This window comes from Lissotriton vulgaris, chromosome 8 (assembly GCF_964263255.1).
Source record: "Lissotriton vulgaris chromosome 8, aLisVul1.2, whole genome shotgun sequence".
Lineage (NCBI taxonomy): Eukaryota > Metazoa > Chordata > Amphibia > Caudata > Salamandridae > Lissotriton > Lissotriton vulgaris.
Window position 1 is genome coordinate 1,277,936,082 of NC_141696.1, and position 144,179 is coordinate 1,278,080,260.

The window sequence follows — 144,179 nt, forward strand, 5'->3', positions numbered from 1 at the left end:
CAAAACGTGAGAAGTCAGAAAACGACTCATCCGCCTTCTGTTTGCAAGAGGCTAGCATAGTCCAATCAATCTTTTTAGGGGGAACAAGCGTTTTCAACTTATTTAAAATAGCCGTCGGGAGATCTAAAATTAATTGACATGGCTTACATGCAGGCCCCCTGTCTATATCAGCTTGGGATAAAGTTTTCCAATCCGCCCCCAGGATCGTTTGATCATCGAATTTACGAATTGCCCTCCACATGTCAGGGGGCAATATTTACCCAAAGAAAAGATCAATATCAACTAATGTCATAACACACGAAGAAATAGCCCCTTCCACTCCTTCATAGAAAGCTGCCGGATTCTTACGGGGGTCAGGCAAAGCATTTTTCAGTGCCATAACATCTGCTCTATTCCATGGTTTATAAACCCAATTATATGTGAAATAACCCTTTGCATCCCCAGACAATTTATTGTCGCTTGTACCTTGCCCTTTAGGAGGGACATACAAAGGTGCAGCTTCACGCATAGGCATAACATGAACCGTAGAACTCTTATCTGCTCCAAAGATAGAACACTCTTTGGATATCTCCGTCGATCCCGGCGCAGGCGCATCTGATTCTTTCCTCGCTTCCCGTAATCTTGACGCCTCATCCCGTAGCTGGACCAACCGTTGGAAAAACCGATCCGCATCTGTAATAACAAAAAGACCTTTATGCATGTTCTCACGACCAACTGATACATCCTTAGGCTCTAAATCATTTGAATTTTTCCTAAATCGTTCTTACAACTTCGTCTCCAAACTGACCCAAGAAATACAACCGTTCTCACTCGGACCACTTACTCATTTGGTCATTAATCTCTGACATAGTTATTTTGTTCAAATTGAGTTTGCGGGCAAAGCTGCGCAATTCCGCAGCCTCACTGGCATTTAACCTAACACGACTACTCCCTCGATCATCTCCGTCTGAATCCTCATCTGGGGCCGTAGGTAGAACATACGGAGGCGGGCAACGATCTAATAATGAAAAATCATCAATTTCATTAATAAGGACAGGATAAAGAGGACGTCGAATAGGAAATAGACCATTCGTTTGCAAATTACGTTCCTGTGCCTCCCTCTCTTTCTTCTCCTGCAACTCTTTCTCCTCCAGCTGTAAAGCCTTATCCCGAGTAGCCTTCCGCTGCTCTTTGTCCGCCAAGGCTAGTTCACGCTTCATTCGCTCACACACCGCTTTCTCCCACATACATACACAATCAAACATATCTTGTCTAGACCTGCGCTGAAACAAACATTGCTCCACATACTGAACCTTTCGTAAATCAAACGACCCATGTAGTGGCCATTGCAATTCAGGATCAGACTTGGTATATCTGTGCCACAATGTACTGTATAATATAGGGGGAATGCCAAATTTAACGTACATTTCACGATTAGGGGTCCCCTCTGGGGGAGCCGGCTGAGATTCATTTAGTCGATAATTGGTACCTTTTCCAAAACAGCACATCCCTCGGAGTGTGCTTAAAACAGGCATGTCAAAACATCACGGAAACGCGATATCACAAAAATGGCACTTATTATACTTCACACAAGGTGTGCCGTTGAAACGAAGACAAAGTTAGAGAAATATCTCCACATGCCCGCCTATGTGAAGTGCACTGCACATATAACTCAAGTCATATAACCAAATGTTAGCTAACTCAAAACATATTCAAAGAGCCACAGTAAGCGTCCGTAGACAATCTTACCAATCACAAGCTTACCAAATTCTCAAATATCCAGGTTCCAACTGCCAAGTTCTTTAATCGAATCAACCAAATTGGCACTGTACGACAACTCGAACGAGCAGGATCTCAGACGAGGACCGGCGCCACCTGGAAGGTCAGATCAGAAGGAAAGGAAGAAAACACCGTGGGTGCCAAGACTCGGGTCACTCAGTGGCAGCGTACGCGTCCATGGCGAGTTTCCAATCCTTCGTCACAACCTCTCCTTCGGGCATCCGAGTCGCCGATGAGTCCCTTCGTGGTCGCCAATTTGTGGTATTGGGTTCTCCAGGCCTACATACTCTGCAAAACCCGCTATACCATAAAACAGACGTTGGCACGGAAACTGGAAAATGCAAAAGACAAGTTTATTAGGACCCCATGGGGTTGTGGTACATTCCTATAGCACCCTTCGGTAATGCAAGAAGTATCACACCGAACATCGATGTGAGACCTCTTTTATACAATTTTACAGTAATAAAAAGAGTAGGCGGAACACATTTTCTCAGTTTAGGTACATATAAGGTCATTTTTGGAACACAGCCAACTCATGGGAGGGGTTACAACACCACTGGTCAGTTTTGGAGAACATTCCTAAGCGATGACTGTCCACTAGTACAGAGGGTTTAACTGCGCATGTGCGAGCTTGACCAATACTAAAAATAGCCTGTTGCTGGGCAAGTTTAAGTGGTCAGTGGTACAGAGAAAGGACAAAAGGGCATGCTGACCACGAGGCAACGCATTCATATAAAATGGACGCCAGTGTTTTCAAAATGGCTTCCGAACACCATAGTCAAGTTAAGGGGAAATTCGTGTAGCAAAGCTTAACGCTAACCCGATCACCGTCAAATTACGACAAAAGAGCCGTGGCCCAGCCAGGCCGCAGACGGGCCCGGTCTTGACCCGGTCTTCGCCCTGGCATGCACCTGCAGCAGGAATGCCCCACGTCTGATAAAACTCCGCTGGCGAAAGTGGTGACGGCTCTCCTAGCCGCGAGGACTACTGGGGCCTGTAGTCCTGCCCCAACAGTTGACAAAGTGTCCCGCCGTCGTGGGTTGAATCCCTGCTTGTATTTCGTCTGGTGTGCAACATTGTGCACATTTGTTAAGAGTTTCTAAGTAATGGATATGAGAGTTATTGAAAGTAGAAGGGCTACTACACTGAGTTGAGGAGCAAGTGAAACAAGTTTTTACTTCTATATACAGTGCTAGAATTGTGATAAATGTGAAGAACTAAAAGTTCCCCTGCAGGCTGGACTCTGGTTTTTGCTGTTTCAAATGATTCACATTTTTTTTATTTAACATGGAATCGGCAATTAAAATGTGCAAGTCACCCAAGGCATATTTAGATTGAACAAAAAATAACAGACGTTTGAGTGAAATCATGATTAAGATACAGGCAACAACTTTTAACTTCAAAGAAGGAATTATGGAGGTAAAATAGGGATGCTATTAATTAGTGTGGAAAATGTTCTACAAAACTAACAAAAGTGGAATGCTGTTTATCCCTGGCTTGCGTGAGCAGCTATTTACTTTCAAGCAACTTTAGTAGATTAATAATTTGCAGCCGTAAACCGGGCACCACCAGAAATTGAGGAAGTGTATTCAAACACACACACATAGGTGATCGTATTTAGCGCTGTAACATCTAAAAGCAAACTGTGTCCAACTAAGAACTTGCGTGGGAAATGCTCATGGTACAATATATTTGAAACAGCACAATCCGCGAATGAGGATGTTTTCATTAACATTAAAATTAATTACTTAGAAAAATATCGCTTTATGTCCGGTATTTGGAAATACATGTGATTGCTGTTTATATTTAAGATCTCATTTAAAACATATTGGATCATGTTTTCCAGTCCAAAAACCTTTAGATAAGTGAATCCGAATACAAGATTTCCATATGTGCACATCACAAAAAGCATTTTCTTCATGGCTCTTATGGAAATGTACCTTTTAAAATGTAATGTAAAATTAATCAGTTTGTATTATTTGTTTTTCATAAAACGGGCATTCCATTGATGCTAGAATGGAGGTTATGCAAGTACTTAAAGGAAAAGAGAAAAAAATAAAGAAATATGCTTCTAGTCAAATCAGCCCCTGAATCATTTGAACCCATAGTCCAAATAGCACAGACCTTTAACAGTGTCAAGCAAATTTAGGCGGGCTAGTTCCCGGTTTTGATGAAATGGACATATAACTGATGAGCAAGATTTCAGTCGATACTCAGATGTATTAGGTTATTGGTATAGCGCATCTACGGCTGGGCTCGCTTCTGTGTGAAGAAAAGATGGAAGAATAAAAGACTGAAAATATTTGTCTGGAGTGCCATTCAGATGGACTGAATATGGACTTTGTGTGATCATCACCTAAAGTTTGAGTTATAAATTATGTGAATCTATCATACTTTAGGTATTTTATTATTAGTAATTTATATAGTGACATTATTTGCCTCACAATTGATTTAATTGGCATTCATTTTGATCGTCCGTGGTTATTCTTAATCTGGCACAGATTCAGCCTTAGTGGATCCCAAAATTGGTTAGCCAGATCAGGTGGTTGGAAATATATCATTTGCAAACATGTAATCTACATAAATCAAATAGATTGGTCCTTCATTCAGCAGGGCATGTTAGTGTTCATGATAATTGCTGTGCCCTAGCTGCACGTTTCTTGGATTCTCTCTTCATTCTAAAGTTGTGTGGTTTGTAATATTAGAAGACTGGGGTTTAGAGGACTCCAAGGGCTGGTCCAGGCCTTCTGTTTCAGTGTTTGCCTTTGTTTCTCCCCTTTTGATGTAGGACATTTTGCCTCAGTGGGTGGAATGTTCCACTAACATCACAGTCCTTCTGCCTCGGGCTACACAAGTTGTTAATGCCCCTCCTTTCGTTAGATCAGCCCTCACATGCATCTAGGGCCTATCCCTCAGGATCATGGCTCTTAAAAACACTTATACTAGCCCTTGGTAGCAGCTATGAATACATGATTGTTTGTTCGGGCTACTGGCCGATCTTACAGGCGAAACAGTATTTGATGGCCGTCCAAATCTACTTTCTGTGACTGGTTAATGTGATGTAGCAATTCTCCATCAACCAATAAGAATACGAATTCTCATACAGTGTGCTATCTAGAGACTGTGTGCCATACAGATGCCATTGACATGACATTAAAATCATAACTTAATTGCCCTTCAACCTCTTCCGGTTTGGACTTTGCTTTGAGTGTTAGGCAGTTATCTCAAGTTAAGGTCCTTTGAAACGCTCATTAATGCTATGATGGTGAATAATTTGTGTAGTTGGTTTACCACTGTCAAATGTAGACTGTACTGGCGTTGTGGTCATTATTATTTCTGAGTTATAAACAGTTTCTTTCGTGTGCTTCCCTTAATAAAGATTCACTGAAAATTTGCAAACTGAAGTTCAAGAAATGGAATTCATACAGTTCTCCAAAGGTATGAATTACATGAGGAAAGAAGATTTTGCCGAGTGGTTGCTTCTTTACACTGATCAGGAAAATAACGATATCTACTGGCAGAACGTGAGAGGTCGAATATCCGCTGGCGAGGTAAAGACCTGGTTTTGCTTTTAGTCAAAGACTACGTTTGTTTCATACTCTACGTTGTTTTTTTCTGTTGTGTACATTTTGTTATAACGCTTCATTTTTAATGTGGTATTATTTGTAAATCCTTTTTTGTAAATATAGTTCTGGCACTACTAGACTATATAAAAAGTACTGTACAAGGTGACTCGAGTCCATTTTTGTACGTAGGTTTCTAGCCTAATTTAAATTTTGGTGCATGTATGTAAAACATGGAAGTATTTCACACTCTGATTTTACTTCAGCCGCAGTGTTCTAGGGCTTTGCACTGTCAGAAGATCTCAGGTTGTTATTGCCATATCTTTAAATGTCACTTTATTGACCTGTGTTGAGTATGCATGCTCTGAATCTTATGATCCACTAACCTGGGAGTATGGTGATTCGTGTAAAAAGTGCATAAATAATGAATGCTATGCCAATACACATTTAAAATGTCCCATCTTTGCACTGGCAAGTACTCCACTCATGTGTGCAATATAGGCCCATGTAAGCCTCGCTCAGGGGTTCATATAATCTGCTACAGGAGTGGGGGTCGGGTTCTTTTAATGTTAGCCATTGACTCCAAGGCATTAAATACTGGTGAGATTTTTCCTCACCACGTTGTCTCTGAACTCAGTGATGTACAGAAAGGCCTCAAGCGGCATTGGCTAGGGACCTGCATTGGGCAGCAGCTTAAGGGTAAAACTCCCCTGCCATCAGAGACGTTTTAAGGCATGGCAAAGTGGGCTCTGGCCCAGGGCCCTAGCCTTTCGTGGGGGCCCTTGATTGATTCTGCTTTTTCTCCAAACAGTCCTGCCCTGATAGCCTTCAATGATTCTTAAACATAGATTATTTTCAATACGTTTTACTTTAATTTAATACAGGGGATGTATGGGAGTCTATTACAGACATTTGGTAGAGAAATGTTGTGTTTAGGTTTTTCAGCACCATGCAACATCCATAAAAAAATTGATTTTAGAGCAGAACAGGACCTCACATATGAGAAATGGCAGTGGGTCACAGAGATTATTTGCAATGATACCATTTGTGAGCTGCTGCTGTATTACAATATTGAAAACATACATCACAATCCCTGAATAATAGATGGAAACACATTTAGAATGTGGACCAGTTTGCCTGTTTAGTGTCAGTAACCTGGCCAAAGAGGGCATGGAAAAGCTTCACTTAGACTTTAAATCAAAAGCTGTTCCGAACATGGGCCCTTAAAATACGTTTGGCCCAGGGCCCCCAAAATTCTTAAAATGTCCCTGCCTACCATAAATACCCTTTGCTGCAACAGCCTGCCTGCTCTTGCTTCCCAGTCTTCCACTGCACAGTGTATCACAATTCCAGAGAACTTTGGGATTTAGTTGGCCTAGTTCACCAAGATCAGCAACGCTTTTGGGAAAAAAATGTAGTAGGAACACTGCGCCCAGATTGCCAGTACATCTGCCTCAATTGGTTGGCCAAAAACTGTTGTTAAAAAACAGAAAAGGTATAGGATGCCTCCTTTCTCCTCTGTGGGACTTTTTGTAGATTAGTTAAGGGGCGACAGGCACACTGCTAGTTGGGGTGGCTATTAGTCTAATGCAGGGGTGCAGGGTGGTGGGTAGTTGGGGTGTGTTTTTTCTACTTTCCTTATTGTTTCCTTCTCTGTTCTGGCTGAGGTCTCATTGGTATGATGTGATAACCTTGTGGGCACCATTGCGGGTGGGGGGGAGGGGGCGAAGCGTCCTTGATGATGGGGGGTAAATCTCTTAATTTGCTGAGTTGGAACGTGAACGGGTTAGGGGACCGAATTAAGAGGGGGATTGTACTGCAACTGCTCAAACGTTGTTCGCCTGATGTTGTTTTCCTGCAGGAGACCCATCTTGTGGGAAATGCGTGTAAGGCTTTGAATAGACGGGGGTTCAAGATGGTGGCTCATTCGGGGTTCTCCACGGGATCCAGGGGGGTGGGCATCATGGTGCGCATGTCCCTCCCGTTGGAGGTGGAGTCTACACTTGTTGATGAGAGGGGCCGATATGTGGCGGTGGTGGGCAAATGGGAGGGACGCACTCTAGTTTTGGTTTCCATTTATGTTCCCCCGGGGCTGCAGGAGACTACTTTTCGAGATCTGGGTAGCGCCATTTTGGATCTCCCTGAGGGATTGCTGATCGTGGGTGGGGACTTCAACTCTGTGGTATCGGGGGACTTAGATCGCTTCCCATCCAGAGACCTACGCGCCTCCCAGTCCTGGCTCCCAGACTTCCTGAGCTCCATGGGGATGATTGATTGCTGGCGTCTATTACACCCTGCCCTGCGACAGTATACCTTTCTCTCGGGCGCCCACGGCAGCCTGTCTCGTATCGACTACGTCCTCACCCCTGCGGACCAGGCACAGTCAGTTTCCACCGCCCGACTCTTGGCCAGGGGCATTTCAGATCACTCCCCGGTTTGGGTGTCCTTCGATTTTCAGATACCCGCGACCTCGCGAGTGGCTCCTATTAATCCGTGGTATTTTCGGGACCCCAAAACTAGGGACCTCCTAGCTAAATCTATAGAGCGGTACTTCACTGAGAATACCGGCTCGGTCGATTCTGCTGTCTCCCTATGGGAGGCCTTTAAAACTGTGCTTCGAGGCGAGGCCTTCTCCCTGATCGCGGAGGCCCGCAGACGGCGGGATGAGGACGTGGTACGGCTAGAGTCCGAACTCGCTGACTTAAACTCCCAGCTAGCTCTGGGGCCGACTCCTGAGCTACTCCATGCCCTCTCCCTCAAACAATCCGAACTCCGGGCCACTGCAACCGACGCGGCGAAGGCCTTGAGCAGGGAACAGCAGGGCAGGATTTATGATTCGGGAGACAAGGCCGGTAAGCTTTTGGCTTGGCTGGACAGACGAGAGCTCGCATCTCGTGTGGTCCCGGAGATACGGGGTGACGATGGCCTGGTCCTTACGGATCCGGCCGCCATAGTTGGGTCCTTCGCGGAGTACTTTGAGGCGGTTTACACGTCTGCGACTTCCCTACCGGAATCTGCCTCGACTTCCCTTTTGGAGGGTATCGAGCTTCCCTGCCTCTCAGATATCGAGCAGGAGGACATGGATCGAGACCTGACGGTGGATGAGGTGGCGCTGGCGATTCGATCGTTGCGCTCCGGCAAAGCGCCGGGGCCCAACGGCATTCCTGTTGAACTGTACAAGCTCAAGGCCGACACGGTGGCCGCGCCCCTGCTAGACATGTTTCTTGAGGCCCGCGAGGCCGGAGAGCTCCCGCTCGACCAAAGGCTCGCCACCATAGTGGTGATACACAAGGAGGGGAAGCCACGTGATCTTTGCCGTTCGTATCGACCCATCTCACTTTTAAACGCCGAACCCAAGATTCTGGCCAAATTATTGGCCAACCGACTGGTGGGGGTGATCTCGGACTTGGTTCATCCGGACCAGTCTGGATTCATACCACACCGCAACACGGCCCTTAATCTTCGACGACTCCACGCGGTTATGGCGCGAGCACACCTACTTACTGAACCCACGGTACTCGCTTCGCTCGACGCCACTATGGCATTCGACTCGTTGGAGTGGACCTACCTATGGGCAGTGCTAACCAAAATGGGGTTTGGACCCGCTTACATCGGCTGGGTCCAGCTCCTGTATTCGGCCCCGCTGGCTAATGTGACTGTTAACGGTCGGTTGTCAGCCTCCTTCGCACTGCGCAGAGGCACCAGACAGGGATGCCCGTTGTCACCACTCCTGTTCGCCTTGGCACTTGAGCCCTTGGCGGCGTGGATCAGGACACATCCCGATGTCGCTGGGATAACATGGTCTCCGGGATTTGAAGACCGGGTGTCGCTGTACGCGGACGATATCCTCCTGTACCTCACCTCCCCCTGCCGCTCGCTCATAGTAGTGTTTGACCTGCTGGGTACCTTTGGAACCTACTCGGGCCTGGTTATCAACTGGTCCAAGTCCTCACTGTACACGCTGTGTGGAGACACTCCGCGCCTCCCCCGTGGCTGCTCAATACAGATTGCCCAACAGGGCTTTAGGTACTTGGGTATCTACGTGTCGCGGGACTCCCGAGCACGGTACTCGCATAACTTGCTTCCGCCTCTGGCGCGGTTGCGCCGAGATGTGGAGGGCTGGAAGAAACTGCCGATTTCCCTGATGGGCAGGGCGGCGCTGTTCAAAATGATGGCGTTGCCACGATTCCTCTATGCACTGCAAAACACCCAGGATCCCGTACCGGCCAAATATTTTGGGGAGGTCGAGTCCTTGCAGCGAGCTTTATTGTGGGATGGTAGACCACGGATCTCCCTGGCTAAATTGACCATACCGTGCTATGACGGCGGCATAGCCTTACCTGACATACGGCGTTATTACTGGGCGTCCCAACTCGCGGCTATCAATCATGGCCTCTACGGCCCGGCAGTCAGCCCAGGCTACGCCATGGACCGGTGGCTCATGAACGATGGGAACTATTACAGGGCGCTATATTCCAAGTCTCTGGATCGGAAGTTGACAGGTCCCACTAAGACAGCGGTGCATTTGTGGCGGGCGGTCACCAAAACTCTGGGTTGGCAGGGTAGGGTTTCCATGGCCACCCCACTGTATGATTCTGACATGTTGGGGAAGCTGTGGCACACCAAAGGCTTTGACAGATGGGACACCATTGGTATATCGAAGGTGGGGGATGTGATGGCCGGGGGAAGGATCAAGTCATTTGATGCGCTGCAGTCTGAGTTCCAACTGGGGGCGACGGAATACTTCCGATACGCACAGCTTAGGCACGCCCTCTCTTCCCGCATTCCGGCGGGGGAGACGGTGCCCGAATCGTCACCACTGGAAGACAGGGTACTGGACGGCCATATGCCGGACAGCGCCATCTCCCTAACCTACAAGAAGCTTATTAACGTGCGTGCTGACCTGCTGATGCGGTTGAGGGAGCTCTGGGTGACCGATTGCATTGAGGTGGATGATGAGGAGTGGCAGTCGGCGGTCTCTTCCCCCAGGGAGGTGGCCATATCGGCGCGACTCCGCCTTGTCCAGCTAAAGATATTACATAGAGTTTATGTCACGGGCCCCAGACTCATACACATGGGGCTCTCACTGGATGGTACATGCCGGAGAGGATGTGGGATGATTGCGACCTTCATGCACATTATCTGGGAATGTCCTGAAGTGGCTCGATTCTGGGTACGTGTGCACGAAGTGATGAAGGAAGTGACTGGTGTGGCTTTACCCGCGGAGGCCCGGCGCTGCCTACTCAACATTTGGGGCCCGAATGACTATAACGTTGCCCAGACCCGGTGGGTCACTCTGGGCAACATGATAGCCAAGAGAGATATTGCTCAGAGATGGGGTGCGCCAGCTCCTCCCACGATTGGCTTGTGGGAATCCAACATGGACTGGTGCATGCTACGCGAGAAAACAGTATATGTAGCCAGGGGTAAACCGAGAATGTGGAGGTCTGTGTGGGGTGCTTGGAACTCGTATCGAGGTGACATTTGTACGCCCCCTGTGGAGGTAGAACCTGATGTCCATCTGTCTCCGTAGTGTCCCTTACCCGTGGTTCCTTACCGGTCATCCTGCTGTACTACTCCCCACATGACCTGCTGTCGCTAATTGCATTGCAAACTGCCTAGGGTGTGCGGCCCCCGATCTCTCCCTGTGATGCAAGCCCAACGTCTGTGATACGTCCTCAGCCTAATTTCTTCCTTCTTTTTCTCCTTCTTCTCTCGTTCTTTCTCTCTTTTTTACTTTATTTCTTGCGGCTCTAGTTGTTTATTTGGTTTATTTATTCTTCTGTTTTCATATATTTGAAATTAAACCTGATTGCTTCTGTCTACCGTTTGGCACACGAATGAACCTGCTACCTCAATGCTGCCTGGCCTCCGGGATGTATGGCTGAATAGCGGTGTACTTTTTCTACAAATAAAGGTTTTTCAAAAAAAAAAAAAAAAACAGAAAAGGGGAGATAGCTTCTCCTCATAGCAAGCAGTACACTTCATAATGACAGAACGGAATTGTCGTGACCATGCATCTGCATTTATACAATCTCATGCAGTAAATTTAATTATACTGGCAGCTTATATCTCGTTGGTGTCCCACTGTTTTTCATACACTATCTCAGAATTACTAAAGTTCAGTTGTGCACTTACCATTTTGCACGTGTTTATATTGTTGTAAACCAAAGTGTGCGTCTTTGTTTTTGTTTGATCTCAATCCACTATTGGCCACTTAATCTGGTTGGACCAGAGGTCTGGCGTTGGGGATCATGGTAAGACCAGCCCACGATTCATACACCACCTTCACATACTTAAAAGCATGACTAAAACTCCTGCTACTCACCCAATGCCTCACTATCCTGACCTGCCGTCAGTGGCAGCTGGCAGGGAACAGGGGTGAAGGAAAGTAGAGAAGGGGCGAACAAGAAACAAAAAATATTTTTATAAAACACTTACCTTTTCACAGCTGCCGTCTCCCCTCCGCTTCGGTCCCTTCTCACCGCCGCCTTCTCCTCCGCTTTGGTCCCCGAAACACACAGGCCCCCCAAAGCTAATCACAATGCTGCAATTCAGCGCTGTGGTTGGTCTCAGTGCCATGGTTCGGTGCTCGGACAAGGAGCCTGTGCATGTTCCCAATCAGGTTGTGTATTACAGCCTGGAGGGTAACATGCAAAGTGCGTATGACTGGCCGGACCAAGTCTTCCAGCCAAACCGTCATGGGTACTTGGAGTGTGCCACCACTCCTCCCTTTGAAACCCCAGTCCCGCCCGCCCTAACCCAGCGCAAAAAATAAAAGGATAATAACGAGGTTATAATTGTATTTTTCCTTCTCTGAGCAGTGGGGCAATGCTCCTCCGACTTAGTGGATATTATATTACACTCCTCGTGTAACCTATGTGTTGTCCAGATATTTTCCTATGGAAAGTCGTTTGAACCCCATTAATATAATGTCAGCACTTAAAAAATCACACAAAAAATGAATTGGGTAAAAATAAATCTCAAATGTAGATTCCATGAAATTGGGCAATAGCACCAGTTATTTGCAGCAGTTTGAAATAGTAGCACTAAGATATGAAGTGCAATAGAAAGAAAGAGTTTTTGTTTGAACAATCATTTTAACTATACAGCTGGCTTCTACAACAAGTAGCTCGTCAGCTACTGGTAGCTCTCCACCTGGCTGCAAGTAGCTCTCCTGTCTGCAGCACAACCATATTAAGTTAGAAGCTTTTACTTTACTGATTTGATATGTGCTTAATAAAATTGAAAGTGTATGTTCAAGACTGAAATATGTGTATTTTCAGAACTAATAAGCTGACGTTAGAAGAAAAGTGGCTTAATTTCCAAAACACATTTAAAGCTGGTGTTTGAGGGATAAATCATGTGTCACTGGGCACATAATAATAAGCATAATAATATAACTTTGTTTCCAGGGACATTGTGTTATCTATTACCTTTGTAAAGGGATTTGAAATTGACAGAACCTTTTTACATTACTGCTGAAATCCCTGCTCAATGCACTGTGATGATCATTGCTGGTTATTCTACATATCATGGACACTAATGGAATCTTGTCTATTGTGGTCACAATTACAACACTGATAATATCAGTAGCTTGAGATGATTTTCATTGCACATGAGTAGCTCTTGTTACAGAAAAGGTTGGAAATGCCTGCGCTAGTCACTTGGTCTCGGTTTGATTATTTAATCTTTTTTGTACCACAGTAAAAAGTCTTTCGTTTCATATTTATTTATTGGGAAAAAGGAATTAACAGTACATAGAAACAGGAATATTTATGCAATATTCTTAAAATAACTTGTGTTCATACAAAGTAACAATAAATCATATATAATAATAAACAATAGGTAATAGATAAGTTATATAAAATTATAGAGCCAAGGAAGAAAATCATGTTAGTATATGTATAAGAAAATAAGTAATATAAGTTTTGCAGAGTAGAAAAAGGAAAAGGTAGAGAAAACCTAAATGAATACACAAAAAATAGATGAATAATAAAGTATGAATATATGTAAATGAATATATATAAATTAAAGAAGGATTAGAATATAAGGTTATATCGTATGATAAGAGTGGAAAGAAAAGAATGCAAGAATTGTGAAGAAGGGGAGCCCAAACTTGCTGAAAATTTTCCTCTTGATCCTGTAATCTATAAATAATAGGTTAATGAGAAGCTGTTTTAATCTTTGCTACCATCCATTCTTCCTGCGTAGGGGGACTAGATAATTTCCAATGTCGCAGGATACAGCTGTGGAGAGTGCAGTATGTAAAAGACAACATTGCAGGCGTGTAATAGTAATAAGACTTCTGAAAGCAAACCGTCTTTCCTAATTTTTGTGGACACGTTATTACAGATATGTGGGTTTCTTGCTCCAATTTATTAAGAAAAATTGTAAATACAGTCTACAGTGCTAACCCTAGTCCAAGGCATAAATGTTAAAAGGAACACACCTATGCATACCTTGATAATTGCAGGGGAACAGGTATGCACCTTTGAGGCCTGTCATTCCAGGTCATTCACATCCCACAGTAGAGAAGCAGCGTCTCTCTTGAGAATTTCTGGTTCAGGACTCAGCATCCAGGCAGAATTAAATATAAAGTCACAAACTACAGTCTTCTGTGTGTGATCTTTTATATTTTTTTCAGCAAGCCTCATTAAGCTTCAAGATCTCTCTCCTGACTTATAAAAGCAAGGGATTTTATCAGAGACCCACCCTGTCCTCCATCCAAGGAGGAACAACCTCCAGCCATTTTATTGGCTTGGATCCAATTACAATGATCTCTCTCACCTTCTGATCTGAGCCAAACAGATCAAGGTTACATCATCCCTCACATTTGTGCATGTCTTCAAGAAGAGTCAACTACTCCTTGACCAGTGAAGACCTACATGTGAGACAGCTGAGTTCAAACCTGAAAACATAACCTATGGTTAACTTCTTTGTTCCGATGTTTGAACTGTGGTTGAATCCTCTCTGTACTGGTGTTACACCATAAGATGGGCTGTATCCCAGAATCATAAGATGCTCATGTTGCAGCGGAAGTGCTCATATAATTTTCTTTATCACAAACCACACAATTTCAACTACTGGACCCATATGAATACAACTTCGATCGCCATACTCATTACCATAGATCACGGCCCTCCAATGGATCTTTTTGTTGAGCTAACAGGGACTAGAATGCTGAAGCAATTCGTGAAGCAATTCCTTATGAGGACCTTGGAATAAGGAATTGCCTAACATACACCTATTTCATTAACTTACTTAGATATTGAAACACAACCTTTGAGATGAGAAAGATAACCAAAAGAATGAGACAAAAACGATAAAGATATACTCATGTAAAGCATTTATCTAAAGCCTACGTTGAATGGACAGATCATGAAATTGCATTTAGAATTAGAAATTAATAACAAATAGTAAATACAAGTAGGCTCACAATACATTGCATGAAATAATAAACATTTTGCAGTTTGTCTGAGGAGAGAGAGTGAGAAGGAAACAAAAGACAATTGTGTTTCAGATGTATTGAATCATACAAACAAAAGCCAGTCAGAGTGATATAATTGTCAGTCTTTTTTATAGATCTGGCCAAGTCAGAACAGTAGCACTATGGGCCACAGAATAAGTCAGTTAACCCTTCAGCCGAAAGGTTAGTTTCTGCTGAACTTTACCAGCCAGCAAAGTGCAGGTATCAGAATCACAGTTCAGGAAAGTTCAGTTCAAAGTTTGGCGTTAAAGGGTAAGCAAAAGTCAGTCCGACAGCATGCCAAGCAGGGAAAATGAAAATGACAAGCCCCCTACTCCTCCTCCAATGAATTCAGTTATTATTATTCTTTAGATACCACACGTCAATATTCGGTACTACTAAAATCTTTTTTTAGACCATTTTGCATGTTATCGTTTTCAAAGCATAATTTTAACGTGTCATTCTGAAATACACGTTTACCACATAAACGTTACCGAAAGCTGCAAGTTTTGCATCATATTGATTACTAAATACGCATTTTAGCATTTCAGAAGCTTCATTATACAGACATTTATTTCATCTTTTGATGCATAATAGAATATTATCGTCACATTGCTCTTTGTTGGCTATAATTTTGTTATTTTCATATCACGTAAATACATACATGTGTATTTATCAGTTTCTCTCTTTGTTCACATTTTCGTTTTTACAGTTTCAAACACTGCATGTTTTTATGATTTAGTATAAAATTTCACATATTTCAACTTAGCCAGTTATGTCTTCATCAAGGATAATTGTAAACATTTTTCATATTGAGAATTGTTAGCGGCAACCGTTATTAAACATTTACGCTGCATCACTCTTCATACTAAAGGGCACTTTCAGCTCCCCCTGCACTTTGGTAGTCATTCAGTAACCTGTATGATTGCCATAATAACAAGCAAGCTCAGAAGTGAGGCAGGGTGCTGCAAGAGGTGCTCAGATGTTCTAATCACGGAACAAAAATTAATTTCTGAGTTACTCTTCGTTCTAAAACCGAAAAACATTAACGTTTTAATCTCGCAGTAAAAAGCACGTAAAAAATCCCACAAATGAAAGTCACCTTACTTTGTTAATGCAGTGGTGCATGGTATTGAGTGGTAATACTCAGGGCTTTAAGTGGGCTGGGTCCTGTCGATGCTCAGCACCAGCAGTGCTAAAAAGCAGGCGCTGAGACTGGTTCCTATTGGTCTCTTCATTTTTGTCCTCACCATTAGTAGAGAAAAAAACTCTTAACCCAGCAGCAGTAACACCCTTTGCTGCCTCAGAGGTAAGTTCAAAGAGACTCGTTATAGTACTTTCAGTCTCCTCCTTTTAGAACTGAAGCATTTTCAATATTATTTACAACAAAGCCGTAGTTGTTGCTTATTTATTTTATGCAACTAACAACCATTGACAAAGCCAATAGCACTGGCCTGTTGTAGGTGTAATGTTACTGATTGTAATGTATATCTGGTTGCAGTGACAGAAGCAGCAAAATACTAGTGTGGCAGCAAACTATGCTAGCCACAGATTTTTAGCTTCAGTGTTTTTAAGCCTCGCCCTTATTTACATCGTCCACACCGCTTCGAGAGACCCCTCCAGTTTTTTCATCCCACTTAAAGCCCTGGTAATACTGTAATAGCCTCACCATGATCTTATGGTTTTAATTTCACCACGTACTTCCAGGTACACCAACTATTACATTGTACTTGATATGGAATGGTGCACCCGTAATCTTCTTATCCAAAATGACAAAACAAGCAATTGTAGTGATAGGTGTTCCTTTTTATTTTATTTTCTGATCTTTTTCCATATAAAACACCCAGCCAACGCGTTTCGTTCAATTTAAATTACTTGAACTTCATCAGGGCTTCCAAGTGTAAATACATTGTTGGAGTATTCCCACTAAGTCATACATGTGAATGGTGTGAGAATTTAATTCCTCCTCTTTGTATTAGAGGATATATCATCAATAAATCCTTGCTTTATAATTAATCCATACGGATGGCCACGGGTTACGTATTCCTGTCAATGATACCGCGAGATGAAATTCAACAGAACAAAGTCTTTGCGGTCAGCTTGTAACTGTGATACCACCGTGGTGCTGGACACCATTACATCTATATGTAGCAGGTCAAGGCGGTCAATAGGCAGTGTAGGCAATTTTCCAACCCTGCAGGATGACGTGAGCACAGTTCTCCTTGATACGACACTCATTAGCCTTTGGAGATCATTAAATGTGTATTAGATTAATCAGGGGCGTAGCTTCAAGGGGGATGTTTGGGTTGTTACAAGCCCCTTGTAAAAGTATTTTGAAGTAAATCTGTGGGTACAGGTGCTCTCAGTCTCTGATGAATTTCACATGGATTTTTAAATATACACACGGGCCAAAACTCATAATGTTGGTTGTACTTCAAAATATTGTGTTATTTACTACTTACTACCCCTAACAACCAACATTCCTCTCGGCATCCACATCCCATTAAGCCCCCCTCATGCCCTGCTTGTCGTATTATGTTATTTTAACTAGATATGCCTGTGTGACTTGAAAAATCTGAAGGTCACATCTCCAATCTTTCTGACCAAGCTACGCCCCTGAGATTAATATCTTCTTCTATAAAGTGGGGAGACACCGGAGAAAGTTGCCACTTACCTTGGGTTAGACGCCGCCATCGCCAGGAGTCATCGGACGCTGCAAACCGCGCCGCCGCCCCGGGACTACAATTCCCGGCTGCCTCAGCGGCGGCACGCTCTACTGACACCGCGTCAGCGCCCGGAGGCGCACATAAGCAGCGCAGAGCCCGGCGGAGTGGGAGAGACACCGGAGAAAGTTGCCACTTACCTTGGGTTAGACGCCGCCATCGCCAGGAGTCATCGGACGCTGCAAACCGCGCCGCCGCCCCGGGACTACAATTCCCGGCTGCCTCAGCGGCGGCGCGCTCTACTGACACCGCGCCAGCGCCCGGAGGCCCACATAAGCAGCGCAGAGCCCCGCTTCGCGGGACGAGCCGGGCGAAGCCCGGGCCAAGGTCGGGCACGTTTAAGCCCGTTCAAGACCGGCCAAGGACGGGACAGGCCACCCCCTTAACATCTACAGTTCCAAAGGTCAGTGAGTCCCTTGCATTTTTGGAAATTAACATCTAAAGTGTGGTTAGGACTCATATCCACGGATTCAAGAGGATTGTGTGAACCATGACTACATCCCCAGTTGTAGCGGGAAACTGTGGGAGAAGTACTGGTGGGTCTCTCATGGGTACTCTAGACAATTTCTTGGTAAGAGTCTCTACTGCCCTGGCTAAAGATATCGAACTTACTGAGAAGAGATTATCGTTAGATCCACTCTTGGATATGCGGTCCTCATTGGGCAGTTTGGCAAGGGCAAGATCACCTACTCCCCAAGAGACTGATTTACATGATACAGGGTCTTCTACAGAGGGGAGGGAAGGAAGTGTCATAATATTGCAGGAAGCAAGCCCTGAGGCTGGACTGAACTCGAGTAACCTTGCCAAGAAGCGGCCTTCCCCCAATATGAAAACTAGGTCAGCCAGATGTGCAAAAGTTGGAGTGGTTCAACAGTCACAGGGCCCAATCTCCAAAAGGAAATGCACAGGGGCACAACAGCAAGCGGCAGATGGAAAAGGGAAAAAAACGAAGGAGGTCGCACCCAAAGAAAATTTGAAAACAAGTGCTTCACACATATCGTCACCGCCAAAGGAAGGGGCAAACGTATTGCGATCCAGGGATGGAGATGCCCTACGGGTTTCGGATGTCGCATTTTGGAAAAAATTGGAAAGTACTGTACATAAGCTTACCCTTCCGATACATGATGGACTGGACCGAATTGAAAATAGACTGGTGTGTTTGGAACTTTTGCTCGCATCAGTACAGGCCAGGGGGGTTCAGGGGAGGGATCCAACCCGTAGGCAGTCAAATGGGGGGGGGGCAAGGCACTGTGGGCACTAGCTCTAGCTAATCCTAATGTAACTACAAAAGGTAGTCAAAGCCTTGCAGCAGAAAATGTATTAGCTTCTAGTGCCACGGTCCCCCCGAGAATCTCTGTAGGGGTACCTCATATAGAACAAGCAAGCAAGGATAAAGTGGTGAAGGTCACTAGCCCTCTAACAAAATCTCAGACAACACACAAACCCCCTATAATTCATGATGTGCAGAGGCAACAAACAATTGATCTTCCCCTGGATTCAGCCCCATATGTGGTAGTTCTGACAGGGGTGCCACCGTTAGAACATGGAAAGAGGGAGACCTACAGGGAATAGAAAAATAAGTGTATTTTTTGGCTAAATGTTAATCGACCATTGCCTAGCTATGTCTGTCCAGAGATATTATTTGCTAGGAGAGTAAATTGGGTGGGAAGACGGACAAAGTCGACTGAAGGTGATTGTATTATCATTAACTTCAGGGACTCAAGATGTGCCGAACTTATTTGTAATGGGGGACATCTCGGCTCCAGATCCTGAATCCAATCACTTCCCCTGAGGTTTTTTTATGCCCCAGAACAAAATACAGAATGGGGCACCCCTTTAGGAGGTGCGGCTCAGAACTATTATAAGCCACAAAACATCAGGTTACAAAATAGGTTTGGGGCCTTGTCAGGACTGGAAGACTGTGACTGACAGTTAAGCATGGCAGAAGGGGAAACTAGAGGTAGTTTGTCACAAGGACTAATAACTGTGGGGAAAGTTATTGAGGGATGTCCGCCAGTCAGGAGATCTGTAAAACTGAATGAGTGGAACACTGTAGATCTGTTGTCATGGAAAGTGGCAGGACTTTCAACCAAATTTCATAATAAGAAATGGCTGGACTATGTACATAAATTTTACGTAATCTGTGCCCAGGAAACATGGGAAGTTGACCCAACAAATTTCAACCTTGAGGGATATAAGCTGGTTGGGACTCCAGCTGTAAGATCTAGGGCAGGTAGAGCAAAGGGAGGTCTCGCTCTGTGGGCGCATCTTACTCTAGATGGAACCTGGAGAGATCTCAACTGGAAATCAGATTGTATGCTTGCAGTTCAGTTTAAAACCAGGGATCTCAACCTGATTATAGTTAATTCTTATAATGCAGGAGGTTGTAGAGTGGAGGAGTTGGAGGATCAACTGGGAATCCAGATAGAGAAGATGAATAACGCCCTCGCTCCCTTACTTTTAATTGCAGGTGATTTTAATTGCCATTTATGTCCTCGGCTGATTCCCTTTATGGAAAATTGGGCATCGTGTAATCTAGTGGAGGGCGCCCACTTTGACCATACAATAGATGGAGCTAATCTTAATGGGATGATGAATAACTTTGACTTGTCTCATTTCATGGATCTTTTATCTTTCAACTCCAAAAGTGGGGTTAATCCACCCTTTAAAGGTAGAGGATGTAGCTCATATATTGACTTTATTTGTTTGTTTTGTGATTGCTTTTATGGTCGTTGACCGAAATAAAGTTCAGATAAAATATGTACATACAATAAAATAGGTAAATAATTAAGAACCAGCAGTTAAAACATTATTATACAATCAGTTATCAAACGAAAAAATGGCCATCATTATGATTAGTCACAATTAATCAGAGTAGACCTTCTGCGCCACATGCCGTACAAAAAGCGGGAGACCGAAAACACAATGAGGGGGGGATGTATCATATTTTAAAATTCTAACGGCTTGAGCACAATGTTTTAGCATCACCCGATGTATAGGCTGGAGGTTTTCCAAAATAGGAATAATTATTCCTTTTCTAAAAACCCCTCACTCACCACCTAGTGGTGACATGCTTCATCATCGGGGTCCACCCTGGTGGCCTAGCGTCACCAGGGTGTGCTTCGACACCTGTAATACAGTGGAGCACATCTTACCACTGATCTATTAAGGATTTAGGATAGGGTGAGTCTTTTAGGGGGCTCATACCATCCATCTCCTTGGTCCTGATGAATACCGGGAATCTACCTTAACGGTTGAAACATGTTGAGCAACGCACTATGAACACATATTGAGATACGTAGGTCGTAACTCCCCTTCCAGTATCTCACTTTTATTATTGTCCAGTTGCTTTTCAATAAATTTCATTCTTACAAAGTTAAACCAGGACAATTTTTAACACTTTTTTTGCACTTACACCCCACTTTCTGCTCCACTGTATTACAGGTGTCGAAGCACACCCTGGTGACGCTAGGCCACCAGGGTGGACCCCGATGATGAAGCATGTCACCACTAGGTGGTGAGTGAGGGTTTTTTAGAAAAGGAATAATTATTCCTATTTTGGAAAACCTTCAGCCTATACATCGGGTGATACTCCTTCATTTGTTTTTCAATATCTGAGACCAGGGGAACAGGAGTATTCCTCGTCCATCGCAAGTGGACACAATCCCTTACTCTCTCTTTTGTTTTCTCCAATATCATTGCAGCGCACAGCTGCGAGAGTCTAGACACTAACACTTCCAACTGTACCATTGGAGAGAAGACACGATATAGACATGGCAGAAAACCCAGTCTTATCTTTCTCAACAGAAGAAATAGACTCAATCATGAGTAACCTTAATGTATTTGCTGATGCCAACATCAGCAACACCATATCACAGACTTCGGAATGGGACAAACTCACGGAAATGAAACCTAACCGCATAAGAACAATATTGCACGAAACCATATTGAAGGAATATGTAACCAACAACATAGCTCCAAAGGGCTTATTGGTTACCAACGCCCCAAGGATATTTCTGGATGACCCTGAGTTCAGAAAAGATTGGGCTCTCATAGCGTGGCACTGTACCCACAACTGGATTATACTTATTCTCAAAACAGCAGCGCGATTGTCAGAAAAAATCCAGATAGAAATCCAACTGACTGAAAGCCAAATCAAAACCACCATCACAGGGTACATGAAGAAACTAGACGATCTCAACAAAGAAATAAATGAATATAGAGACAATCTTACCCAACAAAGTGCTAAAATTTCAAAAAGACCTCAAAAAGTTCACATTCGTTAAGGCATATCCGTACTCAGATCCTGATTATAAAGCCACAACAACACCAGACCCAGACTCGGATGCTTCAAGCAATACCTCCCACAGTTCTAATAGCAGCGGAGGATCTAACAACAGCACACCGAGACAAAGACAAAGAGGAGCATACCGAGGGCATTACCAATGGCCACAATACAGCCATCCTCCTTTTCAGAACCCTTATCAACAACCCCAACAGTTCCCAATGTATGGGTGGCAGCCCCCTTTCCAACAGTTCCCTTTCCCTCCCAACCAATTCCGCCCTCCTTTTCAGAACAGAGGCAGGCGCGGGAGAGGACGCAACAAACAAGGGAACAACGTCCACTGGGAAGAGGAAGACACAGTGGGCAGCAACACCCGGAGCAAGACCGGGGCCAACAGGGCAGGCCCCAGCAACATGAGGAGCTAGTGACTAATTTGTCATCGCGAACACTTACTGAGACGGAAACACAAGTCGTAAACAAAGGACTTGGATTTGTACCTACAGCCACTCTGGACAAATTCAAACTGCAATGTGAACTGGCGGCGTTCTTTAGAAAATTGAAGCTTAAAGCTTTCTTTGAAAAAACAAACATAGAGGACGCAGAAGAGATTACAAATGAAACCGGATTAAGAACAAAATCGACATTTGTACCGCCCCCACACACCATTCCAGTAGAAATAAATACTTTCGAACAGGCGGTGTTCAATGACATTGAATCTATGTCAGTCTCTACACTCTATCATAACACCAGCAGGTCTGAGAAAAAAGCCATATCTAACCTCAAGAAGGATGACACAATAATAATATCCGGGCGCCGCAGAAGGATTACAGGTCCAAGGAGGAACTAGATCGACAGTTTCGGTCTCTTTCTCTGCCAGGCGACCCAAGGAGGCTTTGATCAGCTAAACACTGTCAAAGCGAGAGGGAACCCCCTTCTCACCCATATAGCACCTTAGTGTGTGCTACACATAGAACCTTAAACACACTCACTGTAATTTATTTTAATACCCCCACACATACTCACTTGGTCCTGAGGAAAGCCTGTTTCAAATTAAGAAAGGCCAGGCTGAAACATGTAGACCACATAGGACACTGGAGGTCATAATCCATACTCCATTGTGTCCGTCTGCCTTTTTAACGCGCCAACAGATACCCAGTTTTATTAAAATAGTTTTTTACCCTCGGGTGCTGGGATTTCTGTATGGCTTTTTAATTTTCACCTTCATACTCACCACATTGCACACTCAGCAATTATACCAGCTCCGCAGTAACCTGGCGTCGAAGCACACCCGGGGCACGTTAGGTGCCACTGCGGTGGGGCCCGATGATGAAGCATGCCACCAACCAGGTTGGTGGGTGAGGGCTTTCAAATAAAACCTACTGGTTTCCCTTGACATACGTACTCCTTTGAGTCTTTTCTGCTTAAACCTAGCTAGTCTCTTTTGATTTTGAACAATAATAATAAAGCCAGCAGACAAGGGTGGAGGCCTGGTAGTAATGAATAAAACAGACTACAATATGGAATGCAGACGCTTGCTTGATGACAACAAGAATTACCAGCCACTTCTAACCGATCCCACAGAGGATTTACAGACAGAAATCATAGATCTGGTGGAAACAGCAGAAGCAGCAGGACACATCTCCAAACAGGAGGCAGATTACCTAACTAAAACCGAAGCCAGAATACCATATTTCTATGTGGTACCAAAGATGCACAAGGACAAATTGCCCCCTCCCGGAAGACCTATAGTATCCGGCATAGGTTCACTACTAGAACCTTTATCTAGGTTTTGTGATTTCTTTCTAAAAACTATTGTTCAAGGCACATCCACTTACCTTAAGGACACAAAAAACCTACTAACACTTTTAGAGACCATCAAATTGGAAGAAAACACCATTATAGTGAGCTTTGACATAGAAAGCCTCTATACTAACATACCTCAGGATGCAACCATCAATGTACTCAGAAAAACTCTTGAAGAAACCACCTGGGACCATCGCACACCCAAAGAATTTATCATCAAATGTGCCACCCTAGCTTTGAAAAGGAATTTTTTCGAATATGAGGGCTCCTTGTACCTCCAAATAGGGGGCACATCCATGGGCAGTGTTTTCGCTCCTAGCGTAGCGGGACTCTGTGTTCGACTTTGAACAAAAATATATCCTATCGCCAGACAATCCCTATTTTGCAAACATCAAGTTCTGGCGAAGATACATTGACGATGTTCTCACAATCTGGCAAGGCCCACAAGAAACACTAACAACTTTCATAACCTGGCTCAATAACGTGACCCACATTTGCACTTCACTCAGTGCAGACAGAGAAAAAATGGTTTTCTTGGATATACAAATCCAGAGGGAAAATGACATTCTAACCACCAAGACCTATTTTAAACCAACTGCAAAAAACAATCTTTTAAGGTATGAAAGCTTCCATCCACGACCCCTGAGGGAAAATCTGCCCTACGGTCAGTACTTACGCCTACGAAGAAACTGCAGTAAACTGACAGACTACAAAAGCCAAGCAGAAGAACTAACCACCAAACTATTGAAACGTGGTTATCCATCGAAGATTACACACAAGTGTCAAAAGCGAGCAAGGAACCAACCTAGACAAGCCCTCCTTGAAGAAAGAACAAAAAACAGAGAAACAACTCCACTTACATGCGTAACAACTTATAACGCAATCTCAAATCAAGTCAGCAGAAGCATCAAAAAACATTTGTCCATAGTCAATTCGGGAAACCTCAGGTGGGAGAAACCTCTGTTCTCTTACAGAAAAGCCCAGAGCCTAAAAGACAGTTTGGTGAATACCAGACCCAGAAACACGACAACGAACAACAACCCCACCTTAACACAAATGTGGGGCCTCCCTCCAGTAACAGGACACTTACGTTGTGGGGATTGCAGTGTCTGCCACCTTACTGAAAACACCAAAACTCTAAATCTAGAAGCAGGCAAAATCTGGGAACAGAGATCCCACACGAATTGCAATAGCAGCAATGTCATTTATCTCATCACATGTACCTGTGGGAAGCCGTATGTGGGAATGACTACCCGCAAGATAAAACAACGTATCTGTGAGCACAGAAGCACGATACGCTGCAAGAAAAACATTACCAAACTGACAGACCACTTCCTCACTTTCCATCACACCCCAAATGACATGAGGTGGACTGTGATAGAACAAGTGCCACCAGGCCCAAACATACAGTCCAGCCTCTTTGAAAAAGAGCAGCGTTGGATTTATAGACTTTCAACCCACAAGATGGGCCTAAATGATAACATTCCATGGGGCTCTGTGTTGAAATAACCTACCATGACCAGTCTCTTCTGCATCTCAACTACTCCCTTTATACAGTATAGCCTTGGGCATCTATACCTGAACCAATATTGCCCCTCCCTTGACATCCTCACTCCAATTGAGCCTTTCTGAGATTATGGTTCTACTCACAGCAGCGCGCTGAATTTACATCTGCTAACCATGTACTATCAGATAACAGCCTCCCCCCCCCCGGATATCAGAACGTTCTGATTCTCGGTTTTTTTCACAGTAGCCTGCCACTCGCCATCGATATTTCAATCATGCCGAGTTTATAATATCCTCTCCTTGTGGCGCACAGTGCTCCACTCTCCTCCTGCAATATCCGCGCTACAACACATGCGCGGTAACCCTAGCATTCAGTCTCCATGACAACATACGGGCTCACAGGCTCCCGTAGCTAATCCGGTCACGTGACTCCCACGTGACCACACCCGGAAGCAGCCCGTTGTTATTACCGAACCCGCCGTGCACGACACTCATAGCCGAGCAGCGGAAGGTAGACGTAGGTTATGGGCCTCCCGCCACGCCAGTAAACTGTAATTAAACCCTCCCCTTTTTCCCACAGAATGTGGATATGAACAGATACAAGGCCACACATCTGTTCCTCAGCGGTCTCACTTTACCGCACTCCGGCATTGACCCAAATCTCTTACCTAATCACGGGTACCATATTTCTTCATTTAGAATACGTTGTACCACGTGTAGCACCTACCCCCTGCCCGCCGAAGCATAACAGGATAATCTCACAAGTAAGCCTGCCAGACGCCATGCAGTATCTGTGACCACCTCCATGTTACATGTTTGTAAGTCTTGTATGTCTTTTGATAACGTAATAACCACGGAGGGCTACCATAACGTGAACTCAGCCTTACAATAATGCGCATATGAACATAGCAACTCCGCATAGTTCTGAAATTTGGCAATAAATAAATATAGCGATATTGCATGCAAAGTTGCACGCACTTATAGACTTTGATATAATACTATCCTAGCCCTAATGATAAGCGCTCACGTTCACAATATGATCACGCTTTTCGTCTTTTGAAGCTTTTCCAAACACCACTGTGGCATGCAGTATGTATGCACTGAGAGTCTGCACGACGTAACAGGCTAGTAAGGACAATTTACGCCTGATGCCCTTCTATTTTATTTTCTCTCCCTACAGGTTTTTGTATCTATGCTCCTCATTTTTGAGAGCACCCCACCTTTGGTACATCTTACCACTGGTCTATTAAGGATTTAGCATAGGGTGAGTCTTTTAGGGGGCTCATACCATCCATCTCCTTGGTCCTGATGAATACCGGGAATCTCCCTTAACGGTTGAAACATGTTGACCAACGCACTATGAACACATATTGAGATACGTAGGTCGTAACTCCCCTTCCAGTATCTCACTTTTATTATTTTATTATTGTCCAGTTGCTTTTCAATAAATTTCATTCTTACAAAGTTAAACCAGGACAATTTTTAACACTTTTTTTGCACTTGCACCCCACTTCCTGCTCCACTGTATTACAGGTGTCGAAGCACACCCTGGTGACGCTAGGCCACCAGGGTGGACCCCGATGATGAAGCATGTCACCACTAGGTGGTGAGTGAGGGTTTTTTAGAAAAGGAATAATTATTCCTATTTTGGAAAACCTTCAGCCTATACATCGGGTGATACTCCTTCATTTGTTTTTCAATATCTGAGACCAGGGGAACAGGAGTATTCCTCGTCCATCACAAGTGGACACAATCCCTTACTCTCTCTTTTGTTTTCTCCAACACAATGTTTTAGTCCCAGATTTCTACATAGTGGTACCAGCCAAGCTCTCCGGATTGCGCTATAAGCAGGGCAAAAGAACAAAACATGGGCAATGTCTTCTTTACTATTGTTGCAGACAGGGCAGATTCCCTCCTCTTGACCTGTCCATTTGCAGGTCAGTGTCCCAAGTGGCAGGCAACCATGCCTTAGTTGTGTATATAGTTTTCTTGCAGGGGGAGGTTCTATTAGGTCCAGAAATTCCTCCCTCCTGGGCACGAATTTTACCAGTAAAAATTCCGAAGACAACCTGCCCATACTTGGCAAGCGGTGCAACAAACTTAGGTTATAGTGCCTCACAGAGGCCAGCAGCTCAGTTCTCCGCACCACTGGACCACTCTCCGCCAGGGTCTCCCATATTTGGGGCATTCCTATTTGATAGGCAATAGTTTTAATATGGAGCAACCAGGGTATTTTCTTACTCTTAAACGACCCCCAGACAGCAGTGAACTCCGCTCTGTAGTCCGCAAGCTCAGGTACTGTCCAGAGCCTTTTCCAGTACAGGAGGGGTCGGGCCGCTAATAGTTCAGAGATGGGCTCCACACCTAGGTCAAATCTCAAGGGTATGAGCGGGGTACTTTGGGGTAGACCAATCAGATTCCTCATAAAGGCCCGTTCAACCCTGAGAATACTTGCTATACTCGAATGTCCCCAAAGTTCTGCACCATAAGTTACAGCAGGTCTAACTTGAACACTGTCGATTTCAAGTGCTGGGGAGACTGGCTTAAATTGCGTTGTCCTCGGGAACTTACCTATGCCCCCTAGTATCTGTGAGAGCTTTAGGGTAGATTTGGCTACCTTAAGGCCCCAACCAAAGTCCTCAGTCAAAGTGATCCCCAGGTATACAAAAGTTCTCACCCTTTCGAGCGGGATGCCGTTTAATGTAGGGTTATGGCGGGTGCGTTTCGGGGGACCGAAGATCATAAATTTTGTTTTCTCTAAATTAATCTTGAGTCCCCGCGAGGCGCAGAATGAAACAAAACCGTCCAAAACCCGCTGGATGCCTGTTAATGTTCGCAACAACAATAAGGTGTCGTCTGCGAACATCAGAGCAGGCACCCGACCTGACGCCAATTTTTATTAAAAGAAATATTGTTTCCCGCTTACTTAAAGAGAGAGTTTTAAGTTTTAACAACGACTGTAGTGGCTTTAGCGACCACAACCCTCTTACAGTGAGTATTGCAGTGTCAAAGGTGAATAGAGAAATAAGGAAGAGACCTTTAGATGTTAGGGAGATGGTTACAGACCAAGGCAGAAGATTAAAATGGGCTAAAATGGATAGCGGAAGTTTCTATAAGTCCCTAGTCTCCAAAGGGAAACAGCAGTTGGAGGTATGCCTAAATCCGGAGATTAAAGGGCCACAGGCGGTGGAGGCATTTGAGGAGATGGGTAGGCTATTAGATTGCTTAATGCATGTAACAGGGAAAGGGAAGGAAGCCCATAACCAGAGATGGTTCGATAGGGGATGCTCTTTGGCCCAGAGAAAGATTATAGCTGCCCTCAAACAGAAACCCAGAGATGGTGTCAGGGTTACGCTCTGTAGAGCAAATTAAAAGCAAGAAGTTAGGCGCCGCAAGTTAGCTCTTCAAACTGAAACGTGGGAAGATCTACGAGAGGCTGCGGAAAAACGTGATCTTACCAGGTTTTGTTAAATAATTAACAAACGCTGCTTTCAAGATGGGAATAGTCCTAGCATTGCCACAAATGTACTCCCAGCACAATGGGTGGAACATTTCAGTGCTCTTTACAACAGAGGGACCATGCTGGAAGGTGAACAAGATGACCATATGGGCATCGTAGCTGAGAGGATTGAATTTACCCTAAAAGAGATCGAGGGGGGCATAAAGGGTCTTAAACGCAATAAAGCCCCTGGTCCTGATGGGATCCCACCAGACCTTTTCTTAAGTAACATAGAATTATGGGCTCCGGTAGTTACAAGAGTTATAAATGAGGCCTTAGTATTGGGTTTACCCCGCTCATGGTCAACAGCGACTATAGTACCAATTTTTAAGAAGGGTAGCAGAGACAGCCCTCAATGCTACAGGCCCATCTCTTTAATTGATGTAACAGCTAAAGTAATGGGCAGGGCTATCCTTAACTGCTTAATGGACTGGGAAGAAGAAAATGGTATCCTCACAGAAGTTCAATATGGCTTTCGGGCCGGGAGGTCCACTACAGACCAGTGTTTAAATTTATATCTACTGGTCACCAAATATACAGTTGCCAGACAGGAGAAAGTTTACTTAGCCTTCATGGATCTGGCAGCATCTTTCGATTGTGTAAATCGATCGAAGCTGTGGGCTCTATTGTCGGATCTGGGGGTTGATGTTGGCCTCATTTCTATTTTGAGGAACCTTCATCAGAACACCTCCGCAACAGTGAGGTATAATCTGGAGGGTGACCAGACAGACTCTTTTAAATGTACGAGCGGGGTTAGGCAAGGGTGCATACTTGCACCCTTCCTATTTTCCATTTACATTAATGGGCTTGAACGTTTTTTATTGAACCTGATAGCAGACACGCCCAGAAAAGGAAGTAGATCTGCTCCAGTTCTGCTCTATGCAGACGACGCGGTCCTGCTGGCCCGAACGCCAGTAGGACTGCAGCGTCTGATTGACGGGTTCGTGGAGTTTATGTCTAGCCTTGACCTATCTGCCAACTTGACAAAATCATATATAATGGAGCTGGGCCCAAAACATAAAGGCAAACATTTTAACTACAGAATAGGTGCTACAAGTCTGGCAAAAGTGAAGACTTTTCTATACCTGGGCATTTTATTCGATAGAAATTTGAATTTTAAACCACTGATAGAAGAACATGGCAGTAAGTTGGCAGCGAGCTCAGGAGCGGTTTTGAATTTTGGCCGCAGACTGGGCCGCTGGGCTCCCGAGCAAATGCTGACCATGTACAACTCGATCACTGTTGCGAAGGTTGTGTACGGGACAGAGTTATGGGGAATGGCAAATGTAACCAGCTTACAGACCAAGGAAAACAAATACTTGAGGTTGCTTAAAGTACCCCAATCTTTACCGTCATATATAGTACATGAGGAACTTGGCTGTAAGTACCTGGAGGACAGGGTGAGGAACAGACCCCTCATGGCCTGGCTAAAACTATGAGTCAATCAGGATGCCAATCTGTCGCGGCTGATTATCTCAGATTGTTTGGGGAGTGAGAAAGGTATGTCTATTCCCTGGCTAAAATATGTGAAAGGGGCTTTGGAGAGCATTGAATATTACAAAACAAGATCAAGCAAGAGTAAATGAGAAGCTCTCCAAACTTACTACCAGGTCACGAGAAATGAGGGAAAGGAGTAAGCACACTGTACAGGTCTATATGACAGTGAAACCCTCTAGTGGGATGGAGCCCTATCTCTCCCTTGTATACAACCCGCACATTAGGTTTTTATTAACGCGTTTTAGACTCAACTTGCTTCATCACCTTTTATCTGAACCTGGTGGATTCACTAATGCAGTTGAGTCAAAGGGTCCCTGTGGCTGAGATCATCGATCTCCACAGGATACCCTTCATTTTGTATTATTATGCCCATTTTATCATGCACCTAGACGCTGTTTTTTAATACAGCTTTTTAAAAAAGCTAATTTAAGATCAGCAAGAGATGCCCTTGTTTTTTTAAGAGTCTAGAGATCCCCTGACATTATTCTGTGTGTTAAACTTTTTGAGGATTTTAGAAAGACTAAGGTCCACTAAATGAATTTGATTTTTGACACTGTTTGCACATTTGATTAGTCCATCCCTGCTTCTTTTTTAATGAAATGTTTTACAGTATGAACAATGTACTTTTATGGTGTTGTTGAAATGCCGAATAAACAGCCTGATTCATCAAGCCGAAATCGGCTCGCAAAGGGCCAGATTCTGAGAATCTGGCCCTTTGCGAGCGCTATTTTTGCATTTGGAATTCATCATCCCAAATGCAAAAATCGGTAATAGCGATTTCGCTATTTTGCGAGGAATTACATTTAAGGAATCTCTATTTGAGATTCCTTAAATGCAATTCATCATCCATTTAAAAATTGCGAATTCGCAATTTCGGCCCGCTATTTACCGCGAGGTCAAACCTTTGGACATGTGTGTGCACAACACCTGTTTCAATTTGCATTTAAGGGGTGCTACAGGGTGTCCTTTGGACACCCCTGGCACCCTTTAAATCGCTATCTTATTTGCGATTAGCTAATTGCTAATCGCAAATAAGGAATACTCCCCATTCATTCCTATGGGCCTTTTGGCCCATAGGAATGAATAGGGAGTTATTCCTTATTTGCGATTAGCAATTTGCTAATCTTAAATAAGGAATGTGTAGGAATCGCAATTCTTTTTGCAATTCCTACATGAATCCCGTTTTGCGAGTCTGTAATAGCGATTCCTTATGAATCGCTATTATTGACTCGCAAAACGGGTCTTTGATGAATCAGGCTGAAAGGAACTTTGAATTGAATTGAATCTATAAAGTGCGCACTTTTAAGGCACACTTTCAGTTTTTGTTCCAGAAACCATCGCCCATTGAGGAGCTCCATGCATATATAAATGTTTGATATGTAAGAAAAAATAACAATCAAAGTAGATATCTGCCCAGAAACCTGCATATCAGTAGTTCTTATGTGGGACCCAGGTAAATCAGGGCGCGTCATTGGAAGCCAGAACCTGTTTCAAAGTTCAATAAAAGGAAAACTCCAGCAGATAAGCATTTGCCGCCATCTAGTGGAATTAGCCGGATGATCGTCAGATTTGCTTTAACATCTAGAAATATATGTGGCTCACAACAATCAGAGGACCGTGGGAATGATTACTCCTACACCATTTTCTGATGTACCTGCTCACATGGTAAATGTGAAATGGTTAATTAAGTATTTAGCAATTGTAATTTCAAACATTTCGCACAAAACCCTAATATATCATTTCTGGGGTCTAGGGTGCGAAGATGGGGCTGCGTCAGCAACAAAAATACAAAACATTTTTTGTCTTGCTTTGATAACCCAGGTTTATCGTCCATTTTTGTATTCCAGGACTTCTCGAGTTCTGCTCAGTCTGTGCTAGCGACACCTATTGGTTTACATTTTTGCACATTTGAGTCATTCATAGGAAAGTTACCCTTGCGCCCATTGACTGCCACTAACGGATTTAGTTCGATTGCACGTTAATCGTGCTGCTAAACCAGGCCGAGTTTGTGCAGTGCTTTCGTAGCACGTTGGTGTTCTAGTATCTACTTTACAAGTGAAGTATATATATTCAAGCATCTAAAATACTATTCTTCCGGTGTCAATATTCCATATAACATATTGTTTCAATACTTTTAGGCAAAGCACCTTACAGAGAGGAATGGTGTTCTATTTTCGAATTGTAGGTGCTCGCTTGTGGCCTAACAAGGTATTAACTTTAAGTCATTTTCTATCAGTAGTTGTTTAATTTCAGTCGTAGAATTACTCCTAGTCATCGAGGCCTGATACATAAAGCAGTTCCTGTCAGTAGCTGTGTCTCACTGAACGCTCAGTTGTATCTTAATTACGAATTTACAACGGAAAAAAGACTCAAAATCTCAGTCACAAATCATGCGTCCGATTTAAGTTACTAATAAACAGAATCTGAGGCAAAACATGGCCCTTTCCCAATCTGAACTCCGAGACTGTATTCCAAAGACTAAAAAGGCAAGTCATTGGTTGATCACTTTTAATAATGGAGATGCTGTCTAATGTATGGCATCTGGCTGTATTAAAGGATTCGGGAAATGCGCATATTCACAAACTTAGACACCGGCAAAGAGTTCCTAGACAAAAGCTCAGAAGATCCAGTGACCAGTGCGCATTCCTCGACTAATAAGTCGGCTACCCAAATTGTATTTCCTGATGATGATGTTTGGGAATACATTTTTCTTTAATTTAGTGGCTTCAATCCCTTTTAAATCATAATGAAGTGGAGTTTAATTATATAAACTTGAGCAACTAGTAGACTGAGATGCAAATTAAATTGTCTACCCCCTATCAAGGAGGTATTTTTCATGTGATTTGTCTCATGAATGTGTGTATGCATTGGAATGTACATAGCTTAGCACCAACCTAGATGGTTGGCATCGGAGCGCAGTAGATCATTTACGGATTTACACATTTGCATTTCACATTAATACTATATTAAATAGTTTAAAAATATAGAACAGTTTTTTGTGACAACTATTTTTGAACTTGGGATTTCAATGCTTTTTGGTGAGTTATAGATTTCCCACCTAAAAGCTGAATATAAAAAACATAAGAAGAATTTATGTAACACCTTCCATCTTCGTGCTTTACATTGTTTAATATCAATGTGCTTATAGAGAAATCTTAACTGGGCCTATTCCTGAGTCTGCTGCAAAAGGAATCTTCTCCACGAACCGTTGCCAAACCCCCGCAGTTTGTCGAACTACATACGGTAGGGAATCATCCGCTCCCCTGCCCCGCATCAGAGCCACCTGAAGCGCCCTCTCATCCGCCCTGCCCGCTAAGAGTCTCAATTCCCAGTTATCCGTGTCCGCGAACCACCGAGCAGCTGGCAGGAGTTGGGCCGCATAATAATAGAGATTGAATCTCTGGGCCTCCAGACCCCCCTCCTCCCAGCGTCGGACCACCGTGTGCAGGGCGACTCTGCTGCGTTTGCCTGCCCATAGTAGGGAAGTGAGCAGCGTATTAATCGTGCGGAATATACGCGGGGGGAGCGGGCACAAGGTATTCTGTAGGACGTATAGCACTCTCGGTAACATCACCATCTTTGCAACGGCTAGCCTCCCCATTAGGGATAGTGGGAGCGTATTCCAAAAGGACACAGACTGCTGCAGGGCACGGAGCACTCGTTCAGCGTTACGGGTCAGCAACTGCTCATCGGACGCGGCCACCTGGATTCCCAGGTATCTGAAGGCCTCCAATTCCCATCGCAGCCCCAGGTGCGGGAGACTCAGTCGCGGATCCTCACCACACCCCGCCAGGAGAAAGATCAGGGACTTCTCATGGTTAAGGCGCAGTCTGGAGGCTGCACCAAAATGATCCAAGTGCTGCAACAGAAGCGGCAGCGATTCCCGAGGGGACGTAAGGTAGAACAACGCGTCGTCGGCATACAGGGAAATCGGATTGACAGTATCCCCCACCTTTATTCCCCATGGCGCCATCTCCGTTCGGATTGATACCGCCAGGGGCTCAATCGCCAGGGCGAATAGGAGCGGCGACAGGGGGCACCCCTGACGAGTGCCCCTGCCCAAGTGCCATTCTTCTGAGCGGGCCGCCCCGAGTCTGACCCTGGCTGTAGGTGCGCCGTACAGAATCTGGATCCAAGCGCAAAAGAGGGGCCCCACCACTGCCAGCTGAAGCACCTCCAAGAGGTACCCCCAGCTGACAGTGTTGAAAGCTTTAGCCAGGTCTATTGACACCAGGACCTGGGGATCCTCCCTATCACGCACCTCATGGAGAACATGGTTTAGGCCGGAGATTCATGGCGGTGTTGCGGCCAGGGATAAACCCACACTGATCCTGATGGACCAAGTGCGCCATGTGCGGCGCCAGCAGAGTGGCCAAAATCCTAGTGAGGATTTTCACATCAGTGTTAATTAGAGTGATAGGCCGGTACGCCGCGGGATCACAGCTATCCCCTCCCAGCTTTAGAAGCATACAAACCTCCCCCTGACACATGGTAGGTGGGAGGGTGCCACGGTCTAGCGCCTCATGGTAAACCTGTAAAAGGAGGGGGGCAAGGGTATCCGCAAACGCCTGATAAAACTCCGGCGGGAAACCGTCTCCACCTGGAGCTTTGGCCTTCGGCAGGGCAGCCAATGCCACTCTGACCTCCCGAAGCGACAAGACGGCGTCCAGTTCCTCCGCATCCTCTTCTGAGAGGGTCTGGAGGGTCAGTCCCCGGATTTATGGCCGATAGGACTCCTCCGTTATTGAGGGGTCTGCGGTATACACCGCCTGTAGGTGAATGCGGAGTTCCTCGAGGAGGCCCGACTCTGAGTGCACCATGTCCCGTGTAGGACCCTTCAACGCAATTATCCGTACCGGAGCAGACTCTCTTCGAAGAATCCAGGCCAGCAGGCGTCCGGACTTGTCCCCTTTCCGGTGGAGACGTTGACGCGCGAAATATAGTTAGTACAACTAACTATATAGGAGCAATTTCAATGGTTTTTTAAATGCCGATTCCTAACTATATATGACCTGAAACCTATGGTTTTTTCAGTGAATTTGCACGGTTTTTAAAATGCTAATACCTAACTATATGACCTGAAACCTATGGTTTTTTCAGTGAATTTGCAAAGTTTTTTAAATGCTAATTCCTAACTATATATGACCTGAAACCTATGGTTTTTTAAGTGAATTTGCAAGGTTTTTTAAATGCTAATACCTAATTATATATGACCTGAAACCTATGGTTTTTTCAGTGAATTTGCAAGGTTTCTTAAATGCTAATACCTAACTATGTAAGGCTTGAAACCTATGGTTTTTTCAGTGAAAATATATATTTAATATAATCTATATATAATTTTTATTTTCAATTTTTTTTTTATATGATTACAGGGTCCGCGCACCGTAAACGCTCTGAGCTCTTACCCCGACAAATTTTTTACATTTCTAAAACATAATATCTACGTTTTTAACGTAGATTTTAAAGGTAGACAATATCTGCTTTAATGTAGAATTTTTTTTAACTTTTAACAACAGTATATTACTTTTTGAAGTAGTAACAAATCTCGCGAGGGTACGTCGCACGTGCATGCAAAGTAAGAGCTCCGTCCGCGCACCGTAAAAGCTTCAAGCTCTTACCCCCGAAAGTTGTATAAACTTTAAATCGTTACATTTACGTATTCATTGCACAATGTAAAGGTACACATTATCTGGGATAATAAAGAACATGTTAATTTAAACTTTTAAAGACCATATATAACTTTATTTAAGCAATTATAAATCTCGCTACGGTGCGTACTAAGTAAGCATATCGTAAGATGACGTAAGCGCTCCGTAAATAATACGTAAACGCACCGTAAGCTTACGTAAGCGCTCCGTAAACGCTCCGTAAGCTTACGTCCAACCATGTGACCTCATAACAAAAGATTTTATTGGTTTATAATACTTCTCACTCCAATTCTTGAAAGACCCCTCCCATCTTCATCATTCTTCTTTGGCTTTCGAGGAAGCAACACCTTTTTTCATCAGCACTTTGCTCTTAAAAAATCTACTGAAATGGCTGAACAGCAGGAACCTGAGAAACCCCTAGAACACAGAGTCCATAGTACAGAAATTTTTTAAATACCCAGAAAAATAGAAAAAGGTAAATGTGCCTTTTTGTCACATTTAAAATCTGTGACACAGTACTTTCAAGAGGGGATCCACAGAAGAAGTACAGCTTTGGAACTTATAGCCTGGAACGCCATGTCCGGAATATACACCCAAACAATTGGAGTAAAGCTGTAATAAAAAATATCATCAGAGGAGCAGGGCTCTGCTCCCAGCACTTCTTCTGAAGCAACAGCACCACCAATGCAAGCATCAATGGTTGCAAATATCCAACCTGAACTTAAGAATTTGATGATGCAATGCATTCGTTGCCAGAAACTAATAGCCTTTGGACAAGAGTCCATTCAAGTTATCCTGCAAAAAACAGGAAGCACAGGTGCATTACCAGGAGCATTTTTTCTTTTCTCTGAAGATTGTCTTCTGGATGAATCTTCTAATTGAGTCCTCTTGATTGATAAAGCTTGCTTATAAAGTCTTTGTTTGCGGTTCTTGGTAGGTATAATCTATTATGACTCTGTAGATATTTACAATCTGTTGAAAAGAAAAATATGACATATTATAGACCACTACTAACATAGCACATAGCAATTACATTAACTAAACAATATAAACACTAGTTCACATCTCTTTGTGTGTCTCATATCACTCTCTGCCTGCACCATCTCCCTCTTTGCATGCCTCATCTCACTCTCTCCTTCCACCATCTCTCTGTTTGTATGCGTGTTTCATCTCAATCTCTGTCTACACCATCTGTCTGTTTGTGTGTGTGTCTCATCTCACTCTCTGTGTCTAAAACGATTTACCATACTAAATGTTTTTTTGTTGAAATGTCTGGCTTTAAGTTTTTTGACAAGGAACACACTGAGTGTGTATGTGAATTAAGGAATTATATTTTCATCTTTTTCCATAATGTTAGCTGTGTGTGCTCACAGTTTGTATCTTTTAGCTTACAGGATAGACTTCTTTTTAAAGTGTTTCTCATGCTTGGATTCAATGCTGGTTCAGAGATAGTGCTAATAGTTTAATTTGGCTTGTAAATATGCTCCTTTTTTACAAGCGCCTTGCGCAACCTTTAACATGGGTGCAAGCAGTGAATATATGGAGAGGGATAGGAATAGCAGATAGAAAACAATATGAAATGGTGTGGGAGATGCATAAAGGATTTCACTAATGGCATCAATTGAGATGGAATATAAGATAAAGAGGGGCATATTTACAAGCCCCTTGCACAATGTTTGACATGGGTGCAAGCAGAAAATTCATGAAGAGTAATAAAATTGGCACACAGACAAGAATATGAAATGCTGTGAGAGATGCGTAAAGGATTTTACTAATGGCATAAATTTAGATAGAATATACAAAAAAGAGAGGCATATTTACAAGCCCCTTGCACAATGTTTGACATGGGTGGAAGCAGAAAATGCATGCAGAGTAATAAAATTGCCACACAGACGAGAATATGAAATGCTGTGAGAGATGCGTAAAGGATTTTACTAATGGCATAAATTGAGATACAATATACAAAAAGAGAGGCATATTTACAAGCCCCTTGCACAATGTTTGACATGGGTGCAGCTGCCGAGTCTGTGATTCATTCCTCTTGCTGCAGATGCCGCCTGTACATTTGTGTGACCTGATCTAGCTCAGAGATTCTTCGTCATGATAGGGTAACCGATACCCACTTTGTGTGCAGTAAGTTTATTGTTGTTATTGTTGAGATGACTCCTAGTCATGATTTATGAGATTTGCTGATTTTCCCGCCATAAAGTATATTTATCGAGACAATTCCCTTAGTAGATACAAGGTTGTCTAATCAGTTTTTTCATTTGCTGTGGCAATTTTCACGTAGTATGTGTACTGAGATCACTGTCCATAGGAGAATACGTTGTGTGTAACAAGGAGAATATGGTGTGTCTAAACAGAAACTTGCTGTTTCTTCCATGATAAATCTGGACCGGTACTTTTATCTGTACTAGACAACGTCTCAATCAACCAGAACTACGTTCTTTCCAGTAGTCTCCAGTGGTTTTGAGACCCGACTGTTGCTTTCCGCCCAGTCCTTACATGCTTTGTGGGAGTAATCCACTCGCTCTCCGCCTACAATAACAAGCATCCACGGTTGTGCCCCCTTCTTCTCGTCCTGATGAAGACCCCAATGCAAGGGACCAACTTCTTCCTGCCTTTACAATAGGGGTCGAAACGTCGACTGTTTTATGTGTTTCTCAGCTTCATTTCATGAACAACGATATCTAGTGCTTGTATGAAGCATGTTATGTTACAAATAATGTTTTGGAACCTATGGTCACTAATAATTTGAACGACCTTAATAATTTTTGATTGTTGGCAGCCTTTGGGCTCTGTTTTTTATGTCACTTACCCTTCCTACACTCACTGCACCAATCCCCCTTCCCCCCTTTACCAGGGCACTTTATAGAAATTATAAGTGTTACTTTAATTGCCTGAATAATGTGGCTGAGCTGCATTGCAAAATAAACTCAATGTCAGCAAACTTTTGTCAATTGATTCTTGTTAATTGTATATAATTTTGTGCTTGTTCTCTGGGACCCCTCTTTCTCAGCAATGCCATGGGTGCAAGCAGAAAATGCATGCAGAGTAATAACATTGGCACACAGACAAGGATATGAAATGCCTTGAGAGATGCGTAAAGGATTTTACTAATGGCATAAATTGAGATAGAATATACAAAAAAGAGAGGCATATTTACAAGCCCCTTGCACAATGTTTGACATGGGTGCAAGCAGCAGAAAATGCATGCAGAGTAATAAAATTGGCACACAGACAAGAATATGAAATGCTGTAAGAGATGCGTAAAGGATTTTACTAATGACATATATTTAGAAACCAGACTCATTTTCAAAATACAACAGCAATGAAGCCCAATATGCTTGTTATGCTTCCCAATACTGCAAACAGCACTCTCTCTATATTAAATGAACCATTACTCACCTTTAAAATCACTTTTGAAAATGTAGAACAGTGTGAAACACACCAGATTTTCTTAAGCAGAATCCCTGAACTGCAGCTCAGACACTGGAAACAGAAATGGCACAGTTTCCCACTCATTCTTCTCACTTATTTCTGCTCATAACCAATGAAATGTCTTCTCACACTATTTCAAAACTAAACTAACATTTCAATTGGTTCTACATTTCCACACTTTCAAACTCACATAATATTCACCCATCCCCCTACTGCTCATTCAACCTGTTACCATGGTAACTCCCACCTAAGGAAGAACAGAGTTTAAAAGTTCATCATACTATGTTGTAAATGAATCCAGCAAGGTTTTAGAGCTTTCAATATAACAGCTAATCATGTGCAATGTTCCTTTCAATGACCTTTTCTGAACCATTAGAATTGCTTCTTTTAAAAAACAAAACTATGCACCCTAATATGCTCTTTTGCATTTTCAGAAAGCACCAATCATTTCTTAAGCTTCAAGCGCAGTGAATGTCCTCCTCTTTTTTTTCTAAAGTGCAAGCTTGCCAACTGCCATTTCATTTACAGCCCTGATCTGAGTGCAACCAGATCTGCCTTGAACATGCTTTCAGTATGGTTTGTAGGACACAGCTTTGTATTCTGGTCTAAAAGGTATGCAACAAACAGAGGAATTTTAAACCTTGATTTACCAAATGTGGATATTTTATGGATTGGCCAGAGAGGATTGAGATGTCACCAATTGATACCATTGGTGAAATCCTTCATGCATCTCTCACACCACCCTGACCTCATAATTGTGCACTGTGGTGGAAATGACTTATGCACTTTGACTGGGGTTGGCCTGGAAATGCTATTGAAGGACATCTTTGGACTATTGATGTCACTTTTTCCTCAAACTGCCTTTGTCTATTCCAATATATGCCAAAAATGGAATTGGTCCAATCAATTTTGTCCGCAGATTGAGAAAGCAAGGAAACATGTAAATAAATCTGTTTCTGCATACATGAGAGACTATGGAATGGGTTGTATATACACCAACAACTTGCATTACAACATGCAAGGCATCTATAGGACAGATGGTGTACATTTCACTGATGAAGGGAACAGAGTCTTTCTCTGTAACATCAGACTCTGCATTGGTACTTACTTGTAGGTACCAAAAAAAACAATGAACACAACGGCTCCTTTTAGAGCCAACTAACATATAAACACTCAAATATGATTTTTAACTTTATTTTTTTTATTAATTTTTACCGAGGTCCGCGCACTGAGCACTCACCGAGCACTCCCAGTGCGCGGACCTATCGTGTTTTCTGTTATTTTTTTAAAAATAAACATTATTTTTAACCTTAGTCCTTGAAGGACCCCCTGAGAAGGCCTAAGGGGTCAGGGACACTCTACCCTACCCCCTTCCCACATTTTTAAGTTATATTTTTCACTCTCTTCTGAAACCACAAAATGGCGGCGATAGGGCTCACGCACCATGCATTTACCGAGCACTCACAGTGCATGCACCGAGCACTCACGGTGCGTGGACCTATTGGAATTTTTTTTTTTTTAAATACAACTAAATGGAAATGGACATCGTCTCCTCTGTAGATACCTTGTATGTTGTAATGCAAGTTATTGTGGTATATTGAATCCATACTGTAGTCTTTCAGGAAAGCAGAAACAGATTTGTTCACATGATTCCTTCCTTTCTCAATGTGTGGTCAGAATTGGCGTAGGGGGTCATGAGTTCCTACTCTGGTGAAACACACTTGCTGTTCTATATAATTACTTATGTTGTAAACTAGTGCATCAGAGACAGTCAGTTAGAGAAAGGATGCAGGACATGAAGAACACAAAATTGTATCACTACCTCATGAATTACATTTAAATAAGTATAATTTTCAAAACAATTTTTTCTTTACTCAATTAAAATTTATTTATCAGAATTTTCAAAATCTAAAAGAACTTGTAGTATTTCTTCATCAGGAATTTCATCCGTCAAAGTGTCTGAAAATGATTCGTCAAACTCAACAATGTCTACACATTCCATTAATTCCATGTCTAGCGTTTCATCAAAAAAATCTGCCATGGTATCTCCTTCATGTTCTTCATGATTTGTTTCATCTATAGGATCAATACACCAGAATAAGTTGCCTCAATAAACGTTGCTGTTATTTCAAAGAAGATGTTGGTACGCTCCTCATTTTCATTCATCATTTTATGTTAGTGTACTATTAAAAGAAAGAGAAACAGCGCTTACTGCATGATTTCCTGCTCTGGTGAGACAAACTTGCTGTTCTTTAAACTTACTTATGTTGCAATCTTGTGCATCAGAGACAGACAGTGAGAGAAAGGATGCAGGGATGAAAAAGAGATGTCAAATACACATTTAAGAAAATTTTGGGGGTGAAGGGAAATATTTATGAGTAAACTTACTATGTAACACCAAAATCTATCAGTTTGCTACTACCTCATAAATTACATTTTGATAAGTATAAATTCTCATACAATATTTATTTACTAAATTTAAATTTATTGTTGGAAATTTTCAAAATTTAAATGATCATCTAAGATTGCATCATCAGCAATGTCAATATTAAAAATCTCCCAAAAAGAATCCTCAAACTCAATGAACTCCAAAACTTCCATTAAATCTGAATCCAAGGATTCATCATAGAAATCGTCCATGCCATCTCCTCCATCATAAAGCTCTCCTTTAGGAACATCCTCAATAACAGTCACAAAAATTTCTATAACGATGTCAAATGACTCTTCATTTTCAGCTATTATTGATGTTAGTGTACTATTAAAAGAAAGAGAAAGACAGTGAGATGGTGCAGGGGAAGAGTGAGATAGGGCAGAGGAAAACTATTAAAAACTATTAAATTATATTAGAAGAGTCACTACTGTGTAAATCTCACACCAGAAATTGAACACCAAAATTTCCTCACAAAAGTACCTCAGACACTATAGTCAAAAATGGCTGTGTTTCCCTGGACAGTGTATAGTATCAAGCAAGAATTAGAAATATAAAGCACTGCATCTGATGTTGCCCTACTCAATCCATAAGTATAACAGAAAAACATTAAATAACTAACAGAAAACATTTTTCCTATTAACTTAAAGTGAACAACAGAGTTCTCCTTACAAATTAACAACTCACCTTCTAGAAAACTGTTGAACAGTAAATTCTGTCTCAATCTCACACCTCAGAAGTATACCTCAAACACTAAAATCTCAAAATGGCTGCGTTTCCCTCTCATTTCTCATACATATTCAGATACCCAGCCAATCAAATTTTATCACACACAAAATCAAACCCAAAGTAACCTTTTAATTGGTTCAAATTATCAACACTTTCAAACTCACATAATCTTCAACCTACCCCCAATGCTCTCTACCAATTACCATACTAACTCTCCACAAAACACCAACCTAAACCCAAAGGTGAGAGTCATCACTCAATGTTGCACTCAACCAACATCTAAACACTGAAACTTGTTATTTTAATGTATTTCTTTTTTGTCTTTTTGAGCCGCAGTCCGCTCTCAATGCACGGTCCCCGCGATTTAAAAAAAAAAAATGTTTTTTTTTTTTAACCTTCGGGGTCCTTTACAGACCCCTTGACAAAACCTAGGGGGCTCAGGAATCTCTACCCTGCCTCCTTGTCAACTATTACACTTCTGTTTACAACCACTATCATCTGCCACAAAAACAAGATGGCGGACAACACTTCCTCATTTCGACTGACTGGAATGTTGACAGACGTCCAACAGCCAATCAGAATTCCGTGCGCGCATGCTAAGGTCCGCGCACGTGCAAGGACAGTGCAAGGACGGTGCAAGCCCGTGCGCGCACCGTGTCCTGCCTATAGATGTATAATTTGAAAAAAGTCGATTTTCTCAACAATTACTGAAGGGATTTTCACCAAATATACAAAAGGCACTTCTGCATACCAGGCTCTACCATTTTGCCAAGTTTGCAGTAATTCCATTCAGCCGTTCGGGCTGTAGCTGTGTCTAAAGGTCCTATGGAAAATTGCATTGGACTCAATTTCACATTACATTTTCTCAAAAACTACTGGAGGGATTTACACCAAACATACAAAAGGCACTGCTGCATGCCAGCCCCTACCATTTTGCCAAATCTGGTGTAATTCCATTCAGCCTTTCGAGCTGTAGCCTTGTCAGAATGTCCCTATGGAAATTAACATGGGGAAAACACGTTTTGGGACCCCCCTTTTTTCTCGGCCCCCGCTTGACGAATCCTCCGAAACTTTCAGGGAAGGAGCGGAGCGCAGCGAGGCAAATTTGAGGAAAATTACAGGCAGATCCCTCAATCGGCGCCAAAGTTATTCCCAATAAAATGTTCGGAATTTCCTATGGTAACTAGGTCCTAACTATATATACCTACTGGCGACCGCCAGTAGGTAACATATATATATATATATACATATATATATATATATATATATATATATATATATATATATATATATATATATATATATATATATATATATATATATATATATTTCAACAGCAAAGTTTTTAAAGAAATTGCACTCCTAGACACGAGATTTTCTTCCTTTGAAGCGTTTATTACTCCATAAACACAGCCACCATCACCCACCTGTTGAAAGATTTTCACGGGACTTGGTCTGGTCCCGGGAATTGCACCCGTGTTTTGAGCACGCCGGCTACAGACTGTTTGGTAAAGGATATATATATATATATATATATATATATATATATATATGTGTGTGTGTAAAATTTGTGTAGCAAACCCAAGCCAAGAGGCAGCAGAGCACAGTACAGGGTCAAAGGAAAGCATAAAAGCTAATGATAGGAGAAGTAGCTGGGTTCTGGCAACAGAAGTGCACACTGTTCCTGCATTGTAATAGTGTTTGTTAAAAAAAAAACTTCCCTAAATGGGGGCAACACTGGAGCTGCCTTGATCAATCATTATGGAGATGTTTTAGCACATCTTAGGTGGCTAGATGGAAAAAATCTGCTTCCTTATTTTTATTTTTTCTCCCACTTAGTCTCTACTCTGTTAGTGCCCTTTGTGAGCGTGTGCTGAGAAGCACGAAAGAAGTATGTATATGGTATTTCTGTAGCGTGAATCTACCCTAAAAGACAGGGTAGAGAACTGTACAGGGTCGGTCAAAGGTGAGCATAAAGTCAACCAGTGATAGACGTGGTAGCTGGTTTGCTAACTGATAATTTTTTGTGATGTAATGTTGTTTAAAGAGGTGCATCTTTCTCTTTCTTAAATTGAAGCAGCGTAGGGGCTATCTTTCTAGTTTGTTAGCAAGATTTTAAATGATGGAAATGATTTTAAAGCCTATGCAAGGCCAATGAAGTTTCTTTTTTAGTGAGAAAATGTTGTATGCAGTCTTAATATCATTGACAAGTACTGTATTGTGAAATTTCCTATTGATTATCATAGTAATAATTTGACTAAGTCAAACCATTAGCTGTTTTAAAAAAAAACTAAACCATTTGGCTGCAATTGCACTGTTGATCTTGGGTGCAAAGCTGAATTTCTTCATTAGTTCAGCCAACAGACTAGTTAGCTGAATATACTGAAATACGCTGCCTTAATAGCATTATAACTAACATTATCTTGAGGAACTATTGCCACAGATAAATGAAAGTCCGAGAGGGCATCACAGCCCCCTTGCATATTCAGTTGAGTTCAGAGGAGTCATCTCTGCCCATTGAGATCAGACTGTTTGTTCATGAGAGGCATGTCACAATTTTCTCATCTTTTCAGTGCTAATCGCTGGCTGGGAACTGGCAGAGGTTTAAGCTAAGTAGCCTCCTGACAGTTCAGGCAGGTACAGTGTAACTTTCTAAAAGTTACTTTTCCTTAATATTTATTAGAAATCCTGCTTCACCTTTGAATTGGATTTTAATAACTATTAAAAATAGTTGTTTAATTTACTAGCTGGTCCATTTTCAGAGTTAGTATTGTTAGTATTTTAATCTGCACTCTAGTTTTCTATATGGGACAGCTAAGCCTGCCACAGTGAAATCTTTTTGGGGGCCTTGTCACTGTAGGGACATAGTAATATTCATTTGCTACATGTCCACTTTTAAATAACATTGTGGGCTGCAAGGATAGCATACCAGAGGCTTACTAATACTTAAAATGGAGGTTGTTTCCTGTCAAAAGATCTGGCGAATTTTCTCAGCAGTTCCTCATGCATTGTTAGATGGCATCAGGTGGCTCCGTGTTGTGCCTGTCCCTCCCTGGATGTGATGTTGGGGCCACCTCCGCATGCTGACATCTGTAACTTTCTCGCCACGCCTATTGATATGGTTGTGCAGAGCTTGCTTCCTCGAATTCAATCAGGCTGACACTCTTTTTTTTCACACAAAGTTTTTTCCAGCCTGCAATAGACATGTACTCTCTGAAAACAACAAGTTTTAAGCAGTGCAAGGATTGCCACAAGCAGAAGTCAGTGACAGACGCATATGAGGTCTGTTTCTGGTGACTGGGCGCCAAACATGATTAAAGGTGATGCAAAGATGAACCCAAAGCCCATATGAGACTGGGAAGCTAAACTCTACTCCGAAAAACACTGTTGAAAAATTAATAAGGCTGTCATTTGTCAAAGTTAAGGGCATGGATGCACTTTGACTCCCAAGGCCGCTCCTCGTAGCCAAGATCTGCAGGTAAATCTAAAAAGTTGAAGTAAAGCTCCCCTTAGTCTCACCACTACCATCACAAGGAGTTGCATGACGCCCCAGGTACCTCCAAGCCACAACCACAAACTCTGTTTCCTGCCTGGGAACCGGCTTCAGCTCTCATCCCCATGCACCCCCAACTTCCCAGGCTATTAGCCACGCCTCAACAACTCCACAAATTCAAGGAGGGTTTTAATTTAATAGTTGGTACCTGACTAGATGCCTATGGAGTGCCTTCACGCCCAAAGTATCCCAGGTAACCTCTAGTCTGTTTACCACCAGCTAATTCTTCCCTGATGTCAACTGTGCTAGGCAGTCCTGTCTTGGAGTCTGACCTGCCTCCAGGTATGGTGCCACGCCTGATACCTTGACCAATGCTGCCTCCATAAGTGTGGACACCTGCACCTACTTTAGAGGGGGAGCCGATAGTCTTTTCTGACTTAGAGTGTCGTCCACCATGGCCTCATATGAGGCTGCAACCACCCAAGGAACATCCCCATTCTCATTCCAAGACATTACCGCACTAATATGCAATGCCTAATCCTGATGATGACGAGCAAAGCCATATCTATGACAATGAGAACCTATTTTGTGACCTATAGGACGCTAGTGGGCTTAATACATCCCCTGAAACTGGCTTCCATTTGACCACACTGTCTAAAGCTACCGAGAATTCTGTCTCCTTTGCCTGAGGAGCATACAAAAGTGATGGATAGAATGTTTAATTAATCTCAGCCACTGCTGATTACTCCGTATCCCTGTTCATCATTATTTTGCACACCCAGCCACATGCAAATCAGTCTTGATACTGCTCCTGTGGAAATGGTCCAGCCCGCACTGCCAGGTCAGGTCCTCCCTGAACTGGAACACAAGCAATCCAAGAAGGCATCTGGAACCAAAACTACTAATGACTGGTTCCAGTACTGGGTTGAAACAATTTTCTTCCAACAATACACTGGCTTGATCTTTTACCATGGAGAATGTGCAGTGTTCAAACTTTTGTGCGGTGGAGTTCCCATGGCAGTTCTATTTAGGAGAAGCTTTTCCCCTGGATTGGGGATTTGGACTCCTGCATCCCTTCCCGCTGCCACCTCTCCTGTTTGGAGTTCTGAAGACAAACATGAAGACCTGGTCATCCTAGTGTCCCTGGACTGGGCAAGGAGAATATGGTACCCAGAACTTCTGTCCATGAGCATGTGTCCTCCGATCCGGAGCCACTGTGGAAGAAACTACGGTTGCAGGAGCATTGCAGGAGTTTACACCTGAGCGTGCACAACCTAAACCTCCATGTGTGGAGTTTGAGCTGCAGCAGTTAATGGCTTTCGATCTTCCTCCTTAATTAGTAGTAGTTGGTGTCATACTGACAGCTAGCATCTCTTCACCAAAACTGTTTATGTAGGTTGCTGGGAGAGGTTTGTTGTATGATGTTCCTCCCTCAACATTCAGCCTCTACAGGCAGAGTTCAATGATGGCATTCTGTTTTTTTTACTTCTGTAGCCAGAAAGACCTAATCAGCCATCTCTTTTTGAATCACCTGTTGTGTTGTGTTTCATGAAAACTCTTTTCCTCGATATGTCAGGTCATTATCCAAGCGACGGTCTTGTCTAGACTTGACTATGCTTGTTCCCTCTATTTAGGGTCCAATAAAGCAGAGGTTCAGAGGCTGCAAAGGACACAAAATGCAGCAGTCAGAACACTTCTAGGCTTGCGCAAGTCCTGCTCAGTGTCCAGCGCCATCCGTCGCCTCCATTGGCTTCCGGTGGCCTGGCGCATTGAATTTAAGGCCCTGTCCACCTCTTTTAAGGCTTTGAAATCTGCTACCCTGCCTATTTTACCTAGTCTTCTTCCATCATATGTTCCATCGCGTCCCCTCCGGTCAGAGGGTCAGCATTTGGTGGTGGTCCCTCGGATTCGTAGAGTTGAGGCTGGTGGCTGGTTTTTTCGTTATAGAGCTGCCGCCCTATGGAATACACTTCCTGTGCGGATTCGGGGTCTAGATAACTACCTGGAATTTAGGAAGGCCATCAAGACTCTTTTCTTCCCCACTAAGTAGCTGGTGTTACTCTGCAATTTGTCAGTCTTTCTTTCAGCGCCGGGACGCCCTTTTGCTGGGGCAGCTGTCGCGCTATATAAGACACCCTAACATAACATAACATATGTTCTCACCAACACGGTTTTGATGGACCTTAATTTGGTTCTCAAATTTCTCGCATGTACCCCAGTTGAACTGATGTACATTTGTTCTCTGTCTCCTGACACTAAAAACAAAATTCTTCATTGCTATTAATTCAGTTTGTCTCGTTGACAAACTACATGCCTTTCTTTCCAGCAGCCAGGCAGGCTGGTTCTTAGAACAAAAGCTACCTTTCTTCCGAAGGTTGTCACACTCTTCCACATAAAGCAGTCTATTACCCTGCCAGCTTTCTTCACCTCTCCTCATCCATGTAAGGTGCAAGAATGACTCCATTGTCTTGGCCCCAGGAGAGCCGTAAGCTTCTAAATTGATCGCATCAGGGAGCATCAGGTTGGCCATCAGCTCTTTGTGGGTTTCTCTGTGACACAAAGGGGAAAGTTGTACAGAAAAGAACCATCTGCAGATGGATTGTTTTGTGTTTCAAGATCCGTCATGGGCTGGTTACGAAACTGCCCCTGGAAGGCCTACGCGCTCATACCATTGGGGGAAGGCTGCTACCACTTTGCTGGTGCATAGTATACCAGTCTTGGACATCTGCTAGGCTGCTACGTGGGCATCAGTCCATACGGTCACCTAGCATTACTTCCTGGATAGCCAGGTCCGGCTAGAATGGAACTTTGCCTGGTTGGACCTGCAGAATTTAGTAGTCTGACCCATTCCACAGGCGTACCACCAAAAGAGGTGCTGCTTGGTATCTAATCACAAGGTTGATGAGTCTGTAGTTAGAAGTATTCATCAAAAGAAAAAGTTACTTATTTTAGGTAAAGCTCTTAGTTGTGGGCACTGTATCAAACCGTAGACTCCTCACCGACCCACCCTCCTCCGCATTCTGTGTAATAGTCTCTCCTAGTACATACTAATAAGATCTAGAGATCTGCTCACTGGCACAAGTTAATTTCTAAGGGTTCTGCGTCCAACGCAGACAGAAATCAGGAAGAAACAGACATCAGCATACAAAGGTTTCCCAACATCACATCAGGGTGAGCTGGACCCAAGGTGGAGACAAATGATGCCACCTATTGATGCATGAGGAAATGTCTCCAAATTTCGTCTGGTGCCTAGGGGTATTCACAAGGTGAAGAATCTACAATTAGACAGGCTTTCTTTTGACAGGTCAGGCAACAAGTTACACTGCAGCAGTCTGGTACACAGTGTATCCCTGAAGCCATGTCAGCACTGCCACTATAGTGGATGGCACAATAGGTGCTGCAGTCCACTAGTGCCATTTAACTTCAGGCTGTGGGCACACTTTGTACACCATATAGTAGTGACTTATAGGCAAGTTAAATAAACCAATAAGGTAGTCAGAGGGTCATAACGAACTTTGCAGCTGACCCTCAGAGATGGAAAGCTCTCCCCCTCACGATCCTGGGCCGATTTGTTCAAAATGATCACCTTGACCCGCTTTCTGTATGCCCCCCAGAATGAGTACTTCCCCCTCTCCAGACAGACATTCCGGGTGATAGACATGGAATTACGCTCTCTGCTGTGGCTGGGGAAACAACCAAGGATCGCTCTAGGAACGCTGCAGCGGAACCAATATAATGGAGGGATATCCCTACCTGACATTGAGGCCTATTACTGGGCGGAGCATCTGGCACCGGTGAATGACTGGATCCACGTCCCCGCGGATCACCCCTCCTTTAGGCTAGAGAAAGACACCATGGCACACTGCTCCTGCTTACATTTTCTATATGGGGGTCAGGGTAGGAGATGCCTCCTCGCGGCCACGCAAATAACGCTAGGAAGCCTGGGACAGGGAGTCTAAGACAATGGGCTGGACACGCAACCGACTAAACAGACTCCGATCTGGCACTGCACTTGGCTGAGGGAACTCCACAAACTAAAGGGCTTTGGAGGATGGGACTCCATCGAAATCCCCAATTTAGGTTATGTGGTGGCGAAGGGAGAACTCAAACCTTTCAGGTCATTGGCAGCAGAGTTTGGGCTGCACCCTTCGCAAATTTTTAAATACGCGCAGCAACAACATGCCTGGATAACTGAGAGCATGCTTTCCTCTCACCTGCCAGATTACCCCCCGCTAGAGGGACGCCTATTGCAAGAGCAGATACCCAATAAGGTAGTATCTCTAACATACAAGACCCTGAACAACAACATGCCGGACAGACTGGGGAAATTGAGGGAAGCATGGGAGCAGAACCTTGGCACGCTAGAGGCAGTGGATTGGGAGGTGGCCCGGATGCACCACAGTGAGGTGGCGATTAAACCCTGTCTTCGACTCATTCAATACAAAATATTGCATAGGGTGTATTTTGACAGGGTCCTACTCCCCCGAATGGGCCGAGTCAGCAAACCACACTGCTTGCGCTGTAGACAGACACAGGGGGACTTCTATCACACTATATGGGACTGCCCCGTCATCCATACATATTGGGTACAAGTATTAGGAGAACTGAGTAAGGTATTAGATGAAACACTCCCTCCAGATCCTAAATTCGTATTGTTGGGCATACCTGGCGATGTTGACTTGGGCCGCCCACATCTTATCTTTGCACTGCTGGCATTAGTGGTAGCGAAAAGAGATGTGGCACGCTCATGGGGGGGCGTTGCTACCTCCCCAGATAGGAGAATGGAGGAGGGGGATGGACATGTATATGGCCGCAGAAAGGGAGGGTGCCCCCGGAAGTTCCGTAAGTTATGGGGGTAGTGTAGAAAATATCATGGATTGGATGGTGGCCTGGGAGCTGACTAGCTTATCACAGGTTTTGAACTTAAACGGGCTCCGTACTGGGGGGACACCAGGCCTGTGTCATCGCCCCTCGGGGACGTCAGAGGGGATCGGGAGGAGAATCCCAGAATTGAAACGTACGAAGGGACCGTATATCTCCCTGGTTCATGGAATGGGGGAGATGATGTGTCTATGGGGGCAGGTGGTATGTGGGTGTTTTGACGCAATTGTGACCAATTTTGACTTGCTAGCTGTTTTGTGCTGGTTGAAAATACAAATAAAAATATTTTCATAAAATAAAAATAAACCAATAGGGACTTCGCAAATTTGTTCATGTTTCAAGAGTGGTCACATACACTTTACTACTGGTTAGTAGTGTTGAAGTACACAGAGTTCTAAAGCCAGCAAACAAAAATAGGGTCCAGCAAAGGCGAACAATCTGGGGTTGTTATGGACAAAAGCCTGATTTCATACACCATCATAATGTTAGGAACTCATGAAGCACCACAACATTGTAAAGTTGGTGAAATACCGATGTTTATGAGCAAGTAGCTTTGAAAAGTAAAAGTTCTTCTGCACATCATCTAAACATCAGACTCCAAGCAGCAGCTCACATTTCCAAGCGATTTACAAAAGGGGGTGGTGATGAACAGAGTGTCTGAGTTAAACAGACCACTCTTACCCAGTCCAAAGATCAGGGCTTGATCCATCACCGTTATTTATCTCACTGCCCCATCCCAGCTCAGAACCTGGCTATATGCAAATCAGTCTGTCCCTGGCCCAGTGCATCATGGGAACAGGGCAGACTAAACTACCAAGCCAATTCTTCACCAGAAAGGAGACAAGCTACCGGGGACCGGTTTCTGGCATTTCAGCCTTCTTCGGCCCGGCTTGCTTGAATCCTGATGGAGCAGTGAGAAAGGGACTCATGTCTGACTATACCCTGCCACACCTATAGTGGCCAAAAACGATTTACAAAAGGGGGTGGTGATGAACAGAGTGTCTGAGTTAAACAGACCACTCTTACCCAGTCCAAAGATCAGGGCTTGATCCATCACCGTTATTTATCTCACTGCCCCATCCCAGCTCAGAACCTGGCTATATGCAAATCAGTCTGTCCCTGGCCCAGTGCATCATGGGAACAGGGCAGACTAAACTACCAAGCCAATTCTTCACCAGAAAGGAGACAAGCTACCGGGGACCGGTTTCTGGCATTTCAGCCTTCTTCGGCCCGGCTTGCTTGAATCCTGATGGAGCAGTGAGAAAGGGACTCATGTCTGAGTATACCCTGCCACACCTATAGTGGCCAAAAACGATTTACAAAAGGGGGTGGTGATTAAAAAGCAGCATAACTTATTGATGCGACAATTGATATTTCCTTATTAAAGAACCAGTGCAATGCGCCCGACAGTCAAGAAAGCAACTTTGGAATAATTGCTGTGTTTAAAGGTTTCAGTCTTATTTTTGGGAACACATTTTTAAGTTAATATTGTGTGTGCCTGCTGACTGTTTGGTGGCTTGGCCGTGCACTGGACAGGACCTGAGACAGATTTACCTTTAAAGCCCAGCTGGGAAATGTGATGACAACAGTACAATTATAAGTTTGTTTAGGGAAGATGCATGGCGAGTACCATATAAGTGGTGCCAGGTGGTACATTTGTAATAACTTGTATGTGGTCCTGTTTTCATTGTTAATGTTTGGTGGATTTCAGTGGTGTTTTCCAAACATTTTTAAATCAGTGCTCCCTAACCCTCAAAAATAGCCCAAAACTGTTTTGAAAGTGTTTACAAAACATGTTGTTTTTGCAGTGTTTGTTGTAAACCATGTATTTAATTTAAAGGCGAAGTAATGCTGGGTATGTAGTGTCGTACCATTGGCAGTGTGTCCAGTGGGCATATGATAGACTGTTATACGCATAGAAAGTCTGTGTAATGCTTTCTCACTCATATCTCATTACCCTCTCTCACATCTCCTTCTCATACTTACTTTGTGTCAGGACCCTGTCTAGTTTACATGACTATTAATAGATTAAAAAGCAAGAGTGTGATTTTTCAAATGTTTTAATAGAGTCCTCAACACCGTTGGGGGTTATGTACCTACTCCTTACTGAATATTATGACATTGTAGGGGTGGTCATCCCTGCCAACAGCATGGTACCTTATGAAACCTTTAACATTTTGAATTACACCAGATGAAGGTAGTTCTGCTGTTGTGTGGACATTCATATTTGCCAAGTGTCTGTATTCCAAATATCTCGCTTTCAATAAGCCTTGAACTTGTAGCCTTTGGGCTAAAAATCCCCAGCAGTAAAGGGCAGTTGGGTAAGAGCCAGGATTCCGCTGAAGATATCACAACAATGGGTCACCTTCTTGCAGCTATACATTTTGTTAGTATTTGGAAAGTCATGGCATGTTTCTACCACTATCCCATGTCCATGGTGACAGCACTATTTTCACAGGTACCTGTCACTACACCTTGCATTGAATGTGTAAAGCCTGGGGTGTTAGGCAGGTGATCTGCTGTCAATACTGACTTATTATAAAAGGGTGCTCATGTATCAAAGGATTTTACCCACTGTGTTTCTGGGTATAAATGTTATACTACAAACAGTTCTTATGAGCCAGCCTTTTCATCAATCAGTGAAAGAAGACGGTGTATAAAATAATTTGACAGACCTAAAAATGCTTTTATACCCTGCACATTTAATCCAAGCACACAAGGAAGAAAACAATGTATTTAGTGACATCCCTAAACTACAAAGCTCAATCAGAATAATATTAGACCAGTCTTTCTTGCTGCTACCTTCTATAACAGAGTTACATTGTGTTGACCTCTTCAGAAAGAAATAAAAATGACTCATTCTTTCTCGCTTTCCTTTCTTGCCATTTTATTATGTTAAGTAAATTTGTAGAGCGCGGCTAGTCACCCATGAGGCTATTTAGGCGCTGAGTAGAGCAAGCTTGAGGTGGGATGAGGAGATCATGCCTCTTTCGTCTGGAAGAGCCATGTCTTTGGAGGTCCGTAAGGGAGGGGGAGGTTCTGATGTGTTTCAGGAGGTCGTTCCTGGTCTTGGCTGCGAGTAATGAGATGGAGCATCCTTCGCATCTGGTCCTCTTGATGTGAGGGAGGTGTGCTCTTGCCTGGGACGTAGATCAAAGGTGTCTCGTGGGTTGGTAGACGTTTAGGCGGCGGTTGAGGTAAGCTGGACCGGTGTTGTGGAGAGATATCTGAAAGAGACTATTAGTTATAGATTCCTGACCTTAGAATTACCCCAGGCGTCAGACTGTATCCGGAGATTTTTTCTTTTGCAGTACACTTGCGCGTTGGTAGGTGGCGTCGGTGACTCCACATCCGTCGTTGGTGCCGTGTTTGCCGTAATGACGTTGCAGTGTCTACTTAGACGACGCCCCTGCGCGCTGACGTCAGTTCTTTCTTTTTTTGCGCCAGCCAGTGCAGATCCGGAGAGAGCGGTACCTCTAGTCACTTTTTGACTCCTTTTTTCGACTTTTTGTCTCCATCTTTTTTGAGTCGTTCGACTCCTGGTGCACAGGGATGTTACATCAGTGGACTGGCTTCAAACCTTGTGACTCCTGTCACCAATTGATTTCGGTTACGTACCCCCACCTTTTGTGCCTGTGGTGCCTAGAGCGGGAGCAGTCCTGAAAGCTTCTGGAGGCCCGGCAGTCAGCTTCGCGACGCTCGAGGTCCTGGTCGAGAGGGAGGTCGTGGGACCAGTCGCAGAGTCACCATCACTCGTCTTCTGGTAAGTCGAAGCACAAAAAGAAGGCAAAGAAGCACCGCCGCTCTTCGCGTTCTCCCTGTCCGTCGGCCGACGCAGCGCATGTTATGGAAGTTCGTCGTCCTTTGGCTACGCCCTGGAGCCTGTTGGGTCGGCTCCAAGCTTCCCTCCATTCCCGGAAGCTGGAGCGACCCTTCCCAACTTCTTAGTTTTTACGAAGCCCTCCATTCCATCTTTGGGCACCCCGACTCTGCCGGCGCACCTTCGGGCCCTGCATACTCGGCTTGGGGTTCTAGACCTTCGATGCCGGCGGCTCCGGCCTTGGTGCCGCAGGGACACCAAGGATCCAGTCGACCTTACGACAGCTACTCTGGCGCCGATTCCACTGACGACACCTCCGCCCCTGACGCTGGTTGTGTCCCCAGCTAGCTTCGACCCCGGCCTCCCCCTAGACTTGGACATCGATCCTGTGGATAGGATGTTTGCTCGATGCCACTGCCTGGGCGACCTGATATTCCTCTCCCAGCACCCTACTCTAGAGAGCTTGGTGGTCCAAGCCTCCACTTCCAAAGGCACGTTCCCTACTGCTTCCCAGATAGGGAATCCAAGAAGCTGGATCATCTTGGGAAGAAGATGTTTTCTTCTGCCAGCTTAGGGCTGCGGTCGGTGAACACTGAATGTCTCTTGGGCTGTTGCACCCAATCTGTGTGGGATACGGTTGCACAGGTGCTGCCACAGTGCCCAGAGGAAGCCCGGGCCGTTCTCTCCTGTGCAGTTGCTGAGGGTAGAGATGCAGCGAACTTCGCCATACGATATGGTCTGGACATCATCAACTCGCTAGGCAGGACGATTTCAACATCAGTAGCCCTGAGACCCTATGCCTAACTGAGGTCGACTGGCTTCTCAGGCGATGTCCAGTCGACTCTTTTGGACAATGCTCTCGAGTGCTTTAGGGGTTCTAGGGCTACGGCCAGATCCTACCACCTAATGTCCGCACAGTCTGCTTTTCCCCCCTTTTGTGGCTATGGAAGGGGTGCCACACCACGTTCCACCCAGAGCCACAAGCCTGCGCAAGCTGCCCAACCTCTGTGCTGCCGGGAACGTGGGACCCAGCGTCGTGGGTCTGGGGACCAGCGGAAGGGCCAGTCCTCCAGCTCCTCTTCTGCAACAGCCTCCAAACTTTCCTAGTCTGACTTTTCAGGGTCACCAGTTGCCAGTGGGCGGCAAGATTCGCCATCACCTCCCCCACTGGCACAACATAACGTCGGACAGGTGCTTTTTGCAGATAGTCCGAAGGGGCTACTCCCTCCCTTTCAAGACTAACCCTCCCTCCATGCCACCAACACTCCATTGCATGTCGGAGGATCACTTGGCCATTCTCTGCCAGGAAGTGATGTTCCGAAAAATAAATAATACCATATAGAGCTATACTTACTAATAGCCCCCAATACCAATTACCAATAACCAGTCAGTTGGCAGTGAAGAAGGTTCAATCATTTATTATACAAAGACTCTGCCAGAGGAGCCTCTTGCGACCTAACCCCTCGAGGTCTGCCGAGAAGACTGAAAACACATTACCAAGTAATCACATGTATACTGTTACATTTCGAGATCGTTACCTAACAAGGAAAAATACAAGTTGGTACAGGTTGCTGAAAAAGAAGAACCATATATGGCATACAAAGCGGTTTCAGTTCAGCTCAGCTCATTATAGCAAGGTCGATAAGGGTGACTCCCTTCTGCCTAACGTTCAGGAGGGCTCGCACAGCGCCTCCAGGAATGTGATTATCCAGCCTACCCCCACCTATAACATTGACAGGCCTAACATGCAGGAGCAGCAGTTTGTTACAGTTGCGATGCTATTGCGTGAAAGAGCCAACCTTACTGACTAAAGCGTGATGGGTTTGTTAATGCTACAGTCCGACTAGGCCACAAAATATTCGCTACCGGACAATAAGCGGAGTTTATATAACGTGAGTGACACCACTAAATATCCGAATATCTGATACTTATCAGGGCATTGATATTTATACTGTATTAAGTAGATACATCACGCTTATTTCTAAACATGACAGTGCATCTTCGACCTACTCATAGAGCCCAATTTAGACTTTAGTTCCTCAAACCCTCCTTTTAGCGTGATATAGCTAATTAATCAGTGACTAATCCTCAAAAATATCTTCATCAATGGCCATCAACTCATGAACTTCCTGTTGGAGCATCTGTGTTTTGGGAGAGACGGGATAGGGGATCATCAGAGTGGTAAGCTTAGTGGCGCAATAAGAGCAACAGGCAGGGCCACATTGCATACAGAGACAACAAGTGAATAGGATGCCTGCAGCTCCGGCCACTATCATCAGTAGTTTCCATCCCCATGTTGACAACAGTTCCCAGAACCAACAACAGAGTGACCAGGACCCATTATCTGCGTGTATCTCTGAAGCTAAGCGATGTAACTTCTGAATGGCTAAATGAACAGTAGGGGCGGAGTCTGGAATATAAACGCAGCAGAAACTGTCGATCACGCGGCATGGTCCACCTTGATCAGCCAAGATAACGTCCAAAACCATCCGGTTTTGAAGCGAGACAAGTCTCGTGGCCTGAAGTTCCTCCGTTATATTTGTCATAATATCCGTAGTAATATTAATGACTCTCTCCACCACCCTGGACAATCGTCTAACTTCTCTACTGGTGAAGATTGGACCCCAGATTGGAAATAATCCCTTAGCAACATCATAAAATTGTTGCAATGAAGTATCAGTCTGATCAACTTCAGACATCTCAAGTTGCCTCCTTCGTCTACTAGGAACTGTATCAGAATCATACAACTGGTGAGTCTTGTGGTAGGTCGAAGGTGCTATATACACTGGGGGATACAAGAAAGATAAATAACATCAACCTGCCCATCCCCGAGGTAACCAAGTATAGGCGTTTTCTCCGCATACGAAATAAACATTTGGTGGAGTCAATAACGGTGGGCTGCTGAAACTCTTCATTCTGTAGGTATAGTTACACAGACTATTCCCGACCTGCACATGACCCATACCCTGTACACAGAAAGCAGAGGAAGTATTCAAAATGGGTACTGGCATAATTCGATCGCTAATAACAATTCTAGTAATGAACTGCTGAAAATACTGTGAATGATTGAAGTTGGTAAAATCGAAAAGTTCATTTTTTAACCAAGAACTATTTTTATGAGTGGTGTATACACTCATACAGGCATTTGGATCCAAAGATCCCTCTCCATCATTCCCTTCTGGATCAAAACCTTGGTGTGTCTCAATGTATGCTAAAATCATATTATAGTCTTTCTCTGTATACTGTTTAGGATTTTCCACATAATGATTGTAAATGGCTGACAGCATCTGGAACCATGCTTCACAACTACCTAAATATGATAAGGGTAAGGAGAGGAACATGTCGTGTTTGTGCATGACTGACGGCAAAAGGCCACAAACCCAACAGTCGGTAATATTAGCAGTACTATGCGTTTGATGAAGCATTTCCACAAATACATTTTTAGCATAGGTCTGACGATGTCTTTCCTTGTGGGGAGCTAACGAGAACAGCAAATGTTCTGGAGGGGCAACAGTGGTTTTCATCATGGTCTGCATCGGATACTGATACTCTAAATATATGAGCACACTCATAAAGATTACTAATATAACCGCTATTACTATTACAAATGCTACCTTCACACGCGTGGTCCAAGCAGAAAACATGGGTACATAAAAAGGTAAATATCGTGGAGCAAAAGGGTGTTCTTCTTCAGGCACAATACGACCAAAGGGGTACATTCCTAGCTAAAAGTCCAAAACTACACTGGGCCAAAGCAGACTTTCCTGCCAGAGGGTTCTTCTTCCCTGTGTCCGTCTAGAGTCTCCCAGGCAGACTCCTATCGTTCATCTCAAAAGGAACAATTGATTTGTGTAGCAATCCTTGATGCTGAAGAGAAAACAAACATACAACCTGGGCCCGGGTATGCAAAAGTCTTTCTTTCTGAACAGAGCAAATATCAAAGTTCCAGCTCTCAACGGGTTCCGTCCAGTGTCTCGCTCAGTTCCTCAGAGAAGAATTCTATCAAACCCTATTCACTCAAGTCTTTTCTTATCTCCTAACCGTTTCGTCTGAGGTATCGTGATGTCTTCTTGGGCGCAGGTTGTAACTAACATGACCTGGGATTTCCTGATCAGCGAATAACACAGGAGAAGGTGTACTTCCTTCATCAGAGCCACCACTGGCTTTGCATGGGGTAACAATGACAGGATCAGGGGCAATTGCAGATTCCGCTGGTGCTGCCTCACCCGATCCCGTCGCTCCTTCTTCTAGCCCCCATTCAATTTCAAGGGCGTCGGAAAAATGAACAAATCTGGTGGCTCTCTCACTTTCCTGCGTCAGAATTCCATCCGATTGCTGCCGATCATAAGGAAGCAGGAGGGGCAGCTTCTTCAGGTGGGACACATGAATCCAGTGTCTCTTCCCTTCCACCTTTACTGCCGTCCGTGTCGCCAGGTGAATCTGCTGTGGCTCAGACCATCTCAGAGCCAGGCTGGTGTCTCGTTGAAATTTCTTGACTAGCACCCATTGGCCAGGTTCCAAATGATGTCCGGGGCCCTCTGGCAGGGGCTGCAACACAGAGGCTACCTGCTGATGAATAGAACGGAGATCTTTAGTCATAGTGTATGTCTATCAACATAGGATATTCAACATCTTTAAATGATCTTGGTCTAGGCACCCCCCACACATTAGCAGGCCACCCAAAAACCACCTCATAGGGCGATAGACCAGAACGTGAATGAGGGGTAACTCCTAACGACATTAGAGCCAAGGGTAGGGTGTCAGGCCACTTTAGGCTACTACTTTCTTGGATTTTTGCCATTTTTAGTTTCAAGATTCCATTATATTTCTCAACTAATCCTGCCGACTGGGGGTGTCAAGCTGCATGGAATTTCTGTCTTATTTGCAGTCCGTTACAGATGTGCTGCACAAGGGCCCCATTAAAATGTCCCCCATTGTCCGACCAAATCAAGCGGGGCAAACCGAATCTGGGGATAAACTCTTTGAGAAGAGCTTTTGCGGTCGCCAAGGCAGTGTTTTCTTTAGTTGGGTAGGCCTCAACCCATTTGCTGAAGGCATAGACCACCACTAAGACGTATTTCAGGTTGTTGACGCGTGCCATATGGATATAATCCATCTGGATCACTTCAAAAGGCAAAGTCGGGGGTGCAAAGTTCCCACTCAAAACAGATTTCCCTTTTCCCGGATTATGTTGCAAACAGATCATACAATATTGAACTAAATGAACATCCGTCTTCTGAATATTGGGGTTATTCCATACTGGGTCCAATAAGGCACAAATGCCTTTTGCCCCAATATGAGCTGGGCCATGAGCCATAGTTACAAATGCCTGTACCAGAGCATTGGGCAATAACCATCATTGTCTTTCAGTCAAATCAACCCAGCAGTTATTTTCATCCAATCTTCCCACCTCCTGTTCCCATCGTGCCAACTCAACCGGGGTAGCTTCTTTCTGTATTTCTTGCACACTTTCTATGGTATTATTCAACAAATCAGATTCTTCGACCCACCTTGCAGAGGAAGTTACGAACATAGAGGTGAGTGTGGACTGGTCCGTTTGTTTAGCAATTTGGTCAGCAAAGGCATTCCCTTATCCAACATCATCCACTATTGTCTTATGTGCACTGCATTTTATTATCGCTACTCTTTTGGGTAAGGTCAGAGCCGTGAGCAAACGCAACACTAAGGGACCATTCTGTATTTTCTGACCATGAGAGGTAAGGAAACCTCTTTCCTTCCACAGCCGCCCAAAACTATGGGCCACGCCAAAGGCATATTGGCTGTCAGTATAGATATTAACCTCCAACCCCTCACTCAATTCACAAGCTCGTAATAATGCCATTAGCTCAGCAGCCTGGGCTGATCGATAGGGCACTCAGGAAGTCTCAACTACTGTTTTTAGTGTTGTGATTGCATATGCAGCTGTTGTTGTACTATCTGCAAGCTTGAAGCAAGAACCATCCACATACAACTCCCCTTGGGGGTCAGATAGAGGAATGTCTGTGAGGTCAACTCTCCCCTTCGTTTCTTCTTCTGTCCGAAATATACAATCATGCACATCATTTTTAACTTCATCTGAAGGGAGAGGTAGTAATGTAGCCGGATTCAAAGTAGCACATCGTTTGATCGTGATATGCGGGGCAAACAGAGTTAATTCATAACCAGTGAGGCGTGCACTCGTAAGATGCTGTTTTTGTTTTATTTAACAAGGCATCCACAGCATGAGGCACCATCTCCGTTAAGCTAGAAGTTAGAACGAGCCCCTCCGACTGTCGGATGGCCACCGCTACTGCCGCAGTGGCCCTCAGACAGCTAGGAAGTGCTCTGGCAACATTATCCAATGTGGCCAAAAAATAAGCACAAGGTCTTTGCTTACCACCAAATCCTTGTGTTAACACTGAAAGCGAGCAACCGTCGACCTCATGCACATAAAGTACAAAAGGTTTACGGTAATCAGGGGTACCCAAGACGGGTGCAGAACAAAGAGCAGATTTCAGAGAGTCAAAAGAATGTTGACATTTATCGGTCCACGGAAGGGGTTCATGCACATCTTCTTTTTTTTTTTTTTTTTTTTAAACCTTTATTGATCAAATGCACAATACACAGCGTCTGCCTACAACCCCACCGGGCCGGCCGCTATGACAAACATTAATGGAATTAAGTAAAAGACAATATGCAATAGAGGTGGCCACTTAGCGTCCGTTATGGTGTAGTGCACAATACAATAATAGACAGGATAGCAAAGGTTTAATTTTATAATTTTGTCGAAGTGGAACGAAACAAAAACAAACACATGGTAGAGTACTGGCAAGGCTCACAGGAGGGGGGGGGGGAAAGGGAAGGAGTATACAGAGACAGGAGCAAGTCTAACATGGGAGGGGGTTTACGAAGGGAATATAGAATGTGAGTAGTAAAAGGAACGCCGTTCATGGGGAGGAGGGAATAGCCTCGGCATAATCAAGTGGAGGGGTACAGATATCGCCTCGGTAATCATTCCATTGTGCCCAGACCCTGTTCCACTTTCTAGGACGACCCCGTGCCTCGTACACCGTCTTCTCTCGAAACATGCACCAGTCCATGTTGTCTTTCCAGGCACTGGGCCTCGGTGGCCTATTGGAGCCCCAGAGCTGAGCTATGTCTCTCTTGGCAACCATGTTGCCCAGAGTGACCCAAAAGGTCTGAGCAGCCGTACAGTCCGTAGGTTCCCACACATTGAGCAAACAGCGTCGTGCCTCGGGAAGGAGGGGGATCCCAGTAACACGTCCCATCACATCATGCACCCTGGACCAGAAAGTTGAAATAACCGGGCATTCCCACAAGACATGAAGAAAAGTACCATCCATACCACATCCATGTCTACACAGTCCATCTGTCGCAAGCCCCATTCGCCCCATTCGCACCAGACGCGTACCAGTCACATACACACGGTGGAGGATCTTTAGTTGGACAAAACGAAGCCGAGCCGGAATAGCCACCTCTTTAGGGGAGGAAACAGCCATCTGCCAGTCCTCGTCGTCTAATTCGAGCCCATCTGCCATCCAGGAGGCACAAAGCTTTTCCAGCTGGTCTGCCCTGTTGTTAACAAGTTTCTTATAGATTAAAGAAATCGTGCTATCAGGGACATGGCCATCAAGGAGACGGTCCTCGAGTGGGGATGACTGGGGAATATCAGTCCCTGGGGGATAAGCAGAAGATAAGGCATGCCGCACCTGAAGATACCGGAAATACTCCTTATCATCCAGCTGATATTCCACCTTCAGGGCCTCGAAGGACTTCACAGTGCCCCTGGCCCAGAGATCCTCCACCTTACTAATCCCAATCATATCCCATCTATCAAACCCTTTCGTCCGCCACAGGTTTCCCAGCCGCTCAGAATCATACAGCGGGGTCATACGCGTCAATTTGCCGCCCCAGCCTGTAGCCACAGTCGCATCCTTCCAGGCACGCACCGCACACTTCGTAGGACCAGTCAGGAGACGGAGTGGTGACTTCGAGTACAAAGCTCTATTGAAGTTGCCACCAGGCAGTAGAAATTTATCCAGGGCAAAAGCGGGAGCGGGTTCCGAAGAATATGTCACATGGTTAATGGCGCTTAAATGTGAGGCCCAGTAATATCGTTTGATATCGGGTAAAGCGATACCGCCATCATACCAGGGGAGTGTAAGTTTAGACAATGCGATACGGGCACGTCCGTCCCAAATCAATTGCCGCTGTAGGCTTTCGATTTCACGGAAATAGCGAGCGGGGACTGGGTCAAAGAAATTCTGCAAGGCATAAAGAAATCTAGGGAGCGACATCATTTTAAAAAGTGCCGCTCGCCCCAACGGGGACAAGGGCAGTTCACGCCACCGCCTCACATCTTGCTTGAGGCGACGGAGGGGAGCATAGAGATTCCGATCGTATCGCACCGCGGAAACCGCGGAAACCATGGAGACATGGACCCCCAGGTATTTAAAACCATCTTCCGCCACCTGAATTGGAAACCTACGGGGCAGCGGTGGTAACACCCCGGATATGACATAAACACAGGACTTGGTCCAATTGATGACCAGTCCGGAGTTCTTGCCAAAAGAGGTGAGAACGTCAAAGAGCACGTTCAAAGATTTCTGGGGGAGGTAAAATAAAGAAGGTCGTCAGCGTAGAGCGAGACGCGATCTTCCAAAGCCGGCGCCCACCGGATCCCTTTAATCGAGGGTTCCCACCGGAGCCATGCCGCAAGGGGCTCGAGCGCTAGTGCAAACAGAAGTGGGGAAAGCGGACACCTCTGACGGGTGCCGCGTCCCAATGGAAATGGGTCAGAACTTCTGCCATTCACTACAACTTGAGCCAACGGTTGCTCGTACAGGAGCCTCACCCACGCGATGAAGTTAGGGCCGAAGCCAAATTTGGAAAGGGCCGCCCACAAATATGGCCATTCGATGGTATCAAAAGCCATTGTAGCGTCCAGGGAGGTCACCACCGCTGGCTCAGTGAGAGTTGCAGCTCTTGCGAGAACGCCGTGGAGTCTACGCAGATTAAGGGCCGTGTTCCGATGGGGTATGAAGCCGGATTGATCCGGATGTATCAAGTCACAGATCACAGTCAACAACCGATTGGCCAGGACCTTGGCAAGAATTTTGGGTTCCGCGTTCAGCAATGAGATGGGGCGGTAGGAGGTGCAGCGGTCTCGAGGCTTGCCGTCCTTATGAATGACCACTATGGTAGCCAGGCGCTGTTCGGACGGAAGGACTCCAGCCGCAAGTGGGCGGCCATCTTGTCTGGACGGAGTTTATAGAGCTCGATAGGCAAGCCATTAGGCCCCATCGCCTTACCCGAACGCAAGGATCTGATGGCAAGGGCAATCTCGTCCACCGTAAAAGGAGCTTCCAGAGCCAATCCATCCTCTTCCGAGACAGAAGGAAGAGCAATATCGCGCAACAGTAAACAGGAGTCGGCCTCATCACGATCACTCACCGGGGTATAAACCTTTCGGAAATGGTCCACGAAACAGTCCACAATCTCACCGGGGTCAGACACACATTCACCAGATTCACGGGTAATAACGGGTACCACACGATTCATTCTTTCAGCCTTATCCAGCCACGCAAGGAGTTTGCTAGCCTTGTCACCCACATCATACAAACGGCCCAGCTGATTCACACGCATCACCTTAGCAGCATCAGTCACACAGGCTCTATAATCCGCCTGTTTCAGTTCCAAAGTGTGTAGGAGCGCAGGCGTGTCATCCCCACCCAACTCACTTTCGAGTGTGGTTATTTCGGTCTCAAGGGCCAGCAAAGCCTCCCTCCTAGCTTTCCTTTCAGCTGCAATAAGAGACAGTGCGGATCCCCGTATGACAGTTTTAAAGGCCTCCCAAAGAGTCGTAGGGGAAGTCACCGAACCCACATTTTCATCGAAGTAGGAATCGATAGCTTTCACCAAATCTGAGCGGAGCCGGGGGTTCCGAAAGTGCCAGGGCGGGACAGGGGGAACTCTGCTTCCAGAAGGACCACTCACAGAAACCTCAAGCAACAAAGGGGAATGATCTGAAATACCCCTAGGGAGATGTCGAACTTCCCGCACCAAGGAGAGGTTAGAGGTCAGCATGAAAAAGTAGTCTATCCTTGAGAGGCTGCCATGTGCACCAGAGTGGAAAGTGTATTGCGTCTGCGAGGGGTGTAGCGAACGCCAGACGTCCACCAGACCAAAAGTTTTGGCCATGCCAGTTAGCCACATCTGGGACAACGGCAGAACTCTAGGGGGCAGTCAATCACAATCACCAGACATCACAGAATTAAAATCCCCACCCATAATCAGTAGGCCATCAGGGAGTCCAAGGAGAGTCTTTCCGAGATCAGCATATGTAGTAGCCTGCAGCCCCGGGGGAATATATACAGCCACTATCACAACGAGCTTCCCCTCCCATCTCCCCGAGACAGCAGCATAGCGACACCGATCATCAAGGGTGACATCATCAATCTCAAGGGCCAAGGAGGATTTAACCATTATACCCACTCCTCGGGAGCCAGACGTAAAACCAGCATGAGCGACCAACCGGTAGCCTCGGCGGTCAAGAGCTTTACAGGCATTACCAATCAAATGAGTTTCTTGAAGTAACACAACATCAGGGGCATGGCGCCTTATAAATTGCAACACAATGCCACGTTTAATTCTGTCTCCCAAACCATTGACGTTCCAAGAAAGAACCTTCATCTCACCCCCCCCCCATCCCAAGAAGAGCGTCCCAACCCAACCCCCTCCCGGAACCTCAGAGCAAGGGTGTATGCAATCAATGGTGTACCATGTGAAAAGAAAAACAAGAAACACGCAACACAACCAAGTCCCCACCAACCACCCCCCAACCATGAACCCGTTACAACTCTCCCCACCCTGCACCCCTGCTGACTAAAGAGCCACCCCAAACAGCAGTGTGCCTGTCGCCCCATCTGATCTACACAAAGAAACCCCCAAGGAGGAAGGGAGTAACTACCCCAACCCGCCCCACCCCGGGCATAAACATAAAGCATATGATAAAAGTTACTCTGTAAAGTTTATGATCCAAAACCGGACCTCGGGGGCCCAAATTCAACAACATGGCATATTTTAGTCCCAAATCCCTCAAGCGACGCTTCACTCCAAGGAATCCAGAACGTTGCCGTTGCACTTGAGGAGTGAAGTCAGGATAGATCGAGACAGAGTTATTGTCAAACTTCAACGGGCCGTGCCTGCGGGCGACCTGAAGAATGGCGTCCCTGTCTCGAAAGTGAAACAGCCGAGCAATTATAGGCCTCGGGGGTCCCCCCGGCTTTACCTGTCCACCTGGGAAGCGATAAGCACGCTCGACCGCAAAAAACTTGCTAAGGCCAGCGGGAGCGAGTTTAGCAACAATTAGCTCCTCAACCAAGAGATCGATCGAGGCAGCACCACTGTCTTCCGGCACTCCGACTAGGCGAATGTTGTTCCGCCGGGCCCTATTGTCGTAGTCCTCCATGCGTTTGGCTAACAGGTCTTGCGATGAGCGCAAATTCCCAATCTCCGACTGCGCTTCTGCCATGTCCGTCACCAGACTGGATGCCTTTAGGTCCAGCGCCTTGACCCTCTCGTTCGTCTTGGCCAGATCGGCTCGAATAAGAGTAACATCAACCGCCACCGTGTCTATCTTCGACACAATGGCTTCATACTGCTGGCTCATATCGGCCTTGAGTCCCGCAATGGAGGCCAGTAGGTCCTGAAGAGACACTTCCGATGAGGTCGCCATGTCCGTCTTTGGGTCTTCCAAGCCACGGCTGGCAGCACTGGGGGAACCTCTCGGTTGCGTATAGCGATCGATCACGTTGGACTGGATCGATCCCCCACGAGTAGTAGCCTTCCTGCGCTTCTCCATCTCGGGTTTCGTCGCCATGTTGAATTCAGCACCTCGCGGGGACAACCCGGGCGCGACAGGATGTCGGCGATCCTCGACCTCGAAAGTCTGGTTTTTGCAAGAAATTGTATCAGGCCACTGAGCCGGCACTGCGAAAAAGCGTGGTGCCAGTGAGAACACCAAACCAGGATTGATGAGCAGGTCACAGGCAGTCAGGACACGGGAGGACCAGAAACCGAAAGTGAAAGTGGCATATCATCGGTGAAGCAAATGCCAGGCAGCCGTTGTTGTTGCATTACTGCCGTCCGGGGCTAGGCCAGAATGTTAGAGACGACGTAAAAATGGTCCCCGAAGTCCGATCTCGGCCCAGAAAGAGTCAGCAGCATCAGCAAGAGTAACACTTCAAAAGCCCGTTGAAGTGACCTGGATAACTGAAGGATAAATCAATAAGAGCGGTGCGGAATGAAAACAATGGGGAGTGTTTCTTTGAATTTTGTGGAGTATGTTGTTTTGTGTAAATAATTATCTGAACCTTGTGGTCCCTATCTCCACACACACCGTGTAGTGAGGACAAATGATGTACATATTTTGACTAAACTGTCACTTGAGAATTTCTTCTTCTTTCCCTCCACTTCTTCCTCACAGGATCACTCCCCTTTCCCTTGTTTCTTGACTATTTCTGGGGCACTGTGAAATTGTGTTCACGTTCTGACATAAAATTATATATTTGTTATATACATTTCACATTGTGATTAAAACAATGTGGACAGATTTGTTTCTTGGTTGTTTTATTTCTGTTACTATGTAGTAAACTGTTCATTGATTACTGGGACCCCTTCCTCTTATCACCTTTGGCCTTACCAGCACCGCTCGGGTGTTTACGAAAGTGATGGCGGTGGTCGCAGCTCATCTGCGCAGATCGGTGGTTCCAGTCTTCCCCTATCTCGATGACTGACTGTTGAAGGCGAGTTTGCCCCAGGCTGTCGTCTCCCACCTCCAGACTACGGCGGCCCTCCTGCAATCGCTGGGGTTTGCTATCACTGTGCCGAAGTCACATCTGATTCCCTCTCAGAAGCTCCTTTTCAGGGGGGTGGTTCTGGCTACAGCGCAGTTTCGGGCTTATCCTCCTGAACAGCAAGTCTGGGATATTCGGGCTATGATGCTGATCTTTCAGTCTCTATCCCGGGTTTCGGTCAGAATGACCCTGAGGCTGCTGGGCCTCATGACGTTCTGCATCCTGCTGGTGGATCATGCCAGGTGGCATATGCAGGCTCTGCAGTGGGACCTTAAGTTTCAGGGGGCACAGTATCAGGGGAATCTTTCCGATTGCGTCCAGATCTCGGAGGGCACTGCACACCAATTGCAGTGGTGGCTAACAAACCAGGATTGGGTGAACAGCAGATCGCTCTCCCTTCCCCAACCAGAGTTCAAAGTGGTGACAGATGCATCACTTCTGGGGTGGGGCAGCCACTTGGGGGAGGCGGAGATCAGGGGCCTCTGGTCTCTGGCAGAGTCAGGGCTCCGCATCAACTTGCTTGAGCTCTGAGCGATTCGTCTTGCACTGAAGGCATTCCTTTCCTCTGTCTGGCGAAGAGTAGTGCAGGTGTTCACGGGCAACAACACCGCCATGTGGTACTGCAACAAACAAGGCGGGTGAGGTTGTGGACCCTATGTCAAGAGGCTCTTCGCCTTTGGACATGGCTGGAACATCATGGCATGCATGTCCCTGGTGGTTCAACACCAGGCAGGTTCCCTGAACGCCAGGCCGGACAAACTCAGGAGCAGGTGCATGATGGATCTTGAATGGCGTCTTCACTCAGAGGTGGTGCAAGGTCTCTTTTAAGCAGAGTGGAGAGCCTTGGTTAGATCTGTTTGCCACCGAAAAGAACGCGCAATGTCAGTAGTTCGGCGCATTGGAATTTCCAAGGAGGCACTAGCATGGCGATGTTTTTCGACGCGAGTGGAGTTGCGGTCTTCTATACGCCTTTCCACCTATACCACTTCCGCCCAGAGTGCTGAAGAAGATCAAACACAGCCGGGCCCAAGTCATTCTGGTGGCTCCGGATTGGACACGAAGAGTCTGGTATCCCAAGTTCTTGAGCATGGCCATAGATCCTGCGATCATACTGCCTCTTCGGGAGGATCTTCTGTCGCAGCAGCAGGGGACGGTCCTCCACACAAACCTGTCCAGTCTCCACCTGCTTGCATGGAGAATGAGCTGCGGCTGTTGACAACTTTTGACCTTCCTCCCGAAGTCTGTAATTTTATCTTGGCAGCAGGCATCCCTCCACTAAAACGGTTTAAGCCTGTAGAACGAACAAATTTGTGGCATGGTGTGCAGCAAAGGTTGTGGATCCCCTTTGTGCCACTCTTTCAAAGGTTCTCCTCTTTCTTCTGTCTTTAGCCCAGCAGGGATCTGCTCTGGGCACCCCTAAAGGCTTTCTTTCGGTCATTTTGGCATTTCTTGCCTTCCAGATCAGTCTTCTCTTTTCAAGTCCCCTGTTGTAAATAGGTTTTTTAAGGGCATTACTCACCTCTTTCCTCCTATTCCTTTTTATAATGCCCCAGTGGGACTTTAATCTGGTTTTAACTAATCTTATGTGTGCTCCCTTTGAGCCTCTACATAATCTTCCTCTTATGCTCTTGACTCTGAAGACTGCTTTTCTGGTTGCCATCACCTCTGCTCGCAGGGTGAGTGAGCTTCAGGCTCTTTCTTCTAAGCCTCCTTCCCTTGCTGTTCATCCGGACAAGGTTGTCCTTCAAACTGGACCTTCTTTTCTTCCCAAAGTGATTACCTCTTTCCACATAGGACCGACATCACTTTGCCCCCGTTCTTCCCGCCCCTGCATCCTTCCAATGAGGAATAGATACTCCACCGTCTGATCCAAAACATGCGCTATCTTTTTATTTGGATCTCACAAAACAATTCCGGGTGCATGATCAGCTCTTTGTTGGCTATGTGGGCGCCAAGAAAGGTCGGGCCGTGCAAAAACGGACCATTTCTCGGTGTGTCTTTCTTTGCATTAAAATATGTTATTCCTTGGCGAAGAAGGAACCTCCAGGCAGGACTCCGCGCCCATTCTACCAGGGCGGCAGCAGCCACTACTGCTTTGGGACGTGGAGTCCCCCTTCCTGACATCTGTCAAGCAGCTACGTGGGAATCCCCGCACACGTTTACAAAACATTAATGCCTGGACAGCCAAGTCCGGAGAGATGACTTCTTTGGCCGTTCAGTTCTCCAGGACTTTCTGGTGTGAACTTAGTTCGCAGACCCAGCTCCGGGGTTGGTATTGCTGGGGTATCTATACTAAGGTAAAGAATCCATAAATAATAGTCAGATGAACAAGTTACTTACCTTCGGTAACGATATCTCTAAGAGATCTATATTAGGTATGGATTCCTTACCACCCCACCCATCCTCCCCGTTCTGCAAACGGACTTCTAGGCTTAGGGACTCCCTTTCAGGGCCCTAGTTTAGTGTACCAGTGGTCAGTGTTTTGCATGGCTCTGCGCTTCTGCCGTGGAATGTCATGTAAAAAACTGACATCAGCGCACGGGGGGTGTCTAATTAGACACCGCAACGTCATTACAGCGAACAGGACTCCAATGACGGACGCGAAGTCGACCGACGCCACCTTCCGACGCACAGGGGGTACTGCTAAAGAAAAAATCTCCACATCCAGTCGGACGCCTGGGGGTAATTCTAAGGTAATGAATATGTTATAAAGAAGGACCTCAGAAGCAGAAGTAAGTAAGTAGAGACTTTATTCTGTCACCAACTCTCCAGGACTGCCAGAGTGATGCCAACATTCTAAGGCAAGCTCTCAGAACAGACCAAAGGGCGAGGGGGAAACACATGATGGAACATATCAAGGTAAAAGAGGAAAGAGAGGGGCGAGATTACGACAGAATCTATAACTAATATATGTCTCGTACAGATATATTGTTACCGAAGTTAAGTAACTTGTTCTTTAGTTTGTGGTTGCCCAGGTGTTTATATGTTTAAAATGATATGGGCTATTTCCCTTTCAGTGTGGTTTTATAATGTATTATAGGTCTAAACGTAACATGGTAGCCTAGTAATAAGACATATCCTTAATTTTGTCTGTGCTTTTCATACTCACAGAATTAAACAGATTTATTGTTTATTTTAAAACCAAATATTGAATTTTTATAGCTGTTCTCTAACTCTGGAGTCAATTGTTTTTGTGTTTTAGGGTATCAGTTTGGAAGAATTCAAGAGCTTCTGTCGCTTTATGAACACTCTGGAAGACTTCTCAATCACAATGCAGATGTTTAGCGTGGCCAATCGCGCTGTGAAATTGGGTATGTATTCAGCTTTATTTATACATGCAGGTTTCCAATAAGAGGTACACTTAAAGAATGTTAAATTTTTATTGTAATATTTAAACATTTGTATGTTTTTAAATGTATTACCATATGATAGAAAATTGTTACTATGAAACACAAATTGTATAAAATGCAAATTTCTCTAATGCTGAGAATCATTATACATGATCATTACACTACTTGTTTGTATTCCTTAGTGCAGCATTCTCAGTGCGACGGGCGTGCCTATAGGCGTGGGTCCCGCATTCACTGTTGCTCTGGAACCAAACTGTAATGACGCAGCCCACAAAGTCTTAACCTGGTGTGGGTTGCTTGTGTTCCGGTTCACAAGTCACCTGAATGGGCAGTGTGAGCTGGGCTGTTCCGATTCGAGGAGGGCCAAGGGCGGTTTTCATATGGCTGGTTCCTTTCTGATCTGGCAAAAAAAAGCTATGGACTCTGATGCGGGCCGAGTAATCACCAGTGCCTGAGGTTAATTCAGGTATCTCGTCTACCACTCTTTGGTATTCCTCAATGCAAAATGGGAAGCAGCAGCTTAAGCATTACACACACTGAGCAGATGCAATACAGGGCACAGTAGTGCAAGCATCCTTTACATACTTGCAGCAGGTAAACTACGGGCGATAATAGTCCAGTCTTCTCTCCAGAACACAAAACAGGTTCGACACAGGAAGCAGTAGTGCAAGCCTCTACTCTCACACTCTCTATCTCCGTCTCTTTCTTTCGAACATCAGGCAGTACTGACTTACCTCCTACGCAGAAAAAGTACAGTACAGATAGCAGCCGTGAAAGCTTTCATTGTGCACAGAGCATACGTAGAACGTGTATTCCAAAGGCAGCTGATGCGCAAAAGGAACTTTTGAAGTACTGGGTCCACGTCGACACATTGTGTGTAGATGATTTGTCCAATGTTTCTTTCTGATCTAATAACTCTTGCTACCTCGGCAGAATGGAGGGTCTACATCAGTTAGTTGAAACCTAATTTGTATTGGATTTTGACCTTTGTCAAAGAAATGTCTTGCCACTAGCAGTTTGACGTTTTTTGTTCTGATTTGTGTTCTGTCCATCTTAATTTAGTTCGTCCTGTTTGTAAAACGGAATACAGCCCGCATCTGCAATGTATAATGTATTTTTTATATTAACCTGCACATGTACAATATCCTCCGATTTCATCTCCATTTTTGTGTGGGAATAAAAATGAATTCAACTTTCACAATGTTGTTACAGTGTGAACATTGTAAACAGGGATATATATCGTCTTGTTTTATACTCCAAATTCATCATTGAATGTGTCTTTCTTGCTTGTATCAGCTAATCTCCTTAAACGACTGCTCTTTGATACACAAATTGTGGAGGGTTTGGAAAAACCTTTAGTGAACGTGTCTTAGTTAAGGACGTCCAAGTTTCTTCATTATTGCCCTTATTTTGTCGAATAAATAGAATATGTGTGTATATATTAACTTGCTCTTTGTCTGCCTTTGGTGTTCTCGTGATCATAAGTTATGATCTTCTCTTTCTATGAAACCCTCTGAATTACTGCTTATGACCCAACTTTCATGATATCCTCTTCCTCTCAATTGTTCGGTTACGTCTTCTTATGCATGTAAATGTTTACCCGCATTGGCAGATTCTCTTATAGCATAGCCTATGACTGTAAGGCAACCAACCGTCTATAATACTGGTTGAATGGAAACTTTTCGCATGCAAATGTGTGTTTGTCTGTACTCTTGTTGTAGACTTCTGGTTGTAACTTATTGTTCTTAGGTGTTATTTGTAAGTACAGAAAGTGTATTTGTGAATTCCCACAGGGTTGCCTGCTTTGGCAGATTTCTGGATTCGTATACTTATGGATGTGAATATCCCAAGCATTATGAGAAAGTGTTTTTTTTTACTATTTGCACCCGAACCCCTGCTGCATACCAAGTCTGTAATAAGCTCCCAGTGCCTTCCTGGCCCCATACCAGGTTAACCAAAGACTGAACAGATGAATAAGTGTTCATACCTATCCCTTCTACAGGTGGTTCATCCTCAGCAGAGTTTGATCATATTTTCAGTACAGCATATAGAATGTTACTAGTACATAGCAGATGGCGGAACCTTCATAGAAATGCACCTGATACATAAATTGCCACTACTGTAATACACCCCTTATATAAACAATTAAATGGGGATTATGTGCACACCGATAGGACACCCGCCATCACAATGACAGTTCTAGCCAGAACTTTTGAAAATGTAATGAAAAAAAGCACAGGTGCACCCTAAATTGAAAATGTGCTAATACAATACAATTAACGCAAGAGCACAGATAGTGATGTCCAGAGGTCTGATTTGTTTGAATGATTTATTTATCAGTATAAAAACGAACAGCCGACGCGTTTCGTCCCGAAAGGGACTTCTTCAGGGCAAAAGAGATGTTTATACTCCTTGGCGGTGAGTGTAGTATTATGTTCTTGTAAAAACCAGAGGGTTGCGGTCCGTTTCGCAGTCTCAAGACAAAAGGTATGTATAACTTATCTTAGGTTCTGGAGCAGGAGTTGAAATAGGTTTACTCTTAAAATATCTGAGTAAACGGAGTCTCTAGGCGATTTGTATCTTACAAAGAGGATGATCTGCCGGGCTAGGAATGGAACTAGATCCAACCAGCAATCGAAGTTGTGACAGATCGTATCGATCCAAGAACATATAAATAGGAATTAGATGCACCAATCCTGAAGTGTGCACCTGAGAATATCCTGTGGAATCTTCCAGTGTAGTTTAATGGTGTATATGGAAATCTCTCCTTACTTCTTCACCAAGTTTCGTGAAGAAAGAAAACCCCGGAAGCGACAGCCCAGTCGTGGCGTTCCCTCAGTCCATGTAGCACCTGATGGATCCATATAGAATGTTGTTGGTAAATGCCGGGAAAGGAGCAAGATGGCGGCCGTTAAGTGGACGCTAGCGGAGCCCGAAGGTAGCGATCCGTGTGTATCTATGAGGCCGGTGTGAGAGGAGAGCCGCTCTTCCCCCGTGCCGATTCCTGTTCTCCCGCCACCCCCCCTCCCGCTCTGAATGCTGTTCTGTGGCAGGCGCCCACGTTTTCAGTACTCCGGAACGACTTCTCTCGTGCAGCGCTGCGTTGCAGCGTACATGAGACGCTTGCTTCTCCGACTTACCAGCACGGATCCCGCAATGGCGCCAAAAGTAGCGGCGAGTGGTGTAGCAGCGAAAGCGGCAGCAGCGGCAGCTGCTCGAAGAGCACAGAGCGAGGCTAACCTGCACCTGAGTGAGAACGCCCTGGCATCCGGTGATAGCTCCCCCGGTCAGCTGCAAAAACAACGCCCGACGGAGGCAAGGAGAGGGAAAGGCGGACCTCCGAATGCAGGCACCACAAGGAGTAAACGGGCTGGACCCTCAGTGGTAGATATGTTGCAGCGTAGCAGAGAAACATCGGCCGCAGTAAGTATTGCTGCCCGGAACCGGCTTGAGGGGAACGCTGGTGATGGTGTTGGAGCAGGCATAGGAGACCGGTGGATTTTGTCAGGAGCCCCGAAATAGTGAATAACTCAGTTATTGCAACCCAGGATAATGAAGAATGCACGGGTATATCTCTGGACGTGCAAAGGAGGGGGGCTGGTTAGCGGGCAACACTGCTGGAACAGAGTAAAGAAAATAGACAGGCACCCATGAGCACTCCATCCTCTAATCAAGGCAGCAATTGTATGAGTGGCGAGGGGGAGCCATCCAGCAGCAATCCTACACAGGAACCTACCAGGCTCCCAATAACAACGCAAGAGGTCTTAAGCCATGTGGGTAACTCAAAGGGAGCAGACACCCTGGAGGATAAAAACAGTGTAGAAGAGGAAATGGAACAGAGTGACTGCTTTTTCTCTCTGACAGAGGAAGCAGAGTGGTCGGATGATGCATTAAGCACGTCGCAGGGGGCCAGCAGCCTTGAATCGGATCTGGAGGGGAGTGATGAGGAATTACCCTCGACAACAAAAAAAGGCCCACGGCGTCTAGGAAAGGAAGATAAACGGAGAAAAGATTTTTCCTGGGATTATTCAGCGGCTACCCCACTGTCAGGATCCCGGGGTAAACCGACCGCCGTGGCAAGACCTGAAGGACCCTCCACGCTTGAGACTATTCATCAGGCTATACTGGCCCACAGAGAAGCGGCACAGCAAGATAGCAGGAAAACTCAGGCAGGGATGAGGAAAATGCAGGGAGTGGTGAGAAAACTATCGAAGGCATTTTCCAACATGGGGGAAAGAGTCACAAATTTGGAGGAAAGGGTGATGGGAGCCGAAAGCGAAATGGTGAAAACAGTTACGATGGTGGAGGCCCACAATGCCCAGATCTAGGATTCCTCCAGCTTCCATTGTATATCCTTGAACAGGCAAAGAAGGAACAACCTAAGAGTTCTTGGGGTACAAGAAGGATTGGAGGGGTCCAACACCAGGAACTATATAATCAGTCTGTTTTCTACTGCTTTCCCAGAATTATCGGACTGGAACTGGTTATCCGAGATTCAAAGGGCACACGTGTCCTCTTCAAGCAGCGCATACCGGTGAAGGAGGGAGAAAAACCACGGACTATGCTTATTTTTTTGGGAAACTTCCTCTTGAGGCAGTCCATTTCGGACAAGGCAAGACCCGACGCTTGGAGATCAAGCGGGGAGGTTTCCTTCTTTGTAAGGCCGGATTTCTGCCATATCACAGTAGAGAGGCGTTGGAGACTTAGACAGATGCTGAAACCGTTTCAGGATAAGAAGATACAGGCGTTCCTGGTTAACCCCGCGCAGCTAAAAATCATTAATCAGGGGGTCACCCGGTATTTCTCTTCGGAGATCAAGGCAAAGGAGTATTTGGACTCCCTGGACTAGGGGCTTGCTGGGGCTACTTTAATTCAGTGATTTGAGCTTTGGGGGAAGTTTGAAAGGGGGGTGTGGGGATTAGAATGGGTTTATCTTTTCTGGGTGGTCGTAACAGGGGGAAGAGTGTTGGTAATGAACTCTATATACTAATGGATGGATGTCCTCTTTGGGATTAAGATGCTTCCTATCCACCGGCCATAGTGTTTAAAATATGTGTTTTTTAGGGCCTGCTACCTTCTAGGACCGCGCACATCACATGCACAGACCTAGGTCTGAGCACTCCCGGGGGGGGGGGCAGGTAGCTTTCAGAGGGGAATGGGGGTTGGGGTGGGGGGTCACAGGGTAGATGGTGGCAGGGTGGAGGTACTGAGCACTTTGGGCGGTGGGCTGGGAGGTGGGTGTGGGGTAAAAAAGAGAAAAATATTGGAATCAGGTGTATTGTTTGAAGAGTCAGCCTTTAGAAAAAGGAATAATGAGAAAGCTTAGGATATGTACGGTGAATATAGGGGGGGATGAATGATGGGCTAAAAAGGCAGAAATTAGGGCATTTTGTAGCTATGAATGGCCTGGATGCTATCTGTATCCAAGAAACACATCTGCCCTGGTCTAAGAAACACCTGATAAATCTTAAAGGTTTTGAGCTTGTGGGGTGTTCAATGCAAACATCCACGATTAGGGGGGTGGCCATATTGATTAAAAATAACCTTGGAGGGTGTAAGCGCTCCCTTTCGGACGTTTGGGGTAGATGGGCTATAGTGGAATTAAATATAGGAATTACCCTTTGCACAATCTATGGCTCAAACCAGGACGAATCTGAGATATTCGATAGACTGGAGCTAGAACTACTAAACTGGCCGTACCCTCTCATAGTCTGCGGGGATTTTAATATTTCCGCGGATTTTACTGGTGGAGATAATAACACAAGCTATGTGGGCGTAAACCTAAGGTGTTTAGAGCTTTATCAGCTTTAATCAACACCCATAATCTGCTGGATGTTTGGGGCTATAAGGAACCACAGAACCCAGGCTTTACCTATTTCTCATGCCCCTTTAAAAAATACACCAAGCTCGATTATTTTTTCATCTCCCAAACGGAGGCAGGAAGGATAGGAATCCGCAAAATGCCCAAAGTGATATCTGACCATAGCCCTCTGATTTTAATGTATGAAAAAGACAATCTAGCTACTCCGCCATATAAATGGACGTTTGCGAGGAGATTACTAGTTGACCCTGTATTCATAAATCATCTCCATAATTGGGCACAGGTTATTCTGATACAAATAGGTATAGTGCCTCTCGCAACAGCGTTTGGGATGCGTTCAAGGCAGTGCTAAGAGGGGAGACTGTTAGTTTTTCAGCTCGTCAAAGGAAAAAAGCACGAGGGATCCACGAATCTCTCCTGGCTCAGTTAGCTCAGGGAGAAGAACAACACCTAAGAGATATTGTACAGGGGAAAGAAGCAAACGAAAGTTTAAGCAAGATTCTAGCCATTAAAGCGGAAATTTACAAGGCAGATGCGGATGATTTCCAGGTATTTAAGGGAAAAATGTACGAGACAGGGGAACAGGCCGGCAAGTTATTAGCCTTGAGGATTAGGCAGGGGGTTAGTAAAAATCAGGTAGCTAAACTTCAGGTGGATAACCAGTTGCACACAGATCCAGAAGGCATCAGACGGGTGTTTAAGGAATTTTATCAAAACTTGTACCAAGAAGAGGCCAGGGCAGATCCCCCAAGATTATTTTTTGAGGATTTTGGACATTCTCTGTCTCTCCAGGAGGGGAATGTACTGGAAAGGGACATTGAAATGGACGAGGTCATATTGGCTCTTCAGAATTCACCAGCTGGTAAGGCCGCCGGGCCTGATAATATCCCAGCTGAAGTTTATAAGTGTTTACAAGACGTTCTGGCCCCAATATTACTGGACTTATTTACTGGTATAGTATGGACCGGAGTTACCCCAGATTCATGGAAGGAAGCGAACATCATAGTCTTCTAAAAAAAAGGGTAAAATAAGGGAGGATCCCGGGTCGTACCGTCCAATATCCCTTATAAATGCAGACACGAAAATCTACGCCAAGGTATTGGCCAATAGGCTGGGAGGGGTCATTGGCGGACTGGACTCCCCTTGGCAGCATGGGTTTATCCCGGGCAGGAGCCAAGGGACCATATAAGATGCGTCATTACGTTGTTTGACGCTCTTGCTGCTTTGGGGGGTCGGATCGCCATGATCCTTCTCGATGGCGAAAAAGCCTTTGACCGCGTCACTTGGCTGTATTTGTGGGGGATATTGGAACAGAGGGGCTTTGGTCCTAAAATAATCAAGGCCATTAAGGCAATGTATGTTGACCCGTGCGCCAGGATCCAGTTAACGGGAGGAGCATCAGATAAGATATTCCTCTCTCGAGGGACTCGTCAAGGGTGCCCCTGCTCCCCAATCCTCTTTGCTTTATACATAGACCCGTTAATTAGAAGGATTTTGGGAAGCGGGGGTATCAAACCAGTGATCCATTGGGGATTCAAGACCAAGCTGTTAGCTTATGCGGACGACTTGGCAGTCCAAACTCCAGAGCCTGATGCCGCAATGTCCGTTCTGGAGGCAATCACCGCAGAGTTTGGCCGATGCTCCGGATATCTACTTATTGTAAATAAGACCCAGATAGTATGTTCAAGTAACATCATAAAACGGGATAGTAGATATAGAGATTCGGCAACCTATTTGGGGGTTAGAGTCAGTCCCTCAATGGAGTCTATCGTTAAAGAGAATTATGAGCCACTTATAGATTCAGTCATATTAGAGCTAAAGCTGATAGATCCCATCCATCTTTCATTATTAGGAAGAATTAATGTTCTAAAGATGACTATGTTGCCGAAATTCTTGTACCTTTTTCGTGCGAGTCGGCTTATGGTGGGGGAGAGTGTGATTAAATCCATTGCGTCAGCATTTAGTAAATTCTTGTGGCAGTATGGAAAGACAAGGCGCTGATTAAAATACTTAGCGCTACCTCAGAATAGAGGTGGTTTGGGGCCCCTAATATTAGGTGTTACTTATTAGCTTCTCTGTTTAGCCAAATGGCGATATTGTTGGGTAGTACCCCAGTATATGTTAACAGACAACCAGGGAGCATCTTTCCACCCTCTATCTATGAATTACTGGTGGGAAAAGAGGCAATGGGGTTATTGCTGCGTAATACAGACCGGCGATACTACAATAAAAAAAGATATAAGGTATTGGATAGTGCGTGGTGGGTGTGGAAAGAAGTTAAGAAGGCATTGGGAATCCTGAAATTTAATTATTACACACCCTTTTGTAATTCTAAACTCTTCCCGTATCTGAGCTGTGATGGAGGGGGGTCAGTTTGGGAATCACAAGGAATAAGTAGAATAGGAGATCTATGGGAAGGGGCTGACCCGATGGGTTTTGCTGAGCTTCAACGGAAATTTGGGCTGGAGGAGAAACATAGTTTAAAGTTCATGCAAATATACCTAACTTTGATGTCTATTAGACCTCGGATCAGCCCAGGAGGAAGAATTAAGATTCTTGACTATGTTTTGGGTGGGGGGGACCAGGATTGGTATGATCTATGGGGCCCTTTCCGACACATGGCAAGATGATATGGAAAAGGTCGAGGCTTCATGGGCGGTAAAACTCGGGGACCCAGATGTGGTTCTGGATAGAGCGTTGCAGATGGCAAGCAATATATTCCGGTCCTCAAACCTTAGGGCACAACATTATAAAACATTATTTAAGCTTTATTACACCCCAGCTAAGCTCTTTGAGTGGGGGAAAAGAGACGATGATAGGTGCCCCAGGTGTTTTGGGGGGACGGCAAATGTAGTTCACATGTTTTAGGACTGCTATATTTACCTATTTAAGATATTTATGATGAATTAGTGGTAACCTTTCTAAATGATGTAATGTGTTGTATTGGAAAATGTGTTTTAACTGGAAAGATGGTTTTTGTATACACCTGAATTCGATTTTAAATACAATTTAAAAAAAGAGAATTACTGTGAAAACAGTAGCTCAATGAAAAAAAAATGTTGTCTATGCAGACCAAATGATTGTATTTACCATTTATGTTTGTGTATTAAATAAGTTATGTATTTTCCCAGGTGTATATGATTATATGAGCTATTGGTAGCATTCAGATGCATGCTGAGTGGTTCTTTCCATTTAAAGATTAAACTGCTACTTGTTAACTGATGGTAATGATTTTGTTTTCCCCAGCCGAATTCATGAGGGCTGTAAAAGTTGCCACAGGGCAGGATCTTTCAAAAAACGTTTTGGAAACTATCTTCAAGATCTTTGATTTAGATGGCGATGACTGCCTCAGCCACGGAGAGTTTCTCGGAGTTTTGAAGAACAGACTACATCGTGGTTTGAAGGTAAGGAACGTGGAGCTTAGATCATTTCCTTCGTTTCCTGAAGATCAGACTTACTTATTGAGTCCTTTCATTCTAAGCTCTGTTTGATCCTGACTGCAGAACGCACTCTGGCCTTTTACCAAGCAGTCCTTTGGGGCAGTGTCATCTTTGAACATTTTGCTGAAGTACAGATAGTTTTGAGTCTAACTTGTTTATGTGAGCCAAGATTATAAGATTATGGATGGGCGTTTTTCTGCTGGGACACTAAATATAAATCTTAGTGCGAAATCCGCTTCATCCTTTAGGAGCCTAGATTGCAGCCTGGTCCTTGACTTTTCTCAGCACTGAAGAAGTAGGCTGGCTTCTCTGGGTGATAAAGCCACACAGCTCACTATGTTGTAGTTCTCTTTCCGCTTGGCTTTGTGGCAGAGCTTTGTAACATGTACCATACACTGGTAGAGTTGATTAGTAATTTAGATATTAGATTGGCCTGACCACATTAAAAGCTGGGCAGATAGAGAGTTGGGTATGAAGATATTTTACATCACTCTAGAGTATCCATAGAGTCAGTTTGTTTCCTACCTCCATGTGCGTGATTTAAGTTTAGTGTCTGCCCTTAAAGTACAGACATGAGGGACATAGCTGCTGCAGTGTGTTCTTAAACATAATTTAAGATATTACGTAGGTATGTTCAAAACATCATTTAACAGTATTTTTAAGATAAAATTGGTCTCAGGCTATAAATTGGTTTGGTGCCTAATACAGAATTTTAAAAACCTTGCAGTGTTTATAGCTATAGGATCAGAGTCCAGCCTTTGAAGATGGGACGGTAACACGTTGGACTGTTACGGTTACCCTTTTTAAAAACTGGGACCAAGATGGACTTCCGACCAAGAGTCCAGGAGTCCAACCTTTCCTGTGGCTTCTAGAACCCTCAATAATAAAGGGGCCCTTAGATCCATTTTAAATTTATATAGATCCACAGGAACCCCGTCCAGGCCCGGGGCCTTCCCTCCTCTGCTTAGTTTCAGGGCTTGCACAACTTCGGCCAAAGTGAAATCTAATGCCAATGAGCTAGGAAGAACAGTGGAGTTTTCGGGCCCTTGCCCCAGGGTACCAGATGTTTCAATAAATAAGTCTAAACATCTGGGAAAAATAGGCTATCCATTCAGTTTCGGTGATTGTGGTTTCTATTTTGTTTTTCTCTCTTGGGGCTGAGAGGAATGGTGAATTTATAACCTCCCAGAATGCTGCGGTGTCATTGATTTTACAGCAATTATGTAAGGCGGCCCAGTGTTCCTCTTCAATTGGTTCCTTCTCTGCCGAAGGGTTTTATTATATGATTTTCTTAATTGGATAACCTCGGCCCTGTCTCTAGGGGATTTTTTGAGGGCTACTTTAGGGGCGGAATAAGCTTTGGAACAGGAAGAATTAAACCAGGTGGTCGTGGAATTTCTTTTTCCTTTGGGAAAAATAGTTAAAGCTTCATTTACAGATTTAGTTATCAATTTAAAATTGGCTATGATCTCCTGAGGAGATGAACTCTCTGCCAGGCATAAGCTAACCGCTGTCTTAGCCGCTCTAATGACCTTTTCAGTTATCATTTCGGGGTCAGTGCGGATCCACTGTATTGTGTAGCCATTTAATCTGTTTGTGGTAAGGTTTTCATCCCGAATAGTGTCTTTGGTTTTTTCTGAGCTTCTAGCAGTTGCATGGTGTGAGAGATGGGAAAATTATCGCTAAATACGCAGTCATGCGTTATAAAGTTGGTGATAAGATTGGGGGCGCCACTTGTCATGAGAATGAAATCAATGCAACTGGACGCTCCTCTGCCGTTAAAAGTGGGGCTTAAATCAACGGCGGATGTTAACAGATCGTTAGCAAAAGCCAATTGGAGTAATGACATTGTCTCATTCATGCACTCCCCTTTACGGGAGTGAGGGAAATGAGTAATGTTATTCTCTTGGAGATCCAGGTAGCCGCAGGTGGTATTATTGTTTCTCTCGCATAAGGGCAAATTGAAATTACCGCCCCACATAATTGTTTTTTTTTGCGTGGTTGATATTGATATAATCTAAAAGGAAGTGGCGTATTTCCTTCAGTGTCTCCACTAGATTAATTTCCTGCAAGTTGTTGTAGAAATTTACTACCACTACATAGACTGATTTATTTACAGATATTAAAATTATCTGGTAATTCACCTCGTTTTTAGGGTACTGGTTTCTACAGGCTGAATTAGGTTGGAAACATAAACCACTAATCCACCTTTAGCTCGCCCTGAGGATGAGGTGAGTGCTGGAGAGAAGAAAGTTTTGTATCCTTTCAGGATGATAGGTGATACTGCCCATGTCTCCTGAAAACAAAGGATGTCATAACACCGCACAAATGTTATCCACCCTTCTTGATTGATCTTGGATCGGAGACCGGCAATATTCCAAAAAATTACTTTAATAGCAATCCCTCCTGAAGAATCAGCTACTGTCTGGGGGGTGAGTTTACTAGGCTCTCCTCTTCGGAAGGTGGGCTACTAGTTAGAGAAACTGCGGCTAATTCTGAGTGTATTATTTTATGAGAGATGAATTGACTTACTTTGAGATCATGCCTGGGTGTTGGCAGCTCCAGAGCCTGTTCCTTGGGGGTGTGGGGCAATTTGGGGGATAGGACACAGAGAGTTTACCAGAAATGAGTTATATTGGGGGGGATCGGGGACTATTGGCTATTGCCCATCGTAGCTTACTCTCTTTAAATTGGACCACACAGGACCTATTGGAAAAGTTGGTTGTCAGTCTACCTCCTCTATTAATGACAGAGATTCGAATCTGTTCTGTGTTAGGATAGAACCATTAGTATTCGTTGTTGGATTGGGGGGTCGGTCTATAGAAGAAGCCAAGTAGGACAGAAAGTATTGCTGTTGGTGGAGTCAAGGTTTCCTCCTTTTCGGCTAGGAGTGAGCGAACAATTTGTGGGGTATTAAAATTAATAACAATGCAGTCACCCTGGATACTTTTTTGGGAGGGACCGACCCATCCTACTCTCCGGACCATGAGGATTTGCTTGGTGTTCTTAGGGTTAAAGTGCTTGTGTTTTACTAACCAATCCACCACTTTGTTCCGGAGAGAGAACCAGGATTCGGGCATTCCTTGATTTAAGGTTGGGACACCTGTTAGTACCAAGACATAGGGACATGATGTAGGTGGGAGATTTAGAGAATCTCTATTTGGTTGAACTCTGCTATTGGGGGCATTGTAGCTTGCCATCTTCTGCCCAAGATTTATGTGGTTCTGCTCCCTATGAGTGACTTTCGGTGTGGGGCCCCCAATGATATTATTTTGGTTCACTTGTTGCAGGATCAAGGGGGAACCAGACCGAACAGTTTTATTAGGTTGATTAAGTGAATCCCTTAAATGCGGTACGGTGTTGTTTACACTAAGTATCATATTGGGAGCTTCTGAACGGGCTCTAAATAGTTAAAAATCCTCTTTCATTTGGTCCATCTTGCTCTCTATATGAGTGAGTTTTTCGTCAAAAGTGGAAGATAGGAGGGCACCCCTTTCAGAGATTTTTTGTTCTAAGGTGGTTTTTATAAGTGTCTCCTTGTGTTTCCCTAGATTTTGTACGGTTGCATGCGAACTATCAATGATGGGGCTTAGCTCGGCTACAGAATGGGGTTGGCTTTCATCTGTTTGGGTTCCCAGTGAGCAGAAAGCAGCCCCAACTGCCGCCTTTCCCTCTTTGGCCAACTTGCCTCCCTTTTGTTTTGTGGCCGTTACTCGACCTTTCCTTAATTTGGATTGAGCCCAAGTTTGAGGGCCCTTACCTCTTGGGATGGGGGTTGTAGGGGGCCTTTCTCGAATTTCAGGTGATTTCAATAACGGGGAATCCACAGGTGACGGAGAAAAAAATTAGGGAGGGAGAATTAGTCAGTAGTAAGGAAGTGTTAGGGTCCTCCTCCCTAATCGATGGAAATTGTGAGGGATCAAGTGAAAGCCTACGCTCTGTTAGATGTATCTCATGATTAATTAGAGATTCAGCTCTCAATAGGTATGCATCTAGAGTGCCCGAGGTACTCTTACGTTTCTCCATCGTTGGTGAGGCACTATACTAGTTAAAAATCACTAAATACTGTGAGTTCTGAATTGCTGAGGGAAAAAAAGAAGACTCTTTATACAACAATATAAAGGTTAGCCACCACTGTTATGTCCTGGTTATAAAAGATCTTACCAGGGCTCTTAATAGGTCGACTTCTATTATAACGCCAAGGGACCAGGCCCTGCCCTGCCTTGGACGGCCACAGACGGTCCGCCCTTTGCCCGGGCATAGCCCGGCGAACGCCCGCGCGCGTCCCGCAACGCGAGAAGCTAACGATGAATATATGGCCCAGCAGGTGAGGTGGTTAGGGCTTGCGATAGTGCTCCGTGGCCCCCGCTAGTTCCTGGGCTCTGGAGTCCTTGCAGAGCTGCCCACAGCATTCTGATAGATACATCTGCCAGTGGATTCCTCACCTTGTGAATATCCCCTTGCGTCAGCAACATTCGGAAATTCTTTTCGTAGCTTCGCGCCGATGTGGACTTGGACGTCATAGAGACACGGCATCGTACGCGACTCCGCTGACGTCACCGACGCCCATAATAGGCCCACGCCGCCGTGATGACATCAGTTCCCTTTTTTCTGCGTCGTCGACGCTGACGGTTTCGGGAATCTCAGTAGCCAACTGGTGACTTTGTTACCTTATTATTCACTTTCTGCTTCTTTGTTTCTCGTTTCTTCACGATGTCGACAAAGAAGACTGGCTTCAAGCCCTGCAGGGAGTGCGGGAAAATGGCGTTCATTACTGACCCGCACGAGGACTGCATTTGGTGTTTGAGCTCTGATCACGATGTGGATGGTTGTTCATCTTGTCGTAAGATGAATCCGAAGGCCCTGAGAGAAAAAAAGACCAAACTCCTGGTAGCGAAGCTGAAGGCTGGCAAGGGAAAATCTTCGAGGTCTCGCTCTCGAAGGGCGAGGTCGAGATCGAAGTCAAGATCAAGGTCTCGAGAGGAGTCGTCTTCGAGGTCCGCTTCAGACCATGCTTCGAAGTCGAGAACGAGACTTAAGAAGAAAAAACATGAGTCCCGACGTCATTCCGGTAAGGAGTCAGGCTCGAGGTCGAGGTCACCGAAGAAGGTACGTACCAAGGTGGTTACGCTTGATGTCTCGGATCATGAAGGTGAGGCCTCGCCTTCGGAGTCGTGGGTTCAGTAGCCGGCTCCTGCTTCGAATCCGTCTCCGGCCCGAGATGAGGAAGAAGTTCATGTGGATGTGGAATCTGCGCCTGTCGAAGAGCCGACTCCGAACACTCCACAAGATCAGCCTGAGGGTTTTCAACCACCTTTCCCAGCCCCCGGCCAGGACCCATCAGCGTTTTTAAACGCAATGTATGGTGTCTTTACAAGGGCGTGGTACCCCTCTGGCACACCTTCGGGTCCCATGGGTCCTCTGGCCTTCAATTTAGGAGTCCCTCACTCCTATCCTCCTGCTCTATTCATGCCGTTTATGCCGGCTTCGACGCCGCCATGGCAATACCCGGCTCGGCCGAGGTCGACGACGCCGGTTCCGGCGTCGCCCGCTCCAGATAGACCTCGAGAGCATCCCACTGGGCCATCGGATTCGATACCGGCGTCAATACCGACTCTGTCGGAGCCGTTGGTGGATCCGACTGTGAAGCGTGTGAAGGAGAGGTCCAGAAGGGAAGCACAACGCCTTTTGGAAGAGCAAAGGTATATAGAGTCACATCCTGATATGGAGGAAGGTGAACTGGAAGAGGACTGTTTTGAGGACCTGGGTGACGCTGGTAGCCTGGATTTCTCACCAGAGTGGGAGTTGCCATCTGGCTCTGATGCACCTTCAAAGGACGTCCAGCCTTATCATGTAGTGATGAGGAAGGCGGCGGAACTTCTGCAATTGACTTTACCAACGGTGGAGTTTAAGTCCAATCTTCTTGCAGAAGTTTTGCATTCACCAAGCTCTGTAGTGCAACCACTGCTTCCGTTTAATGATGCCTTAACGGAACCTATTATGGAGGTGTGGAAAAAAACACTGTCAGCTCCTGCAGTGTCCAAGAGTGTGGCGAGAAGATACAGGGTTGCACCTGAAGACCCTGCTTTTCTGACATCTCATCCATCACCTGAGAGTCTAGTCATTCAAGCAGCCTGTTCCAAGAAGAATGTGAGTGCCTTTCCTCAGGTTCCCGGTGATAAAGAGGCAAAGAAACAAGATCAGGTGGCTAAAAAGACCTTCTCCTCTCAAGTATGGCGTTGAAGTCAACAAATGCCACTTGCCTTACGGGGAGGTATGTGCATGCCCTTATGGATACTATGCGTACTTTAGCTCCTAAGATTCCTGATGTCAACAGGAGGGATTTTGAGGAGGTGTTATCAGATGCACAGGCTGCGGCACGCCAAGTGATACAGAGTGGTCTGGACACTGCAGACTCGGTGGCACGTATCATGGGTACTGCGGTTGCCACTAGGAGATCGGCTTGGCTGAAATCTTCAGACTTTTCGGCAGATGTTCAGGCGGCTTTGCTGAATCTGCCGTTTGATGGATCTGGTCTCTTTGGCAAGAAGGCTGATACGGCCTTGGAGAGATTTAAAGACAGTAGAGCAACTGCTAAATCTTTAGGTCTCCAGATCAGAGGTTCTTCAGCCAGGAAATTCAGAGGTTTTGGACGCTCTTCCTTTCGGAATTACCGACAAGGTCAGCAGCAACAACAACAGCATCAGCAGAATCCCTTGTACAGATCTTATAGGGGAAAGCAAAGAGCTCGTCAGGCCTCTTCCTCCTCCACCTCCTCCAACCCCCCAGCCACAGAAAAGCATCCCTAGATCTGCCATTCAGGATCATGTGGGTCCGGTGGGGGGTCGGCTTACCCACTTTCTACGGGATTGGGAATCGGTTACATCAGATCTTTGGGTTCTCAATCTCGTAGAAAATGGATATGCCCTTCCCTTTCGGGAATTCCCTCCCAATTAACCTCCTTGCCAAAATTTTTGCACGGAGGAACATCTGTTGCTTCTACAGGAGGAAGTGCAGACTTTATTAAGAAAGGGTGCGATAGAGGTGGTCCCAGAGCAGGAAAGGGGTCAGGGATGCTACTCCCGGTATTTCCTGATTCCCAAGAAGGATGGCAGATTTCGTCCAATCCTGGATCTCAGGATCTTGAATCTCTTTCTGAAACAAGAGAAATTCAAGATGCTCACTCTTGCTCAGGTTCTTCAAGCTCTGCTTGAAGAAGACTGGATGGTGTCGCTCGACTTGCAGGATGCGTATTTTCACATCCCAATCCTGAAGTCGCACAGGAAGTCTCTCCGTTTTACGGTGGGGTCGCAACACTATCAGTTTGCGGTCCTTCCTTTTGGAATTACTACTGCGCCTCGAGTCTTTACCAAGGTGATGGCGGTGGTGGCAGCACATCTCAGAAGGTCGGGGATTCCAGTATTCCCCTATTTGGACGACTGGCTGATCAAAGCGGAGTCGTCAGAGAGAGTGCTCCAACATCTGCAAGAGACAACACAGTTGTTGTACAGGTTGGGTTTTTCGATAAATGTACCCAAGTCTCACCTGATGCCCTCCCAGCGCATCCTGTTCATAGGTGCTGTACTGGACACAACTGTATGTCGTGCATTCCCTCCTCCTCAAAGGATTTGCGACATTCAGGAAATGATTCCTTTATATTTCAATGGAGCGGTCGTTCCAGTCCTGAAGGTCCTTCGCCTGCTCGGTCTGATGGCTTCATGCATTCTGTTGGTCAACCATGCACGCTGGCACATGAGGGCACTCCAGTGGTGCCTCCGCAGGCAGTGGTATCAGCACAACAGAGATCTCAGGGAGTCAGTGAGGATCTCCAGAGAAGCTGCAGCGGATCTGACTTGGTGGGGCGTGGAAGGCAACCTGTCTCAGGGGAAGCCTTTTCAACTGCCTCCTCCGGTGGCCACAGTAATAACGGATGCATCCACTCTAGGGTGGGGTGCTCATCTGGGGGACCTGGAGATCAAAGGTCTTTGGTCTCCAGAGGAAAGGTTGCTTCATATCAACCTTCTGGAATTGCAGGTGATACGTTTGGCGCTCAAGGCCTTCCTCCCTTCCCTTCGTGGTCGCTCAGTCCAGTTCCTGACGGACAACACGACCGCGATGTGGTACATCAACAAGCAGGGAGGAGTGGCGTCGCAGTGTCTCAGCAGGGAGGCTCTGCGGCTCTGGTCCTGGGTTCAGGACCATCAGATTTGTCTGATGGCAAATCATCTGGCCGGAGTTCAGAACGTTCGTTCGGACACTCTCAGTCGGCAATTCTCGGCCGACCACGAGTGGAGGCTCCATTCAGAGGTAGTTCACGACATCTTTCAGATGACGGGAACTCCTCGGGTGGACCTGTTCGCCACTCACGAGAATGCTCACTGCCCGTCTTTTTGCAGTCTCCAGTATCCGATGCAAGGAGCCTTGAGGGACGCGTTTTAGTTGAGTTGGGGACGATAACTCCTTTACGCGTTTCCTCCCTTAACTTTGATTCCTCGGGTTCTGAGGAAGATTCGCCAAGACCGGGCCCAAGTCATAATGGTCGCCCCGGATTGGCCAAGAAGGGTGTGGTACACATATCTTCTCCACCTCTCCTCTCACCCGCCGCTCCGTCTCCCTCTCAGGGCAGACCTCCTCTCTCAGATGAAGGGGCAGGTTCTACACCCCCACCTCCAGACATTACACCTTCATGCCTGGAGATTGAACGGGGCAACCTGAATTCCTTTTCTCTCCCACACGATGTGGTGGATGTCATATTATCGGCTAGGCGTGACTCCACTAAATCCATTTATTCCTACAGATGGTCTAAATTTGTCACCTGGTGTGGAGAGAAATCTGTAGACCCTTTGAAAGCCCATTTATCTGATATTCTCCAATTTGCTCTCTCTTTGGCGCAGCAAGGGCTTGCTGTTGCCACAGTCAAGGGTTATCTCTTGGCCTTGTTGGCATTTCTATGTTTGCCGGACCAGCCGTCCCTTTTCAAATCTCCTGTAGTTTTAAGATTTTTGAAGGGTCTCACTAATAAATTCCCTCCTACTCCCTTTATTGTGCCTCAATGGGACCTAAATCTTGTCTTAACATACTTGATGGGTGCTCCCTTTGAGCCCTTACACAAGTGTCCTATGAGGCTTTTGACTTTTAAGACAGTCTTCCTAGTTGCAATTACCTCGGCAAGGAGGGTAAGTGAGCTTCAAGCTCTTAGTTCCAAGCCCCCATTCTTGACCATTCATGCTGAACGAATGGTTCTTAGGACCAGGGCTGCTTTTCTCCCTAAGGTGGTGACTCCCTTCCACGTAGGACAATCCATTACCCTCCCTACCTTTTATCCTCCACCACACCCTTCCAAGGAGGAGGAGAGATTACACCGTCTGGACCCTAGGAGGGTGGTGAGCTTTTACCTGGACAGAACTAAAGACTGTCGAGTGGATGACCAACTCTTCATTGGGTTTGCTGGCTGCGAAAAAGGAAGAGCGGTCCATAAAAGAACTCTTTCAAGATGGATCATCCTCTGTATAAAGATATGCTACTCTTTGGCCGGTAAGGAGCCTCCAGAGGGTATAAGGGCTTATTCTACAAGAGCTAAGTCGTCAACCTCTGCATTGTCTAGAGGTGTTCCTGTAGAGGACATTTGTAGGGCCGCAACTTGGTCCTCCCTCCACACTTTCGCGAAGCATTACTGCTTGGATACCGAGGTGAGGAGGGACGGCCACTTTGCGCGCTCTGTCCTCCAGGATTTTCTGGTATAGGAGAGTGGACACCCTCCTCCGGGAGTGGGGACTGCTGTGGGACTCTATTCACAAGGTGAGGAATCCACTGGCAGATGTATCTATCAGAAGAACAAGTTACTTACCTTCGGTAACGCTTTTTCTGGTACATACAGTATCTGCCTGTGGATTCCTCACTGACCCACCCGCCTCCCCGTTGTCTACTCTTCTATACCAGAGTAACTGTATTGTATGTGTTTTATGGTCAAAGAAAATGTTATTTCAGATGTTTTCTTACATTTGCTTCACACTGTGTGTTATCTTGACTATCGTGTACTGTGTATATTATGTATATATATATATATACTGTCATTGGTCCGTCCGTGTGCCTCGAAGGCACTGAAAAAAGGGCAGAACTGATGTCATCACGCCGGCGTGGGCCTATTATGGGCGTCGGTGACGTCAGCGGAGTCGCGTGCGATGCCGTGTCTCTATGACGTCCAAGTCCACGTCGGCGCTAAGCTACCAAAATAATTTCCGAATGTTGCTGACGCAAGGGGATATTCACAAGGTGAGGAATCCACAGGCAGATACTGTATCTACCAGAAAAAGCGTTACCAAAGGTAAGTAACTTGTTCATCACCACCAAAGTGCAGCGTCTCCCGCGCCCGCTGGTTCCTGGGCTCTGGAGTCCTTGCAAAGCTGTCCACAGCAATCACCACCAAAGCGCGGCTAAGGACTCAAAAAGTTCTGACAACACAACAGGTGCTCTTGAAGTGGTAATGGACAAAAAAGAGTTCCAGTTTTACAAAATGATCTATCAATAAACCACATGGTGTTGAACCATGTACATTGCTTGATAGAAATCTAGTGGAGCAATCGGTGGGCAGTTGAGTCATAATTAAATCTGCTCATCCCACAAATCATTCTCACAGCTATGGTCTGTAATATATATGGAGTTTATCTATCACAGCAGCCAACAGTACAAGCTATAGTGCATTACCATAGTCAGGAGGGCGAGGGCACAGGCCTCTATGACAACAGCTTGCTTTGACGGAAAGAGAAGTGGGAGGATTTTCCAGAACAGGTGGAGCTGCAAAACTACAAGCTGATCAAATCTTTTGATCTGAGCATTAAAATCGAATGCTTTCCAAATGCTAGGTATGTCAGTTTTCTCAGAATTAATCTCGAGGAAGTTAGCTGCCATCCAACCCTGGACCGCAAATGGATACTGTCCAAGCTGCCTAATGCAGTAGGTTTTGTTGGTCTTAAGGGATCTCAGATGAACCTCTCCCGAGTGGAAGGAGTGTTTGATACATTAAATACCTGTGAAATGCTAACAGATGCCATAGATTAAATTTCTTCCGAAGACATGGATTTACACCTGTGTTTAGTGGGAGCGTCATCAGAAGAGGAGGCTGTAGGCGTGTAACAAACTTCGTCATTGAGGTGTAAGAAGAACACTGACAAAGAAACTGAGGGACAGCTGTTCCACAGTGGTGATTATAAAATCTTTGTCTCAGTAGGGAACTTTGCCAAACATCTCATAGTCTCCTTATAATTTGCCATGAGGAGAATAATGATATCGTGCTGACATGTGGAGTGCAAAAAAAACGATGGATTTAAGCCCAGATCTCTGTACTGGGGTGAATGTATGACATTGTTCTGCATGCTGTCCATCAACTGTTGTTTTTGCATTTGTCACCCCGAGTGGAATGGGTATGCTCAGACGTGAGTCCCATGCTCTCCACACCACTGGAGTCAAGCTATCCTGGCTGATGACGGCTGATAGCCAGAAACCGGTCCTAGGATGCTTGATTCCGGTCCAGAAAAGACATGGCTTGGCAGCTCGGGCTGGACTGTTCCCCTGACGCACAGGGTCAAGGCTGATTTGCATATGAGCATGTCTGAACTGGTGTGGTGTGGAGTGCAAAAAAACGATGGATTTAAGTCCAGATCTCTGTACTGGGGTGAATGTATGACATTGTTCTGCATTCTGTCCATCAACTGTTGTTTTTGACATATTAAAGTTGGCATCTTAAAATTATTGGCGAGGACATAGAGGCTTGGAATTGAGGGCCTTAAGTGATGCATTCTAAAGTGCAGTCAGCTTTCCTGATGAAGGTTTTTTAGCACTGGCATACATTGAATTATAATTATTAATTATAGCAGATTAAAACAGTGTCTTGAATTGAAAGTTCTCACTTCTAAGACTCAGGCGTATGTTTCAAAGGAATGTGGCTCTTTGGCCACAGGTTGGTTATTTTGTGTTTAATGACCATCTCTCAGTGAATTATGTGGACACTCTAACAGTAAATGGGTTATACTAGTCCATACCTGTTGAATTGCTCCTTCCTTGATCATAAGATGGATAACCGACACTAAAAAGTTTATGAAAGTATGCTTCTGTCTACATTCCGCCATTCCTGCAGACACAGTCTATGATTATCTTCAGCCATCCAGAATGTATCTGGTAGATTCAATTTAGATATCTTACCCAAACATTGACTCAATATTTGTGAAAGATTTTAATGCAAGAATGTCTACTGCAACCTTGCTGAAAATCATTGACTGAGATAAGGAAACATTCTGGTCGATAGATGGGGCCATATTATCAAATAAATCCACAAATAAAACGGCTTTCCTTCTTGCATAACTCCCCTTGAAGTTGAGATGCTGTTTCCTAAATGCTATACTTAAAGATTATAAACTTGGTACTCCCAAAGTACTAGAATGGTTGTCATCTTCAACAGTAGACAGTGTCATTACAAAGTTTGAGTTGGTTCAGTATTTTAAGTCTGGCAATTTTGGTGGACAAGCTCAGTGACAAACCTACTTTTTTTTAACCAGTCTTTACTGTATAGTGCCTCGTGTTAATAAATGGTCCCGTCTGCACTATCGCTTTTCAGCGTGTCGGGTGATGCCATGCCCCCTCAAGCCAGACTCTGCAGGCGCCTCTCCTGTCGCTGTACGTGCTGGGGGAAGGATTCCCTTTGAGTCCTGTTGGTCCAAGGAGGTCAGCTACCCCACAGCTGCAGCTCAAAATGTCCCGTGCTGCGGGTTTGCACTAGCGCTTTTCAGCGCTTTGGGGTGATGCCACAGCCCCTCAAGGTAGACTGTGTAGGCGACTCTCCTGGCGCTTTACCCATGGGGGAAGGATTCCCTTTGAGCCCTGTGGGTCCAAGGAGGTCAGCTACTCCAAAGCTGCAGCTCAAAATGTCCTGCGCTGTGTGTTTGCACTAGTGCTTATCAGTGTGTTGGGGTCAGGCCACACCCCTTCAAGGCAGACTCTGCAGGAACCTCTTCTGTCGCTTTATGTTAATGTTAATGTTAGTTTTTGTATAGCGCTGGTTCACCATCCGGTCTCTTCGCGCTTCTAGGGGAAAGAATTACAACAGACAATGTGCGGGCTGAAGTGGATGAGTTATTTTGTGGTCGATGCCTCCAGGAACAAGATAGTCTTAAGTTTTTTCCTAAATGGAAGGATAGCAGATTCCTTACGCAGACTGTCAGGTAGATCATTCCAAAGCAATGGAATCAAGGTGGAGAAGGCAATGCCGCCTTTGCGGGCCAAGTGAAACCGGGGGTTGACCAAACGACAGGCTACGGAAGAGCGTAGGGTCCGAGCCGCAATATAGCTTGTCACCTGATCCTTAATATAAGCTGGGGCTCGACCGTAGATGGCCTTGTGGGCTATACAAAGGCCCTTAAATGAGGCTCGTTGCCTGATAGGTAGCCAGTGTAATTTAGCCAGCAGGGGGGAAGCATGAGTCCGTCTGGGTTGGTCAAAAACCAGACGTGCCGCGTCGTTCTGCACCACCTGCAACCTCCTTGTTAATTTCCAAGAGAAGCCAATGTACAGGGCATTCCCATAGTCCAACCGAGAAAAAATTGTGGCGGAAACAATGACCTTAAGGGAATTGGTAGTAAGTAGAGGAACAAGTTTTCGCAAACACCTCAATATCCCTGTACAGGTGCCAACCACCACCGACACCTGATCGTTCATGGAGAAGTCGGCATCGATTTTAATGCCTAGACTTCTAACCACTGGAACTGGATTAGGGATGACTCCCAGTTCCGGCAGCCAGAACAGGCCCCTTTATACGTTGGGGGAAGGATTCCCTTTGGGTGCTGTGGGTTGGGTCAGCTACCCCACAGCTGCAGCTCACAATGTCCCGCGCCGCAGGTTTGTACTAGCGCTTTTTAGCACAACTGGGTGAGGCCATGCCACCTCAAGGCAGAATCTGCAAGCGCCTCTCTTGGCACTTTAGGTGTTGAGGGAAGGATTCCCCTTGAGTGCTGAGGGTCCACGGAGTTCCGCTACCCCACACCTGCAGCTTAAAATGTGACCAATTCAATGACTCACAGAACAGAAAACTTTGTTATTCATCTAATCCTAGTTATGATATGGGTACTGGTATATTTGCTAGCTTGGATGCCCCTTGGGGGTAGGCATGCCCTTTTAAATGGTAAGGACAGAATAACAGAATATAGTATTCACAAATGTCCCCAAATTCACTAGTGGAGAATCACCGAAATTCTTTAAAATACTGTAGCCGGATTGAGAAGGTTGGTCCTTGAACAGTGAAATAATCTGACTTTAAAATGTTAAAAATAGTCTGCAGTAATGAATGGGCCACTTTGAAATATTTCATTATAAGAGGTTATAAAGAAGGAAGCTTAGCCCGAGGTCCTCTATGAAGTGGAGAATTAGGAGAAAAAAGATCTCTCCAATTTGAAACAGATTTTCAATTTCTACTCTTTCCTGTTCCCACCCCATCCCCAACTCAAAGCATGACTAAGAGGAACTTGTAGGTCCTAAATTCAAACCTACATCAAACTTTGATTATTATTTTTAATTGATTTTTATGATTTTCTTTAGCTGCGGCAAGCTGTTCTTCTTTTTTTTTTTTTTTTTTTTTTAAACCCAACATTCTGTATAGTTTTGATTCAACAAGTATGTTTTTTTTCGCAGAAGTAAATTTGCTTGTTTCCACGATAGGCCCCAGTGGCCGAAAGTGTTTCAATACAATACCACTGTGCTACCTGTAGTGTCCAGCCCCAACAACTCAGGCAGACACAGTGTGGTAGTAGCAGGGACCTTCTTTATTGTACGTCCTTTCTCTGCAACTTCTAACGGCTCACTGCTCCCTTGGTCTCCCAGCTCCTCCCTTTCCGCCCGCCCTCGTCCCTCACTCGGGCCGGTCCTAGTGCCTGACCAGTTTGGTCACTGGGCACTTTGCATCAACTTCATTACATCTCCCCCCTCTGTGAATAAAAGAAAACAAACAATATACACCACAGCAAACAGCAAATTATTTTTCTTTAGAATTCTTCGATAAAGCGTGACGGTTTCGTGATCACACGTCTGGGGCGTGACTGGAGGTTGGGACTGTCACGCTCATTATCATCGGCAGTCTCCATCAATAACTGACTCTGAGTTGGCAGTGTCTCTGGGTCTCCCGGCTCCAGTTTCGGTTCGGTGAGTAGCTCTTTGACTTTGGGTCCGCACTTTTTGAAGTACGTCACATTCCTAGTAAGTCTTTTCCCGTCGGTCTCTGCAGTGATCATGGTTCCTTTTTGTTGTATCACTTTGAGTGGAACCTCATGGTATTGGCAATCAGTCTTTCTGTGCTGCTCTTGTCGTGCCAGCACCCAGTCTCCCTTTTGGAATTGAGGGGTAGTAGCATGACGTCGCTCATCGGCATGGTCCTTCATTCTTTCCTTCTTTATCTTGTCTCTGGCCGCGATCTCCTCATGGTCAGAGTCGGGATACAGTTCGTGCGCTGCCATATTCATCATTGGTATTCTGGTGCGCAGTGGGCGTCCTACCATGAAAGTGGCAGGACATTTACCTGTGGTGGAATGAGGCGTACTTCGGTATGCCCGCAATACCTCGTCGAGTGCTGCGTGAAGGCTCTTTCCGGTGAGTTCTGCTTGCTGGATGGTCTTCTTGATCGTGGCCATGAAGCGTTCGATCATTCCGTTGGCCTGTGGCCATAGTGGTGTGATCTTGCGGTGTGTGAAGTTGAGGTGCTGGGCAAAATCAGCAAAGTCATGGCTGTTGAATGGAGGCCCATTGTCTGACTTCACCACTAGGGGAATGCCCCATGCGGCAAAGACCTCCTCTAGGATCGGTATGACACTCGATGCTCTCGTGGATGTGCACAGTTGTGCGATGGGGAATCTGGAGTATTTGTCCATGATGGCCAGGACGTATTGGCCCGATTTGATTGGCCCAAGGAAGTCAATGGCAATGTGTTGCCAGACACCCTCCGGTAGTGGAGACATTTGTAGTGGTGCAGGGGGATCCGGACGACTTACCAGTTGACATTGCGGACCGTTACTTCATGGTCGTCTCCACCATCGGGTCTAGTGTTGGGAACCAGACTCTTTCACGGAGTGCTCTTTTTGTGGCTACTCTGCCCCGGTGTCCCTCATGCGCTAGGTTGATGACCCCTTGTCTGAGTTGTCGTGGGATCACTATTCTGGTGTCTCGTAAGATGAGACCATTTGCTGCTATCGACAGTTCTTCGTGGACATGTTTAAATGCCACCATCTCTTGGTTGTTTTGTCCATTGCTTGGCGTGTGTCTCCAGCTGTTAGTTTGGATCAGCCGTTTCACCTCTTGCAGGGTGGTATCCGTTTGCGTCGCTTCACAAATGGCCTCTAGTGGAACAGCCGGAGGCCTCGCTTGGTTCACTACGAAGTGAATGTATTCATCCGCGATTGATTGTTCTAATTTGTTGGATCTGATGGGGTGTCGGGACATGTAGTCTACAGGGTTTGCATCTTTTCCTGGCTTGTGAATTATGGTATAGGTGTACTCTTGGAGCCGCAGGCCCCATCGCTCTGTTCTCGGTGGCATTTTTGCTCGCGGGTTTCCAAATATTGTGATCAAAGCTTGGTGGTCAGTTATCAGTGTAAAATGTTTTCCAAAGATGAAAATGTGGAAGTGTTCACACGCCCAGACAACAGCCAGGCTTTCTTTTTCTGGCTGTGAATATGCTCTCTCCGTGTCCGTCAGACTTCTGCTGGCATATGCTACTATGTGCCGTTGGTCTCCTTCTCTATTATATTGCACAAGGATGGCTCCTAATCCTACAGGACTGGCATCTACTGTTATCTCAGTCTTCTTTTTTGGATTGAAGTACGCTAGGTTCTTTGCTGATTCTACAGTTCTCTTGATCTCTCGAAATGCCCCTTCACACTGAGTGGACCACTGAAAGGGCTGTCCTAGTTTCGTGAGCATCCTTAGCAGGTAGCTTAGCGTGGCGTAGTCCGGTATATATCTGGAGCAGTAGCTGGCCATGCCTAGGAACGATCGTACATCGCCTACGTCCTCCGGGCTTGGTGTATCGTTTAGCGCTGCTACCTTTTCTGGGTCTGGTTTCATGCCACTTCCAGAGAATAGGTGTCCGAAAAATTTTAGCGTTGGTTTGTGAAGTTCGCACTTATCTTTGTTGAGTGTCAGGTTCGCGTCCATCAGTGCTTGACAGACCTGATCCAGTGCTTTGTTGTGTTCTTGAGTCGTTGCTCCATAGACGAGGATGTCATCGCTGTAGTTTAGGACCTGTGGGATGTGGTGTATTGTTCTCCTGATGGCCTCTTGGAATATCTCTGCTGCTGATGATTCCCCAAAGCTTAGTCTTTTATATCTGAATAGTCCAAGGTGTGTCGAGAATGTTGTGATGTATCTCGACCTTTCGTGCAGTTCTAGTTGGTGGTATCCTTTGTTGACGTCCAGTTTTGAAAAGATCTTGGCTCCATTGAGGGAAGTGATCATGTCACTGATGTGAGGGCCTGGATGTCTCTCTCTCTCTCTCTCTCTCTCTATTGCCGTGTTGGGCGCCCTCATGTCTACACACAGACGGACTCGGCCAGTTTCTCCTTTCTTTGAGGCCACCACGACCGGGGAGACCCATGGAGTTGGTCCATCTGTTCTCTCGATGATGTCGGCGTCCAGCAGGTCTTGGAGTTCCTTCTCCACGGCTTCCTGCAGGTGGAACGGGATTTTTTGGTGGTATTGCGCCACAGGTGTGATTTGTTCATCTATGTGCAATTTTATTTGGCAGTTCTTCATTTTTCCCAGCCCTTGAAAGAGCTTGGGGAACTTCTGGATGAGTGCTGGTTTGTCAGTGACTCTGAATAGGATGTCCACCAATATCAATCGCTCAGCAGTGGCTAGGCTCAGGAGGCAGTCGTCTTCAGGCCCCTCGATGACATGGATGTAGGCTGGTATTGTTCGATCTTCATATGACAGTTCGGTCTCGAACTTCCCAAGACATATAAGTGGCTCCTTGGCTATCCACGTATACAGTTGTACGTGGGCATCAACTAGCTTTGGCGGTGGTTTCATGCGTTGGTACTCTGTTACTGGTAAGTAGCTTAGCGTTGCTCCACTATCTAGCACGAACTGGGTGGGGTGGGAGCCAACCCTGATGTCTAAACGCTGGTACTCTTTCAGCTGATCCAGGTCAGCTACACGGTAAAGGTATTCCTTTCGAACTCGGGGGGGTGGGCGATGGGGATCGAGATTCTCTTGATGACGATCGCCAAGATTGACATGTCCTGCAGGAGCGGCAGCTGGATTGTGACGACCCAGAGGATGAGTCTCGTCTATCCTGGACAGCTCTGACATGATGACGACTGTTTGAAGGTGGGTGTCGTCGGTGTCTTCCCCCGTGGTCACTCTTCGGTACTGCCCCACACATGCTTTCAAAATGGTTGTCTCTGCCACATTTCCGGCATTGTTGTCCTAGTGCTGGGCATGCATCAGCATGCGGGAAGTCGTATCCGCATCGGTAGCATTTGAGTTGTCTGTCTGATCGTCCCTTCGTGTGACTCGTGTCTTTGTGTCCTTTGTTTGACTGGTGGTGATGTCTCTTTGATCTGGAGGAACGAGCTTGTGGTGGAGACCGTCTGTGCTCTTGTCGAGACTGCATCCTGAAGACCTGTTCCCGTCTCTCACTTTTCCCGGTTTCCATTTTCTTCGCGTGTTCGTCAGCTTGTTCATCCACTCTCGTCATCGCTACGATCTCTTCCAACGCGTAGCTTCTCTTGAGTAACTTGCGTCTCAGTGGCTCAGGAACAACCTTCGATGACTCTTAGTCGCAGGGCGTCCTCAGTTGAGAATTTGTCAAAATCGCAGTGTTTCGCCAATCGTCTCAGACGTGTTACGAATGCCCCCATTTGTTCACCTCTCTCTTGCGCGGCCAAGTTGAAAGTGTACCGCTCGAAGTCGACGTTCCTTTTGTGTAGGAACTTGCTGTCTAGTGCTTCACGTACTTTAGCGTAAGAATCAGAGGATTCTTCTGGCAGTTCTTTTATGAGTCCTCCATCTTCTCTGCCAATCAGGTTCTTGAGAATAAGCAGCTTCTCTTCGAGGTCTGACACCTTGGATGCTTTCATGAAGTCCTCAAAATCCTCTATCCATTCTTGCCATCGCGGGCCCATGCTCCCGCCGGATTCAAGAACAAGGGGCTCGGGGCAGCGCAGGAGAGATGCTCTCATTATGCTTTCGGGGGCTGAGTCAGGCATTTTACGCTTGTGGTTCCTGACGGCTTTTGCAGTCCTAATTCACTCTCTATTTGTTGTTTTTTGTTGCACTCGCCAGTGCTTGTTTGTTATTTGTTGCACTCGCCAGTGCTTGTCTGTTGTCTTTGTTGCACTCACCAGTGTTTGTTTGTCGTTTTGTTGCACTCGCCAGTGCTTGTTTGCTGTTTTTGTTGCACTCGCCAGTGCTTGTTTGTTATTTGTTGCACTCGCCAGTGCTTGTTTGCTGTCTTTGTTGCACTCGGCAATGCTTTTTTGCTGTTTCAAGCTCTTTGCCTGACTTCAAAATGGCCGCCGACGATCCCTCGCAGGGGATTGGTCAATGCTGCCTGACTCCAAAATGGCTGCCCGGGAATCTCGTTTCTAGCAAGATTTCGGCCGTTTCTCTTCGTTTCTTCACCGGGGACCCAGTTAATCGGCGTTTTCACTCACCGCAGCCAGGATCCACCGCTTGAGTCACGATCAGGTAGGGCAGTTTTTCTTTCTCTTCTGCCGCCGAGGTGGGCACTCGGTAGGCGTTCTCTTCGGCCACACGCTCCCGCCGCCGAGGTGGGCACTCAGTAGGCGCTTTTGTTGGCACTCTTCCGCCGCCGAGGTGGGCACTCGGTAGGCGCTTTTGTTGGCACTCTTCCGCCGCCGAGGTGGGCACTTGGTGGGCGTTTTCAGCAACGCGCTCGAGCCTGCAGACGTGGGGCGAGCTCCGGACCGGTCGGTCGCCGGTTGCTGCTGTCGCCGTCCACACGCTCAGGCTCCGGTACCTTCGTTGCCAGTTGTGGTGTCCAGCCCCAACAACTCAGGCAGACACAGTGTGGTAGTAGCAGGGACCTTCTTTATTGTACGTCCTTTCTCTGCAACTTCTAACGGCTCACTGCTCCCTTGGTCTCCCAGCTCCTCCCTTTCCGCCCGCCCTCGTCCCTCACTCGGGCCGGTCCTAGTGCCTGACCAGTTTGGTCACTGGGCACTTTGCATCAACGTCATTACACTACCTGACCTTTTTCACTGTCTAAGATTCCATGATTTTTATCTGTTTATGCTTCAGTCTCTGAACTAATGACACAGTGATTTAGAAAATAATTATTAAGCTTAATTTGTATAGATTTCATATTAATCTGTACATAGGAGGTGTGCATTCCCAGACATGAAATAATCTGCAATGTTTGGGGTGCAGTTGTACAGGACATATCCCATATGGACCTTATTTTTCCAGCTCATATTGATGTACGTGAAAGATATGCATGTCCTATTGAAATCTGAAAAGCAATATGTAATGGAGGTCCCGGACCTTATTTACATTCCAGATTCTGAAAATATTTGTTGCAAAGTATTTACATTTTGTAATTATTTTGTTCTGTAACCTGAAATTATCTTGTTGTTTTGTATAAACTAAATGTTATTGATTGTGTTAGAAAATTTAACATGTCCATTTAAAGCAGTCATGGTCAAGCACAGCATACTGCGGGGTTTCGCACACAGCCATCATTTAATTACACCACTCTAGCTCATAACAGCCCCACCATTTGCCTCACATTCTTTTGTGTTTTGTGGGGCGATCCCATCCCACACTGAAATATTCTTGTTTTTAATGTGTTCTGTGATAGATAATGTACATTTTGATGGCATTTTGTAAAAGCTACTGTAAAATCATGTACAAAATAAATAAGCAAGGCCACTAACCTCACGATTCCTGATGATTCTGATGAAAATTTAAGATTTGCCTAATCACTCTGCAATTATTTTTATTTCCAACAAAAATATTTGTGTCAATCGGTCAGTAATTTAGACTTCTCTCTGATGATTTTGAGTTAATACAGACCATCCAAAGCGAACAGCAGATAAACTCTGCGTATCTGGATCATGTTTTTGAAGCCCTCACCCACACACACATTTTGAGTCTTAAGAGAATGAGCGTTACTTGATAGAAGAATTTTGATTTCTTAATCTATGATTAGAGTTCAAATACATGAAACACACCAGAGTTAGTCCATGGAATCGAGAGCACTGAGGGTTCTGAGGGTACGGTACAAGCAGTTCCTGCCTGGCACGACAGCTGGTTTAGTTTCTCCAGATTCTTGTTTGACATTAATGTACAGGGCTGGCAGCAGGAGCCCTGAGCCAAAAGTTATTAGCCTAGGGCCCACGAGCAACCCTAGTTCCACTGGTGCAGTGTATGCTTCACCGAACACTATTAGAGAACAGCTTTTTAATTCAGCCTTTTATTTTGGGTGGTATGGCAGGAAAAAGGCATTTCAACTTCCCTTTCACACAGGTCATGCAAGGCACAGCACTGGCAGTGCCACTGCATGATTCTCTCACATAGTGACGAGACAAGACAAAAGCACAGTCAGAAATGCAGCAACTCTCTAAGTAAGAGAAGAAGCACCGTCCTTATAGAAGCAATTCAAGCTTCACACCGCATCAGGGCGAGCTGTTCTCGTGTTCATACAGCACAGAGCTAGTATGGGAGTGTTTGTGGTAATGGAAAGTGATGTTCATAGTGGTTAGCGAGGGATATCTAGCATTTTGGGAAGGAGACTATATCTGAAGGAAGGGAGTGTTGATATAAGGTTATTATCACAGAGGGGGTATCATTGTGCCAGAGGGGTGTCCATATGATTAGTTATGGTGTATTTTCAAGAAGGGTGTTGAGGTGTCAATGAAGGACGGGTGTTATCGGTGAGACTGTCTGTAGTATCAGGGTGGTATTGCCTTTAGTATCGGTGTGTGTGTGTTATCAGAGAGGTGGGGTAAAGAATCTCACTTTTTTAGGGTGAGCCTACTAGACCGCTTTTGCACTGTTTGTTCCAAGGCATATTGTGGCCAACTAAGAACATACGGGGGCTTGGAGCCCACCCATTGCTTACATTGGCTGGATTTCCTTTATATTCTCAGTTGCCTGCTTCTTATTCATGTTCCTGCTAGGAAATGTTGTGTTCTCCCTCATATGGTGCATTACCTCTGTACAATCTCTTTGATTGACTGACATTACTAATTCCGCTGCTATCTTTTCAAGCACTACTTTTTTCTTTTTTGTCAAGCATTTCATTAGAGTGCATGTGTATTCAAGCCGTCTCTCTCTTGTACGTCTCTCCCCCTACACTCCATGTTGCTGTCTGTAGCCCGACTGCGTCTTCTCGCCCTCCTCCCTCTTGTGCTTGCCCATGTGTCTCTCCCCATTACTTGCCCCACCCACACCCTCTTCGTGTCCCCTCCAGCCCTACCCCCGTTCCTTTCCCATTCTCTCCCATGTTGCTTTGCCATTCACCTCAGCACTCCCCTATGTTCTTCACCATTCGCCCCTACCCACCTCTGTGTTGCTGCGCCTTTTACCCCACACTCCCACGTGTTGCTACCGCTCGCTAAAAAAAAAGCTTTAGCATGTTTTATTTTCATTTTAGTTACCACTCAAACTCAGGTCAGTAAATAAAAAGGAAAAAAAGCACCCGTGTAATTTTGTAGCAGCATGTCATTTTTTATTTTTATAACAAAAGCCATGCTGCACAGCATTCTGGGTGCTGTGCAGCATAGCTAAAATACATTGGCAAAGCCAATAGGTCTCGAAGTCGTTACCAATTGGCTTTGCCAATGCCTATTTATCTGGAGTTCTCCAACTACCCTTGCTGTGGGATCCCAAAACTCTTTGCTCCATAATGATCAGAGGAAACAGAACTAAAAAGAAAATGCTTTTCTAGGTCTGCAGGGCTGATAGGAGTGTGGCACGCCAGATCTCCCGCTGCATCAGTGGTCACAGCACTGCAGAGCTGTGTAACTGTGGAGTCTGCTGTTGTCTGGGAGCCACAACACTCACTCCTGACCTTGGATACAGACTCCCTCCGCAGCAAGGGAGCATACAGGAGGGAGCCAGTAAGCCATACAGGAATACATACTTTGGCATGGCTACCCTGATTTTTTAAATTTTTTATTTTATGGAACCTGACTGTGTGAATTTTTGGACTACTAGACAGCGAGAATGTGGAGCTTGATTAGCAAACGTCACCTGGCTTGTATTACTTTTACGTAAGTCCACAGTAAAACTGAACACAACTTATGTAAATGCTATAAATGTCAAGTGACCAGTGTGGACTGCCCTGTAGATTTACACCAGTCACATGTGGAATTATAAGTACATAGTGGAGTAGAGGGGCTGCCAAATAGCCCTGTGGCACTATGAGCAAGGCTGTCATATTAATATGTTAGACTAAAGTGTTTTATATGTTTGTTGCCTAACATTAGATAAGTCAACAGTATTATGTGCCTTAAAACCGTTAAATCCTAGTTGCATAATGTTCAGAACTGAAACATGAAAAGTGTGCTAACTCAAATACTTCTGTGGTAACCGTGATCTTAATTGCTATGTATTGCTTAAGTGTACGGCAGTTTGCCAAAGCATGCACTATGGTTAAACAGTATATTGTGGGTTAGGAACAAGACACCGGTGTCTTTCTTGGTGCACTTGTGAAAACGTAATTCATTTGGGAAGTTAGTTGTTTATTATCAATGTCACAGAATTGATTTCTAGAAAATGTATTCATTGTTCCCTCATACCTGTGGTGATCAAACCAGTTCTGCGTAGACATGAGCCCCCTGTAGTTTCTGTAGAAAGATTTCTATTTAGCCTAGACCCTCTGCCCACAAAGTTGTGAAGCACAATGCTTTTCCGGAAGGACAATGGCACATTTGGTGCACAAGCCCTTATGGCCGGGATGCCCGTCACCCCCTCCCAACACAATCCCCAAGGATGGGAAGTCGGACGCAGGTTGAACTTTTGGAAGGCGGGAGGGAGTCACCCTCCCGGCCGTATTTATTAAAATATGAAACAAAATTAAAACATTAAATAAAAAGTTTCATAATCATGTACAATTTTACATTTATTACATTTCGATGAAGACATGTTCTTTGGCTAACCTTAACAGATCTCTAATACAAAGGTTTCCTAGCCGAGTCTAACATCCTGCAAATGCATACATTCTAAATTAAAATTGTACATCCTAGCATTAAGGGCCAACGGCAAGGTCTTAACCGGTGTCAGATCCCTACTACCAAAACTGTCGCCCTCACGATGTGAGTGGCGCATGCGCAGAGGACTTTACCCTCATTGCCAACTGTAATTTTCCTTGTCGTGGTGGGGGCCCCCTTTCCACTCGACGCCATCTTAAAGGTCGTCCGAGTTCCCGTGTGATGTATCTGTAGGAAGGACAGCGTGGTCTCCCTCCCCCCCCCCCCCCCCCCCATCCCCACACTCTCTATCCGCCGTCGCGGATATCCGGCCCCCGGGAAATTAGTAGGAGGGGCATATAGCCGCCTCCTCCCCTGGGAGGGGCCTATGGCCGTCTCCCCTTAGGCGACCCCTCCTTAGTGGGTGCCGCCTCCCCGTGGGAGGGTCCAATGGCCGCCTCCCCCCCGGGCGCTCCCAACCATTCTGGGTGGCGCCCCCCTCTAGGGACCTTGAAATTACTGCTCACCGATCATGACCTTACCGCCCGACCAAAAAATAAATATGACAGTTATTTACCTACTAAAGAAGGAAAAAATTCTGACATTTCCTCGACTGCTCACTCCTACCAAGGAAACACTATCCTAAGGGCAGAAGTGACATCCTTATCTAAACATTCCTTTACTTTTCTACAAAGGAAAAAAGGCCTACTCAGCAAAACTTTATTCAAAACAAACATTGCATTAGGGGCTGGTGGGTGGGTCAAAATTGCTGCTTGTTCCGTCGAGGGCTCACGAGCAACGAGTGGGTGCAGCCTTCAGAGCTCAGGAACAAGAGGACGCTTCTTCGGATTCCCGCTCTATTTATTCTTCTGCGGGAGGGCGTGTAGCCTCCTCCGGTACGCCTCCTGGGCGTGGTCTCGGTGTAAGTGTCTAGGACAACCCCTCTTGGGCGGGAAAGGGCGCGCCCCGGCTACGCCGCTTCGGGCATACCAGCTGAGACACGCCCCCCGCCCAAAATGGTTTCCCGGGAGGATCAGGGCACCCAACCATACGTTCGGGGGGACCGAGTGGTCGCCCCTTTCCATATGGCCGGGATGCCCAGAGCTCAGGAACAAGAGGACGCTTCTTCGGATTCCCGCTCTATTTATTCTTCTGCGGGAGGGCGTGTATCCTCCTCCGGTACGCCTCCTGGGCGTGGTCTCGGTGTAAGTGTCTAGGACAACCCCTCTTGGGCGGGAAAGGGCGCGCCCCGGCTACGCCGCTTCGGGCATACCAGCCGAGACACGCCCCCCGCCCAAAATGGTTTCCCGGGAGGATCGGGGCACCCAACCATACGTTCGGGGGGACCGAGTGGTCGCCCTTTTCCATATGGCCGGGATGCCCGTCACCCCCTCCCAACACAATCCCCAAGGATGGGAAGTCGGACGCAGGTTGAACTTTTGGAAGGCGGGAGGGAGTCACCCTCCCGGCCGTATTTATTAAAATATGAAACAAAATTAAAACATTAAATAAAAAGTTTCATAATCATGTACAATTTTACATTTATTACATTTCGATGAAGACATGTTCTTTGGCTAACCTTAACAGATCTCTAATACAAAGGTTTCCTAGCCGAGTCTAACATCCTGCAAATGCATACATTCTAAATTAAAATTGTACATCCTAGCATTAAGGGCCAAAGGCAAGGTCTTAACCGGTGTCAGATCCCTACTACCAAAACTGTCGCCCTCACGGTGTGAGTGGCGCATGCGCAGAGGACTTTACCCTCATTGCCAACTGTAATTTCCCTTGTCGTGGTGGGGGCCCCCTTTCCACTCGACGCCATCTTAAAGGTCGTCCGAGTTCCCGTGTGAGGTATCTGTAGGAAGGACAGCGTGGACTCCCCCCCCCCCCCCATCCCCACACTCTCTATCCGCCGTCGCGGATATCCGGCCCCCGGGAAATTAGTAGGAGGGGCATATAGCCGCCTCCTCCCCTGGGAGGGGCCTATGGCCGTCTCCCCTTAGGCGACCCCTCCTTAGTGGGTGCCGCCTCCCCGTGGGAGGGGCCAATGGCCGCCTCCCCCCCGGGCGCTCCCAACCATTCTGGGTGGCGCCCCCCTCTAGGGACCTTGAAATTACTGCTCACCGATCATGACCTTACCGCCACAGGCCGGATAGTTGACCGACTATCCGGCCCCCCCAAACTCCTCCTAAAGGTCATGCTTCCTCAAACCCCTTAGCCATGCTATGAAGTCTCCTATGAGTAAGTCATTCCCCTCCCGGGACAGGTGAACCCCATCATTCATATACATGTGATCACCCCGAATACACCCATGAGGAATGCTATGCAACTGCGCAGAACGAAACAATCTACCAATTTTATTATTTAACCTCTTAACCGAATCATGACCTTACCGCCCGACCAAAAAATAAATATGACAGTTATTTACCTACTAAAGAAGGAAAAAATTCTGACATTTCCTCGACTGCTCACTCCTACCAAGGAAACACTATCCTAAGGGCAGAAGTGACATCCTTATCTAAACATTCCTTTACTTTTCTACAAAGGAAAAAAGGCCTACTCAGCAAAACTTTATTCAAAACAAACATTGCATTAGGGGCTGGTGGGTGGGTCAAAATTGCTGCTTGTTCCGTCGAGGGCTCACGAGCAACGAGTGGGTGCAGCCTTCAGAGCTCAGGAACAAGAGGACGCTTCTTCGGATTCCCGCTCTATTTATTCTTCTGCGGGAGGGCGTGTAGCCTCCTCCGGTACGCCTCCTGGGCGTGGTCTCGGTGTAAGTGTCTAGGACAACCCCTCTTGGGCGGGAAAGGGCGCGCCCCGGCTACGCCGCTTCGGGCATACCAGCTGAGACACGCCCCCCGCCCAAAATGGTTTCCCGGGAGGATCAGGGCACCCAACCATACGTTCGGGGGGACCGAGTGGTCGCCCCTTTCCATATGGCCGGGATGCCCAGAGCTCAGGAACAAGAGGACGCTTCTTCGGATTCCCGCTCTATTTATTCTTCTGCGGGAGGGCGTGTATCCTCCTCCGGTACGCCTCCTGGGCGTGGTCTCGGTGTAAGTGTCTAGGACAACCCCTCTTGGGCGGGAAAGGGCGCGCCCCGGCTACGCCGCTTCGGGCATACCAGCCGAGACACGCCCCCCGCCCAAAATGGTTTCCCGGGAGGATCGGGGCACCCAACCATACGTTCGGGGGGACCGAGTGGTCGCCCTTTTCCATATGGCCGGGATGCCCGTCACCCCCTCCCAACACAATCCCCAAGGATGGGAAGTCGGACGCAGGTTGAACTTTTGGAAGGCGGGAGGGAGTCACCCTCCCGGCCGTATTTATTAAAATATGAAACAAAATTAAAACATTAAATAAAAAGTTTCATAATCATGTACAATTTTACATTTATTACATTTCGATGAAGACATGTTCTTTGGCTAACCTTAACAGATCTCTAATACAAAGGTTTCCTAGCCGAGTCTAACATCCTGCAAATGCATACATTCTAAATTAAAATTGTACATCCTAGCATTAAGGGCCAAAGGCAAGGTCTTAACCGGTGTCAGATCCCTACTACCAAAACTGTCGCCCTCACGGTGTGAGTGGCGCATGCGCAGAGGACTTTACCCTCATTGCCAACTGTAATTTCCCTTGTCGTGGTGGGGGCCCCCTTTCCACTCGACGCCATCTTAAAGGTCGTCCGAGTTCCCGTGTGAGGTATCTGTAGGAAGGACAGCGTGGACTCCCCCCCCCCCCCCCATCCCCACACTCTCTATCCGCCGTCGCGGATATCCGGCCCCCGGGAAATTAGTAGGAGGGGCATATAGCCGCCTCCTCCCCTGGGAGGGGCCTATGGCCGTCTCCCCTTAGGCGACCCCTCCTTAGTGGGTGCCGCCTCCCCGTGGGAGGGGCCAATGGCCGCCTCCCCCCCGGGCGCTCCCAACCATTCTGGGTGGCGCCCCCCTCTAGGGACCTTGAAATTACTGCTCACCGATCATGACCTTACCGCCGCAGGCCGGATAGTTGACCGACTATCCGGCCCCCCCAAACTCCTCCTAAAGGTCATGCTTCCTCAAACCCCTTAGCCATGCTATGAAGTCTCCTATGAGTAAGTCATTCCCCTCCCGGGACAGGTGAACCCCATCATTCATATACATGTGATCACCCCGAATACACCCATGAGGAATGCTATGCAACTGCGCAGAACGAAACAATCTACCAATTTTATTATTTAACCTCTTAACCGAATGGTTCAGTGCTGACACCGAAAGGCCCCCCCGCCATACTTCCCTGGGAATCATGTGAGATCAGGCAATCGTGCACCCCGGGAGTCTTTTCGCCAACCAGCTCACAGCTGACAAAACTTGTTCAAACAACACACGTCTACCCAGTGTCACCAAGTCATTGTCCCCCAGGTGTACTATGACTACAGACGGCGGTGACCTTTGCCGCCCTAAGAGACCCTCAACAAATGACTCGAATTGGTCAAAACAGAGCCCGCCCTTCCCATGGAAGGCCACTCTGTACCCGTATTCCCCAGCAGCGCGAGGCCCGTCACCTGCTTTGAATACTTCCCCGGCTCGACTCACGTATGAGTGGCCCACGACCCATACCACTTTCACTCTAGACGTGGGTCCATGACCGTTGGTCTCCTGGTGCTGGGTCGACAGCACATTCCGCCCCGCGTGACAGGCTCGCGAAACTGTAATTCAAACAAAAGACAAGAAGCGTGAGTGCATGACATGTCAATTGATCTTCACAACATGTGCAATCGCACATACCTTCTGAAGCAATTCGAGGACCATCGCCCCAACTGTTTTACTTCGTCCGCACTCTGACCCCTAGCTGTAGCTTCAGTAGCAGCCCCTATCCTAAAGGAGTGGGTCCCAAAATCGCACGGGTCCATGCCCGCCGCAGCGATTGTCAGTGCTAGTACCCTCTGGAACTGAAACCTCGTCAGTGGGGTGCCATCGTTGTGCCTCAGCAAACTCCCCCCCCACGTAGCCGCTCTCAGTGCCAAGTATTCTTCTATACACATTATCGGGCACGTGGGGGACCCTCGCGTGCGCTGCACAACAACACTATTTCCCATAACCCCTTGGTCGGTCTTGGACCTGGCTATCGTGACCACCATCGAATCACCCCTAATTTGGACGTGATCCCTGCACAAGCCTCCCTCCACATCTTTCTTGTTCCTTGCGACCAATTCACTCACACGCATAGCCCCATGGAACGCTAATGCGAAAGCTGCCCGGAACAGAACTGCTTTGAATTGGGAGGAGCATGTCTCGTCTAGTTTCGCTATGAGTAAGGACAACCTATGTAAGCCAATCGGGCGCCTTTCATCTTGCTTGCGACCCTCGAGGCGCTGCCAGCCGCGAAGGGCTTTTTTCACCAAAAAGGAACCCGTTGGGTCTTTTATACCATGCGCCTGCGCCATGAATGAAATGGCCGCCCTATGTCTATTGGCCGTTGCCGCTGAACGGCCTTCCATGTGCAATGCTACCAGGAACCCCAGGAAGGATTCCTCCTGACCCCAGCTCTGATTCCCTGCCGGACCCAAAAATGAGCAATAGGAACGAAACGCTCCTTCGTATGCCTTTCTTGTCCTGGGGGCTAAGCTTGCTGCCACGAGGTCTTGTAATCCGGGGCACCGATTAGCCAAAGTGCTTCGGGGAATGGTGCCGCCTCTAGGTCCGCTGTCGGTAGATAACCCCTGAACGCCTGCATATGTGAACGAGAGAGTGCATCAGCCGCATGATTCAGTACACCCGGCACATGTCTCGCCCTGAATTGTACATTCAGTCTCATGCAAAGCAGCACAACCTCTTTCAACAATCTCAAGATCCATCTGCAGCGTGCTGTCTGTTGGTTAATGCATTCGACAACAGTCATATTATCAGACCAAAACACAACTGAGCGGTCTCTGAAATCGTCTGGCCATGCCATCAGAGCAACCCTAATGGGGAATAGCTCCAGGAACCCAATGTTTCTTGTGAGACCGCTGGAGTGCCACCACGTCGGCCATGGTTGCGCCGACCATCGATTACCAAAAATGGCACCAAATCCCACGCTCCCCGCCGAGTCAGTCCATAGACCTAGCTCGTCTGAAGACGCCGGCGGCTTGTTCCACACTACTCGACCGTTGAAGTCCGCCAGAAATGCTAACCAAATGCGCATATCCTGGCGAACCTCTGCAGACAGTCTCGTACGGTGGTGTCCTTCTTTGAGGCCAACCATAGCTTGTGCAATAGAGCGAGAGAAGGGGCGGGCCATAGGTATCACTCTCAAGGCAAAGTTAAGCTGACCCACTGTTTGCTGCAACTGGTGCAGGGTCACTTTCTCCTTACTGAGGCATAGCTGCAATGAAGCCCTAATTTTGGCCACCTTACCCAATGGCAAACGGAAACATCCCTCCACAGAATCGAGCTCAATTCCCAGAAACTCCAGTGAAGTAGATGGTCCAACCGTCTTACCTGGAGCCAATGGGACTCCAAACTCCTCCATGAGGATGCAGAAGTCATGGAGCGCCTGCGCACATTTCGAATCGCCGGCCGCCCCCAAAAACAGGAAGTCATTGAGATAATGCATAACATGCCTGTGCCCTGTGGCCTTGGTGAATGCCCACTCTAAAAAACAACTGAACATTTCGAAATATGCACAGGAAATGGAGCAACCCATAGGCATACATTTATCCATGTAATAACTCCTCTGGAATGCTAAACCCAGCAAACGCTGATCCAGCGGGTGTACCGGGAGCAACCGGAACGCCGACTCGATATCTGATTTCGCCATCAGCGCCCCGGGGCCCAGGCGATTCAACATGGCCACGGCCTCATCGAATGATGCGTACTGCACCGAACAGACTTCTGGGTCAATGGCCTCGTTCACCGAGGAACCCCTTGGAGCAGACAGGTTATGAATAAGTCTAAACTCCCCCGGGTCTTTCTTCGGGACAACCCCCAACGGGGAACAGATGAAATCCGCCACTGGTGGGTGACGAAAAGGCCCTGCCACTCGCACTAAGCTAACCTCTTGTGCGATTTTTCTCTCTACCACACTTGAATTGTGTTGCGCCGATAACTGGTTTTTACAATAGGATTTCCCTAGAAAATCCCCCGCCGGGATGTGGAAGCCGTACAAGAATCCCTTCCTCAACACCCCAGCAGAGACATGATCAGGGTATTCGTTTAACCAAGGAGTCATAGCCATGAGATCAACGGGTGTAGGCAGTTGGTCACAACGTTCTACCTTACTCCTGCTTGGACCCTCCTTTTCCTCCCGCCCCGTTATTCTTTGATCTGCATGAACTCTCCGGGTGCGAGGAATTCCCACAGCCCGCACACACATGTTTGAACCTACATGTTCCTTGCGGTCTGTTACAGTTGCCTCGATTAAAGCCCCAACAGACCCCCCGCTTGCCACCATTCCTGCCGGTTTTCGGCTGGTGATCGCTACCCGTGCCTGCTCGAAAGGGCACCGCGGGTTTTCGGCGGACGACCCCCGACCCACTCCCACCTGGCGAGGACGTACCTGCCGCCCCTGGCAGGAGTTGCTTATGCCATGAGACCGAGTCGAGGCAGTCCCATGTCAGAGAGGCATCATATTCTTTCGCTTTACGAAATTTCATGTCGTAACCTTTCCATTCCTCTCCCTCATACATTGCATAAAAATCCATAATACGAGTTTGATAGCAAGACAATTCAGTTAACACCTCGGGTTTACGTTCCCCCATAACTGCAGTAGACATTGCAAAGGCCTTCGCCCAATTCGTTATCGTTTCATCCACCCTGAATTCCGCCATCTTGGCGCGCCACACGCTCGAGTGCCACAAATCTTTCTGGGTTTTAGCATACTCCATCTCGCGATGGTCCGTTAATAAAGAAAACATATTGATATACTTGTCTCCCCATATTAACTCTTTTGTCGCCATAGGGATGTGCTGTGCCACCCTCTCCCGCCTTGAGGGTAATGAGCCCTCCCCAGCCACTGGCAAAGCGAGCTTACCCGGTTCGGTCGTCGTTCCCGCCGTTTTCTCGAGACCAACTGCAGGTCCTACTGGTGTAACCTGTGGGGAAACAAGAGGAAGATTCGCCCTTGCGGTATCTCTCGACTGCCGCAATTGCCGGATTAGTAGCTTGGCCTCTTCGGCCGTGTCTCCGGGTGCCTTGACACCCCCTCCCTTACCATTGAGCCATGCGGCCAACTGGGTGGCCAATTCGGGAGGCATATCATCACCGTTCGCAGGGGTAATCACTACTGGGATCGGTTGACCCCCATCTGGGATTGGTGCCGGGTTGTCTACCGGCGTGACAGGGGTGGCCGGGGGTACTTCTGGGACCGGAACCTCCGGGATAGGAACCTCCCCCGAAACCGCCCTTGTTTTGACCCGCTTCCCTCTACCCTCGGGGATAATTCCCGGCAAGGCCGGGCCTATTACCTTCTTAGGGTTACCAGGATTGCTCAGCGCAGCCAGTTGTTTTTTGACCTCCGCCAAACCTCGACCGATGGATGGGACTTGATCGAGTTTCCGCTCCATGCCCGCCATCCGGTTCACCAACATGCGTAGCACCTTATCCGTCTCGGAACTCTTTCCTGGTTTCTTGCCAGCCATGGTTTGGATTATCCGCTCCTAGACGATCACAAGGTCCTGGATCTTCGCCTCGAGTAACTGAAAGAAAAATACAAGAATTAAAAGTTCTCAAAATTGCTGCTTGTTCCGTCGAGGGCTCACGAGCAACGAGTGGGTGCAGCCTTCAGAGCTCAGGAACAAGAGGACGCTTCTTCGGATTCCCGCTCTATTTATTCTTCTGCAGGAGGGCGTGTACCCTCCTCCGGTACGCCTCCTGGGCGTGGTCTCGGTGTAAGTGTCTAGGACAACCCCTCTTGGGCGGGAAAGGGCGCGCCCCGGCTACGGCGCTTCGGGCATACCAGCCGAGACACGCCCCCGCCCAAAATGGTTTCCCGGGAGGATCGGGGCACCCAACCATACGTTCGGGGGGACCGAGTGGTCGCCCCTTTCCATTTTGTTAGTCCACCATCAGTCGAACAAGAAAGTATGACTACAGGAGCTCACATTGCTAGGATCCTCTATCCCTTTACTGATCAGGTAGTTGTGAGGGAAAGAGCTGTGCAGCATAAACACATGCAGGGCCACCTGTCATTTTCACACAGTTGGAAAGCTATGTGAAAATGTTTTAGGGATCGGTTCCCACCACCCATCTAAAATCAGAATGCGGACATGAACCCTAAAGGAAAAAAGAGACCTTCACAGAAAAAGTTAACCACACCATAGTCCTCTTCTGAAAGGGTCAAGAATTTCTCTAAGAGCCATTCTCAGGGCCAGGAGAGCTGATACCCTGAGCACCACAAGGAGAAAAGGGAGCCCCGGACGGATTCAGGAAATTCTAGAAAGCCAGTGCTATGCCAAACTCTTCCCGGGTCCAGGAAGCAGGGGAGTGTCCCAGGGACAGTGAGCTGTGCTGCCTTCGAGAAAACCTACAGTACATATTGGACCCGGACTTTTTGCTGGGATCCTGAAGAGAATGGTCAAGAAGCCTGTAAACCACTGAAAAAAATGGCCTTGTATCCACTACTGGGGACAGTTGGAGCACCCATTTTGCTAAAGGTTATGAAAGTTTGGGCACTTGTATCCACTTCTGTTTTTTTAAAACTGAACACATTTTTTCAGAACTGAACTTTTGTTTGTTTCAGTAATAAATATTAATGCACTACTACCCTTTAGTTTTTGAAAAGCTCATGCGAGTCTTTTTTGTGCTAATCGGTCTCCCATTTCCTGGTCATACTTCCAATTCCCTATAAGCCCTTTTATTCACTTCCTACATTCAAAGCTGTTTACAAGATGTCAGTTGGAGCCACTGCTTGGAGTACTACCAGATATTACAGGCAGTCAGAGATCTAAGTGAGCAGTGACTAAGCGCCAATAGTTTTATTTGTAAAGTTAAGTAGGTCAACTGCTTTTATGTCCATGTTCTGTGTCTGCACTATTCTTTCTAAAGCTCACCTCTTTTGCATTTTACTTGATATATTCATTCAATCAATCAGGGTTTGTAGAGCCCGGGTGCATCACCTGTGAGGGTCTTGAGGCACTGTCTGACAAATTGCCTGTTCTAACTGTTGAATACTTAGAAACAACGGTGGAGTGACAAGACCTGATAACAGGCGTTAAATATGTCCCAGATGGAAATTGCTGGACAAAAAACACAAGAACGCTGTTTTAACTATGTTACTCTACACACAAGAGGATAATACTAAACTAGGAAGTATTTAGTATTTTTTAATAAAACCCTCACTCATCAACATGGTTGATGACATGCTTCATCATAGGGTTTTTACCCGGGAGACAAAGTGTCTCCCAGGTATGCTACCACGCCTGTGTTACAGCGGAGCTGGTATCAACAAATTGTGAGGTGACAGTGTTTGTGATAAGTGAAATAAAAAATGGTGGACTGTACTCCAATAAAAAACTTTTTAATAGAGAGTCAGGCCAACATTGTTAAAAATTAGTGAACGGACATTATTGACCAACAATTGAGTCAAATATGTCCTATGTGAATAAAAAGGTCGACATGTTTCTGCTTTGGAATTGCTATTTCAGCCAAGCTTTCATCAGGACCAAAAAGGAATTAATGGAAATCCCCGGCGGTATACGCACCCTAAGGCGTACCCTAACCGTGGGAATGTGTATGGTGATAAAAAACTCACGGTTTTACCCGGATATTGGTTAGTCTTGGAACTCCCAGCCCTTACCACTTTTAGAGAGAGTAGAAAAATATTCCCAGGGCACTGCGGCAGGGGTATTCTTCACGGTAAGGATATTATCGTCCTTCCCGGCTCCCCGCTGTAGACCTTATGTTAAGTAATTAAGGTGTCGTGCATCATTTAAATTTAGGAACCCCTTCATATTTAGCCCCTTCCAGGCTCATGACGAGCTGGGCTCGTCATGGCGTAGCCTCCTCGCACGCTGATGCCGAGCCCAGCTCGTCATGAATAATGGGATTTAGAAAATCTGAGCGTGCGAGCGGAATTCCGCTCGCACGCATGTGGTTAAAGACATGTTGCAACTGTGAAAATCTGATAGTCTCTTCAAAATTCAAAAAGTGTATTTCACTAACATGCAGAAGTGTTTCGTTTTAGTACATTAGAATATATCAGTGCATTGAGAAGTTTTTCTTTAAAGTGATAGTTTGCAAAGATGAATCTAGAAACATTCATGCTTCCCCTCCGCTCTGACAGCACTGCAAATAGTGAACTAAGAGGGAAGTCAGTTGTTCAGTTTACCGTCTGAGTGGTAAGGGCTCCTATTATCCATGGATGACTTTTTGCGAGTAGCCGTGCGTGGTAGAAATGTGTTATTCATTAATTCATTCACTTTATAGTTTAGCAAATAAAACGCAAACAAGGTTTCATACAGTTTACATCCTACAGTAATGTATTTCGAGGTCCTCTTATATGTGATAGTGAAGAAAAGGAAGGTAAATTGAAATAAAGCAATTGTCTAGGAACATACAATTTGGTCAAGTGGGGAAGCCGAGATTGATCCCAGGTTTTCTTGATCCATAATGTGCAATTCAGCCTTAATATGTATATATTTCGCTTCTCCTATTCCCACCTTGCACCCTCCACACCACCTGCCATCGATGTGGCCTTCAATCACACGACAGGTACACTTTTTGCTCCCCTGGAAATTGTTTGTGAGTGGCTAGTGAAGTGAAGTGAAGTAGTGTGGCTCACTGGTTAGAGGCGGCAGACCCGAGAGCAGAGGACGGCCCGGGATCAGGGTTCGATTCTCGGTGCGGCAGGTTTCTGGACCAGGGTCAGCGGACTCGATAATTCTCTCGCCTCGGTGCCCACTCTGATCAGCGTTCACACTCGGCAACTCTGGGCATTAGCTTGCCTCATCTTCACTAACGGCCCCACCAGACCGCCGGGGATGCCTGGTCTCAACCTGGAGATACCCATTAAGGGACCATCTCTCAGGGAAGCCAGGAAGGGTTTTGCAGCGGTCGAAGCGCCTTGGGACCCTATGGGTAAGTAGTGCGCTATATAAATGCCTATACATTTACATTTACATGAGCTAGAGTGCCCTCTCCCATCTCTTTTTGCACATGCGTAAATGTGGGCCTCCTACTTTGCCACTGTGGCCTAACAGGTCGCTCATTTGACCACTTGCTACAAAATGTGGTTTATTGTTTGTTAGAATGCACTTAAGTGTTATAAACATGTAAGCAACTCGAGCTATCTGTGTGTCTCGTGAAGTAACCTGTGTGGTCTCTCCTGCAGGTCCCGCAACAGCAAGGAATGCCAGGCTACTGGAAATGCGTGAAAAGAGAAACTATCAAAGGAGCAAAAGAGGCCTGGAAGCAAGCGGGGAAGAGTCCTTTTTAAAGGTCCTTTCTGCCAAAGGGCATTGCCCGTCCCGTGCCTTAAAGCAGTGCCAAAAAGCTCGTTCTGGGTTTATTTTATGTATTTTTGTAACTGGTTGCCTCTGGGTTTTATGCTTGATAAAAAAATTACAGTATTGTTTTACAGTAATCACATTGTCTTTTCCTATGTAATCGTGGAAATGTGTTCTTTTTTTGTATGAGTTTAACAATGATTTTCTGGGAAACAAAAACGCAAGTGCAGTTTTACTAGAAACGTAATGTTTACAAATTTATTATGGAAATATTTTGTATGGCAGTGGGCTGGACAAACTGCATGAAGCGTCTGCTTTTATCTGGAAATGCTGGTGTAATTGTTGTAATATGCATGCATGGTGGTCTTCTGTTTACTGCATGGGTTAAGTGTGGTTTCCTGACGTCCTAAACTGGAACTATGAAGACATCTCCGAGGTGTGTCCTTTCTGGAGGAGACAGACTTCATGGTATGGAGCAGAGGGACTCAATGAACATATTTTCCTCTCTAGCCCTAAAGAACTGTAGCTATAGAGTGTCATAGTAACAGTGATGTTGCAACAGTTTGTTGAATGGATGATCCTTTAATGTTTACATATGCCCAAAAGGGTGCCAGGAAACTACTTTTGTTTATATAGCACCGTTTCTAGCTTGCAAGCTTCTATTTTTTGATTCCTCATCCGAAGTGTACTAATAAAGTTATAACCATGAAGATTGAGTGGTTCTTTATTGAATTGAATCTACACTGTTCTAGATTCAATTCTGGGTTATATGCATGGAGAGGTGGAATGAGGGCCTCTACTCTTTGATCATTTTAATGCATGTTCCCCTCCAAAGCTGAATCTATAACCATCTGCACTCACCATACTCGGAGCATTGAAACGTATTTAGTGAAAAGGGAGGAGAAATTTATTGATAAGACAAACGTGTAAACTAAACAACTGTTAAACATGAAAACAAGAGGAGGTGAAGAAGAGAGGCTGATGGGATGTAAACTGCTAAAAACAAGGAAATGTCATGGCAACAGCCTTCATCCATCTTCCATGGTCAGGGACACAATTTTGAGCTTCTCACAGTGGAGACATCTTCATTCACTACGCAGTGAGAATGACACTGGTCCAGAATTTTACATGTTTTTTTTTTTAAACAGAGTCCTTAATGTGAGAATCTGAAGGGAATCTCTTTCCAGAGCCCCGCCCTTTGGTGTGCCCTCATAAGACTTCAAATGATGATGAGAAGAACCAGTCTTCAAATATAATACATGTTTGTAATAAAAATGAATTCGACAATCCTGAGTCACAGTAATACTGTCTTTGCAAAAGAAAAAAAATCACCATTTTACAAAATACATAGGAATACATTAACATATGTAGTGGCTATACAAAGTACAACACTATTGTAGCCTCACTGCTAAGATCATCAGAAATGTGTAGATTACATAGGAAGGAGCCTATCATTTATACAATCCCTTTAAAGAGTATTACCAAGTCAGATGCTCACAGATATAAGTAAATAGATGAAAACTGAGATGTTATGTTGCAGATCTGGAGTTTAACCCACCCACTCGCACGAAGAACAAAGGATCCATAGATAAAAGGTATAGATTTTCAAATGGAATCCTATTTGTCCAGGCGATTCTTGTTAAGGACATGGATTTATCATGTGTGGGCATTTTACAAAGAATTTGTATTCCATTTTCTACTGAAGGGGAAAATATGCCCTATTAACAGTTTCAATAGTGATATTGCACAAGATTTCTATTCAGATTTTGCTCCCAAGGTGTCAGGCCAAATACATACTGTATATTATGAAATGGGCTGGTCTTCAACCCAAACTTGAATCAGATATGCAATCCCTTTGGATAGCCACAACCTCCAGCATAACATTTTGTTCATATGTTTATTCGTTGGACGTCCTCTTGTAGATTTATCAAGAGACATAACCTCTCTAAAACTAAAGATTTTGAAGAACTCCTGCCTGGTTTCATGCTTGAATTGTTACTTTTGGAAGTAGTGGGTGTAGACGGTTTTTCATTTTCCAGAGAAGCAAACCTAAGAAGATATATCTTTATAAAGGACTTTTTTTTTTAGATCTGGTTGAAGGAATTCTAGATCAATATTAATTAATATTTGCAACATTAATTTTTGCCTCTTAGTCCAAACTTGGGACCCCAGCCAATCACGTTCCTTTTCAAATTTTGCTAGCACCTCATTAATAGTTATAATTATCTGAGGACTGTAACTAATTATTTTAATACTCAAATAAGTATTATTTTCATGTGATCAATTCAAATCCAATATCGCTTCACAAAGTTTAAAATGTCCTCAAAATTAGGCAGAATACAGATTTATGAACATTCAGTTTCTATAGTTAGAAATATTGCTTTCCTTTTGAATTGACCCAAAGCATGACTCAAGGATACTTCAGGGGCTGTTAATAACAAAACATACTCAGCATAAAGTACATTCTTGTATTCTTTCCTAAACAAAGGAACGTGTAAAGCAACTGCAAGAGGTTCAATCACAGATTGCCCTCTAGGTATTGAAAAGAAATCTGATGCTCAACCATTGGTCATAAACTGTGCCATTAGGAGGCTAGCTTAGTATATGGTGCTCACTTATGTAAGTGTTGCACCCTGCACTAATCCAGACAATCCTTTTTCGTGATTGTAGTGGTCTTAAAAAGCTCTCTCAGTGGTAGCTGTGGAGAGCAGCCTTCAGGCTTAGTCCAGAAGGAGTGTAAAGCAGCTTGTTTTACCAGTAAATAATCTTTTTGGTATAGATTAAGAGAAAAAGAATCACACAGTGTATTGATAAAACTATGCATTTATTATAAGACACTCAATAACACATACAGATATCTCCTACCCAGAGATATGCAAAATGCACACAATACTTGGCAAGGAAAACAGATAAGTAGCACAAATACACAGTGGTTGCCAGGGGTAGACCAAACCATATGCTAAAATAGTGGGATGCGAACCACGACTCAAGTCAAGACATTACCCAGAAGATGTAGAAGTGCTGGTGACCTAAGGAACCACCCGAGGTTAGTAACCAGGAACCCCATGGAGGCCGTGTGCAGAGTGGGAACACAACTCATGCTCAATTCAAGTCAATGTGAAGTTGCGGTTGCAATTTTAAAGAAGGAGCCTTCCCAGTGGATACTGAAGAAACCCCATGGAAGACAGAAGGTTGGAGAGCCACCCCAACAGCGGATACCCTAAGAACCAGGATACCTACACCAGGAAAGCCGGGTGCATAGGTTCAAAGTGGCGTCGGAATCCGCCATCAAACTCAATGGAGGACCTCAGAAATATGCTGCTGGCAAAGAAGGGAAAAATGTCAGTTGGAACCCAAAAAATGGATTCAAGATTAGAAGAATCTGCAAGCAGAGGAGACCGAGTTTATGCATCTCAGGAGTGACCAGGAGGCCTGGAAGACAAATGCCCACCGATGTCAGGTGTTGGAGGAGAGTTGACGTAACCCTTGAGCTGCAATTGTGTGAACCAGGAGCTGCTGTGGAAGACTAGGAGCCGTTCAGAGCTGTCCCACATCGGATGTCGAGAGTTGAGGGATCGGCGTCCGCCGGGAGCACCAGCAAGCCCTGGCAACTGCAATCAACATGGCAAACGAAAAAGGTGTTGTGTCGGGACCAGCAAGGTCCAGGTGACCCACCACAAGCAGTGGAGTCAGAGCAGGCTCCGAGGAATCAGTGGAGCCCACTGAAGTAAAAGAAGACCCTCGAGAGGACCCACAGTCCGGAGGCACAGGATTCGCAAGAGGACCTTAAGCAGCTCACCAAAGATGCAGGCTCACGATGCAAGAGCTACGGAGAGGACAGAGATCTTGGTTGCAGGAAATGCTTGAGGTTGGGACTTCTTGGAGCCCAAAGATCTCGGAGAAAGAGAGCCAACAAGCCTTTCTAATGACAAGTTGACGCAGTGTACAGGTGTTCTGTTCCAGTGGTTCAGACGAGGGATACTGGCCTCAAACTCAGTGAGAAGACAGTGCAGCCCTCAAGGGAGTTGCAGAATCACAACCTGATTTGCGGCGTCCGTGGGAGCCCAGGATCAGCAAACCTGTCATCTGCGTTGCGGTGCCTGCAGATGCAGGGAAGTGACTCCTTCACTTCAAGGGAGATTACTTCAGGTGTCTTGGATGTCCACAGGTCTTTCAAGGATCCTGTATGGCGCACAGGCACAGACGATGCAGCAGACTTGCAGGACGACAAGACCAGCAGCAGCAGGAGTCTCCCCGGTTGCAGTCCCGGTGCCCAGAGCAAAGTCCAGCAAAGTCCAGAGTGCCCTGACAGTCGAAGATGAAGTGGTGTCTTGATATGAATCTTGACCTACGACAAATCTAGGGTCCACCCACAGGTAAGCCCTTAAGTACCCTAAGGAAAGTATTGGGACTATTCAGGCATCCCTCCCAGAGGAGGGGCTGGACAGTGGCAAGGATACTCTCATGTCCTTTGTCCAGTTTCGTGCCAGAGCGGGAGCCAATGGCTTCCTGAGCTGGTTTGAGCTGGAGTATGCAAGGAGACCCTTCGAGCAGACTGAGTGGCGTTGGCAAGCGCCCCCACCCTGTCCTAATACACTAAGTCCTGTCTGGGAGGTGGTCACACCGCCCTTTGACAGGATACCTACTGTCCTGCCTTCCTCTGCTCGAGCTTGGCTCAGCAGCAGGAGGGCAGATTTGTGTCTCTGGTCAGCAGCAGCCATAGTTTGCTGTCCGGGTCTAGAAGACTGGTACCGGGAGCACTGAGGGCATCCCGGAGGAGCTTTACAGTGCATGGAATAATACCCCCACACTGTAAACTGTGTGGGGGTTTAATACCAACATGTTTGATACCAAGCACAACAGGGTTCGTTCCAGCCAGTTTATATATAGTCATCGCGTAACAAGGCCACTGTATGTATCGTAATAGCTGATGCACTTGCAACCCAGTACAATGGACTCCGATTGTTGTAGGGGTGCCCCACTCATGCAGGGGCACCCTCACACTTAGAACTGAGCACCCTGCTATCAGGATTGAAAGGCTTGCCTTAGTCGGTGACTTATAGGTTTTAAGTGCAGTGACCTCTGCACCAAACATATCTGTTGTAAGTAGAGTTGGCACCAGCTTACACAGACTGCAATGGAAGGTCTGTAGTAACAGTTTGAGTGGTCTTCCATGGTGGCATAATACATGCTTCAGCCCATGGGGGACCCCTGGTGTACCTATTCCCTGGGTACCTCAGTACCATATACTAGGGACTTACAATGTTACACAAGTAGCCAATATGGGATGTACCTAAGTACTCACCATATCCGGTTTAGGGGGAAAAGCACAGAGACTGGGGTCTTGATTAGCAGGATCCCAGTCAGACTAGTCAGAAACAACATAACACCAGGCAAAAAGTGGGGGGTAACCATAAAAGCAGATCCTACTTTCCTACAGTGCCTTACCTCTAGAATATAAAGCCTAGATCAAATTCACATGAAATGCACAAGGCTGTATCCGCTTTCTCTTGGCTGCCTACTCTTTCATTTTTTGCTGCGTCTGTTTAATCATGGCGAACAGCTTCCTTGCACCTCTGATGCTGGTTGAAAGTATCTCCTATATAGCGTACATTGTCTTAGATTATGCTTGTTGAAAGTGTCTGCTATATTTTGAGCGTACATTGTCTTAGGTTGGAGGTGTTCCTTCTTATATGATATGGCTTCCAAGACTTTACCGATGACTTAATGATCTGCTATGTCACCTCCACACGACTCTCACAGGGGATCCTTAACTACTTCTGAAGGTTAACACATAATAATTATATGCAGCTTCGCAATTTCACAAAACTGTCAGGATAGAAACTTGTGTGACCCTCACCCATTATTTGAAAGGTGTATCAGAAGGACCCATTCTGGTTTACTACCTCTAAAAATCTGAGAATCTTGCAGATAAACTAAGGGCAAGGGCATACCCCTATTGAGCCATTGACAGATCAATCAAACAGGCTAAGAATAACAATAGAGAGTCTCTGCTGGAAAAATATTCCATACTGGCTCCAGACAGTCACTTTTATGATCACCTATCGCCTGGTGTCAAATTCTCTTTAGAATAGCTTCACAAAAAGTTGGCTGATCAAGAATGCGGGAAACAGGGCAATGGCCAGCAGCATGGCGGACTAGACATGTCCTGCTGGAGTTCCGCAAGCCCGCTATAGATCCTGTTCGTATCCTGAGCTCACATTCACCCCAAAGCTTGCTTGGGGGGGGGGGGGGAATTGGAGGTCACTACAGTTTCTCAGAAAAAAATGGGAATGTATCAGTTGCAACCCCTCAGTGAGAAGGAGATGGAGGAAGATGCAGAGCAGAGGGAGAAACAAGGTTCGAGGAGATGTAGCAAAAATGGTGGCTAATCATACCCCGTATTCAGTTTTATCATGGAATGTCAATGGGATGGGGAACAAGGTCAAAAGAGGGTTGGTGGCATCATACTGTAAAAGGCTAAAGCCGGGTGTCATTCTCCTACAAGAAACGCATTTAAAGGGCACGAGATGCAATTTCTTGGGCCGTAGACTGGAGCAAGAGTGGTCGCCATATTAATAAAGAAAAGTCCACCATTTAGGATAGAGCGCACATGGAGTGACCCTAATGGAACATATGTGGCAGAGAAGGGGAACTGGGGCAGGAGACATATCACATTTATTAGTGTTTATGCACCCCCTAGACTACAGAAGCAAACCTTGGACAAATTGACTGTCATTCTTCTTGAAACAGGCTCCCACACCCATATAATAGGCGGGGACTTTAACGATGTGATAGATCCCACATGGAATCGCAGGACAGTTACACCGGGAGACCCCAGGGAAACCCCACTCAAAAGATATGTAGATACACTGACACTCTCTGACCTGTGGCGCAGACAGCACCCCCAGAGACAAGCATATTCTTTCTATTCAGGGGCTCATAAGAAACTGGACTACATACTCATCCTGGCTGGGGAATTAGAGGGAGTACAAAAGATAGAATACCTAGCTAGAGGTCTTTCAGACCATTCACCTTTATGGCTGACAACCGGGGCTCGGACGCAACACCATTCGAGGGAATGGAAATTGAACTCGTGGGAACTACAAGACCCACATGTGGCTAAGGAGATTAGAGTGGACACGGAGCTATATTTCTGGGAAAATATAGGGTCAGTGGATTCCGCCATTATTTTATGGGAAGCTTACAAAGCAGTCCTCCGGGATAGAGCACAGATGTACCTAGAGGCGCGAGATGTGGGTGCACTCCCCGAAGATCTGAGGATGGTCACTATTGTGGTTATACCCAAAGAAGGGCAGCCGCCACAGAGTTGTAGTTCGTATCGACCCATCTACCTCATAAATATGGAGACTAAGATTCAGGCCAGAATTCTGGCCAATAGACTCAAGCGAGTCATTACAAGACTTGTCCACAGAGTCCAGTCGGGCTTTATGCCTAAGAGTTCGACGAGACTTAATCTTAGACGAGTCTCTAAGTGGTTGAAGACAGTGCAAAATAGAGCTGATCCTCATCTCATACTGTCCCTAGATGCCGAGAAGGTATTCGACATAGTCCACTGGCCATTTCTCACGGCAGTACTGGATAGACTGGAATTTGGTCAGGGTTACGTCTCGGAAGTTTCCAATAGAAAGGGGCACCGGACAGGGTGGCCCTCTGTCTCCTCTGCTTTTTGCAATGGTCCTTGAGCCCCTTGCATGTGTCATTCGAGCACATCTGAGCATAAGTAGTTTCAAAGTTAGTGACAACGATGACCTCGATGAGCGTATTTCATTGTATGCCGATGATATACTGCTATATGTCACAAACCCCAGAACGGCACTCCCTTATATTATCCCTAATTTTATAACAAGCTGCGAGGAATATGGCAGCTACGCGGGGTACAGATCCAATTGTGAAAAATCGTGTGTTTCTCCGGCAGGACAGGATGTTGGGAACATAATATATCCCTGCCAACTGCAGGTTGCACCCACTGGGATAAAATATTTGGGTATTCATATCACGCTGGATAAGCCACTGGCATTGGAGTGGAACCTGTACAAGATACAGGGGGAATTCCACTTAGAAGCAGATCGATGGGCCTCATTACCTCTGATGCTGCTTGGAAGAGCGGCACTCTTCAAAATGATAACCCTACCAACATTTTTAAATGTTCTGTTAAAATACTTATCATCCAATCCCAGAAGAGGTGTTCACCAAGATTGATGACTTTCTGAGAAAGTTTCTTTGGGGAGGGAAACCCCCTAGGGTAGCATTGGGAAAGCTACAGTGCAACCAATATAGCGGCGGCATTTCCCTGCCGGACCTTCACGCCTACTACTGGGCAGCCCATTTGATAGTAATAAACAACTGGGCATTTGGGGAGAGGGACCATCCTACATACGCACTTGAACACATACAATTGTTCAAAAAACCATAGTCAGACTATCTTTATGGAGGTAAAGGGGTCGCGAGAATGTTGCCAGCCACACAAAATGTGATAATGGCATGGAAGAAAGCGGAGAGGCGGACGAAATGAGACGGCCGGGTGACCAAGGAAACACCGCTTTGGGTGGGAACACGACTCAAGGAATTTGCCAAGCTGACAGGTTTTCAGAAATGGGACTTGGTTGGCATCTCCCAGCTCAAGGACATACTATATCATAAGGAGCTGTTGACGTTTTCGTGCCTCCAGACTGATCATGACATGAACAGGACACAACATTTTAAATATTTGCAATTGAGGCATGCTTGGAGGGCACAGCATATTGATATGGGGGGCCTGGATGTATGACGGTACGACGCGTACCGTCACAACGCGTGCTTTTACAACACGTCCCTTACAATGCAAGTCGTTACCACAACTTGCGTTGGGGGCGCGGATTGAGAATAGTATAATTTACTATTCTAACACCAGTCCCCGTGGACACTAGGGAAGGAGTTGGAATAGTAAATATACTATTCTTAATACTCTAGCGCCCTCCAGCGCAAGTCGTGGTTACGACTTGCGTTGTAACGGACGCGTCGTAAAAGCACTGCGGAGTAAAATCTGCATCGTAAAGGATGTTCCGCGGGGGGCCTCCCAGAATATGCCCCGTTGGAGTGATGGCTCTTGATGGACGAAATTGGGGAAAAGGCAGTGTCCTGGACCTATAGAACAATTATGAATAATACACCGGACCCTTGGTCATACTGGGGGGCAGATCTGGGGGACATAGATAGCTTGATTGGGAAATGGCTCTGATGCAACCTAGGGAAATAGCTATTAGATCCAGACTTTGATTGATTCAATTTAATTATTTACACAGAATGTATTATGACAGAGCCCGATTGCATAGGATTGGTAGAGCGGAATTACCCAATTGCTTGAAATGTAAGACCATGGAAGGAACCTTCTTACACAATTTTCTCGGGGGTGCACACAAGTACAGATATATTGGGGCACGCTGCTGAAGGAGTTGGAACTTTTATTGAAAGACTCAATATCGCATGTTTATTTTCTTGGGTATACCTACAGAAATCGATCTCCCCAAAGCGAAACGAATGTTGCTCCAGCTGGGCTTGGTAGGAGCCAAAAGGGACCTGGCAAGAGCGTGGGGTGCTGCGTCCAATCCTACGCTAGAAGAATGGCGGAGGAGTATGGACATGTATATGCTGGGGAAAAAACAACCTATAAAGCAAGGATGTGCCCAAAATAATTCAGGAAAATATGGAAGCCTTGGTTGATTTACTATGGTCTTGCACTCACGGACTCACAGTGAATTGAAGGGGAGGAAGGATGTGGGGGAGTGGGAGGGGAGCAAGGGATCATGTTGACAGAAATTATTTTAATAATGTTGATTATTTATGTGACAATATTGTCGAACTCCGCTCTGCATGTAATGAACATGGAAATTAGATGCCCTGAATATCTGAGGTATTTTTGTAATGTAATTAAGGAAATGCAAATAAATTAATTTAAAAAAAAACAAGTCACTTGAACCAATACTTTTTTGCAGTCAAACAGGGTAACAATTTTCTGGACCAACTGGTCCATCCAGGAGCTGACTCTGCCCTACATTATGCGAACCAAACCAGATAATGGGAACTTGCCTCCAGTTCAATACCACTTCCTTCCTTGCACTGCATCATGTGCAATAACACAACACACTCAGAAGAGAGTGACTTGAGTTATGAACATAGTCATAACATAGGTATTTTATAGACAAAAACTCTGAGCAAATTATTTGTCATCACATACTCTTATGCATAAAAGTAGGCAATTCCAATAGAATATGGTGAACGAGGTTGACAACTAAGTGGTCAGTCACATTATGTTGACAGTCTCAAGTAGAAAGGTGCCCAATATCTCACTGGTCGGTTAGATGAGCTTCTATACCATTACAAACATCACCACAACTCTATGCTAACCCTACACAGACTTTGACATAATGAGTTGATGTGCTGGTTTCAGGTGAGAAATTTTCTAGAAAGGGTTAGTTTTTTTTAATCTGTTGCAGATTACTGCTTCAAGATGGCTAATAAACAGCCAGATGCAAAGATACCATACTTCATTGTGCTCTTGTTTTGGATATTCCTACTTTAAGCCAGCATCATGGTTAACTGCTGTGAGAGCCATCACCTTGTGCAAAGGATATGCCTGAGAAACAGCCAGAAAATTATATTTGAAAGTGAATTAACCAAACCCGTTCTGAAGCCTTAGAGAGAGGGTCACATCTGCAGTCTGGAAAATGTGTGTAAATGTGGAATCCAAAAAAAAGCTCCAGTTTATTCCTGCTCCATGCCATGAAAGAGAATGCAATGCAGAGCACTCGAAGGACTGCTTTGTGACCAGGGCTGGTGTCAGCAGGATAGATGGTCTTCCGGTGGTGAGGGGATATCATTTAAGTCTGCACTTTCTGCAGGAAGAACTGACGGTCTGGCTAGAAGCCTGCCTGCTGAGACCAGGAAGGGACATACCTGGCCTAATCGGAGGGAGGCTGTCTAGAAGAAAGCCAGTATGTTCATGGTACGGGGAGTAGCCAGGAGGGAGAACAGGAGGAGCGAAGCCAGGAGCAGCCTATGTGTGGTAAGGTCTCCTTGGTCTCCCTAGAATGGTCTAGTCGAGAACCATAGGCCTGCTACAGAAATCAAGTATTAAGTGAGATTGGCAGATTGGCAGCTTGCCATGGCTAAGACACTGGAGCAGTCGGAGTTAAAGCCCAAGCGCTCCATCAATGCTGAGGTATACGTCCTTATCAACTCGGAGACCACAACTGCTCAAATCATTCACAAAGTCGTGATCGGACTGGAAACCACACCTGCTGTTCCAGTATCTCAAATGCACTCAGCCTAGGGAGAAGCATTTGCAAAAGACGAGGTGCCACAGGGAACTACTGCACCAAAAGTAGTATTTCAACAAGAGAACCACCTAGCGAGACTTAAAAATAAATGAGGAGCAAAATCACCTTATAAAGCACCAGAATATGTTTCAGCAGGAAACAGAGGTGCACTGGAAGCATCTGCAAATGTTAAGGAAGTAGAACACCACGAAGGTCGGTTTGGTAAGGCAGGCACTTGCTGAGGGGCCTGTATCGAAGTTCCAGCTGTGGGCTGCTTTTTTGGCAGCCTGGGGGTCCTTTTGGGCTAAACTGGTGTGTTCAGATGTCGCCTTTCTGGAGGCAGATGGGCGTCCATTACCTCCCTTTTATCAACGGGCAGAGGCGTCACTCCCTTTCTCTCGCTGGGCCGGCCAATTAATGTGTGCATACTGAGCGGGGGCAGGGGACCTGAGCAGAAGTGCCCTCACTTGTTTTTTTGTCTTTATAAAACTTTGCCGAAGCAGCGTGTTGAAGAAAGGCAATATGCAAATGTGGTCCACTTTTTGCGTGCCCGGGCAGATTTCTAATCCCAATCCAACCCTGAACACCACATGACTCAATATGGTCCTGTTCTTTAGTCCCCGACAGATAGGCCACTGGTCACACCTTCAGCACCCATTGTACATCTGCTGACTACCAATGACTTGCAGGATCCCCCAAGCCCCACCTCCTGCTGTTGATGTACTGGATCTCAATCCGAAAGCAGGACCTGCACTGCATAGCCAGGGACGTGGCTGAATGTGGACATTGATGCCCCCCCATCCCTCCACCACCACCTTGATCACATCAAGAAACACTAGAAAGCTCTTGCTCTAAACACAAGACCCGCTTCTTGTATGTTCACGTGACGCATGTCTTCATGGACCCCACCCACTTCCACACAACGCCATAATAAGAATGTGTGCAGCCAAAGGAAAATGCTTCCCCTCGTGTTGCTCACTAGTATTACAACACAAAAATATATAGTGATATTTGCAAATTGTTTGGGCATGTGCTTTGAATCCTGCAGCCCACATTTTGACACCAATATCAATAGGAATTCCCAAGCAGGACGCAAACGAGAACCATTTTTATAGAACATATATGGTCGTGAGTTTGGGAGTGAGTAGTTGAGATGAAAGGATAAGTAGGGGCTTGGTTCTATTCAGAAGTAAGACTTTTACAAACTAATAAAAGTGCTCCCTGACTCCAGGGAGGAGTGTAGTGATTAGAGAGCGTGGGGATTGAAATGCCAAATGAAAAATATGAATCCCCTCTTTCGGGGGATATAAAAATTGTGAAATTAAAAAAAAGAAAAATATGAATCCAAATGAAAGTCCCCCAGCAAATGTCCAATAAAAGACTCCAAAGATAAAAATATAAATGTAAAAAAAAATCAAATGAAATATCAATTATTGCACGTAAAATTTGAAGCCAACTATAATGTAAAGTCAAATTTAAAGTCTAACAGATCAAGCTACTCTTCCAAGTTGGAAGCTTCCGCCAGGCTACTGGTCTGAGACTACCTGAGGTGTATGACAGCGGCAGGCGTAAGGTTGGTAGAATAGGAAGGGCTGACAAACTGGATCGGTGAGAATGAGTGGGTGATCTCAGAGGACATCAATTCAGTCCAGCTGAAGAGGTAGGTGATCTCCCTGTGATGGAAAGCCTATGATCCAGCAGCACAACAAATCCTACCTAGTTCCAGGTATGCACAGTCGGTGCAATATTGTGCGATACACTCTGTAACCTTACACCGCATAGGATCTGAAAAGACATTAAGGAGGTGACATATGACCGGTGTCATTAATTGGTTGACCTGTTTTAATGGGTAACATACGCACTAGCTATGCCATACCTTCCGTCATATCCACAGTAAAACATACTCCAGAAAATTACCTGTAGTCGATGTACATTTATGCCCTGTGGGTCTGATGGCATGCATTGCAAACTTTAATCGAGAAAGACATTGAAACATTCCTCTCGTAGGTTTCACTCAAATCTACTCATAAGGCACTTGCAACCTGTTTTTATCAGTGGAACTTTACTGCCACTTGCCTTAGCTAATGCCAGATGCTGCATGAAGTTGAAGCTGACGGTGGTGGCTCAGGACGGCGTGTGTGGACGGAAGTACGTCATCATAGAGTTAAGAGTGCCCTTCTGTGATGTTCAACCCAAGATTTAGCTCAGGTGCAGTGTGAGTCCAGGAGATGGTCGCGTACATGCAGACTCTGGGCTCTAGCTCAGCTCCTGAACCCAGACTTTGCTGGGATGCAGGACGTTGGTTCATGTGTATTACTCATTGCATGGTGGTTGTGTAACACTTATCAGGCAAGGATGATTTTGCATACTCCTTTAGGGTGGTCTAGTAGCAATCCCCACTTATGTGGGGATTGAGGTGAGACTTGAAGATGTCAAAATTGTATTCTCCGAGGAATCTGGGGTGTGCTGTCATTCCGCAGTTTCAAAACTCAGTGGTTGGGTGGGTGTTTGTAGGGCATAAAAAAACGGGGAGAGGCCACACCCACCGTCGCCTGCACAAACGGGACGAATAAAAGGATTACATGAAGTCTCCATTCACATTTCACTCCTGCATGCATTCAGAACAGGCATTATGTTGGGGACAGTGTGGTGTTGTGCACTAGCCACCATGATGTTATGCATCAAGTGTACATGCACATTGTGAGTGTGTCGAACTCACCAGGAAGCAAGATGTCACACCATCTTTATGGTTTCAGCTTCATAGAAGTGATGGTTTCAGCTTCACAGAAGTGGTGGTTTCAGCTTCACAAAAGTGAGCCATAAAATACAGAGCTCGAATCGCGAAATTAAAAAGTCGAATGTAACAAGGACACAAAGAGAGAGATGAAATGGCACGATGCCACAAAAATGCAGTACAAATTGCAAGTTCATTTTCTTCCTTGCAAATCGTTTCTCCTCATATTATTATTAGTGTCTGGTTTTATTTGACCAATTATTAGTGTAAGTCATTACAGGAAGTGTGCCTAGTGTAAATCTTATGTATATCGATTTGTTTAATTATGGGAATAACTGGTCCATACATCGTTCGCATAAACAGGATGGTTTAGATGAATGGAATCGCAACATTAGTTTGCCCCTCCGCTGTACGGTATTATGAGACCATTATTCTTCTTTAATTAACTGCACACACAAGGGCGACATTAACTCTGGATTCGTCAAAAACTCTGGGGAACCTGTGGCTGTTACAATACTTGCAATATGTTTGTACTAAGGTAATATGTTTTGCACAGTTCACATGTAAATTTCATTTTTTTCACAAGCTAAGGCTTTGTCCATACAGGCATTCAATACAAAATTGTTTAAATGCCAAGAATTCTTCTATGGATGCAATGCCCATGTTCATCCCAAGGGCAGCCATTGGAGTTCTCGGAATGAGACATACTAAGCGCCACACAAATTTGAAATCCATTTCCCGCCAGCCCTGCAGCGTTTTTGAACCCTCAAAGCTCGGGTGCCACTGCCTTCATTCAGTACACTTTGAGGGAGGAGACAATTAATCTACATCTACAATTATGTGATATTAGCATATTGACTCAGGATAGCCACACTTATTATTAATTGTTTGAACCAGGACATTTTCTCATCTAATCTGATTCCCCAAAAATCACAAAAGCTCACATGATCCAAAGGTTTGCCACATTTATTGTAATTATATTCTTTGGGTTGTGTCTGCAAGTTAAGATCATAAACATTGTTTTCTTTGTGTTCATCCTAAGGTTCTTGATTTTGCAATAACTTTCGAAAACACTCAATTTGTGCATTGAATGTTTGGTGTGGGCCAAAAGTACTGCATCATTAGCAAGCAAAAAGATGGGGGTCTTTAGCACATCACAGAGAGTCTCAGTCACATGTCTCAGTAATACACAGCATCCAGGGGCCGTACAATTGCTGATGGTACATGAAGTTGTCAGGTGTCATAGCAAGGAAGGCGGCGTACACATGTGAAGAAGCCTCCATAATCTCAGACAGTTTGCATGTTGATGGAGTGTGAGCAGTGGTAATTGCAGTAATAGTGTGTTAAACGCTGGTGTGGCTGAAGTGCCACATCTGTGCAGTTATTGCTCCAGGCATCCACAGGAACTGGGCAAATGCATAAACCTGCTGTGCCAAGCATTGCATGTCTAGGAGTGACCGTGGCATGGTGATGTACTGGTCCAGTTAAATGATAATGAATTGCCAATACCTGGTTCAAGTACTGGGATTAGTTTGTCTGCAAGACACCGGCAGTCACCCTGTTGGTCCTCTGGAATGATCTAGTGGCCTTTAAATGAAGTACAACCAGTAACTTGACATGGACAGGGATGGCATGGCAGCAATCGGTAGTGAAGTTAATGTTTCTATTCTCCAACCGTGTCTTGGATCACTTGTTAGGGGAGTTGGTATCTCCAAAATACCTCTTCCTCAGACATTGCAAAAGGATGAATCCACATTCTGCGTATCCTTTCTTCCCTGATGTATTTGTTCCTCAGGGGCAAGGCCATGTCTGCCGCGGGATGACTTGTGCGTGTTTGGTGGGTCGATGAATAGCAGCTGGAGTGAAATCTGGTGAAGGGGTTTCATTTCATAGTGTGTAAGTATGTTTAAATGGGAGTCTCTTACTGCTGTCTGCTGTTTTCTGAGTGTGCCTTTTGCAGTGTGATATTGTGTTGCTGAGAGCTTTCTGCTTGGTATGTTCATAGGCGAGATACATGTATTTTGCAGGGATACACACTGACTTATTTCCAGTTACTGGGTTATTTAATGATTTTTTTTGTTATGTATTTATTTTGCTGTCCTAGTGCGCTTGTGTGAAAATATTGTTGTGGTGACTCTGACTGTGTGTAAACTAATATTTTTTTACTTTGTCATAAGTGTTATTCCCTGTCGTCACTGATTCTGGTGTAATCACACTACAGTCACTGTGAGTTAACTTTGCACTGTGTTGAACTTAGTTCACGACTGGGTAGGTGTGGCTTGGAGCATCAGTGGCTCCTCCGCTGAGGCAGAGGAGCGTCGCCCCACAGGAAAAATAAAATGATAATAGCAACATGCTATTAACATTTTATTCGTCTGACCTGCTCTGTAGGTGTGGGGCGAAGCTGACCACAGAGCAGGGGGAGGAGTGGTGGGCACTTTCTAAGTGCGCATGACGGTTTGGTCAATTGTCTTGGACTGGCCAAACATTCATGCGCACTTAGCATTTCTCCACCCGGATGTATTACACAGCCGGGTGGAGAACACACACCGCCTCCCACTCCCTGTCTGAGCGCTGAACCACGGTGCTCAGGTCAATCACAATACTGTGGTCATGCTGGTGTACTGCTGTCATGCTGGTGACAGCATCTTCGTGATAGGCTAGGGGAGTCTAGGAGACTATGTGCTTCCTGTTTCCTGCGTCAGACGGAGCACAGGGGGCAGCCGGCAGGTAAGTGGATTAGTAATTTCTTTTTCATGCTCCCTCCCCAACTAACCCTTAGTAGCCGCTACTGGTTTAGAGCATGATTGGGGTGTATCTTTTATGATTTAGTCTTCCTGCAGCCTAACTTAAACTTTTGTAGGTGTGTTGGTGGATTTTTATAGGCCTCTCTAGGCCTCTTGATTTTTCCCATACCCCACGACTTTTCAGAAGTTAGTCTCCATTTTTGGGCATACCCCCTGCACACATCCTCGTTTAAATGTTAGTAGTACGTTATGGACATCACAATTATAGTACAGGTAGAGGACAATTATGCCTTCAGAAATCGTTTTTTTACTGGAAGGACATTTCTGAATGGGGTTTGGTGACCCAGCCCATATACAGAGTACTATTGCACATTCTCCGTGTGATCTTTGGGAACTGAGTCTAATGCGTACCTTTAGATAAGATGACAGTCCAAATAATAGGTTACTTAGTCAGAAGATGTAAAAAAAAAAAGGGCGTTACCCCACTAGCCAAGAGACAGGGTACGGTAAGTACAATCAACAAGAAACTCTCTTAGACCTATTAAGATTACCACATATCCTTCGTTCCCACTCAGATATAAATGAACTCAACCAACCTACCAAGATCTCACATATATCCAAACTCTAGGACCCAACAATTAATCACAAGCACATCAAGGATTGACTCAATTGATATATAAAACTGTATTAAAACAACAATTTCAAGAGACATAAAAAATACAATTATGGAATCAAAAGGGCATAATTAAAAATTACAAATACAGAACACAAAATACAGTAACGTGTGAAAGACATACAAATCATCATAAAATGGTTATTTCATCAGAATCAGTGAGTTGTAACAAAATCTGGCAATGGATATTGCAATTAGATTTGGACGGTTCAGTTAATATAACCAAGACAAACAAAAAGAAGCGCTGACGCGTTTCGGTGGCACTGAATTATTCAAAAACCAACTTCATCAGGACTAGAATGGTAATGGTCTTGCAATTTTTATTTTTAAGCTCAGATTCATGTAATCTGTGCGGTAGGTAAGAAGTAAAGTGATGTTCTCCAATTTTAAAAGGAGTAAAGCAGCGATAAGTTAAAACAATTTAAAAAGGACCATAGGTTTCTGACCATCCATTAAGGATGCCTCATTAGGGGAACCGAAGAGGCAAGTGCAGAGTTATCCTTAGTGCTCTTGCAATATTTCAAGGCTCAACTGCCTCTATCCAGGTTATTATTGGATCCCCTGTTTTATTAGTGGGATCCACAATACTGTACTTAAAATGGTAGAATTAGCTTAGTTCTCTTTAGTTCTTAAAATGCGACACTTTGAGTCAATGTACCTTACGATGCGTCACGCTTCTACAACGAAAGTGTTGCAGAGATGGAGATGCGGCAAAGATCCGGTGCAAAGAAATGAAGACGTCAAGTTCTTCCTGATGCTGCACGCTTCTCCGATGTTGCAAGAAGTCTCGACTCGATGCATCAGCTGCATCAGCGACACCCTTGTTCCGTGATGACAACAGCTGCTTTGGCAGCAACACTCTTCTCCGACGATGCGAGAGGCTTTCTCTCGATGCGACAACTGCAGCGGCGACACCCTTGTTCCATGATGCAACAACAGCAGCTCCGATGGCAGCCCGCTTCTCTATGGATGCGAGGCGTTTTTTTTTATGTGGGGAAATGCGACACCTACATTGGCGACATCCACGATGCGATGGCAGCGGCTGCGACACGCTTCCTCGTTGCGAGACGCTTCTCTTGATGCGGTGCAATGCGACCGCTACAGCGGCGACATACACGATGCGACGGCAGAGGCTGCGACACGCTTCTTTGGGGTTGTGGGACGCTTCTTGAGATGCAGTGCAATGTGACAGCTACAGCTGCGTCATCTCCGTGGTGCGCCGGCAGCGGCTGCGACATGCTTCTCCCTCCTGAGTCACGCTTCCAGATCCTTGCGACACGCAGTCCCTCAGAAGGCCCAAAACAGAAGCAGGCACTTCTAAAGAACTCATGGGGAGCTGATGGTTGAAGTCTGTTGTCCCTGAGACTTCAGCAGGAGGCAAGCTCTTCTCTCAAGCCCGTGGAGATCCTTCATAACATAACAGGTGTATTTGTAAAGCGCACGATTACTCGAAGGTGTCCTGGCGCTGAATAACAGATGTTTATTGTTACCCAACTCAATGGTACTCATTTTATCGACCTCAAATGGATGGAGTGGACCCACCAGGATTTGAACCTGTGACCATGAGGTCCAACACAGGCCCCTGCAGTGGATGCATTAGCCCACTAAGCCACCAGACCCAGCATTCACAAGTTGAATAAAGCACACAAAGTCCTTTCTCATTTATTTGGCACTCAATCAACCACTGCAGGCCAATATTCCCCTAAACAGCATTTCAGCTTAGGGATAGTCTCTCCTCAGTTTCTTCAGGTTCCTCTCCTGAGAAAAGGTTTCTTCTTGTTGTCCAAAATTGATCTAACTCTCTGGGGTTTGGGTCCCCTCTTTTATACTACTTTTCTCTTTGTTCTCTGAAGGCAGAGAGGCCTTTGCCTATCCAAACCAGTTCTGGTAGTTCCTGGAACACTCTGTTGACATGACTCCTTCTTTCCTTTCACAGTGCAGGGCAGAGACATCAGACGCACCACAGGAGGTGAAGGCAGCAGTGTGGAGGGAAGGCACAGCCCTGGAGCACTCTGTTGACATGACTCCTTCTCTCCTTTCACAGTGCAGTGCAGAGAAATCAGATGCACCACAGGAGGTGGAGCCAGTATTGTGGAGGGAAGGCACAGCCCTATTCAGGCCCCAGGTGCAACTCCTCCCTCCCATCTAGATGCAGATCTCTCTATTCACCACTGAGCTGACTCACCCTGTCTCCTGGAATCCCCCAGCCCTGTCACTCAAACTCCAGACAAGGAATACACAACCTTGCAGGCTTGGAAAGTTAGACAAGAAAATACCTACTTTTCTAAAAGTGGTATTTTCAAACACAGAATATTAAAACCAACTTCACTAAAAGATGTATTTTTTCATTCTGAGTTCAGGAATACTAAACTCGAATTTGTACCATGTTCCTTGAGACAGTTAGGATTATAAGATGTAATAATCTAACTGCCCATTCTGGCCTATGGAGAACAACTATCCTTGCAATAGTAAAAAACGAAAATGGCTGTAATTCATTATTAGGACATGCCACACACACCAGGGCATGTCCTACCTTATACTTACAATGCACCCTGCCCTTGGACCTACCATAGGAGTGTCTGATATGAAGAAAGGGGAAGGTTTAGGGACTGGCAAGTGAGTGCCCTTGCCCAGTCAGCATGGCAGTACCAGACTGCACGCAGGTCTGCAATGGCAGACCTGAGACACTTTTACAGGCTGCTTCTGTGGGTGGCATACCAGTGCTGCAAGCCCACCAGCAGCATTTGGTTTACAAGCCCTGGGCACTCCTGGTGCACTGTACTAGGGTCTGACAGGTAAACCAAACCAGCCAATCATGGAGTCACTAATCCATACATCAATTTATAATAGGGAGAGCATATGCACTTTAGCACTGATCAGCAGTGGTAAAGTGCCCAGAGTCATAAAACCAACAAAAACAGGTCAGACAAAATAGAGGAGGAAGGCAAAAAGTTCAGGGATGACCCTGCAAAAAGGGCCAAGTCCAACAGTCACAAGAGCCAATATAAAACAATGAAAAAAAATGTGACCTTTCCTATGTTAGCGAGTGGTTTCCGCATGAGTAATCAGAGATCTTAATTGTTTTTAATCACGTCACCATTTGGAATTTGCTCTCTATTGAATTTATGATCAGTGGCATGTGTTTTGGACATAATGTGTACCGATAACATATATATTCAGTCATGAGATATTAAAAAAGTGACTCCTGATTATTAATGGGACCAATGAATTATAACCAAGATGTATAGTATAATGTATACACCGTTCTTCAACAGCTGTTGCCAGAAAAGCTTGTGAAAATTAAACACTTTCACAGTATATTATTTGAAATAGCGACGCATGTAAAAGTTTGCGTGGTGTTAAAATATTAGAATCTGAGAACGGTGAGTGTTCCTCTCTGTTTTATATATTTTAATCTTATGGAAGGTATGTATTAAAAAGGAGTAGTGTGGTCATAATACACTCTGTTTCAGTAACACTCTGGGGTCAGGGTTTGCTTTTTGACATTAGCCAGCAGGGCATGACTAGACTGTAGGTGGAAACACTAGCATGGGTTGTCTGACACGAAACAGGTCAGAAGACAATGTCAGTTTCATTATCCCTGAGAACACCTTGTATGGCTAGAGTTTTGATCCAAAGAAGCTACCTGTTAAGGTTGGAAAAGATGGAATGTGGTCCCCTGATGACCCCTTCCAAACAAGGTGGAGGCTTGAGGGGATCATACAAGTTTCAATCCTGGTGACTGTTAGTGGACTTCCTAAATTGAATATAGTGTAATTATTATTTGTTCATCGGTGACCTTAAGAAGGAAGTGTAGCCTTTATTGGTAAAGTCACATAGTGAGCCCACTGATTGAAGGCTCTAGCTGACCTTATCACCACTCCTAGGAGTCTGTTATCTGATACTTTGGCCATGTTCGGTAAAAGCTAGACGCAGACCTTGTTACCTAGCTTCCAGCCACGCTCTGTGCACATAGATCAAACCCTCTTAGCAACTACAGTGATGTCATCGATGATACAGATGGTGATGTGATACACAGCGTTGCGAATGATATCATGGATGCCTTGCTTTATTATATCCGTGACATCTGGGGAAAAAAGTACTAGCCGTGGACATGGACATTTAAGTGAATTTCGAAGAATTATCATGCATCTACATGCTAGTAAATGGGCTCAAATAGTAGGACCATTCATTGAGCAGCAACTGTTGCTTGAAGTCTAATAAAATGTGGAAATGGAGCTAGTTCACCTCACCACGCTTACATTTTTTATAGATGAAATGCAAGGTACGTTATCTGAGGAATGATCTTTTCCCTTAAGGCAGTGTCTAGTTGGCAAGTCTGATGACGATACAGTGCTGGTAGAGTATGTGACTTGGTAAATGTAGTGTTAAGACAGCTCTTTGATTTTTTATTTTATTTGATTGATTTATTTGAAAAGTTTTATATAGTGCTGGCTAGACCCGGAGGTATCAGAGCGCTTTACATGAGGATCAGCGAGTTACAGGTTACACAGTTACATCAATTAAATCAAAAAATCACAGAGGGAGGGGTGGGAGAGGGAAGGATACACAACGGGGAAACGAGGAAAACAGTGTCAGATGACCGGCTGGGTAAGTGACGGCAGAGGGGGTGAGACCAAGGACAGACTCCTCTATAGCTGCAGATGACCGCTCCACCAGGCATCGGCCAAGGTTGCTCGTGCACCGAGGTAAGTACAAACAGTTTTGGTATCCGCCCAGAGTTACAGGTTACATAGTTGCATCAATTAAATCAAAGAATCACAAAAGGAGGGGAAGAGAGGGAAACACCAAGGGGGAACGAGGAAAACAATGTCGGGCGGCCAAGGGGGTGAAGCCAGGGCCAGACACCTCTTTAGCTGCATATGACAGCTCCACCGGGAATCGGCCAAGGTTGCTCGTGCACCGAAGTAAGTACAAACAGTTTTGGTATCCGCCCAGAGTTACAGGTTACATAGTTGCATAAATTAAATCAAAGAATCACGGAGGGAGGGGGAGGGAGGAAAACAAGGATAACAGTGTCAGATGACCAGCTGGATAGGTGACGGCCGAGGGGGTGAGACCAAGGACAGACTCCTCTATAGCTGCATATGACCACTCCACCGGGCATCGGTCAAGGTTGCTCGTGCACCGAGGTAAGTACAAACAGTTTTGGTATCTGCCCAGAGTTACAGGTTACATAGTTGCATCAAAGAATCACGGAGGGAGGCATCTCTTAGAGCTATTTATAGGTCTTGTTTACTTTACCACTTGGCTGAAAAAGCCATTGTACCCATGCACGGGTAGCTTTAAATCATCTTTTGGAGAACAAATCCTCTTTAAAATGGTTGCTTGTTGAAGCTGCTACTAAAGGTGTATATTACTAAATATTTTCCTGGAGATGCATATACTTCTACATTATTGGCATCCAGAAAAGAAAAGAAAAAATCAATGGATGTGTTGAATAGCACGTTTGGTGTGAAACCTTTTGTATATGGCATGACTCTCCAAATGTGGCCATACGTAATGAGCTGAGACGGCAGATTATTGGTAAATTTTGAAAATACCTATATCTTACATCCAGGCTTAAGACTGCCTGTATTCAAAGGTAGCTTAGTAAAAGTAGCTGCTAAAAACTGGGTTGGAAGCAGAGGCAATTCTAGAGCCATGGATAATTGGGAAATAATAAACCTAATTTGATCACTTTTGATACATTAAACAAGTTGGCTAAATTTATAGATCAGGAAAAGAATATGTATCCTCAATGTTTATAATAAATATACATTTTACAAAAAAAAATATGACTTTGCCCGCCATCCCTGTCCAGAACGGGACCTCCCGCCATAGGAGCGGCGGTCCCGCCTTGGGAATTAGGAATGCGCTCACAAACACTGGTTTGGCGCATCCTGTATTTTTACCATTGCGGCAGGTGGTGCTGAAAGCGCCGCCTGCCGCAATGGTAAAAATGCACGTTGTGCATTTCAAAGCACAACATGACAGGCACCACGCAGTGCCTGCCATGTTGCACTTTGAAATGCGGGGGGGTACTATAGGTACCCCCCCCATGTGCACCCCCCACCTCCCCGGAGTCCCTTGGGGCCCGCAACGGGCCCCTACAGGGATTCTCCGCATGCCTTTCCGTGGCGGCATTGCCGCCACGGAAAGGCATTCAAATTTGCCCATCATAATATGGCTGGCGGTGTCTGATAGACACCGCCACCATATTATACCTTTTCCGCCCCGGTCGCCTTGCGACTGGGGCGAAAAGCGGCAGAAAGTCTTACCGTCCGCAGCGGTCCGCCCCGCCATTCTAATATGGCGGGGGTTTTTAGAGCAAGGATGGCGGGCGGATCACCCCGCCTTGCCGGCGGTGGCTACCGCCAGCCTGGCGGGGGCGATCCGCCCGCCATCCTAATGGGCCCCTTAGTCTTTGTAGAATTATTATGAATCTAATATTTGCGCAAGTGGAATGGAAGTGGTAGCAGCAAAGGCAAATGGGTGCTTTCGGAGAATATATTCTTGACTCAAGTGAACATGCAGGGGTTTCGGCTGCAAAGTCTTACTGTCTAGTGGTGCTACTACAGGAACCAACATGGAAATTGTTTTGCTTGTGTCCATAGGTTTGCCATTGATGTATGATTTTTTTTTTTATAAAGGCATTTTGTTTGTCACAAATTATTTAGTTTAGTATTTATTTTATTGTGATAGGGAGGTGGAACTACTGGAATTAATTGTTATGAATTCACTGTTTCTGTGTTATAAGTAAGGCTCACAGTTTTCCATTTTTACTGGTTTTTACTCATAACTACAGACTGAAAGTAGTATCGTTTTATTTTGTATTATGGAATAATAGAGAAATGTAGCCTTCTTTTAGGCGCGTCTCAGTGCTGTCAAACATTACTTCCAGACTAAGAGTCTCCTTGCAAGTGCCCCAGAATTCCCAATGGGGCCAGTAGAAATACTTGCTCCTGAAAACAGCCAAATTGTCAATGAAAACAAGAGTGGAAGAGCGCGGGCGGGGGTTGAAGAATTACCATGAGAATTGATCAGTACTTAGGAATTCTCATTCCTCATCTCTCAGAAGATGCACAGAGTTCAACCCGTCATCCTGTTAATTCCAGTTAACAGGACCGCCTTGTGTCTTTAACCTCTGTAGTATAGTTCCAATATTCCAAATAGGCTCTGCGCATCGGAATAATATATCCTATAGATGTGACGTAGGACTTATGTCTACTAGGTCGCTATTGAATATATTAAACTTAATTGCGAGTGCCTGCTAGCTCAGCGGTCACTAGAAACTTTCTCAAATTCACAAAAAGGGATTAGTTTCTGACAACTTCATAAACATGACAACTTCGTTTCCCCAAGATAAATCTTACCTTCAGAGTCGTGGAAACAATAGATAGATATTTCACTCAGTCATTCATGCATGCTTCGTTTCATAGAGGTGCAGAGAAATAGAGAGACGGGCGTTTTCAATAAAAGTATTTATTGAACAGTCTTCTTTCTCATGCAGAAGAAATTAACTGCTACAATCGAAAGACTGGCAGTAAAGTATAATGCGTACAGCAGGAAGAGTATTATAAAATAATACTGTAAAAGCATGGTCTGGCTTCTAAGCCATAAAATACATACATAAATAGATAAAGACTAAAAGTACTGAACTGGTGCTTCTAAAATACGCCTACCCCGATGTACCTAACCTAAGTCTAGTACAAGGGAAGAAGTAAGTGTGGTGTAGCATAAGTTTAGTATTTTTTTGCCAAGAATCTATCCAAGATTTCTCTTAGGGTCTAATCGGCTCCGTACCTTGGTTCAGAATGAAGGAGGTCTGGTATCTCTCTGTTTCAGGACTCGATTTCCCAACAGCCCGCAAGGGGAGCTTGGAAACAATGGAGCTGGATTTCTCGGCAAGAGAAAAGACAGCGTCTCTCTCAGTGCGTCTGCTGGAGGGTCGGCTTCCTTCGGCACTTGCTGAAGCGAGATGCATAGGGCAAGTAGATAGTCGAAATGCTCCAACCCAATGTGTGTTTGCTAGGGCAAGTATGGGCATATTTATACCTTGAAGGTGCCGAGTTTGACGTAAAGGTGGACATAATAACATCATCAAAGAGTCTCAGTTCTTTGAAAACTCCACGAGTTCTTGGACAAATCAATATTCAAGCAAGGGGAAGTCCCTAACTGCTGAAGCCCAGTTTTCCAAGAAATCGTTGTGGCTTTTTGGAACTAGTGGAAGTAGCCATGCCGTATTTGGACTACATGGGCTATGTCTAAATATGGTTATGATTTCTATGCCTATATAAGGACAAGGTGATCTATACCTATATAAGGGCATGAATAGGGAAAATTACACTAAGGTTCTAAAACGCTATACAACACCCCAGGGTGTGCAATTAACAGTCCCCACACCAGTGCACTCTTAATGAAGCTACCATGGCATTGCATAATGATGGCTAAGAAATGTAACAAGCTTTGGCAAACCAAATAGCCTCCATTGTCAACCATATTGACTTTGCCCATGCTTTTTTTATCTTCTAAATGGGCGTCATAGAGGGGCAAACATCTGCAATGATAATTTTTTGAGTGTGGGAAAGTAGTAAAGATGGCCACTTTGAATGTGTGCACATTTGCAGAGGACATCTTTGAATGTCAGGAAGAGATATAGACAACAAAGCCATTCTAATATTCACAATAGAATTTCGACAACAACAGCTAAAGCTGTTTGAGGTGCCAGACCTAAATAAATGGAATCATACTGTATAATGAAACTCAAATAGTTTCAAATGTGCACTCATGATAGTAATGCAATGCTAATGTTCCCAGGTGGGTTTATGTTTGGTGTATGGTAACGTACTACAATAAATCTTGTAGACATAAAAGAGTAAGTGTAAATGTATCAGTTCAATAAATGTGAAACAGTACTCGTTGTGCCTTTATTTTTTTACTGACCAATGATAAATACCATTAAGATGCGTGAAACATAAATTCTGGATAACAACATGCAAAAATAAATACCATAAAACAGGGAGCTCTAGTTATAATTTGGTAATGCTGAGTCTAATGCAGATATGGCCAATCACTTAAGCAAGCGCAGAGCTGGAGCATAAGAGAAGTAATTCCGTCTGAAGTTGTATACCTAGTACTAGTTATCTGAGCTAGGCTAAACACATAAATCAACTTATAGCAAATTATCTGAAAAGAATGGATACAATTGTCTAAAAAGAATGAATAACCTGGTGCAGTCAGCATGTGCTACTAGAGTACAGATTGATTTGAAGCATGTTGTATTTTCTGCAGGGGCAATAGCAAAGGTTAAAGTACCTAGTATCCGAATCCATCTACCTTTTTGACCACTATAGACATTTTTCTTTTTGTGTGTTCGATACTAGATCAAGTGAGAGCACCAGACACCCTTTAGACAGGCTCATGTGGGACTATGCCTTTCTTGTGTGATTACAGCTTAATTTCTGTTGTAAAGCGCTCCGATATCCTCAGGTCTGGCCTGCGCTATATAAAACTTCTAAATAATAATTAATAATCCTTTTGAGTAACTGACAAGTTGTGGTCAAACAGGAGCGCTGTGGACTAGTGTCAGCCTTTATCTTTAATTCATAAACATGTTAACTACATCTTCATATCTTTTTTTTAAAAAGGTGTGTGTATCACATTTTGGTGTAAATCAGAATTCAGCTTGCATGACTGGACGTCGAGCGACTGACCAATAGCTTCAACTGCATTTCCTCCTCCTTGCGTACTTCGCATTGGATTCCTGTTGATCAATGGTACTATCATGTGTATTAGTCGTCCAGCCTTCTGTGACATAGATCTGCTATTGTTTAGCCACATACGTGCATATTAGCTATCTTCAAGATCTTTTAAATTGTCTGGCACTTTCACTTGAAATGATCATCTCAGGTCCATGGCCACTTCTCTGCGGAATTCATTGACACTCCAGCATAGCAGACATCCAGGAAACATTTGAAGCCTTTTTATTTATTTATTTCATTTATATGGCACATCAGCTACCCTGAGGGATCTGTTTTATTCAGATAGCGGAGTGTGGACACTATTGATTAAACAACCACGCTTTAACTCCCTTCCG

At 45.5% G+C, this 144,179-nt stretch overlaps 1 protein-coding gene across 1 annotated transcript; it reads left to right on the top strand.

The window, feature by feature from the left end:
* The first annotated feature begins 5,022 nt into the window (after positions 1 to 5,022).
* Positions 5,023 to 117,318, top strand: MICU2 (mitochondrial calcium uptake 2). Its single transcript, XM_086935200.1, has 4 exons — positions 5,023 to 5,309; positions 70,603 to 70,711; positions 79,818 to 79,975; positions 116,494 to 117,318. Exons 1-4 carry the CDS (start codon positions 5,172 to 5,174, stop codon positions 116,596 to 116,598), a joined length of 510 nt encoding a protein of 169 aa, XP_086791326.1. The 5' UTR covers positions 5,023 to 5,171; the 3' UTR covers positions 116,599 to 117,318.
* Positions 117,319 to 144,179: the final 26,861 nt, after the last annotated feature.

Excerpts from the sequence above, each read along its gene's own strand:
- MICU2 (XM_086935200.1), top strand. The coding sequence starts at position 5,172 with ATGGAATTCATACAGTTCTCCAAAGGTATGAATTACATGAGGAAAGAA. Across the intron at positions 5,310-70,602 it reads GTCGAATATCCGCTGGCGAG|GGTATCAGTTTGGAAGAATT; the intron begins GTAAAGACCTGG and ends TTTGTGTTTTAG. Across the intron at positions 70,712-79,817 it reads CAATCGCGCTGTGAAATTGG|CCGAATTCATGAGGGCTGTA; the intron begins GTATGTATTCAG and ends TGTTTTCCCCAG.